General features: G+C 32.9%; 1 protein-coding gene and 4 long non-coding RNA genes across 8 annotated transcripts; 1 reads left to right on the forward strand and 4 right to left on the reverse strand.

Moving 5' to 3' along the window:
- Positions 1–26,495: 26,495 nt before the first annotated feature.
- Positions 26,496–67,237, forward strand: LOC134719808 (uncharacterized). The gene is made up of 3 exons (XM_063582765.1): positions 26,496–26,559; positions 65,258–65,428; positions 66,916–67,237. The coding sequence occupies exons 1-3, from the start codon at positions 26,538–26,540 to the stop codon at positions 67,146–67,148; spliced, it is 426 nt and encodes a 141-aa protein (XP_063438835.1). The 5' UTR covers positions 26,496–26,537; the 3' UTR covers positions 67,149–67,237.
- A 47,095-nt stretch (positions 67,238–114,332) lies between these two features.
- On the reverse strand, positions 114,333–118,064 carry LOC134719076 (uncharacterized). 2 transcript variants are annotated; one of them, XR_010107492.1, is made up of 3 exons: positions 117,014–118,064; positions 116,309–116,378; positions 114,333–114,810 (listed from the first exon to the last, which is right to left on the reverse strand). It is a non-coding gene; the product is annotated as an uncharacterized LOC134719076 (long non-coding RNA). The 2 variants fall into 2 exon arrangements; XR_010107493.1 differs by lacking the exons at positions 116,309–116,378; positions 117,014–118,064 and adding an exon at positions 115,918–115,971.
- Positions 118,065–118,120: 56 nt separating this feature from the next.
- Positions 118,121–119,824, reverse strand: LOC134719067 (uncharacterized). The gene is made up of 3 exons (XR_010107489.1): positions 119,755–119,824; positions 118,840–118,904; positions 118,121–118,214 (listed from the first exon to the last, which is right to left on the reverse strand). It is a non-coding gene; the product is annotated as an uncharacterized LOC134719067 (long non-coding RNA).
- Positions 119,825–121,205: 1,381 nt separating this feature from the next.
- LOC134719068 (uncharacterized) lies at positions 121,206–123,174 on the reverse strand. Its single transcript, XR_010107490.1, has 3 exons — positions 123,105–123,174; positions 122,737–122,798; positions 121,206–121,840 (listed from the first exon to the last, which is right to left on the reverse strand). It is a non-coding gene; the product is annotated as an uncharacterized LOC134719068 (long non-coding RNA).
- An 8,265-nt stretch (positions 123,175–131,439) lies between these two features.
- LOC134719077 (uncharacterized) lies at positions 131,440–138,386 on the reverse strand. Of its 3 annotated transcripts, none has more exons than XR_010107495.1 (4): positions 138,338–138,384; positions 136,280–136,570; positions 135,937–136,052; positions 131,440–131,770 (listed from the first exon to the last, which is right to left on the reverse strand). It is a non-coding gene; the product is annotated as an uncharacterized LOC134719077 (long non-coding RNA). The 3 variants fall into 3 exon arrangements; XR_010107494.1 differs by lacking the exon at positions 131,440–131,770 and adding an exon at positions 131,816–133,096 and having other exon boundaries at positions 138,338–138,385; XR_010107496.1 differs by lacking the exon at positions 131,440–131,770 and adding an exon at positions 131,817–132,679 and having other exon boundaries at positions 138,338–138,386.
- Positions 138,387–144,179: the final 5,793 nt, after the last annotated feature.

Genomic DNA, 144,179 nt, shown 5'->3' on the forward strand with positions numbered 1-144,179 from the left:
GTTAGATTGGTGAGACTATTTGTAGAAAACTGCCAGGATTTCACAGCAGTACAGGTTGTGATTCAGTAAGTGTTTTGTCTGGTAAAGGAAAAAAAGCAAAGTATTCGGCTTTTTGACACGTTATGTGTTTTTGGAAGGTCTATTCCATCGTGGTGAAACCTTTGAAGAGGTTGACGAAGAGTTGGCAAAACACTCGAGAGGTTTTCGTGTTCTATAAATGGCTACGAAATTAAAAATATCGATGAAATTAAAATAAAGATCAGAACGTTTTGAATTGCAGCCAAAAAAAATGTATTGTCATCTACAAAAGATGCAATGTTAAAGAACATTAAAAAAGCTAACTTTCAGACGAAGATTTGGAAATCTGCTCTTAAACACAACACTGGTCTATTGCTAAACAACTACAGTTGGATTGTTTAAAAAGATTTGATCAGTATCAATTGGCTAGACCAACCACCAGCGTTAGATGCTTTAACAATTCTGAAGTGCTGTTCATTTAAAGCTGGTGTGTGTTCAACAAAGTTTATCCTGAACAGATACCTGTATGTAAATGCTCGAAAGCTTGTAGACATATGGATTATCAAAACGTTGATATTGCTAACGATGACGACGAATATAATGGAAATGATGATAATGATAATTCGGTAGATGCAGGTGACCAAACTGATGATGATTCTATGGATTGACCTTCTGCGTTACCTTAAAATGTAGTGATTCGGTTGAAAAAAATAAAATAAAAAGATATAGATCTAGAAACCCTGACAGTGTTGTGTGTTTTAATATGTAAGTTATTAAATTTCATGAATATGATGTATAAATTTGTGCCAGAATCGTACATTTCTAGTTGCCTATGTTTGTGTCTGTCGTTGATTCTATGTTTTTGTTTCTTACTTTTAAATGGGTTTTTTTCAACAGCCTTTACATTGTAGTTACATTATGCTCTATGTTTCAATATAAAAAATATACCATCTTATCAAGAAAATTAGTACTTTTGCTTCTTTTCATTCAAAATCAAGAATTTTGGAAATTACCCTCCCCCTTTTTTCTTGGTCCTCTACGATTTAAAAATTAATTGTAAATTAGCCTGCGTTTTAATAAGGTATGATTTATTCCATTTAATAAAAAGAGTAGTACTTAATTATTGGTTATTTTTACATTTTTCTGTAAATATGTGCAAAACAAAATTTTTGATATACCCTTAAACAAGTCCTCTTTTAACCCCTTTTGGACACTTTTTCAAAAGTCTAACACCTCTTAAAATATTCATCATATATTACTCTTGAAATTTATACCAAAAAATTGCGGTCCCCTGGGGTGTAACACAGAATTGAAATTTTGCCCTACCAGCTGATGGACTAGTAGTATTAATTATTTGGAAAACAAAAGGTCCTGGAATGGAGTATTTTTTAATCATCACGCCTTACTTTTAGTCCAGATTTACAATAGGTAACAATTTGACAATTTAGTAGTGTCAACCCTGTGATAATGACCCGTGTATATAGCATATTAATCCCGAATACACCGTTCGTTGGTGCGCCTGTCAGATGCGGAACGTACAGATAAGGTAATAGGTAACAGGTGAATATACTATTGGTATCGGTATCGGACTCGACCCGGAACTTCTTAATTATTGGCAATATTAATTACGTGGAAAACAAAAGGGCCTGGAGTGGTGGAATTTTTAATCTACACCTTTGTACTATATTAGTTATATAAAAGTTGAATTCTTTCATTCGTCGTTTTTACGTGATGACGGCTGACAAATTCGACCTCGTACTTTTAGTATTATAGATTCAAATGACGTCACTTTTTCGTCATTTTTTACAGTTTCAAATATGACGTCACTTGGCGCTGAGGTTTTAACTTATTCGGATGTGTCTACTTTTGTGTTTCAAATGTCTGGTTATATAATGTATTTCAGTTGTTTCCTGTAATTAGTTTATACTTCAGTTTTATTATGTACATCTTTTGTATAGTCATTTTATAAAAGATACTGTTTGCAAAAGTATAAATAATTCTAAATAATAGGGATGTTCTGGTGCCAATTTTTTTTTTATCTTTTGGTCCTCGATGCTGTTCAACTTTGAACTTGTTTGGGCTTTTAAACTTTTGCATCTGGGCGTCACTAGTAGGTCTTGTGTGGACAAAATGCACTTCTGGTGTATTAAAATTGTGTACATGTTGCCTTTGTAGGCTGCTTTTCGTGTGATTCTTTGTCAATTGTGTTCTCCAATTTATTTATATTGTAGTCCTGTGGTGTTGTGTTGTCAACCCCCCATTTTTTCCTTTACAAATGCTCTGTTCCAAGTCGGGATTTTGCCATTGTTTTATTATAGTTCGTTTCTGTTTGTATCACATTTTAACGTTGAGTCGTTTGTTTTCTCTTATTTTTGAGTGTAAATTAACATAGCGATAAGACGTGTCACGGTACATGTCTATCCCAAATTCATGTATTTGGTTTTGATGTTATATTTGTTATTCTCGTGGGATTTTGTCTGATGCTCGGTCCGTTTCTGTGTGTGTTACATTTTAGTGTTATGTCGTTGTTCTCTTGTATTTAAACTGTTTCCCTCGGTTTTAGTTTGTTACCCCGATTTTGTTTATTGTCCATGGATTTACGAGTTTTGAACAGCGGTATACTACTGTTGCCTTTATTTACATCATGATTAAACTCCAACCGTTTTTAATAACAATGACTTTCTTCATCTTATAAAAAGTTTTTCAAGATGTTAATATCCTTTCTCTTAAAAGACTGGACATGCAAGAATTATTTCTAACACTTGCATCTTTTTTCTCCTCATTCTTTTTTTTCACTGTAGAATAAAAAAAAAATTATTAGCTATACTGTTTCATGGCTGAGCTCCTGTCTTGTTAGTCATCAACGGCATAGACTGTTGACATGTCTTAAAGGAAGAGATGGATTGCTGGAGTCCATATTTATGTGTGTTCATGTAATTTATTAATATAATGGATCGCGTAGATTTGTCTTCTTCAATCTATAGCTGTTATACTCCACTTCCATATTTATGTGTGTTCATGTAATTTATTAATATAATGGATTGCGTGGATTAGTCTTTTTCAATCTATAGCTATAATACTCCACTTCTATATGTATGTGTGTTCATGTAATTTATACATATAGTGATTGCGTGGATTTGTCTTCTTCAATCTAAAGCTGTAATACCTCACTTCCATATTCTGAAAAAGAAAAGAGAAAATAATAAATTTAATAAATAAAAATCATCAATTTACCAAAATCAACACTATACTAAAATATTTAATCACGTGACATTATACGTAATCGAGAAAGAAAAAAGAAATGGTCGCCAGTTTGATTTTGTGTTTGTTGTTTTGCGTTGGGGGAGAAGAAAATGTAGAAGGTGATGTTCATATATCATCTGGTTATAGAGTAGAAGATTTGGTCGATTGTTCGAGGGAAACATAAGAGAGATTTCAGAGAGAGGTGACAGATGATGTAGTTATATTCGTTTTAACCTAAAAAGACAAAAGGACAACTAGAAGATGTTTTATTTACAAACCATGTGATCATCATGTTGGAAAAAAAAACAAATTTGTGTGGTGATTTCAGTCATAAAATGATGATGATAGATGGGAAAATGTGTTCAGTTAGTTTACGTCATTTGATTTAAACGTCAAAAGTTAAAACGATAAAATAATTTGGGTACATGAATATTCATGAATGAAAGACTTCATTCCATATTTAAGTCACGTGATAAGTTTATTTTGACATTTCTAGAAATAATATGAATCTTTCTACATGTTGATGAATGACATCTTATTTACATCATGATTCAACTTTAACCGTTATCAATAACATTGACTTTCTTCTTAACGAAGCTTATATACCTGATTTCTTCATCTAATTAGAAGTTTTTTCAGCTTCCCGGTTAATTCCCTTTCTCTTAAAAGATTGAACATGCAAAAACTATTTCTAATTTTTTGCACTGTAAAATAAAAAGTAAAAATTATTAGCTGTACTGTATTAAACATTTATATTGTAAAGAAGATGTAAAAAAAAAAACACCAAAAAATACACTAAACTTAGAACTATGTTACTTTTAAAAACATGTTTACTTTTAACTCTTGCTTAGTAATATTGTTAACTCTATATAACTTATTATAAGTTGAATCTATACATCATTTCCCTTTTGGTTTTCTTTGTTCTCTTTAGTAGGGTCTATCATCTAAATATAAACACGTACTCGTATACTATTAGCATATTTGATTTGTGAAAGCTGTTATTTACAATCAATATTACATATACAGATTATTCATAAAACTTTGATTGATTGTTGGTTGCTTAATGTCCCGTGGCAAATATTTCATGCATATTCAGGACGAGAACAAGTTCACAATAAGTACAATAGAAGCCATCTGTGATGATGGTCGGGGAAATTTGGACTGCCACTGAAAAATGAGGGTATATTGGATAGGGAAAGAAATTTTGCCTTGCAACAGACCACCTACAGACCCCTCAAAGAGTTGTTGCAAGGGTTCTTAACGTACAAAGAGCGTGGCACTCTATACACGAGGCATCGGATTTAACGTCCCCTTCTGACCGGACATGACTGGGAACTTGATACATCCCGCACAGCCAAATGGATGCCCCACTTCGGCAAGCGTTTTACTGCCGGTCGGGAGAAGACCAAGTGACCATAATTCTATACCCCAGTCACCCTTGGGGCGAGATAAAAATTTGAAAAACATTTGCTATATATAGTTTTTTATATCTCAACTTGTACGATTCGGTCGTGTATGTAACAATGTTTTAGATTTTAACGAGAGAAATTTATGTATTACTTATAAATTATTACACCAGGGTTTTCAATATCACAAACTAGTCAAAACATTTACTAAATTTTATCATCGGTATAAAGACATCATTCGTAAATATAGCTCAACATGCAGACTTCTTATACGTTCAGGTATTTCACATCCAATTTTTTATGGAAATATTCTGTATAAAGCACAAAGGTGTCGGTATTCACCTCAGAAACTTACAAAACCTTTGAATAGACTTATTAAGAAGGGATATAATTACGATACTGTTGTCAAGTCATTAAAGATTGCATATTTTGGCGTTAATATTGAGTCACTGATAAGGTCTTTGTGTCGGAACTAAACACATTTATTCTAAAAAAACAGTTGTTGGCATGTACATATGCATTGGACTAAATCAAAGTTTAGAACCTAAAATTTTATGGTGCCAATTTCTACTTGTAAAACTAGATATGGCGATTCTTTTCAATGTCCTGATTTTCAAATGTATCGCAGGACTGGATTTGATTTAAGGTACCCGTTCTGATAAGGCTTGGCTGAGTAATTGTAAATTCATCACTGCCTTGAGCCTTTTTGAAAATTAGGTACAGGTTTAGTCATAACGTTATGATATCATTTGACAGAACTAGTGTTCTTACTAATCATTTTTTTTTTGAAAACCACAAAGATTGTTTCCATGACATTTGGTATATGGATGTAAGACCCATGATTTAGGAAGACTTTTGTTTGACTCATAAAATAAGATGACTCGTGTTCGCACTGTTTTATCTTATAACATTTTAACAACACTTTTACTTTTTTGGAATTGTGCCCCTTAATATGAAAGCTGTATCAATGTACACGAGTTTCAAGATAAAAAAAAAAGCCATTAAAGTTGTGTTTTAAGTTGACAAATTTTAAATTTTGGAGTATTATCTAAATATGTGAATATCTTCAACAATAAAGAAGAATTGGAAGGATACTAATAATAAATCCTCACAACAAAAACGACACTGCCATGTACAGAGACCTTAAGAGTACAAGCTGCAAGTAGTTGCTGATAGCTATTTCAAAGACAATAACAACTAATAGAAATATGCATCTAGGACTAAAATATCAATCAGTACAAGTCTACACCAATGGATTTAGTCATTGAAGAAAACCATGAACTTGTGCTAGTTCATTTCTAATTTGTATGATTTATTCATGATTAACCAAAATTATAGAAATAAAAAAAATTTCAAATATTAAATCGGGTTTTTTGAACCACATGTAAAATTAATTCCATTCAGACAAAGGGCTCCTGCAAATGAATATGGACCAGGGAATTCCATGAAAAAAAAAATCAGTAGTGAAAGTGTTCTGCTGTTCACTACTTCACTGACAAAAATATAAATTCAAAAAGAAAACTAATATCTTTTTTAAATGATTACAGGCAGTTGAGATACATTTTGTTGCAAAGTCGCTGTCACGAAAATCAAGGATACAAATTCAGTTTACCTTGGGCTAGAAATAGTTCATGTGAATTCAGGTCATTGTTTGGTCATCTATTTAAAGTCGAAATGCATCGTTTCTTTTCAAGAATAACGAGAGAGACATTCTGATTATCATTGAACGATAACAAAAGAGATGTTTTGATGGTCAATAACTCGTTGGTTTTGACTTTTAAGAAAGTGAAGACAATCAGATAAGATGACAATAGTTTGTTATGGAATAATATATAAGTCAAATAATATGTTGTTCAGAATCTGGAAAACAGTACCAGCTTTTGAAGTTCATTTTTCAAAGCCCATGTGGTTTTCAGAGAATCAAGGTCAAAAACAAAAGAAGAACATTGTTGACTCGTCCACAAATAAATAACATTTCCATTTAATTTATGTATCATTCTTATTAAACAGTTTACCAAACAAAAAAGAAAATCAGATGATATTTCAATTTTCTGTCAATGCTTGAGGAATAATTGTATGATTTAAATACATGTAACAGTATTTCGGGAAAAAAGGGGGAATAATTTGTTTACAAATGTACATATTTATATGCAAATGAATTTTGAGCATAATGTAAAGCAAATAAAGAACTGACCATTACACAAAATTATTTGTTTTTACTTGAATTTTATACATATAAAATGGTCATTTGAAAGATGAAATTAGAAGTCAAGAGATTGCGAGAATGCAGGATTTTGCCCTATTAATGCCAGACCCCTGCCATAAAGCACCAAGCTGTATGGGCACCTGGCTTTGCCAAGCACATGTGACAGACCCCCTTTAGTTTTAATTTAGCCTACTACTTCAGTTTCAAGGGAAAGCCCTGGGTTTTTTCTGTTTGACTGCCAACACAATCAGCAAAATTCTGCTTCATCCCCAAAGTGATTATCTGGTTTTCAAGGCTTAACAAATTCAGCTTCTATAAGCGTACATATGCATTGGACTAAAACAAAGTTTAGAACCTAAAATTTTATGGTGCCAATTTCTACTTGTAAAACTAGATATGGCGATTCTTTTCAAATGTCCTGATTTTCAAATGTATTGCAGGACTGGATTTGATTTAAGGTACCCGTTCTGATAAGGCTTGGCTGAGTAATTGTAAATTCATCACTGCCTTGAGCCTTTTTGAAAATTAGGTACAGGTTTAGTCATAACGTTATGATATCATTTGACAGAACTAGTGTTCTAACTAATCATTTTTTTTTTGAAAACCACAAAGATTGTTTCCATGACATTTGGTATATGGATGTAAAACCCATGATTTAGGAAGACTTTTGTTTGACTGATAAAATCAGACGACTCGTGTTCGCACTGTTTTATCTTATAACATTTTAACAACACTTTTACTTTTTTGGAATTGTGCCCCTTAATATGAAAGCTGTATCAATGTTCACAAGTTCAAGATAAAAAAAAAAAGCCATTAAAGTTGTGTTTTAAGTTGACAAATTTTAAATTTTGGAGTATTATCTAAAAATGTGAATATCTTCAACAATAAAGAAGAATTGGAAGGATACTAATAATAAATCCTCACAACAAAAACGACACTGCCATGTACAGAGACCTTAAGAGAACAAGCTGTAAGTAGTTGCTGATAGCTATTTCAAAGACAATAACAACTAATAGAAATATGCATCTAGGACTAAAATATCAATCAGTACAAGTCTACACCAATGGATTTAGTCATTGAAGAAAACCATGAACTTGTGCTAGTTCATTTCTAATTTGTATGATTTATTCATGATTAACCAAAATTATAGAAATAAAAAAATATTCAAATATTAAATCGGGTTTTTTGTAGCACATGTAAAATTAATTCCATTCAGACAAAGGGCTCCTGCAAATGAATATGGACCAGGGAATCCCATGAAAAAAAATTCAGTAGTGAAAGTGTTCCGCTGTTCACTACTTCACTGACAAAAATATAAATTAAAAAAGAAAACTAATATCTTTTTTAAATGATTACAGGCAGTTGAGATACATTTTGTTGCAAAGTCGCTGTCACGAAAAACAAGGATACAAATTCAGTTTACCTTGGGCTAGAAATAGTTCATGTGAATTCAGGTCATTGTTTGGTCATCTATTTAAAGTCGAAATGCATCGTTTCTTTTCAAGAATAACCAGAGAGACATTCTGATTATCATTGAACGATAACAAAAGAGATGTTTTGATGGTCATTAAGGTTTATGTACCCTTCTGTAGCAATTTTTGTACGAATTTTTCAAACCTCAATTCTATCAAAACTACAGATATAATGAATAATAGAGATAGGCCATTTAGTACATATTCCAAGGGGAAACTTGATGCAAAGCATTATTTTTTACTATTTCATTGCATTTGATAGAAAAAGAGGACTTTGTGGCAAATAAATCAAGATTTTTATAGAAAATCCACAGCCTTTAATACAGAGATTTTTGTTATAAAATTTGAAACATAAATTACTCACTTGATTTTCTATGATGTGCTAGTGTTTATTTTTTACAAAAAGTTCTAAGCACCCTGTAAATTCCAAAACACCTCGTGCTGAGTCATTAAAGTCGAGCGCACCCTAAAAGGTGTACTTGATTTTGGCCATATCTATTTTTGTTTTAACCAATAACTACATTTATAAACTTGTTTTAAGGAAATCAATGCTAGCACTGCATGCAATAATCCTATATCTATCAGTCATCAAATTGCCAAATATGACAGTACAAGGATAAAGGCTGTGGATTTTCTATAAAAATCTTGATTAATTTGCCACAAAGTCCTCTTTCTTTATCAAATGCAATGAAACAGTAAAAAATAATGCTTTGCATCAAGTTTCCCCTTGGAATATGTACAAAATGGCCTATCTCTATTATTCATTATATCTGTAGTTTTGATAGAATTGAAGTTTGAAAAGTTCGTACAAAAATGGCTACAGAAGGGTACATAAACCTTAACTCGTTGGTTTTGACTTTTAAGAAAGTGAAGACAATCAGATAAGATGACAATAGTATGTTATGGAATAATATATAAGTCAAATAATATGTTGTTCAGAATCTGGAAAACAGTACCAGCTTTTGAAGTTCATTTTTCAAAACCCATGTGGTTTTCAGAGAATCAAGGTCAAAAACAAAAGAAGAACATTGTTGACTCGTCCACAAATAAATAACATTTCCATTTAATTTATGTATCATTCTTATTTAACAGTTTACCAAACAAAAAAGAAAATCAGATGATATTTCAATTTTCTGTCAATGCTTGAGGAATAATTGTATGATTTAAATACATGTAACAGTATTTCGGGAAAAAAGGGGGAATAATTTGTTTACAAATGTACATATTTATATGCAAATGAATTTTGAGCATAATGTAAAGCAAATAAAGAACTGATCATTACACAAAAATTTTTTTTTTTACTTGAATTTTATACATATAAAATGGTCATTTGAAAGATGAAATTAGAAGTCAAGAGATTGCGAGAATGCAGGATTTTGCCCTATTAATGCCAGACCCCTGCCATAAAGCACCAAGCTGTATGGGCACCTGGCTTTGCCAAGCACATGTGACAGACCCCCTTTAGTTTTAATTTAGCCTACTTCTTCAGTTTCAAGGGAAAGCCCTGGGTTTTTTTTTAATTCTGCTTCAACCCCAAAGTGATTATCTGGTTTTCAAGGCTTAACAAATTCAGCTTCTATAAGCGTACATATGCATTGGACTAAAACAAAGTTTAGAACCTAAAATTTTATGGTGCCGATTTCTACTTGTAAAACTAGATATGGCGATTCTTTTCAAATGTCCAGATTTTCAAATGTATTGCAGGACTGGATTTGATTTAAGGTACCCATTCTAATATTAGACTTGGCTGAGTAATTGTAAATTTATCACTGCCTTGAGCCTTTTTGAAAATTAGGTACAGGTTTAGTCATAAAGTTATGATATCATTTGACAGAACTAGTGTTCTTACTAATCATTTTTTTTTTTGAAAAACAACAAAGATTGTTTCCATGACATTTGGTATATGGATGTAAAACCCATGATTTAGGAAGACTTTTGTTTGACTGATAAAATAAGATGACTCATGTTCGCAATGTTTTATCTTATAACATTTTAACAACACTTTTTAGCTCACCTGACGTCCGTCAACGTTAACCTTTACAAAAATCTTTTCCTGAAACTACAGGGCCAAATTTAATGAATCTTGGCCACAATCATCATTTGGGTATATATACTGGTCAAAAAAAGAAACGATACAAGACTTTTTTTCAAATTAAAGATAAAGTTTTCCATTCAATAGACCAATATTGAAGGTAGTAATACTTAATCATTATGGAAATATAAATCCGTTAATTTTTTTTATTTTTTTTCCTTTCGTGACGTTTTTTTTTGCGAATTTTAGTTTTTTACAAAATTTACATAAAACGACAATTTAAAAAAAAGAAGTTCCAAATAATGATGCTAACCTCTTATTTATTGGTAAAGACAGTGTTTGCCATCAAGTTGTTTTTAAAAATCATACAGTTTCTTCGTTTATTTGTTAAGCAAAGTTTGTCCCCACGAGAAATCGTTAAAATGTATACATTATCAGCTGATTTACCATAGACCGTATGTGTAAAGTGATATTCAAAAAGCGGTAACAATCTTAAAACTTATCCGAAAGGTTCCAAATTTACTGCGTGTTGTTTTCATATCTAAAGCATTGATTTGAGACGAAAATTAAAAAAAAATATTTTTGCATTTTTTGCACGTTCTTTACACGAGGCATCGGATTTAACGTCCCCCTTCTGATCGGACGTGACTGCGAACTTGATACATCACGCACAGCCAAACGGACGCCCCACTTCGGCAAGCGTTTAACTGTCGGTCGGGAGAAGACCAAGTGACCATATTTCTATACCCCAGTCACCCTTGGTGGCTCCATATGTTATAAGACCCATTGTAAAATGTCTACCAATAATTGAAATATATGTATAATATCAAAGCATAGTGTCTTGACTGTATTATATTCTTCTGAATCGAACATGTAGTGCCCTTTTCCCACTTTACACTCCATCGTTTTCATTACAAAGTTTAAATTCTGGACTGCTTTACATCTTCTAGAAGGCATAACAAAGTTTGGCAGGGCTGATGTTAAGTGTGAAGTAATTCTTAAGCTTACCGGTTTCATTCCACATTATTGAAACCATGTACAATTGGCTTACACACATTTGACGAAGTACAAAACAAAGGTTAAGTATTTGTTGTTTTTAAATTGTTCATACCTTTATTTCAGACATGTTATTTGAAAGGTTAGTTTCACTTATTAAGTCTCACAACTAGAGTACGTCTACGATGTGATCTTCTTAAGTTAGGTTGTGGTTTCGAATGCTGTTTGGGCGATTGTAGAATTTCAACGTCGTTAAGGTAAATCATGGTTGTTTTGTATGAGGTTTTTTCCTAGATGAATAATTACTTGAAATACAGTTTCCAATCTTTTTTAAACATACTTCTGATGGGAGTTCAGCGTATCTGGAAGTACAAGTTATCCTGATATAAAAACAAAAATGTACAAAGCCTCAGAATATGATTTTGATTCAGTTGATGAGCCCGAGAGGCAGTTTAATATTGATGATAGGTATAGCAAACATAACCAGCTTTCGGAACAGTTTTTAACTTCAAGGCTTTGAAATGCCTAAAATCTTTGAAGACCAAACGAAGTATTTCAGAGACGGTTTCTGACGATTCCTCAAATTTAGTAACTTCAGCCTGCAGACTAAGAGCTGACGCATTGTGCCAGCAATATAATGGATTGCTTAACTTCCAGTGTCAAATATTTCATGCACATTCTGGACGAAAACACGTTAAAAATAAATACAATAGGTATGTCTTGTTATAGAGGTCATCCGGGATGAAGGTCGGAGAATTTGGACTACCACTTGAAAATGAATGTGTATTGGATAGGACAGCAATTTGTCTTTTATGTCCCCATTTTGACCGGACGTCGATGCAAACTTGATACATTCCGCAGAGTCAAACAGTCGCCCCACATTGGCAAGCGTTTACTTGGGGGCTCAAAATGATTGAAATCGTTTGAATCTTATATAGCTTTACATAATGTCAACATTAATAAGGCATTGCCAGTTCTTCCGTAACAACTGACATGACATGCATCTTTATAGATCATTTCTATGATGCAACTTCAAAAGGCAACATTTTAGTCAGATTTTCGAATACTTAAACTTATCAAAAAAATTATTAACTCCAACAGTCCCACTTTTTTAGTGATTCTTGAAGATATTGATTTGATAATTGGGATATAGTTGTATCATGAAAAGTTACATCAAGTTTAAATTTTGTTCTAGACATATTATTTTGTATAGAGTAATGGTCCTTGGTCTTTGAAAATTCACTCAAATAATCAGTTTTCCTCACCATTTTACGTCATGCTCAAAGGTGTTTATTTGTTCATCGGTATATAATATGACAGGTTACAGATTAAGTCTGAACTTGATCTGGTCAGGTGATTTTTTTCGGAGTTGTGGATCTTAAATAATCATTTTGTTGTGTAGTCCAGCTTAAAAGATATTGACTTGATATTTGTTAAATAGTTTACACCAGGACAAGTTATAGATCAAGCTAGAACTTTGTTTCAATAAAAAGGATTTTTAACTTGTCGTGGGCTATGAATTGCCATGTATTACTCACATAGTGCGTGTAAGCTATAAACATGGAACGTATCGTCTGTTCGTTCACTGACGTTCGATCGTTTTGGATAATTTTTCTTCTTAAAGTTAGCTTTAAAAAGGGACGAAAGATACCAGAGGGACAGTCAAACTCGTAAATCTAAAACAAACTGACAACGCCATGGCTAAAAATGAAAAAGACAAATAGAAAAACAATAGTACACATGACACAACATATAAAACCAAAGAATAAACAACACGAACCCCACCAAAAACTAGGGGTGATCTCAGGTGCTCCGGAAGGGTAAGCAGATCCTGCTCCACATGCGGCACCCGTCGTGTTGCTTATTGAACAGCGGTATACTACTGTTGCCTTTATTTATGTGATTACAAATCCGGTAAATAGTCGGTAGGTCAAATTTATGAAAGGGAAGGGGATTGTAGTTACGACGTAAGGAACATATCCGATATCATTTGTGAAACGGTTATTCCATAACGGTCAACCAACTCGTGATGGCGTCCGTAAACTTTACGAAGGGATGATTTCAACTTCACCATTTGGAACTCTTGGTTTAATAGCTTCCTTGTGAGCAGTAACCCTCTATCAAGAAAATCATGATAGGAAATGCAAGCACGGGAATATCGTATCAATTGGGAGATATATACCCCGTATGCAGGTGCTGCTGGAATGTTGCTACTTAGAAATGGAAAGTTCACAATTGGAAAGCTGAAATCATTTCTTTTGTCGTAAAGTTTTGTCTTCAACCGACCCTCAATGTCAATTTCTAGATGTAAGTCAAGATATGAAGCCGACTTAACTGTATCTGTAGTATCCTTTATCTCCAGCTCGATGGGATAGATGCGATCCACATAGTCAGCAATGTTAAATGTTTCCTAAGGTTTCTAGTTTCCAGTTTATTCCTGCGGTTACTGTCAACAAAAGTTAAATAGGAATAAAACAGACAAAATGGTAGTTTGTATCTTAGATAACAGAACAACATACCTTATTTATTATGTTGAAGCATGTTAATTTTTTGTTAACACGCATGTTTGTTGATGAATATATTTAAAATAAAAGATTGTATCATAACATTTTAGCGTTATATAAAACCAAAACGAATCTTTTTACATAATTCAATTATTTTTTTTCACAGAAACGTATAATGCTTTGGATGTTGTGTACAATAAGGTGTTAATGACTTCATTAGAAGAGAATGAAAGAAATCAGAAAAGGCAGAGGAACAGCTTCCAGGTTTAAATCTTGGTAGAAGCGGTAGTAACACAAAAAGCTCCAAAGACTTGAGGAATTCAGAAATTATTTAGATATAGCTATTACAGTTAGCACATTCGGCCACACTTGTCGCTATTTCTAAAGTATTTCGTAGTTGGGCTGAATGTGCTCACTGCAGTACACCATGCACTTCTCGAGATATTAATGAAATGGTTACTCTTTTTTAAAGGCTATTAAATATGTGGTTAATCAAGACGTGATTATGTCCAGCATTTAGTGTGAAGTGTTTCCAATGTGACAGAAAATGTTACTTTCAAAAGGTGTGTGGTTAAACCTTAGTTATAGGAACAAAAAGCAATCCAAATCTTCTGAGGTTGGACACTTTCCTACACGTCATCTAACTCATCACAAAAGGGGCACAAGCCTCTCCTGTCTATCATTTAAGAATGGTGGACAATGTTAAAATCAATGCATCACTAGTGTCTTGGATTTCATATTGTTAACTTATTATTCATCCAAAATTTTTGTATACTCCCTTCAAATAGCATATAAAAAAATAGCAAAATTATTTTCAGTCATTGCTTTGAGTCCCAGTGAACACTTCCTTGTATGCTACTCAATTAATTGATGCCCCTGAATATTTAGCATTGTCCAATGATAAGAAAAACACATTTTCCCGCTACAGCATTTTTTCACTTCATAACAATTAATAGAAATACAGGGTAGACTTGTTTGTTTTACATTTAAGAAAAAAATAATATAAATGTTCCAGACTTTAAGATTTATAATCATTCAGATACTTCATGTTTGGTAAAGATCTACAAGAACCTGTTAGTGAAAAAAATTATTCGAGTTGCGAAATGTATCATGATTTAGCAGAACCTTTATTAAATGGTCGATGTGGATTTGATTTTGTTCATGAGAACGTACTTGATGTGTCGGACCCAAATTCGGATATTTCTTATCACAAGACTTCACCTGACCTATGAAGTAGATAGGTTGGAACATCGGATTCATAATTCAGAAGTACAAATCTAAAACCATTACATGGGGGCTTACATCTATTCTTACAAGGTCTCCTCTGCAAGATATTAAAACAATTATATTTTGAATGACAATACAACAAACGGCTGTCATGAAAGAAGACAAAAGTCCATGAACTATAAAAAGGGTCAATATGAAACCATTTCTTGTACAAGCACCTTGACCGAGAATCGGTCAGTTAATGAGTACAATGTCAAAGCTGAAGGACATCCAGACTTTTTACAACCCATTGAAAATAATAAAATTCCACCTGAATTATGAAATCCACTAACAATTTCGTGGACTTCCGGTATGGGTGTAAATACTCAAAGTTATTAAGTTTCCTTTGTTTTTATTTCTCTTTTTATCTACACGATGCGGTATGAAGTGGGATACATGGATATTTTTAACTTCTATATATTCGCCTTTTGATAAGATACTTTCTAGTATTGCCTCAATTGTCTACACTTAAACTCCTGCATCAAACGTTGTTTTCTTTTCGACGGTGGTGACTATGACTTTGCAATAATTCGTTATAACCGTGACTAATTACAATGACATAGTCTCATCAATCGAAAAGATAACAATACAAGGAAATTCGAATCGTTTAACCTGCAATTGCATTGATTTAACTGTTTCTTTAGGTTAAAGCTTGCCATGTGTTGTCCCAGAGGCAGATAATAAACGTGCCATTTACTATGCACACAACACCTTAATGACCAATGATCGTCTTAATAGGTAAGAGACCACAGGTATCCACACCTCGTGTTTAAAGCTGAAATCTTGAATGTCATATTTTTGTATGGAACACTAAAAAATTATCGTCTCCATGATGACCAAGGATTATCTAAACAGGTAAGATACCACACGTATGTTCTATACTATTGTTTTCAGCTGAAATCTTGAATATCATATTTTGTGTTGAACAATTTAATATTACAATTGAATTAACACATGAAACGGACAATTATTATTTAGTTGTGTATCCTACTCATTTTTGGCCGCAATGATTGGCAAACGAAATATTCGTTTGTTTTTGTTTAAGCATGTATTTGATAACAGTTAGCAATTTGTTTTAATATTTCCTTCATTTGGTTGTATTTCTCAAATTAAATAACATCTATTTTTTCAAAGATCTTGTTCATTAAGACAAGTTCTAATAAAATTAACGGTACCAATTTTCTTGCAACAAATGCGCATTTCGATAATACATGTCTCTTCAGTGATGCTCGTGGCCAAAATATTTGAAATCCAAAGCTTATATAAAAGATGATGAGCTATAATCCAAAAGGTCCAAAAAGTACAGCCAAATCCGTGAAAGGAATCAGAGCTTTGCATGAGGGAGATACCTTCCTTAATTTATAATAATTTCTTATATTTTGTAACAGCAAATTTTAACAACACAAAAAACCTAAACTTCAATGGAAATTTCCTTGAATTTTTAAGGTTATACAATAAATCATTTATAAGTCTTATTTCTTCAGCTGTAAAATTGTGCTTGTTCAATGCTTTGTCATCAATGGAGGTTTGTGTATTTCCAGCTGAAAAATGTGGAGGTTTGTGTAAATTTATATGTGGATGTCACCGATTACCTATCGAGACGGGAAGGTGGTATAACATATCAAGAAATGATAGGTTGTGCCATCTTTGCGAATCAAGAGACGTAGGTGATGAATATTATTATGTTATGTCATGAAATGCTTTAAATCAAGAAAGAAAGAGGTTGTTACCATACTTCGTCCAAATATTTAAAATATCAACAATTAATAATTATATTGTTCTTGAAAAACTTTGTAGATTTATAAAAATTATAAATGTGAGGGTCAATCCTCCTGGTTAGTTTGTAATTTAATGTTTATGTTTGTATTGTTCACATGTGCTTCAATATTTAATATAATTGTTTATATATTCTCTGTAACTATGTAATTTGTAGTTTATGATAAATAAAATTCATTCATTCATATTGCAAGAACTTATGAACATCTGATCAAAAACTTACCGTCAATGATCAGTGAAGACAAGTTCTTACATGCTCTATATATGAAACCGTCCTCTCACCGTTAACGGGCGAGCCATTTCACATCAAGATTGATGAAAGATTGTGTGTTTCGCCCAGTACAAGTTGTTGCTAGTTATTCCTCGTAATTTATGCAGAGAAGCAGCTAAAAAAAAACAGTTGCTGGCATCAAGAGGATATCAAACGAATGTTTTATGGATTCTCAAGTAAATATTACGATCATGTGCATGACAAAGCAATTTACCAATATAAATTTGGTTCTTTGGTATTATGTTTGACTCTATTGTCAGAAAAAATGTTTTCAATATTTTGTTCACAGGTAAATTTTGAAAGCTCATGTTTTGTATTTTTATGATCACTGAGCCACTGAACTAATTAAATTACATTTTCTAAAATGTGTGCATTGATGTAGATCTATTAAGAGACTATCCTGTATGTGTGTAAATTTGCCATTTTTTTTCAATTCACCTAAGGGTTTGAGCTCTAATGTCTCACGCATATCATGGCAGTGAAATATTTGCCACTGGACGTTAAGCAAACAACAATCTTTCATTCAATTAAATTGTCCATTGACCAGAAAAACCTAGTTTTGTCCCCTTTTAGCCCTTTTGCTCCTAATTCCAAAACATTATGAGCAATAATTCCCTAGTCAATACTAACCTTCCCTGCATGGTATGGAAACTTGTGGTATAATTTCAGAGAGATTCATCAACTTAAAAACAAGTTACTGTTTGAAAACTACAAAAATGCTTTTTTTGGGCCCCCTTTTTGTTCTTTTATTCTTTAACTATTGAAACCAAAAACCCAACCCCAACCTTCTTTAGTGGTATTGAAACCTCTGGTAAAAATTTATAGAGATCCATTTTTTTTAAACAAATTATTGTCCGGAAACTTAACTGGTCTTCGGACGACGACGACATGTTGCATTATACGACGCAAAAAAATTGTACAAAAAGTGGTTATTGCGGGTTTTTTTTTAGAAGATGAGTGTTATTCTAATTTTACCAATACGACATCTAGAATAACTCACTGATCTATCTCAGAATTATTTAACGGTTTACCTAATTTAAGTTTTATTTCGTGTAATTTATTATCGTTTTGACTCTATTCATTTTTCAATATATAAAAAAATGTTCTATAATACAGATCTAAAATTGGTGTATTGTATATCAGTCATCCAGGGCAATATTTAAGAAATTAAACAAAGATGGATTTTTGAAATTTTAAAGAAACAAAACAAAAATACTACCCAATGCAAGCGAATGATTCATTGATTGTTGATTGCTTAACGTCTAGTGGCAAATATTTCATGCATGTCCAGGACTGTTCAGGACGAGAACACGTTAACAATAAATACAATATGTAGGTCATGTAATAGGGGCCATCTGGGATGTTGGTCGGGAAAATTTGGAATGCCTCTGGGAAATGAGGGTATATTGGATAGGGACAGAAATAGGAATACAGGGCGTTTCAGAAAAGATCCGTGTCTTACATAAAAAAAAAAAGAAGGCGTTAAAGAAGAGATCGCTGTTGCATACCAGCAACAAATCAATCCTACGTCGGAGATAACCGGATTTCTCATACGCAAGGACCTGCTAACAATCTATCAATCGGGCAGAATCCTTTCATACAAGGAAAGCAAGCTTTAAGAACGTGACAGACGAGTTACAAGTGTCTTACTCAGAACAGGTTGGACTTCTGATCAAGTGGCTCGGTATGCTAAATATGCCATTAGCATACGAGCATCGAATGCCAATAAAATTACAAAAGGCATACAAGACTCTCTCGCCAGTATAATTGTCAACTTTCCCACCTTGACGAACAAGTATAGCGCACATCTTCATGGCGTGTTTAATATTCTATCAGAAATAGAATATCATAAAGAAAATCCCAAGCAGGGATGTTTGCTAGCATATTTTGACTCTTCGTCCGACGCCATAATAGGCTCTATTGTCCAGAACTGTTAACTATGTTTTCGATCGATCTCTCTCTCTCTCTTCGCTCTACGTTGTAAACCAAACATAAGTGTATGCACGTATTAATCTAAAGAAGTAATAAACAAGTTATTTCAATTGAAATAAAGTAATGACTTATGCCCTGTGTAGTTTCATCCTAACTGGCGTGGTGGCAGCTCGTTTGTTATTCAGAGAAGAAAGGTTAATTATTCATCACATTGTTGAGACAAACATCGGAACTTACTAAAACCTCTCTAGGTCATCCGTAAATTAATATTTATCGTAAAACTTAAACTGCATTATAAATAACCAAGAATACTCAACACAGCAAATCTAAACAGTGGTATCTTACTAAAATTAATTCCTTTGATACTCCAGACAAAACATATTATGCACGTTAGCATTAGACCCACATTTTGCACCATTCATACGAGACGAAGTGCAATGGGAAAAGCAAACTAGGCACGCTCCCAACCGTGGCTACTTAAATGATGGCGAAGATATCGCCGAAGCAAACAGGCGTACACGTGAACAATACGTCAGCATGTTATAATTAATGCTAGGTCAAATAGCCACTTATTGCCCCGTTAACTTAAAATAAAAACAATATTGAAGAAATATTTGGATTGCAAATATATTGAAAACCATCCGTTTACATTATGGATTCCAATCTATGAATGTTCATTTTATAGACATTTTGAACTGAACAAACGCCGAAAATACCTTAATCAGCGAATATTGCCGATTCTGTTGAAGACCACCAACTCTGACGCATACCCAAATAATTGATTGTCGATTGCTTAATGTCCAGTGGCAAATTAGGGACGAGAACAAGTTTACAATAAATTCAATAGGCAGGTATTGTCATAAAAATGACCATTTGGGATGATGATCGGGGAAATTTGGAATGCCACTGGAAAATGAGGGTATATTAGATAGGGACAGAAATTTAACCTTGCAACAGGCCACCTTAGATTTTAAAGATTTTAGAAATAATCTGTTTTTTAACCATTTGAATGTTAGCTGCGAAAACGTAGCTCTATTGTCCTTTGAATTTTTTTTAGCAAAGAGGTTAACATGGGATACAATGAGCAGGGTACTATTTTCAGTGAAGAAACAAAGATAGATATTGATATCAAAGCTACGGAGCATACCCACTGGGCAAACAGTAGCCTTTGTTTCTTTGCTAGTAAAATACAGCGATAAATTCATTTTTATTAACAGGTAACGCGGATAATCACGTTATTTATCTTCTAACCACAAGCTAACTGATTAATGTACCTTTTAAAGTTTAAAAAAAACACTAAATGCAGAGAAATAATGTTTTACTTATAATTGGTCTATGTACTAACAACCACAAAAAATTTTATGTAATAATGTGTTGCAACTTGCTGTCAGATTTATTTGATATATATGCAATATTATTAATGACTGTCATTGCCTTTGTTTGAGATATTAAAAATGTGAATTTTCTTTTTTCAGATAAAAACATCAGTACATGACAGCTGTATTAGGACCATTGCTAGCCTGCGTTTAGAGCATGAACAACTTTAAACAGAGCTTAATAGGTTGACAGCACACGTTTTAAAACAGAACTGTAGTAAGTGCATTGGCTACAGACAGCAAGATAACATTTAATACGGATATTCCTTCTAAAGCTTTATTTAGGTGGGTTTTGAGTTTTTGTTCAATTTCGCTTCCTTTTTCTCGTGTCGTCTCCCCAAATGCTGCGTTTTGAGGTTTTTATAAATCGACTAGGTCACCACCTTACAACAAGAGCTCAAACATTGTCCAACTACATGCACCACAACACCATTACGTTTCTTGTTTCGATAACACCAACTGGTACCATATCATATGTTTCGCGAGCATTCGGTGGAAGGACATCAGGTAAAGTAGACAGAAGATTATTCTGAAGAATTAGCTTGTCCGAGTTTAACGAAGTCAGTCCAGTTCTTTTTTGTCAATAGGTGTGTCTTTATGCTCAAATAGACATTTGACTTCAATGGTACCTTTACCACAGCAATTAAAATCTGTCAGAGATGCTGAATACAATAACCTTGTTGACGCATATGCCAGAGAAAAGATAATCAAAGAAGAGAAGGAGAGAAATAGGATAACAAGAAAAAAAAAACCAAGTCGTTATTCCGTCTTCACATCTTGTCTTCTCTAAATAAACCTAAGGCTCATGTGGCTGGTCTCTGACCCTTTGTGATGGTTTGACTTTAGACGATAGTGTTAGATATGGGTCGACAGTCATTCGAAATCTGATGTGACAATACAAAACGGATGTCACATTTGTGAACTAGATAACAGTGTCCCTCTTATTGAACCAGGGCGCAGCTTTATACGACCGCAGAGGTCGAACCCTGAACAGTTGAGCAAGTATTGACACAAAATTCAAGTTTGATTATGATAAAATTTTTGACACAAAATAAATATGGTCAAAGATCTTTCAAATCTATTGCTGTCGGTGTGCAATTGAAGATTTTATAATGAAAACTTATTAAAAATTTCAAATTTCCAAAATAAAAAAAAGAAATATGAATCCCGTTCAAAACTTTCCCCTAACTATCTTTTTTTCAAAAAAGGGAGCAATAACCCCACAACTCAATTCCAGCCTATCCCTAGTAGTATTGAACCTTTTAGTACAATTTCAGAGAGATCCATATAGTTAAACACAAGTTGTTGACTGGAAAGTAACAATATGCTTTTGGCCCTTTTTTACCCCTTATTCCTCCATGTTTGCGACATTTAACCCAAAACTCAATCCCATTCTTCCCTTAGTGATATGGAACATTCTGGTACAATTTCAGAGAGGCACACGAGTTATTGTCTGGAAACAAGAAAAATGATGGTTTTGGCAGCTTTTTTAACCTTAATCCTAAACTGTTGGCCCCACAACCCATATAATGAATCCCAACCTTCTACTCGTGATATTTAACTTTGTGGTATATTTTCAGGGCAAGTTTAATATTCACACACAAGTTATTATCCTGAAAGTAGAAAATGCTTGTTATGAGCCCCTAATTCCTAAACGGTAGGGGCCATCATCCCCAAAATCCCAGCTTTCCTTTGGTGATATGGAACCTTTTTCCAAAAATCATTAAGTAAATATAGGAAGATGTGGTGTTAGTGCCAATGAGACAACTCTCCATCCAAACAACAATTCAAAAATTAAACCATCATAGGTTAAAGTACGGCCTTCAACACGGAGCCTTGGCTCACACCGAACAACAAGCTATAAAGGGCCCCAAAATAACTAGTGTAAAACCATTCAAACGGGAAAACCAACGGTCTAATCTATATTAACAAAACGAGAAACGAGAAACACGTATATATTACATAAACAAACGACAACTACTGTACATCAGATTCCTGACTTAGGACAGGTGCAAACATTTGCAGCGGGATTAAACGTTTTAATGGGCCCAAACCTTCTCCCTTTTAAGATCTATTCACCTTAACTAAAGTTATTGACCGGAACCCAATGAGTCTTTGAACGACTACGATGACAACATCATACCATTATACGATCTCCCATTTCGTCTATCATACTGAAAACGACATGTTGGCCAGTTACGTTGCTTTCGCCGGTAAATTTGAATATTCTTACACCAATGCAACTGAAGCTGCGTAAGGGTTCTGCTAATCCACAAATCAAAATATGCATGTGATAGAAGAATAATTTCGGAAGAGAATAAGGGCTGTTGTAAGGTAAATAGTAATTTATTAATAAGTTTTATTATTTTTATATCTAAGGGGGTACAAGTTAAATCGGCACCTTATTACAGTCAAATCGGCATCTGATAATAATTGATCATAACTTATTAATATTAATTATTAAGCAGTTAGGGTGCATTTATAAGTTAATTTGTTTGAAGTTTTCTCAACATTCTTTGACTGATGTTTTAATTAAACTATTCCGTTCATTAACTAAGTAATCACTTTTATCAATCGAATAATCAACATGTTTGTTGTTTTAATCCTAAACAGGTAGTTATCGATGTTTTTTTGTAAACACTACAACCAGAAATATAGTGTCTACACTTTCTTAAGACAACTGATGGCTCTTCCCTTCTTGCCGCCAGAGCACATCAGTGACACGTTCATCCAATTAGATGCCAGAGCACCACAGGCCAAAGTTCTCGTTATGAATTATGTTTGCTCTACCTGAATAGACAGCAACGTCTTCGGGATCCACCACTGGAGTGTATTTAGGTCAGCCATCAGAACCAACAATGATGTCGAGGGGTGGCACAACCGCTTTAACACCAACGTTGCAACCAGAGGGCCTGTACCGTTCTACCAGATGGTCACTGAACATTTGCAGAGGCAGGTGACAATCCCCTTCAGCTGAAACTTGTCACCGAGGGTAAACTACAGCGCTACCAACGCAAGAAAAGCCGCCAAGTACACGGAAAGGTTTTCAGCCTATGGCATAGCTATTGCAACACCAGCAACCAACCTTCTTCGTGAATGTGCTGCCATTTATGGCCCACCAGCAAAGTAACAGTCTTAGTTATTGACAGTGTTTGCTATAATATGTTTAGATATTTTTTATACTTATTCACTGATACTGCTGTAAAATGATTTAGTGCTTCTTATTAATCTTTACATGTAATCTTAGTTTAAGGATGTTAATAAAGTGTGTGTAGTGCTTTGCTTCAACATGACAATAGATTGATTATTGCATACTGTTACTGTTACTTTTACTTATGTTTTACTGTGCTTGTGTGATCAGCTGTTATATATATATTATATAAATAATAAAAATATTTGAAACTCATATTTACTTCTTATTTACACAGTTTGGTTACATAAGAAATACACAAATATTAAACAAAGTCCAATGAACCATGAACCAAAGAGCATGCAAAATATTCATCTCTAAATAAAACAGAAACAACGAATAATTCTTAATATACTTACATTTCCCTGTGAGGATTAAACAGCACCAACAGTCATGCAAGATCTCAACTGTTCCAAACATGTATAACAAATATTCAATACCTTGATGACATATTAAGTTGAACAACAACAAAAACATATTAAAATTCACAATGATGTTTTAAAGTCAATATTTGTAGATAAAACCTTTATATTAATGAAAAGAATAGGCTTATTACACATATTTTAAAATGGGTGCCGAATTGACTACATTAGGTGCCGATTTGACTATACCAATTAAAAACATTGACTTACAAATTTTTTTATCTGCTCGTGATATTTAACTTTGTGGTATATTTTCAGGGCAAGTTTAATATTCACACACAAGTTATTATCCCTAATTCCTAAACCGAGTCCCTGTGCTCATTACCACTCCCTTCAAAATGACGCTAAGAATAGATATTCAACAAAATTATGTCATGATGCCGGTACCAAAAGTTTACCTAATCCATACGTTTAGAACGAGAAATGGAGCACTGACCTAATCATGTGACCATATCTCACATATAGGGACATCTTTCTGTATCTGATAGATACGCCATCAATCTTTCTTTAAGAACGAGTCCATGGAGGCACACGAATAATGAGAGGCATACAAGTAATAAAGTACTTCCACCTTCAATTTTCTTTTATTTTCACGGAAACGTATGAATTCCCCACCTGTACTGCAATACTGTCAAAAGTCGGATATATTGAGTAATACGCACCGTTTTGTTCATACAGCTCAAGAAACGCGTTATATTAAAAAAAACACTTTGACATATAAATGAACTTACAACTATATTTATTATATGACTATAAATTTTCTGTTTTCTCATTGGCTAAAAGCATAGGAAATCCTCTTTGATAAAAGATTATATTCACCGCGGCAAAAATCACGAGAGGTTAATATAAGATTTGGAACAGCGTCCGTGTACCCAAATATAGAAACAGGGAATTTTTGTTAGCTATTTGAGGGATGTATTAATAAAATAGTTTTTAATTGAACGACCGAATAAATATCAACCAATCAGCGCTCTCGACATAAAAATCGTTTCGATCTCACAGACGACAGTTACATGTTTCCGGCAACAAAGTACGGCTGGAGCAGAAGAAGTAGCTACTGAAAAACACTTTTCATTGTTAAATAATGAGGAAATTAAGAAGATTTTGAGAGAAAAATATTCTAAAAATACTCGCCGATCAACAGATTCTAGCGTGAGGACATTCAAATCTTATTTACGAGAGAAAAATCTACCTGAATAACATCTAACCAAGGATATATTTCGCAATCTAAAAATATTAAAATGACACTGAGAACTAAAGAGTCATATAATAAAGCAATTATTGACTTTTGATATCAGTTTATACATTAACGATTTATCAACCCAAGAGATGTGATATTCACCTCGGCCGTTGGCCTTGATGAATATCACATCTCTGAGGTTGATAAATCATTGTATCAACCTCATCAAAAGTCAATAATTCAAAACTCATAAATCCAGGGACAAAAACAAAATTGGGGTAACAAACTAAAACCGAGGGAAAGGCATTGAATATAAGAGGAGAACAACGACACAACACCGAAACGGACCAAGCAACAGACAAATCACCACGAGAATAACCAATATAACATCAAAACAAAATACATGAATTTGGGATAGACAAGTACCGTGCCACGTCTTATCTCAATATCTCAAAAAATAAGAGAAAACACAAACGACTCAACGTTGAAATGCAACACACACAGAAACGAACAATATTATAACAATGGCCATCTTCCTGACTTGGTACAGGACACTTTTAAAGGGGAATAAAAGTGGTGGGTTGAACCTGGTTTTAAGGCATGCCAAACCTCGCACTTTAATGGCAAAGTCAAATATAACATTGAAATGACAACATAATATTACAGGACTACAATACAAATAAAAAGTAGAACATATTAGACAAAGAAAAGCATGATCAATAGATAACAAAAAGCATCAGGTCTAAAATTCAATACGCCAAAAAACGCGTCTCGTCCACACAAAACTCACCAGCGACGCTAAGATACAAAAGATCGAAAGTGAAACAAGTACAAAGTTGTACAGCACTGAAGATCAAAAGTTGAAAAGGTCCTGCCAAACACGGCATTGTTAGTATGCCCGGGCTAAGAACATTCTTATCATATAGAACAATTCATGCTATTGCAAACAGTTAATTTTATCAAATGAATATGAAAGAGATATAAACATAATGAAACTGAAGAATTAACTAATTACAGAAAACTTAACCCGAATACATAACGCCCAGATATAAAAGATCGAAAGTGAAAAAAGTACAAAGTTGTACAGCACTGAAAATCAACATTTAGACGCTTTTCTAAGTAAGTGTAGCGACAAAAACATTTTTAAGTACCTGTATTTCAGAGTTCGAAGTACGCTTATTTCCAACTAAAATAATAATCTTATTGATAAAGCAATTCTTTTATCGAGCTGGTACAGAATTGAGTTTATGACCATTATGATGACATTAGGTAATTACTAGTTGAACGGTTCGCCCATATGTAAGCACAAAACTTGTGTTAACAGGTACGGAAAATAATATTGTCGTTGGAAGTACTTCAGATTTAAACTTTATACTATTTCGTTTCTTTAATTAATTTATGTAACACGATAGACTAGTGTTTTAAGAAAGAAATGTGTAAACCATACAGGTTACTTATCATTATATTTCGTATTTCGTTACTTCTAAATGAATACATCACTCTTTCTTTGATGTTTATGTTTATTGAATTCCGTTACCCTACAGGTAAATATAAATGATTTTGTCGCTACCCGTACTAATTGGAAGCATTGACACCAAAGACAAATAAACGGCGCTTATAATTTATTTATATTGACTTTCTCTGATACAATTAACTTGAAAGATTTTGATGATATGCAATGACTTGTATCGTCTGGCGTATACACAAATTTTAGTCCTGGTCTCTATGATAAGTTTATTTGCAGGTGAATAAAAATAATTTTGACGTTGTTAGTATTTAGGAAATGTGAAAAGTAGATACTAACGGTAACCTGAAAGATACGCCACAAGACAAACGGTCATACATTTCGCTGGGGTTTATATATGAATAATGTAGGTCAGAAAGTCTCGGGACCAAAAAGATAAGAGTACACATAGTCACAATTCAGTTGTGAGATTATTTTTCTTTGAACATGAAAAAATATTCCAAAAATATATTCTTGTGTTTTTTTAACTTATATATACTGAGCAACTCTATAATTGAAAATTATTCCATAAATATCAATATAAAGTTCCATTAATTGTTATGAAAACAAGATGTCGAAGTGGCTAGGTCCATAAATGAATTCATCAAAGACAAATACGTACACAACCTCCACTTTGCCTTTTGTCTTATTGAGATCGATCTCAAATTGACAGTTATCCAATATCACACACATGACAAATCCTTTCACCACTAACAGAGTGAAAACTACATTGAATAAAAATGTAAACGAACAGAAAGTCACAGGACAAAAATTCACAATTGGCAATTTTATTAGAATAGGACAAAAAGTCACAGAATATTTTCCGTAAAATAGAAATTTTCTCATATTACCATCTACCAAAGAGTTGAAGTGAAAACAATATATATGACTGTTAAAGAAAGTTTGTCTCAACAAAACAACCACGTATTAAACTAACAGACAATTTTTGTTGTAGTTTTATGCCTTTATTGCTATACAGTATAAGTTTTGCTCACTGTTAAAGTCCATATGGTGTACAGCTCAATGTAATAAATGGTCTTTGCTTTATTTCGTCTAATAAAACTTATTAAAAGGCCTAAAAATTTAAATATTTGCTCGTCATAAAGCATAACAAATAAATTACACATTTAATAATAAAACAATATTTATGAAAATTGTAAATATAATGCACTATTGGAAAGTTCTTTACAGTGATGCGAATGTGAGAAATTGATTTGAGTTATGAGTTCTTTCACTAAACGTAATGTTTTACATAGAACTGTCTAGGTCAACAGCTGTGGGTTTTCTGCTAAGGCGAATGTTCCATGCAGTTCCTCGCAAGAACTTGGGGACTGTCTTCTTACTAGACACAATGTCAGTACACAGATTCTGAAGTCTCTTCTGTTGGCTTGGTCCCAATTAAATCTTGTTGTACAATGGTGGCTACGGTAGAATGTTCACGTTGAAACCACTTGATGCATGTCCAGATACTTGGGTGGGAGGCTCCAACTAAAATGTAAAACTTGTTATTCCACCATTATCAGAGCCGTGGTGTAGTGGTTAGTGCATCTGACTACTAACACAAAGGTTACTGGTCCGATTCCCGTTCGGGATGAAAATTTCAGGAACTCAATTTTTGGCTCTCCATTGTAACCTTTTGAGAGTATGGTCTTGAGGAAACGATGATAATCCTCGGAAGGGGACGATAAAAGGCTGACCCGTGTTAAGATAGAGCCATATCTCTTGCACGTTGAAGACACCCTTGTAGATTTCGAAAAAGAGTAGGCTAATGCCGCTACAAGGCACCACTCGCACCCGCAAAGTGGAAAGGGATAAATATAAGTTTCAAAACTTGTTTCCCAATCCACTATAGATAAATATGTTTAACTAAGCTAAACACTTGACAAACGTTGTTGGTTCTCAGATTACTATCCATTAATGCTGCATGAACAGTCCACACAGATGGTGGAAACATAGGTGGAACTCGGCGCATAGTCAGTTGTGCTTGTCCATTGGCATTGAGTTGATGGATCTGACAGTAAGTCCCGGTGACAAAGGTAGCCTCAAAGTAGCCGACAAGGTCTGATGCTTCTGCTGGTTCCTCAGGTGTGATGGAGCGAATATATGCTGAACCCTCTTCAAGTAAAGTTGTTGGTAGGAATGCTAATGCATCTAGCATGTTGCAGAAAAGACGAAACTTTGCATCTGCCATGTAGTGTGTAGCAAGTCGTAGTTTCTGGATTTTGCGCCAAGAAGCCTGGTAGATGATAGAAACAACCTTGTTGCTTAATATTGCGGTCAAAACTGCTGCTGCAGCACGTAGTATGCCATCTTCAAGGTCAGATACAATTTGACGGAAGTTAACAGTCAAACCTAGATCGTTGATCTTGTCTGCAATTGCTTGAAATAACGACTGATATGCTTGGCGTGATTTTTTTCTGGAAAAGGCCATAGACGACAGTAATTTGGAAATTGCTGAATGGAATTCTAATTGTGAAAATCTGTTTGAACAGTGGTGGTGCTGTGTCAAAGGTACCGTCCATGAAGATGGTGTCAGCTGCAACATGGAGTCTAAGGCTGTCATCTGTTGCAAAGGCTACAAGTCTGGAGTTGGAATCTGTATCATTATCATATAATGGGAATGGTTGTTGGTCCTCATCTATAGTTGTGGAGAAATCTGATGGAATAGTGAGTTCTGATAATGTAAATGGACTAGGAAGGATTGGTCTATATCGACGAATTGATCTTTTCCAATTGCATGGCTTTAACTGTGTAAGAGGTATAGGACAGACATTCTGCAAAGATCTGGCTTGGTGTATTAGGAGTATATAGTGCCTTCTGTTTCATGTTGCTGCGTACTTCGGCTAACTGAATTGATGTCTCATCAGGTGCATGGTAATTCAGCCAATTCCTGACACAGACTACAAATGAGGTATGTCAATGCTCAACCTAAAATTGTGTCGTTTTTAGAGTCTACGGTATTCCCTATAAAAACAGCACTGACACAAATTCACAAGATGACACCAAATGGTAAAATCTCTTAGTATATGACGAAACATCGAGCACCTGTGTTTGTGTCAGTTCATCTGTGCTGAGCAATTTGTACATGATGGACAAATTTGTCCTAGACCACTGACAAAGAGACAGGGATTCAAGTTTCGGTCTTAAAGGTCCCGATTTAAATATAAGTTGTCCCCCTTGGTGAATCCGAAATTAGGCGTTCATCGGGCATGCCGGTCCCCTTAAATCATATGTAACAAAATATCATTAAAATTAATTTACAGTCAATATTTGATGATTTCACTTAAATTCGACGATCGTGCCAAGATATATTAGAATTTATACCTAAATTGTTCATTAAATTGTCATTAACAACTGAGTTCACTGCAGCAGCTGAAAGTTGATGTTGTGTCTGTTGGGAAGCCAATTGCTCTTGCACCGCCTGTACATAGTAATCCTCGGGTGAGCCGCCATCTTTATTTCCACCGGAAGCATTCCCAAATTCGCCATCTTGTAATTCGATTTCACCTCGTTGTACACATGTTCTTGTTGAAGATGCCGTCTTTGCGAACTCTGCGTTAATGTCGTGCGAAAAAGTCTTTTTCACTGACTTCAACAACAGTTTATTTTGTCAAATAGGCATAATAGTCTCTACCAAAATCGTTAGCTTCGATGAGAGATAACGCTTCACTACTGTTAAAACCAAGCTCCAAGACAGCATCGGCTGTTGCTACTGTTAATTTCTTAACACTGGCCCATGCCTTAACTTTATTTTTTGGGCTGTTGGCATTAAAAAAACGTTACGTCCTCGTCGTCAGACATTTTAATATACTGTTGAACGTTTACAATTACAGTTGACAGCAAAGGTTAATCTCGTCTCACTGACGCGTTGGTAGCGCAAACGCACATCTTTGTGATGTATCCACAAAAAAAAAACAAGTTGCACAAATCCAGTTTAATACTCCAATAAATAAATCGTCGACTTCCTTCGGACTGTCGGAAATATCTAGTACGAATGTCACTTTCTGTTAACAATTACCAATCGGGAATGTTCTAATTCGTTTGTCTGCACTTTCGTATACCTCTGGGTTAATTTTCACTACGGAAATACTTATCCATATTATGTTATACTATATATACGATCCAATAGAAACTGGAAGATGGCAAAACATAGAAAGAGACAACAGAAAATGTATATTGTGTAAATCAGATGCCATTGGTGATGAATACCATTACATTTTTAATTGTTCAGCTTTTTATAATTGTAGAAAACAATGTATTGCATTTTACTATAGAAATAGACCAAACTCATTGAAGTTTTATGAATTAATGAATTCTAAAAAATGTACAGAACTGAACGAACTATGTAAACTTATTAAGGAGATCAATTACAAATTAAACTTTTCTGGGTGAACAATTGTGAATGCCTCTATCTACTTTCGTACATTATTTATTTGTGTAATTGTATTGAAATATGTATAATCTCTATACCTTTGTAATTTGGTTTGTGAGAATAAAGATATATGTTAAAAAACGGCATGTAAAGAAATTATTTTCCCGAAAAATATAAAATGACTGCTACGACAAGTAAGTGCTGCTTTAAGAGTACTTATGATTGCGCGTTTAAAACTAAGGCCATGCTAAAAGTGCTGAATGGTTAATTCAAAATTAATAAGCAATCTAGTATTTAGTATGATCTCGCAAAACAATTAGGAAACGAGAAGCTCATGCAGAAGTGACTGCCCCCCTTTTTCCTTTTTGGATAATAATAGATGAAGACCCCTGCATAACATGTGTAGAGCATTCCAAAACGTATTGTGTCGTAATAATCTAGTTATATAAAATAGTTCCAACAAATTTAGGAGGTCACCTGCAGAGTCAGCAACTTTCTGTACACATAACTTGGTGATAAAATCCTTACCAGATTATCTTTAGATATTTTGTTTGTGTGCTTTCTAAATACTCCTAAAAATTAGTGATAAGAAAAATACTATGGAATTAAGTGATCTTCAATTAAACTCTATAAAACATTTGTTTGGGCATAATGATTGGGAAATTAAAATTCTTGATGACTCTGCTGTTGCTTTTGAAAATGGCGGGAATGCACAAAATCCACAGATCACCACAGAACAGAGTATTCAAACAGACCATAATGAAGAAGAGGAAGATGATGATCAGCATGGATTTGTCATACAGCTAGACCCGTCACAAGAAGAATGCAGATTTTGCTTCTATAAGCCATGCATTACTGATGAAACAGATACATGTGGTGGTATGGTCAGTCAGAAGTAGCCCATCAAAGAAACTTAAGTTTAAGAATTGAACGTTACAAAAGATTTTGTACTATGCTTCTCCATTGTGGTGCCTGGAATGATGATAGATATATGCTTTTTAAAAGCAGATACCATGACCATAGACCACAGAACCCAAAGATTTGACTGGCACAAGAGATACATTATGCCAAAATGTGTTGTGACGCTTGTGCGTTGTTGGTTTCACAATCCTGGTGGGTTTCCGTATGTGTAATTAATTTTTAAAATGACCTTCAAACTGGACCCTGGATGAGTCCATGTTATGTTTTATCAATGAAAGGTATTAAATAAACTCATCATAGATACCAGGACTAAATTTAGTATGCTAGTATACGCCAGACGCGCGTTTCGTCTAAAAAAGACTCATCAGTGACGCTCGAATTCAAAAAAGTTTAAAATACCAAATAAAGTACGAAGTTGAAGAGCATTGCGAACCAAAATTCCTTAAATTTTGCCACATACAGCTAAGGTAATCTATGCCTAAGGTAGAAAAACCTAAGAATTTAAAGAATTCAAATTTGGTAAACAGTTAATTTATAAATATAACCATATCAATGATAACTCATGTCAGCACAACAGTGAGAATTTCCAATTCTCCTTTTTTCGCAAAATTTTCCAAATACTCAAATGTAGATAGATTATTTTTTAATAGTCAATTGCGGAGAAAAACAAAGAGTTTACTTATAAGACGTTTTATTCCAATCAATAAGTCATTTTCCAGAGAGAAATGCCGAAATACACTTTACAGTCGGCTACGCTAGGTAAAATTATTATTTATCTTGCAAAAAAAACAAGTTTCCAGTCTCATAGGAACATGCTAATTATAATTAATCTCAAACTAAGGAATTCATTAGATAAAGTCAGATTATGCCCGATCTACCTAATTTTGGAGCAATAAAGTCAATACGATCGTTTTAATGCCGATTTCGTCTACCTCACAAACTTTTGTTAAGCACTATAATAATAAATCTGTTCATTACTTTTTATTATTAAATTTAATTGTATCGAAATATAAGCATCTGGACTAATCAAAGTAGGAATTACCGGTCTCCTGAAGTGAACTCTTGGGGTAATACATGTTTATTACATAACAAGCAATTACATTAAAATGTGAAGGTAAACAACTTGTCAAGTCATCACTGCTTGCCTTTCCAACTGTGATTATCTCTAGTAAATTACACACATGTCTGTGAAGTCTTCTTGTCCAAACATCAACATTGCATACCAATGTGTTTTCTCATTAATATGAGATAACTCAGTGTTTACTACATGTAATTATATATAACCAAACATTTAATTCAAAATGCTATTTATCATGTTTATTAAGTATGTGGTTTTGCATGCACTTTTACTAAACATGCTAAACAATGACCTAGATTAAGTGATAGTGTTTATGGTCCAGTTGTAAATATTACATGCATATTGCGATGCGAATATGATACATTCATTGTACTATTAACCAGTTGAGCTAAGTAAATCAGTGGTTGTCATTGGTTCATGTCTGTCATATTTGTTTTTTGTAGCTTATTTTGTGATAAATAAGGCTATTAGTTTTCTCAATTGCATATAATTGTTTCATAAATTTGTTCATGTTTGGGCCTTTCATTTACAATGTACATGTATTATGGGTCTTTCTCATTGTTGACTGGATATTTGTCTCAATTGTCAATCATACCACATCTCCTTATTTTATTATATTACAAGGACACATTGGTAAACTCTGAGTCAACTAGTATTTACTTCTAAACCTAGATGTACATTGTATATTCTGTAAAATAAACTACACACATGTATACTGTATGTGTACTTAGCAGAGACGTCTGACATGGTAGGTGTTTAAATCCTTAACCTCCTTGACCATACATTGATTTACAAGTACAAATGCTTACAGGGTTTATCTGATTCTCAAGATAAAATGAACATCTAAAAGCTTTAGACCATAAAATTATTATTATTGAAAAATCTATCTCATAAAATTACAAAACAGTATACTGAAAGTGAGACGATCACTATCTACATCATCAACAGTTCTGGGAATCATTTTTCTCACTTAAAAGTCTTTTAATCTTTGGACTTCTTCACGAACATATTTCTGGTCATAATTAACATTTACATGCATATTGCGATGCGAATATGATACATTCATTGTACTATTAACCAGTTGAGCTAAGTAAATCAGTGGTTGTCATTGGTTCATGTCTGTCATATTTGTTTTTTGTAGCTTATTTTGTGATAAATAAGGCTATTAGTTTTCTCAATTGCATATAATTGTTTCATAAATTTGTTCATGTTTGGGCCTTTCATTTACAATGTACATGTATTATGGGTCTTTCTCATTGTTGACTGGATATTTGTCTCAATTGTCAATCATACCACATCTCCTTATTTTATTATATTACAAGGACACATTGGTAAACTCTGAGTCAACTAGTATTTACTTCTAAACCTAGATGTACATTGTATATTCTGTAAAATAAACTACACACATGTATACTGTATGTGTACTTAGCAGAGACGTCTGACATGGTAGGTGTTTAAATCCTTAACCTCCTTGACCATACATTGATTTACAAGTACAAATGCTTACAGGGTTTATCTGATTCTCAAGATAAAATGAACATCTAAAAGCTTTAGACCATAAAATTATTATTATTGAAAAATCTATCTCATAAAATTACAAAACAGTATACTGAAAGTGAGACGATCACTATCTACATCATCAACAGTTCTGGGAATCATTTTTCTCACTTAAAAGTCTTTTAATCTTTGGACTTCTTCACGAACATATTTCTGGTCATAATTAACATTTATTAAAATAAAGTCATCCGGACACCTCCACAGGTACAGTTTGCCTTTTCGAAGGCCAGTACAGTACATAGTCATTTGAAGCTGCATGTAATAACCCCACTTCCTTTGACTTTAATTTGGTAATGTCCTTCTGGGGTTTTGATTACATCACATTTCCAACCATTTATCATTTCTTCAAGTGTATTCCATTTTGTTGGAACTGGACATTTAACCTCAAGTAATGTGTCACCATTTATAATTCCATCTGGACTACTAGAAAGCCACAATTTTTCAGTTGAGACATACATGCTGGTATCTATATTAGTATTTTCCAGTGACCTATTGTGCTCTTTAGCCACAGGTTCTTGCTGCGTACCATGTCTCGTATAATTATTCCCTGTAAATTTGGGATGCAAATGTTCCCTAATAAATGATGTTGCATCAGTCGTGTCTGTAATTGGCACTTTAGTTGCACTGCTTGCAGTTATGCGCAATATCCTTGCATCTTTCCATAAAACACTGCTACTTTGACCTTTTGTTCCATGTTCCAAGTTTTTCCTTTTTGTGTCATTAAGTTCAATATATTTATTGAAAAAGGTATAACATTTCCTACATGAACTAATAGAAGTATGTCACCGTGCTCCTTTTAGATTATCACGTTAGACATAGGTGTACAGTTAAAACTTTTGTAAACAGTTGTTCCTTTTATTTCGAACAGTTTGGATACAGATGAATTATTCATAGCTGCCTGAAATTCTGCATCTGAGGAAAATAGAGGAGTGTCACGAACACTTGGCACATAATCTTCATTATTGTCCATGACAGATTCGCCAACCTTGGGCTTCTTAAATGTTATATTGGAGAGTGCCTTTGGTTCAACATTCCTTGTGGTCCCTTTATTCCAATGTGCTCATCAGTGCAGGCAATCCCAGTAAGACTATTTCTCACAGCATGTTCCGACTTCCAAAGAAGAGCCCCAACATGACTACATGCATGACATCGGCCTTCCATACACGAACACCATCCATTTTTCACTATGCCATCTTTTGTAGAATGTACATATACACTGTTCATTCTCGATACTGTTTGAGAAGAACGAACTTCTGCATTCATTAAAAACGTATCTGACATGGTAGGTGTTTAAATCCTTAACCTCCTTGACCATACATTGATTTACAAGTACAAATGCTTACAGGGTTAATCTGATTCTCAAGATAAAATGAACATCTAAAAGCTTTAGACCATAAAATTATTATTATTGAAAAATCTATCTCATAAAATTACAAAACAGTATACTGAAAGTGAGACGATCACTATCTACATCATCAACAGTTCTGGGAATCATTTTTCTCACTTAAAAGTCTTTTAATCTTTGGACTTCTTCACGAACATATTTCTGGTCATAATTAACATTTATTAAAATAAAGTCATCCGGACACCTCCACAGGTACAGTTTGCCTTTTCGAAGGCCAGTACAGTACATAGTCATTTGAAGCTGCATGTAATAACCCCACTTCCTTTGACTTTAATTTGGTAATGTCCTTCTGGGGTTTTGATTACATCACATTTCCAACCATTTATCATTTCTTCAAGTGTATTCCATTTTGTTGGAACTGGACATTTAACCTCAAGTAATGTGTCACCATTTATAATTCCATCTGGACTACTAGAAAGCCACAATTTTTCAGTTGAGACATACATGCTGGTATCTATATTAGTATTTTCCAGTGACCTATTGTGCTCTTTAGCCACAGGTTCTTGCTGCGTACCATGTCTCGTATAATTATTCCCTGTAAATTTGGGATGCAAATGTTCCCTAATAAATGATGTTGCATCAGTCGTGTCTGTAATTGGCACTTTAGTTGCACTGCTTGCAGTTATGCGCAATATCCTTGCATCTTTCCATAAAACACTGCTACTTTGACCTTTTGTTCCATGTTCCAAGTTTTTCCTTTTTGTGTCATTAAGTTCAATATATTTATTGAAAAAGGTATAACATTTCCTACATGAACTAATAGAAGTATGTCACCGTGCTCCTTTTAGATTATCACGTTAGGCATAGGTGTACAGTTAAAACTTTTGTAAACAGTTGTTCCTTTTATTTCGAACAGTTTGGATACAGATGAATTATTCATAGCTGCCTGAAATTCTGCATCTGAGGAAAATAGAGGAGTGTCACGAACACTTGGCACATAATCTTCATTATTGTCCATGACAGATTCGCCAACCTTGGGCTTCTTAAATGTTATATTGGAGAGTGCCTTTGGTTCAACATTCCTTGTGGTCCCTTTATTCCAATGTGCTCATCAGTGCAGGCAATCCCAGTAAGACTATTTCTCACAGCATGTTCCGACTTCCAAAGAAGAGCCCCAACATGACTACATGCATGACATCGGCCTTCCATACACGAACACCATCCATTTTTCACTATGCCATCTTTTGTAGAATGTACATATACACTGTTCATTCTCGATACTGTTTGAGAAGAACGAACTTCTGCATTCATTAAAAACGTATTGTCAGTATAAACATGGTGCGTAATAGCTCCGACATTTCCACTTTGAAAGTAATTATAACTTTGCAGGCTTTTGAAATTTTTCATTTCTTGACCATCGACAGCTTTTGACGAAATTTAAAAGTAGTACACATCACCGTACATAACATTTGATAATACCCTCATATCGTCCTTGTTATTTTATCCAAGCCTGGTGGATTCATATTATTCATTTTAGTTGTATCAACAATAAAATCAATTGTGTTCAGATAGCGTGCTTTTTGTAATGTTTACAATTTTTCACGACCTTAATGACGACCAGATATCGATGACCTCGTGCGGACATGTGCAATACTAAGGGGGATAATTAGAAAGACCCGTCTATTCCTCTGCAGGATTTTTATTTATTATATTGAAAGACCTTTATTCTGTATATAACACAGTTTTGAAGGGAAAATGATTGTGACTGAATAAAATTCAATATTATGACTAATTACATTTTTGGGCAAATGAGCAGCATATATTTATTTGGTTCTTTGGATTATGAAAGACATATAAAACGGATATTAGGATTACATATGAATGGAATAGTTATAGCACAACAGTTAGGGTGTTTGTTGATATTTTGAATGGAAGCATGGCTGCACGGCATAATTTACTGTCTGAGTAACCACAAACAATGTTTATATCCGCCTAGCTATCAATCAAAGTAAATTTCAAATGAAAATTACCACTGCCTCATGCTTTGTTTTAGAAATACTAGTTAAACAAAATAGAATTAGTTAATACTTTTAGTTTTTCTTGCAACAAATTATATAGTTCAGTTCTATGTTCCGTGATAAAAAAATTATGAAAATCACTCTTTGAACAAGGTTATTATAAAAAAAATATGTCCCTGAAAAAATGGGTCATGGGGCTTATTTTCACGCTACACGGTGTTCAAAATTGACAGATTTTTTTTATAGATTATGCATTGAAACCCAATTTTCTGCAAAAAACGTAAACTACACCATAGAATGTTGAGATAATATATGAGAAGATAGCTTTAATCGTATGCTTTCAGTTAAGGAAAAGAAAAAAATGGGGTCACCGAGACCCGTTTACTTTTTACATTACAAAATAGGTAAATTTTTAATACATTCTATTTTAAAAGTACCTTAATCTGAATTATCTGCTCTTGTATTTGAGTTGCATCTCCTTATGTGGCAAAGTTAGAAAATAATTAATTTAACAAAAGTTTTCTGTTTTTTTTTTTAAATACAACCATAAATAAGATAAACATGTCATTTTCTATATTGAAATTAAAGTTCTTACACTTGAATTACCTACTACTCTAAATTCATTCAATTAAAGATCTAGACCTTGTTTTCTGGTATTTCCAAATCCAAGATAGAGGAAGACACCCTATCTACCTTAAAATAAAAATGCCAGAGCTTTTTTGTTGTTGGTTAGCTGTTTTACACCATCTAGGTTTCAATTGTATTCAAACATGCAGTAACAACGTGCAGGTGAAAATATTCATGTGACTTAATTACTTAAACATTTTGTCTAATGCTCAGTTCGTTTTTGTGTGTGTTACATTTTAATGTTGTGTCGTTGTTCTCTTACATTTAATGCGTTTCCCTCAGGTTTAGTTTGTACCCCGTATTTGGTTTTTTTCTATCGATTTATGAGTTTTGAACAGCGGTATACTTCTGTTGCCTTTATTTAAATGTTTATTACTGGTGACAGTTGTACATCTATACGCATTGCAATATATTTATATTCAGACTACTGTTGCATTATTTTCTTTAAATCCTATCTGTGTCCTAAATATAATTCAATAAATGTAGGCATTAGGACATTTACCTGTATTCAAGAGTATCTACCTTAAAGATGCCTGCTGGAAGATGCTCAAGCAGAAGCGGACATTTATTATTAATTTGAAGACTATGATTTTAATAACATGACATCGTGTTTTATATTATGGCTTGATCCTGATTATAAAAAAATAAGTGTAATGTAAACAGTTAGTATCTTACCTAACTTGCTTGCGTCGTCATGTAACATGTTTATCACATCTGGTTGGAAACCTAGAACACTATTTGTATACTGAGAGTAATCAAAGAGTGTTCTTGTACTTGGTTGCTTTATAAAACAACTGTCCCTCATAGAATCATATGCCTTCGCACTTTTGCTTCTCATGAACACGCACCATCGTATCAACATGGAATGCCAACATATGCCGTTCTTTCCTGCTGTATTTTATATAATCTGCTGTTCCCAGAACAATCGCTGTAGGCTATTTGGATTTGGAAAGGCTTGTTGAAAGTCACTTTGACATGTTGACATGAGGTCTTTCAGTTCAATGTTTTCTACGCTGGGATTACACCATTTTGCAATATTTGTTTATGAAGCTGTCTCATTTTTCTACTTTTGAAGACGAGGTTCTCATTTCAGCTTTTTGTTGTTCAATTTTGGTCACTAGATTTTCTCTGGACATGTGTTTATGTTGATATGTTCGATGAACAAAAGTCTTTGGTGGTGAAGTTTTCTTCTCTTCGGCTCTTTTTTGTCTTTTTTTCAACATTCGTCGGTCTCTGCACAAGACAAGCAACGACTGCCCGGAACAAACATTTTGAATTTTACAGAACGTATAGCTGATGTGTAAGCAGTAACTAAATTTGTGGCATCATAATCACCTCATGATAACACCTTATTTTATTCGTAAAAGCATCACTTACCCCTAAGCCAACTGGAGTAATGTACTGGAATTGCTTATCTGAAACCCAAACAAAAAACATGGGAGTCTTGCTAGCAGTTTTTGCACCTTATCTATGCTATTTTATTCTGATGGAAGTCTTGTCCAAATGTTACTGTCCTTCCCAATCTCTTTGCTGTTGACGAAAATCCTTGATAGAAATTGACATCAATAACCACTGAGAGTTTAATCTCAGCTTTATCTTCAACGTGATAAGGCTCAAATATGTTTATTCTATTTGGATCCTATGTTTATCCTATTTGAATCTTTATAAAGTATATTATTTTCACTTAGTTTTGATTTAAATGTACATACTCATTGCTCAAATTCAGACAGTTGTGATAAGCGGGAATTAGTTGCCATTGCAGTGACCTCTTGCTATACATTTTGGTTGAAAAAGTTAGTATACAATATAAGCACAAATCCAGTATGTCATATGAAAGTTATTCATGTGATGGGAACACTTATTCTCTAAAGAAGGACACGTTTATAAACTGTAGCCATGTAGCCAGGGGTCTGTTTTTATATTGAAGAAAATTAACATGGCCGACAGCTTGAATACTGAGTTTTAATTGTAAATTGTTTCAAAATGGGTGAAAATATGAAACTAGAGGCTCTCAAGAGTCGGTGTCACTCTTGATATTTTACACTTAAATAAGTTTGTGGTATACGCATTCATTGCTGTTTTTATTCAAATGTGTTTCATAACCTAATTTCTATTCTCCATTGTAGAATTCTTCAGAATAAGTAACAACAAAAATTAGTCAATTGTAAACTATCTTTTGACAATAATAGTTTTTAAATGTTTTAATTCTAAGAGCAATAAACAATTGACATGAGCAATCATTGTGGTACAATATTGTGCAATTGTCTAGAAAAAAAACCAAGCGTAAATATCTTTATGCTGAAAGAAGTAAACATATTGATATTGACAAAAGCTCCGTTTGTCATGTAATGTTCATGTAATTCAATCTAAAATAAAATTTTGTATATTGCATTCTATTATTCATAGAGATAAAAACAAAAATAATTATGAATTAAAAATGTCTTGAATGATGGAAATCTTAAATGGCACATCTGGCAAATGACAGAATGTTGTTATTCTGGTTGATTTCTACTGTAAATGTTGAGATTCTGCTTCTAGAAAAGACTTTAATTGGGGTTCAAAGATTGTGTATGAAATGTTTTCTGTTGTGTTTATGACTGCGTTGGTTGATTTGTGTAAATTTTGCTTCATTTTGCAGGCGTCACATTTGATTGTTTGGTCAGCACTGGTTACTTTAATGGTCTTTATGCATTTTTGATTACTGCATTTAGTTGATTTAGTGACAGTTATTTCTCCAATATTGATATGTTTCTGTTCACTAAGCAGCAAGGAATGATCAATCATAACTTGACCATAATTGTTTATCTCTGTGATCTTGGTGGTAGCACAGGTGTTGATCCACATTTCATCATTGAAGTTATTGGAAATGACATTTTTTTTATCTTGCAATATTTGCCTTCCTCTACCTCAGCAATGGAATGTCCCCACAAGAACATTTTTTTGCAGGCAGTGTTGTCAGCACAGACAGCTTGTCTTCTTTGTTTCATCCCGTATTTTGTTGGAATTGTCTTTTCTTCCTCTATGAACTTATTAAATTGTGACTGGAAAAAAAAGTTCCAAATATAGGTTGAACATGATTTGGATTTAAAGCAAATACAAAATTGAAATTTTACATTTTGTACATGAGGTTTTACATCGGCATTGGTGTATGTCCCCAAGGGTGACTGGGGTATAGAAATATGGTCACTTGGTCTTCTCCCGACCGGCAGTAAAACGCTTGCCGAAGTGGGGCGTTCGTTTAGCTGTGCGGGATTTATCAAGTTCGCAGTCACGTCCGGTCAAAAGGAGTACGTTAAATCCGATGCCTCGTGTAAAGAGAGTGCCACGCTCTTTGCACGTTAAGAACCCTTGCAACAACTCTTTAAGGGGTCCGTAGGTGGCCTGTTGCAAGGCAAAATTTCTGTCCCTATCCAATAAACCCTCCTTTCCCGGTGGCAGTCCAAATTTTCCCGACCATCATCCCAGATGGCCACTATTGTAACAACCTAGCTATTTTATTTATTGTGAACTTGTTCTCGTCCTTAATATGCATGAAATATTTGCCACTGGACGTTAAGCAACCAACAATCAATCAATCGGTGTATGTTAATATAACAAGCACGTTAACAGTCTCTTATAATTCCAATTTGTTCAGCAGTTAGTTTACTGAATTTAGTTTTGCGTTTCTTTATAATAATGCAATATCATAAATGTTCCTTCAGTCAAAGAAGTTTGAGACTGTGCAAGATCCAATTTTAACTTTTAATACAGTTTTAACGTCAATTGCTGACAGAACTATTCCTAAGACCTCGGCAAATCCGAAACATCCCAGTAAACCATGGTTTGATGACGCTTGTGAACAAGCCATAGGTGACTGTTAAAAATCTGAAAGACGGCTCAATCAACAACCAACGACGGAAAACTTGAGTAATTTCCGTATTTTTCGTGCTAATGCACGACGGACATCATGGAAACAATTTGTCTCGGGGATAACATCTCGCACTCCGATGACAAAAGTTTGGAATATGGTAAATAAAATAAAAGGTAAAAATTCTAAAGCCACTGGAAAACATTTGAAAGACGGCAATGATTTATTAACATCTGAAAGAAGATTTCGCAAAAATTTCACCAAGCTTGTAACAACTACAGGGAAGACTTTCAAAAAGTTAAAAAAAAAAAAAATTAAAAAAAAAAATTAAACTTTAAAAAAAAAAATGGTGAAAATTACAATAAACTTTTTTCTCTTGAAGAACTTAAAACATCTCTGTCAAAAGCCCATGATACAGCTTGTGGGCCTAATAATCACTACCAACTCTTAAAACACTTGCTAGATTCCTCGCTAGAAGCTCTCTTGCAGCTCATGAATAACATCTGAGAATCTGGTGATTTACCATCAATCTGGAAGCTTGCAACCGTCGTGCCTATTCCAAAACCAAGTAAAGATCATACGGATCCTATTAATTACCGACCAATTGCTCTTACCAGTTGTGTCTGTAAAACACTCGAACGGATGGTCAATGATGGCCTTGTTTGGTTCTTGGAATCCAATGGGCTATTTGCCAATATACAGTGTGGATTCCGACAGGGCCGCAGTACTCTTGATCATCTTGTCGATTCGAATCATTTGTTCGTAATGGTTTTGCGAAAAATGAACATGTGGTGTCGGTCTTTTTCGACCTTGAGAAGGCCTATGATACTGCATGGAAATATGGTATTTTAAAATATTTATTTGATATGGGGTTGAAAGGCAATATGCCTAATTTTATTTCTAATTGTCTCTCTAACAGACAATTTAATGTTAGAGTAAATTCGACCATGTTTGATCTGTATGATCAAGAGATGGGTGTCCCGCAAGGCAGTATTTTATCTGTTACATTATCTAGTCTTAAAATCAACAGCCTTGTGTAAGTTTTAAAAAGTAATATTGAAGGTTTATTGTACGTTGATGAGTTTTTAATATGTTAGAGGCAAAAATATGAATAACATAGAAAGACAATTACAATTATGTCTTTGAAGAATTGAAAAATGGGCCTCGGAAAATGGTTTTAAATTTTCAACGTCAAAAACGGTCGGGATGCATTTTTGTAACAAAAGGAAATTGCATCTTGATCCAGAACTCACTTTGTACGGCAACCCAATTAAAATGGTTGATGTAACCAAATTACTTGGGTTAATTTTCGGTAAAAAGTTAACCTTTCTACCTCATATCAAAATGTTAAAATCGAGATGTTTAAAAGCTTTAGATATTTTAAAAGTTGTCGGCAGTACTGACTGGGGTGCTGATCGCAACATTTTACTTAATTTATATAGATCTCTTGTTAGATCTAAACTAGATTATGGCTCTATAGTGTATGGCTCTGCAAGGAAGTCCTACATACAGATTCTCGATGATGTGCATCACAAAGGTTTGCGTCTCTGTCTTGGCGCATTTAAAACCTCACCAGTTGAGAGTTTATATGAAGAGGCTGATGAGCACTCGCTCTCTGACAGAAGTTTGAAGCTTGGACTTCAATATGCGGTCAAACTAAAAGCCTATCCAGATAATCCTGCCTACAGCTGTGTTTTAATCTGATTTATGAAGATATTTTTGCAAAACATGAAAATAAAATTCCTCCGTTAGGTATACGTTGGGTTAAAACCACATTTAGCTTCTTTTGATTTAAAATATGTTGCTCAAGTTAAAACTTGCAAATGTTCTCCATGGGAACTTCCCAAACAAAAAATGATATTTGATCTCCATGAACACAATAAAAAAAAAAACTCTTTTAATTCAGCAACACTATGCTGACATTAAAGCCGATTATCTAGATTTTTCAACTGTCTATACTGATGGATCAAAAGATGGTGACAGAGTTTCATCTGCTGCTGTCTTCAGGGACAGAGCTGCAACTCTTCGTTTGCCATCTGATGCATCCATCTTTACTGCTGAAGCAGAAGCAATCATTTTGGCTTTGACATTTATTGCTTCTTCAGATAAATCCAAATTTATTATATGTTCGGATTCACTTTCATGCTTACAAGCTATACGAAATACTAAAATTAAAAACCCAACAATTCTCAAAATTTTATATGTAATGAGGAATAAATTCTTCTGAAAGAAATAATATTTCTATGGGTTCCGAGTCATGTTAGAATCCTTGGAAACAGCTGTAGACCTTGAGGCAAAGAATGCCCCGGGTGACCCTCTATCGAACTGTGATATACCATATACTGATTTTAAATCTAATATTAGAGAATATGTTTTTAATATATTGAAAAATAAATAAAGTAAAAAAGATGATAATAAGTTGCATGAAATTAAACCTAATTTAGGCAAACCTTTTAATAATATTATGTGCAGAAAAGATCAGTGTGTTATTACAAGATGTCGTATTGGTCATACTAGAATAACACACGAGTATCTTTTAAAAAATGAAGATGAACCACAATGTGTTCCTTGCAACTGCAAGTATACTATTAAACATGTTTTAATTCATTGTATTGACTTTGATGATATTCGTAAGAAGCATTTCAATGTCAATAATATGTATGATTTATTTAATAATGTTCCATTTACAAATATTGTTGCATGCTTAAAAGAAATTGGAATTTATGATAGAATATAAATAAAGGCAACAGTAGTATACCGCTGTTCAAAACTCATAAATCCATGGACAAAAAACAAAATCGGGGCAACAAACCAAAACTGAGGGAAACGCATTAAATATAAGAGGAGAACAACGACACAACACCGAAACTCAACAGCACACAGAAACGGACCAAGCAACAGACAATACACCACGAGAATAACAAATATAACATCAAAACCAAATACATGAATATGGGATAGACAAGTACCGTGCCACGTCTTATCTCAAAAATAAGAGAAAACAGAAACGAACAATATTATAACAATGGCCATCTTCCTGACTTGGTACAGGACACTTTTAAAGGGGAATAAAAGTGGTGGGTTGAACCTGGTTTTAAGGCATGCCAAACCTCGCACTTTAATGGCACAGTTAAATATAACATTGAAATGAAAACAAAAAATTACAGGACTACAATACAAATAAAAAGCAGAACATATTAGACAAAGAAAAGCATGATTAATAGATAACAAAAAGCATCAGGTTTAAAATTCAATACGCCAAAAACGCGTCTAGTCCACACGAGACTCACCAGTGACGAAAAAAATACAAAATTGTACAGCACTGAAGATCAAAAGTTGAAAAGGTTTTGCCAAATACGGCATTGTTTGTATGCCCAGGATAAGAACATTCATATTATATAAAACAATTCACACTATTGCAAACAGTAAATTTTAACAAATGAATATGAAAGAGATATACATAATGAAACTGAAGTAAAAACTAATTACAGAAAACTAAACCCGAATACATAACGCCCATTTATACAAGATCGAAAGTTAAAAAAGTACAAAGTTGTACAGCACTGAAGATCAAAAGTTGAAAAGGTTTTGCTAAATACGGCATTGTATTATGCCCGGGATAAGAACACTATTATATAGAACGATTCATGCTATTGCAAACAGTAATTTTAACAAATGAATGTGAAAGATATATTCATAATGAAACTAAAGTATCAACTTACTACAGAAAACTAAACCCGAATACATGATGCCAAGTTCAATACAGCATAGACACACCAGAATCAGTCCAGGCGTTAACGCAATTAAAAAAATGACGTCACATACGATGGCGAAAAGGCAAACGTTATGCTACATTTGAATTTATAAAATTTAGAAACAGCATGACGTCACACATGAATCCTGGTACTTTTGATAACTATGAAAAACTATAATTTAAAAGTGAGCTAGAATTAGGATTGCTCTAAGATTATATTAAAACTAAATACTGATAATTCATTAAAACAAAATGCATATTGCAACACTTATTAAATGTTCTTATATTTAAATCGTTTTTGATTTTTATCACGTTATTTTACTGTTGATTTTTATTTGTATACTAGTATACTCAATTTGCTTTAGTCAAGAATTTTAGTATATTGAAGGACTTTTTGTCTTATTTTAAAAATATGCTATAAATTGTAAAAATATTCGAATTAGCTCTCGCTGCGATATAGCCTTTTTGTGCTTATGCAGCGTAAAGCAACCAACAATCAATCAATCAATCAAAAATGTTCCCATTGTTTGCTTTCAATTCATTGTAATGTTAAAAATTCAGTCATATCAATTCTAGTGAAAATTGGGGATAAATGTTTTCCTGGTTTTGAGGTTTTCAAAACCTCATTAATTTCAATTATAACATTGTCTTTTGTGATTTTCATAAAATATAAATCTACACAATGTAACGTCTGTATTCTCTGTCCAGTAACTAGTGCTAATAACATGACTAATTTCAAAGTTAAACATCTCAGTGACAAAAGCTTTACAGGCGATAAAGTGATCAAAAATTCTAATACAACATTAACATCCCATGTTTGCTGATATCTAGGAAACATTGGTCGTTTATTATAAACTCCTCTGAGGAACCTTTTAACTAAAGGCCACTGACCAATCGGCAGTGTTTTCCCTAATGTCCAATATGACGATAATGCAGATCGTGCTGTGTTAATAGAACTATATCATACACCTGACTCGCATAAAACTGTCAAATATTTCACTACATCCACCTCAGTTGACGTAAAAATATCAATCTTTCGTTGACAACAAAATGTACACCATTTTTTTTAGATATGTCCAATACTGTTTTGTGTACTTTGTCTCCAGGATGAGATGACAATTTCTGCAGCCTTTTTTGATAGCCCTGTATTTTGAACAATTTGCCCGACAATCTGAAGACACCCAAAATAAGTTTTTTTAACGGATGTTTCTTTTGAAGATCTGTTGGAAGTATCAACAACTGTTGTCCTGTTTCTCTGGATATTATGTAAGAATCCTGAACAATATGATGCAGTATTTGAGGAAACCAATGTTGAGTGCTCCACAAGGGTGCTGTTAAGGTTATATCTGCTTCCTTTAAAATCAGTTTTTGGATAACTTTTCTACCATGCTAAAAGGAGGAAAAACAACTGAGTTAAAGTTAGTCCATCTTATTGAAAAAGCATCTACTGTCTCAGCATTAGGATCAGGTAAGTATGAAATATACCTCGATAACTGATGATTTATCCTTGAAGCAAATAAATCAATATCATGCGGACCATATATTGAATTAAGTGCCAGTCTTTGTAAGAATCAGGCAATTTAGGTAAAAATCAAAACATGATCAGAAAAAACCCACCGAGCTAATCATTCTATTTCAAACTAACCACCATCCTGAGTTAAAAATTATTAGTATTTCGTTTGTGTGTGTCTGGTAATATCAAATAGCTTGGTTAGAAAATTGGTTAGAATGATAGCAAATTACAGAGTTATCTCCCCTTATTTGTTAATTTCTAGTGCATTTCAACCAAATTGTATCTTCTATTACCAGAACAGAAATCAGAAATGAATGATATTTTTGTGCATAACTACATATTATGAACTAAAATCAATGTCAAATTGGGTGGGGTTTTTTTTGTCATGTTTTCACCACTGCCTGATTCTTAGGCAGACTGGCACTTAATACACATAAAAACATTAGTGTTAAGTTTCCATTCTAGATCTGTATTATTGGAACGTGACAATTTGTCTGCTTCAACATTTGTTTTCCCAGGTAAATGACAAGCACTTAACCAAATGTTTCTGTGTATCCACCACTGCCACATTACCCTTGTTAAGGTATTAAGAGATTTAATTCTACCTCCCATTTTGTCTATATAGGTCACAGCTACCATAGTATCCATGTATATTCGAACATGTTTATCAGATTTTGTTGAACAAAAACATTTTGATGTTGAAAACGCTGCTTTCAGTTCTAAATAATTTATGTGTAATTTCTGCTGTTCATAAGACCAACAACCCTTGGTTTGAAGTTGTGTATTGTGTACAACACCACCCCAAGCAGTTTTTAAAATGATCTCATGACCTGTTCGTACTAATGGTTTAAAACTAGACTCAACATGAAAAATCAACCAATTTAACACATCTACTGATTCATTTGAAATGATAATTTTAGTGTCAAATCTCCATTGTTTTGTTTTAAAAACGTTTTCTATTTCTATTTCTAAAGATTTTATATATATACGTGCATGTTCAACTCCTGGTTCGGCAGCAATCAATTTGCCTATAATCTGTGCAAATTACCTGATTAACATTTGTCTAATTTTAACATATTTACAGCATGTAAGTTTTATGGCTTGTGCTTTTCAGTTGTAAGTTTAATTGTCATTGTTATTGAATTCAAAACAAATCCTAAAAATGTAATTGTTTGAGTCGGTTCAAATACAGATTTGACAGGATGAATAGTAAATCCTAATTTATCCAATAAGGTGACTGTATCAGCAATATTGATTGCACATTGCGAAAAATAACTATCACTGATCAAAAGACTATCATCAATGTAAACTACATTGTTGTGTTCATTTTTTCTTAAATGTGGAAATGGCACTTTCAAAACTATTATAAATATCATTGGCGCGGTTGTCAGTCCATTAGGCAAACATGTATATTCATACAACTGATCATTCCAATAGAACCGTAAATATTTTCGGTCTTTGTGGTCAATAGAAATAGAATAATATGCGTCTTTCAAATCAATAGAAGCAAACCAGCAGTTTTGTGACACACATTGTATTGCTGACTTTAATGTTTCAATTTTAAAATGGTGTTTTTCAATATCATTGTTGAGAACTTTTAAATTCAAAATTACTCTACATGTACCATCCTTCTTTGGTCTTGTAAAAATATTTGAAACATTGATTTTTAATAAACGTACGTCACTGGTTTTATAATTTGTTTCTGTAATTTTTTTTTTATCTATTTCTAACTGTACCATATTCGTTTCATCTTTATTAAATTGTAACAAATTTGGTTCCTTGTTTTGATGTGGAATTTGTTCAAACTCAATTTGATACCCTTTTACAACATCTAAAACCCAGTAATCTGAAATAAGTAGTTATCAAAGGTACCAGGATTATAATTTAGTACGCCGGACGCGCGTTTCGTCTACATAAGACTCATCAGTGACGCTCATATCAAAATATTTATAAAGCCAAACACGTACAAAGTTGAAGAACATTCAGGACCCAAAATTCCAAAAGGTTGTGCCAAATACGGCTAAGGTAATATATGCCTGTGATAAGAAAATCCCTTGTTCCTTAAGACTCATCCAATTATCTAGGATATTTCACTTTCCCACCAATGAAATTGTCTGGCGTGTTTGAAGATGTAAATTGTGTATTCAATTGCTGAACTGAAGTACTCACAGGCAAACTAATTTGCTTTGGCAATTCTAAAACTTCTTGTCCTGCTCTTGGAACTTCTTTTTGAACTTTTTCTTTTTGTAATTGGGTTTCCCTAAAAAATCTTTCTTGTTTGATGGTTTGTCAAAATGACGTTTTGGTACATGTACATATGGCTACTTAAAAGTTTTCTTGTCATAATTTTGTTTGTTGCTTTGTGATTGGCAAAGTTCTAGAAGTTCTTTCATGTAACGTTGTGTCAAAGACTCAGATTGGACTCGTGATCCATGTCCGTGGCCACTTTCAGTTTCACATCTTTGTTTTTTTAGAACTTGATGGTCTTGCGTCATCACTGGCAGAGACAGTACATGTTGTACGTCGTTTGCCACATGTGTTTTCCTTAACTGGCGTGTCAGACTCAGTTGTTTCATTGTTCAACAATGCTTGTGTTAGTATTTGAGTTTGTAGCAGAAACTGATACAAATCCGGTTGTTACTAACATCCGGTGTTTGGTTGATTGACACATGTGACAATGGAGCTCCGCCCCATCGCACAAATTGTCTACATTTTCAGGTCTAGCTTCAAACATCATTGGAAGCGTTATCAATGTTGCAGTGTTGTTGATTAACTTGATGAAAATGAAGAAATCTACTGTCATTCGAAGAATGTTTTTCCATTTTGGAATGTTCTTCCTTTTCATCCGTCCCCAAGGGTGACTGGGGTATAGAAATATGGTCACATGGTCTTCTCGCGACCGGCAGTAAAACGCTTGCCGGAGTGGGGCGTCCGTTTGGCTGTGCGGGATGTATCAAGTTCGCAGTCAGGTCCGCTCAGAAGGGGGACGTTAAATCCGATGTCTCGTGTACGGAAAGTGCCACGCTCTTTGCACGCTAAGAAACCTTGCAACAACTCTTTGAGGGGTCCGTAGGTGGCCTTTTGCAAGGCAAAATTTCTGTTCCTATCCAATATACCCTCATTTTCCGGTGGCAATTTCTCCGACCATCATCCCAGATGGCCTCTATTGTATCAACCTACCTAATTTTTTTTATTGTGAACTTGTTCTCGTCCTGAATATGCATGAAATATTTGCCACTGGACGTTAAGCAACCAACAATCAATCAATCAACCTTTTCATCCGCCATTACGGTCGGATATTGGGACAGTCACACTGTGGTAACAAGAACGACCTCGACCGCAAGGACCTATAACAGCTAACGTTGCTGATATCACTGTACATCCATTGAACATAATAATAAATCCAATTAATAAGAATAAAATCAACACTTTCAATAATAAGTTTCTAAAATTTTCCACGTGTTAACCTCTTAAAATCTGCTAACGCAGTGACCTCTATCTGCGCATGCGCTTCTCTCATGGGAACTCTTGCATAATATTGGTTTATAAAAAATCCAATTTGTTCAGCAGTAAGTTTACAAAATTTCAAGCTTTTCCTTGATAAAGCAAATGTTCACATGGATTGTTCATTTATTACTGTTTTATAAATGTTGAATACACATTTAGCAAATGTAAGTAAAAACATAGATGAACAGAATGACAGTTCAATGTAACTTTTGATTTTGTTTTCAATGTTCAGCCCTTTGAATGAATTCAATATATTCATTTTGATAAACTTGTACTAAGTATAACAAACAATTGAAAACTTTGAAATTGAAATGTCAGATGAATGCATTTCTTTAATTTTAAAGAACTTCAAGTAGTCATATTATACTTAAGGGGGCTCGAGGGTCTAAATCATTTTTTTTAAATTTAATATAGGATTTCACAATATTTTTCTATAAATGAACTTTTAAAATAAAAAATGGGGTCGCCGTCCATTTACGCTCACAATCAGCATGCAAAAGAAGCATACATTTTTGTTAATGTCCTTTTTCTGTTGAACTAATAGGAGAAATAGCGGAAATATCAAAATAAAAAAAGAACTAAATTACAGAAATCACTTAAATTTTACAATTATTGTACAGTTAAGGTACAGCTTATTCGAAAACAACAATAAAATATGTAGGTCACCGATGAGTTAAAAAAGATATTTCAATTTTAATGCGAATAATGCCATTGTTGCATCAAAGGGAGATAATTTGGAGCTTTTTCTATGATATCTATATTTTAAAAGTCACCTGGTCACCTGGGATTTTTTAAAATGATTTGTGTACCATATGATAAAGTTACAACTACTAAAGGTAATAAATAAAATTTGTAAAGGAAAATTAAAGTTGATTTTTTTTCTGAAAATCTTATACCCGCGAGCCTCCTTAAATATGTGATTATTAACAGAAAGTGATTGTTTTGTGTGCGATGAAACATGAACACGAGACCATTTTTAAACAGAAATAGCAATAAATTTTGGAAGCGACATACATGTATATACAAATAAACTTGGCATTACAAAAAGTACATTTTACAAGCATTATACATGTTTAGTAAAAACAAATTATATTCATACAATTACATATATATGACGCCCGACAAGCAAAAACGACCCTTATGGCATAAATTATGAATTATCAGTCTTTTTATTGATCAAACAAAAAATACTTATGCCAACTCAATGTAAAAAATTTGAAAACGATCGGTGAAAAACTTGTTAAGAAATTTCAATTTTGGTTACACATGCAAATGTGTTCTAACGTCAAATGCAACGTAACGTTGGAATAATACTCTTTAACGTCGATTTGAGTTTACTCTTCTTCTGGTGCTTGACAAAATGTAACCTCATATTCCTTCCTAGCATATGGACGATTTTTTTAATATAGATGTTCCTATATATATATTATGGTTAAATATTACCCAGTTATCAAATGTTAAGTGACTGATTGATTGATTGTTGGTTGCTTTACGCCACATTAGCACAAAAAGGCTATATCGCAGCGAGAGCTAACACATGTAAAGTGAACAAAAGTATTGAAGTAATTATCAAGTATGATTCTACATCAATATTCAAAATAATACACAATTAGTGTTTATTATTCAATTGACAATACTTTTTGTCCTAATGCGGTAAAGCAACCAACAACCAATCAATCAATTGACAGTAAAGATTTTAACATTCATAATCATTCCAATGATTTTATCACAGTTTATCAAATAGAAAGATACACTTATTAATTTTGTAGGAAGAGAAATGTGACATAGCATATGTGGTCCTCAAAACTCCTTTATTTTCCATCTATATTGAAGAGATGTTTTTTTGAGTGTGTAAAATAACAAATATGTTATAAATAAAGTTGAATTCTAATTATTTTATAAAGTAGTTTTTAACAATGCAGTGCCATTGCATGCTCATTTTAATTATCTTAAATCAGAGACTTCTTGGATGCTGATGTTTTTGGTATTGCTGAATCAAGACTTATTTCAACAGATGAAAGATGATTTTTGTATTGCTGGTTTTTAGGGAACCAGTTCGCTTAGATCAAAAGCAAACAAATTTAATACAAGACCACCTCATGGGTTGGTATTATATTATCGAACAGATTGTATTCTTCAAAATACATTCACTTTCTCAACTCCAACTTTAGAGTTTGTAATAGCAGACATAATATCACCCAGCAAAGGTCTTTTTCATGTTATCTTTGTTTACAAGGCAACAAACTGCAACAACTGAAAGATACTTTCCTTGCACACCTTCGCCCTGATATGTATCACCTAGCGATTTATGAATTTTTTTTCCAGCTGCTGGACGAAGTGGAAACTGAATTCTTTCAAAGGTTTTATATTTATAAGTAAATGATATTTTAATATCAAACAATGGCGTCCATGTTTTCCATACAAGTGTGAATATTTTTTTCTATTGTTAGCACCAATTCTAGCATCCTCAAACTTAACCCAGATGACACTTGGTCTTAAAAATGTAGTTTTGCACTCAATCAATTTAAGTTCACAAGTTGAACCATTTGTGAGACCATCAGTGACTTCAATATTAGCTGTAAGATCATATTTCATCCCAATTGTCAATACTGCTTCCTTTGCAAGATTGGTTGTATCAGACTGTTTTTGTAATAAAGAACTTAATAATTTTTCTTTTACAGATGTCCCTAAATCTCCACAAACTGTATCAACAGCTTTAACTTTAACTTTTTGTGAGCATAATTTAGATATGTATTGCAAATAGAAATTATCCACTAAAGCATTTTCAACAAACAAATGAGTAGCATTAGTTTTGTATGCTGGATCAGTGATTGAAACAGTTCTGGTACTTAAAACTGCAAAATTATTTTCAGTCGGCTGATTTTGTCTCAACCTATTTAGTAATTCAGCAAATTGTAAATCATCTTGTCTCATTATTTCAGTAAGTTCATGAAAAGAAAATAATAATTTCCAGTAATTAGGTGCTAATGCTGTTAATCCTTTGCTTAGATCACTGAAAAGTCCAACTGTCAAATACAGGTTGAAGTTGGGAAAAGTCACCAATAGCTATTATACTCACTCCACCAAATGAACAGTTGCTTCCCTTTATTTTTCAGCCTTCTCTCCAGTGAAGAGAACATTTTATTTCATCAATCAAAATGTAAAGCTTGAAATATTGCTCTGACAACAAACAACATATTTTCCACATCCTGATCCACCTGTCAAAAATGTATAAAATGGTTCATGTTTTGTTTTCATTCTCAATTATTCTGTTGGCATGATTTGTCAATTCTACTGTTCTACCTTCAATTCCTACTTCACGTGACATATCATACAGTCTATGTTCTGTTGGTCTATCTGGATTGAAATGACCATACTGTTTAGATTATGTTGCGCCTAATTCAGCATCTTCCATTTCTATTCGCTGAGGGGCAGGTGCTTTTGAAGCTTTTGAAAAGATTATTCTCGTTACAATAATTTTCTGCCTCTTCTATAGCTTTCTCTAGATCTATTACTTTACCTTCATATTGCTTAGCTTTCTTTTCTAACAGTCTTGCAACAGTCAAGTACATGATTTCAAATGTTTCATGTCCGCATTGCAAGTCTAAAAGTTCATTTCTCCATGTATAAAATAACATTAAGCGTTCTCTGTAGAAATTTACAGAGTGAGTCTTGTAATTGTATTTAACATATATTATCACCTTTGGTGTTAATTTTTGGTACATTCTTATACCATTTGTCAGGGTTATGTCGATTTTGCTATTGTTTTCCTCTTTAAGATCTGCATTTGCCTGTTCATTTTCACTTTCAGATTCATTTTCGTGATCTGAAAACTCTGAAGTTTTAGGTTTCTGCAATTCAAGCTGAGATACATAGTCTGCTAGACACCAGTTTTCGAAAACAAAATATGTTAAAACTAATCAAGTTATCAATCACAAGGGTCAAAACAATCCCAGGTCTTAAAACTACCGTAGAATTTTTTTTTTTTAATAAATCATTTGTTTGTTTTTTTTGTCTTTTTCTGTTTGTCTGTTTGTCTTTTTTTTAGCCATGGCGTTGTCAGTTTGTTTTAGATTTATGAGTTTGACTGGAAATCTTTCGTCCTTCTTTTATATTGTTTGTCAACATTAGAGTACTGACTACTAGTAATTGGTAACGTCAAGGACTGTCGTTAATATCTGTTATCTTGAGAGGAAAAATAACATAACATCTGGAATAATCAAGATCTAGTACAGTATTAAAACTTATAGTGGAATGATTGTCTCCTTTAAAAGGCTGTTGTTCATTATTTTTCACTATTCATTAATTTATGTTATACAACTTAATTCTAACTTAATTGATACGAATATATCGATACTAACATGTATATTATCGGTAAAGAAAATAAGTATAAAAGAAACCAATAGCTTGGTTCAATTAAACTGTATTTCTCTTCTACAACTTAATTAATAGGAGTATATCAAATCAATACTTATCCATGTATAAGATCTGTGAAGAAAATAAGTGTCAAAGAAATAAAAAGCTTGATGCAATTAAAGTTTATTTCGTGGGAACATAAGCAACGACAAATACGAAACGAGGACATTCTATACCGCGTTTGGCGAGTGATAGAAAGATTTCAATCATACCAAATTTTCTTACAAAATTGGAGTGAACACGTCGATTGGCAGTCACAGGGAAATACCGTGCTTACTAAATGTCCATTAAGGTTATAAATAAAAATGCCCGAAAGATTAAAGAACTATATAAATGTTGTAAATATATGGAGTCTTGAAGATTAGGCAAAACTGTTTCACACATAACATTGAGGTATATGATATATGTTTGTCCTTTTTGTGTATTGTTTGACCATTGTTTCAACTTCCAAATAACACATGTGCTGTGTATGATGAATTGTGTTTGATTCTTTATGCCCTCGTATATGACATATTATGTAATACCATCTGTCTGTTTGTCTTTACTTCGTACAATACCTAAAATTTGCTTAAATTAATTCTTCGGAAATTTCAACACCAGTTAAGGGTTGTCAAAATAAAGCTGACTTTTGATTTTGAGAAGCGTTGTCTATACAAGAGGAGTTATTACTATTTTGTGTTTTGAAAAATTGTATAGAAAAAGTTTTAATATTCAACCATAAAAATAATTTGTAAAAAAGTCAAATTCACAAAATGGTCATCAACGTATTTAAGCAGTATATCGCACCTTTCTTCTATGCAAATGCAAATGTACACACAAATAATCCACAAGATCAGGTTTGCTTGACACCAGCATACCGAGATTCCCATTTCCATTCTCAATTTGATTCCAAAAATTTGCAATCAACTCCTATAGAAATAACGATTCTAACAAAGTTTTTGCATTTTCTTTGACCGATGTATAAATTTCCATGTGTTAAAATAATGATGTAAAATCCAACGCCGCGTGTAGTCAGAGTGCCACGTTCTCTGCACGTCAAAAACTCTTTCAACAACTATCTAAAGTGTCCGTATGTTGTCTGTTGTTAAGCTTAATGTTTGTCCCTATCCAATATATCTTTATACTTTACTCCCCAAGGGTGACTGGGGTACAGAAATATGGTCACTTGGTCTTCTCCCGACCGGCAATAAAACGCTTGCCGAAGTGGGGCGTCCGTTTGGCTGTGCGGGATGTATCAAGTTCGCAGTCACGTCCGGTCAGAAGGGGGACGTTTAATCCGATGCCTCGTGTAAAGAGAGTGTCACGTGATATAAAATATTTATCCTGATTTAGAGTAATTTCTTGCAATTTGATTGGCTGATATTGTCCTAATAAATTTCAGTACAATTTTTTATCACGTCAATTGGAATTATATCCCTTATTTATTACGTCAATTAGAATTATCTCCCTTATACCATTGACCTAATAAAAAAAAAACAATTGAGTTGCTTTGTAGTCCTAATATTTTTTATTTTTCACAGTTTTAGATTTAATATCTAAAATAAATTTGTTGATATTGTCCTAAAATTGAATTTGAATATAGTAATATGTAATATAACAAAATCAGGATAAATTCGTTACACAGTGTTCACTTGTCCTAATACGGATTTTATCGGGTCAATAAAATTCATATCGGGTTTGGCTCGTATTAGGACAATTGCACACTGTGTAACTAATAGTGTCATACTAGTCTTTGTTATATAAAAAAAAAGAGAAAACGTTATTCACATGAGAAGGTTAAATTTATTAATTATGCACTAGATTTATATGTTTTATTGTTATAAGAAGTAACAGTGAAACATATGAATTAAGTGCATTTAATTAAGTATGGTTAGGTCATAACATGTGTCAGTTGCAATATATAATTGAACGAACATGTAAATTAATTCTAATCAAGAAAAAATCAAGCACCATTCATTCAAAAGTTTGAAATGAATTTTAACATTGGTCTTTTTGAATTTATTTTCTGTATGTTATCCAATGTTGGCACTTGACCTTTTAAATTTCTAAAGAATGTAAACTAGAAATAAAAATACTTGGCTATATTTTTACATGTAACATTGTAAACATTAAAAGTACTGATCACAAGTGAAAAATTTAGACAATGTTGCACTGCATTTTATTTAATCAAGATTGTGACTAAAAGTTGGCTTTGTTTACAGTATCGACATATTATTTTCTTTTTATTACATAACGCCCATGACTTCTGTCAATCAGAGAATTAATGAGAATAGATTCTAGCAACAATTATTGTTGTCAGTTTGTTTTAGATTTACGAGTTTGACTGTCCCTTAGGTATCTTTCGTCCCTCTTTTATGCTTCATGCGTAAATGATCACTTTCTGAATATCAATAGGCAATGATATATGTTTTATTTTCCTTCTTGTTTCTTGTGCTTGATCACAAATCCTTTTTCTAGCAGTACAAAAATTACCGTTATGATTAAAAGTTATTCCTATATAATTGTAAGAATCTACAACTTCTCAGTATAGCATTACCATATACTTAGTACATGAAAATCAAACATTTGTCTCGTACCTTTTTTTTTACTTAACACAATAATTTTGGTTTTATCTATATAAACTTGTAGTTTCAATATGTTACAATATTGTTCAAAAACATCTAGTGCATGTTGTTGTTCTTCCTTACTATCAGACATAATAACAGTGTCATCTGCGTACAAAATTACAAATATTTTAACTAATACTTGTAACGAATTATTGTTCACAGTTTTTAGAAATATATTCTAAATCTTTTACATCATTTTCAACAAAAAAGTTTTCTTAATCATTCAAAAACACAGAAAACAAACACGGTGATAATTTTTCACCCTGTCTAACACAAACACCACAGTTGAAGAAAGCTGCACTTTAATTACCATATCGAACACATGTCTTTATATTTTGATACAAATTATAAATAACTGTATATATTTCCTCAGTTATGTGAGATTTTTGTAAATTTTGCCATAACAATTCTTAAAATCCACAAATGTGCAAAATATTTTTTTGGTCCATCGAAAAAAATACAGATAAAATTGAATGCAGCACAAAAATATTATCGGTAGTTGAAAATCCTTTTTCTAAATCCTGCCTGAGATTCTGATATAAGTTCAACTTCATCTGAGAAACTATTAAATCTCTCATTTATTATAGATGAAAAAGTCTTTCCTAAACAAAAGTTTAATGTTACACCTCTATAATTTGCAGGGTCTGCTTTTGAACGTTTATTCTTGAAAAATAGGTCTCATAATACCAAGAGACCATAACTTTGGAACTATTCCTGTATCTAATAATAAATTAAAAAAGTTAACGTTCATTGGTATAAGATCATATACAGTACAGTTTATATTTTCATTTATTATTTGTAACATCCACTAGCTTTGTCATTTTTAAGTTTACACTTATTAAAATCTCATCTTCGGTTACAGAACTACTCAATAAGTTATAAAATTCATCTGGTAAATCATGTACATTAAAATTAACTTCTGGTTAGAGAAGTTTCTGTAATCTGTTGGTTATTTTTTATTTAGTACAAAAAAAAATGATTATTCTGTTGAATTGGTGTTCGGGCCATCTAATATACAATTTTCATGTAACTGACTGAAAACATGTTTGAAGTGCTGTCAAAATGCATGTACATAAATTTGGTACTTCTGTTATTGTGAATCATTGTATATAGATTCTAGCAATGCTTCATACGTAATCGATCACTTTCTTAAACCATTTCATTCTCTTTAATGAGTGTTTTGGGTTCAAGAGTGCGATATTTAAATAGTATTGTAAATAAGATGTTAAACTGCGTTTCTTGAGATGATGTATTTATTTAGTTTCCGTTTCTTCTAGAACTGGAAGAAAGTCAGTGTAATGAGCGATTCATTAATCGGAATTGTATTATGAATAAGCAATCATTGTAAATATTTTCTCTTGGAAGATTAGTCATGTGTTAAAAGTTGAAACTCTTCAAGGTTAGAAAACAGCACTTGAATAAAAGCAACATTTAACATTTGATGAGGCTCTAAATCGTTCTGGAAAGAATTTCTAACCAGTTTAATCATCAGGCGTGAAATAAAATTTACAAAATGGAATTTTATATCTTGATTTCAACCGTTTTCTTGACATGCCAAACGACGGATTTTCGATTCACAAATTTTAAACTGTCCATGCCGCCATGCTTAAAAGAAATTTCCGTGTTTGATACGAGCAAAACTCGATCTAAAATATCGTGTGCTAAACATTGTGTTAATGACGGGATGTGTGATACAATAATTTGGGATTTGAATAATCGGATGTGTATGCTTCATTCGGAATCCTCGGGAAATAACGATTCGCATAATGTTACCATTGGGAAAGAGTGGCTAGTTTATGTGTTAGCTTTTAGTGGTAAGTAAACGATGAACTTCATATTATGTTGTTTCATTTAATTCTCTGGAATTCTCGTTTCTTTATAATTTGATTTATTTTACTTTAAAAATGTCTATCAAATGTCAGTGTGTCGTGAGAAATAAAAAAAAGAAGTAAACTCTACTTTAAAAGCTATGGAAGGTTTATATACTACAAATAAAACTATTCTGTGATATTTATTTTTTAATTTGACATAATTTTAACAATTTAGTTAACTCAAATATATCATAACACCAAAATATATATGTCTTACTAAAATCATAATGTATATTCATTACTTTTATTTTAGTATTGCCTCCACATTTGTTTAAACTATTTGGAGAATTAAGTTCCGTTTTTTCGTAAAAAGTACAATATCTAAATGGTCTGATTGATTGTGAATTTCTGAATCAATTACATCACATTCAAAAATACCTCTGAAATTTCATTACTTGTTCAGATCGGTGATTAGTTAAGATTTTTCTGCATACTTACTTTCGTGCTTGAAGTCCTCTCTAGCCTTCTTTGATGCGAAATACTTTGCAATCTTCTAACACGTTTTTTATAACATTATAAAAGAGATACGAAATATATCAAAGGGACAATCAAACTCATAAATCGAAAATGATTCGTCAAAGCCAAAACAAAAAAGATAAACGGACCAAAAGACAAACACAACAGTACAACATAAAAATCTAGATTTTTAACTCAATAAAATATCTATTAAAAATAATAACGGACAACAGAAATTTGTTAAGTATTTAAATTAAATGGCAAGACCCGTAACAATTTTAATGTTATTCGAGAACCAACTTGCAGTTCTAATTTTAAACGCAGAGTTTTATTAGTGAAGATATTGCCATGTATGTAGCAATTACGTTGAAGCTAGTTAGTTACAAAGTGCGTTGTTGTTCGATACACTGAGTGAAGCAAGTTACTGGGAAATCTATGAATTGTGTATCTTTAATATTCATTCAAATAGTCCTTGGTAATAAAAGTCTTTTTAAAAATCAATAGGACATGGTGAACCTGATCTCATGTCCATTTCGGCATGGTGAACCTGATCTCATGTCCATTTCGGCATGGTGAACCTGATCTCATGTCCATTTCGGCATGGTGAACCTGATCTCATGTCCAGTTCAGCATGGTGAACCTGATTTCCTATCCAGTTCAGCATGGTGAACCTGATTTCATATCCAGTTCGGCATGTGAATCTGATCTCATGTCCAGTTCAGCATGGTGAACCTGATCTCATGTCCAGTTCAGCATGGTGAATCTGATTTCATATCCAGTTCGGCATTGTGAACCTGATCTCGTGTCTAGTTCGGCATGGTGGACCTGATCTCATGTCCTGTTCGGCGGCAAATGCCAATTGTTTTAAAATTCTCGTCTCATTTTCTTAATGTCTAAGTTGATCGGGTTGAACTATAGGATTTCGCCAAATCGACGCAGAATTGACATTTAAAACTAGTTTTGCTTATTTCAAGATCTATTGATGTTCGTTCAAGTAGCTTCATAGTACACAGTATAAATGTGAAAGATTTGCACAAGACGTGAAGCGAACAAATATGCTGGTATTTAATGGAGGTCATGTTGGATTTTAGGATTAGAAAGTAAAATCACAAAAATACTGAACTCAGAGGAAAATCAATTTGGAAAGTCCATAATCACATGGCAAAATCAAAAAACAAAACGCATCAAAAACGAATGGACAAGAACTGTCATATTCCTGACTTGGTACAGGCATTTTCAAATGTAGAAAATGGTGGATTAAACCTGGTTCTATAGCGCTAACCCTCTCACTTTAATAACAGTCTCATCAAATTCCGTTACATTTACATGATGCGTTAAATAAACAGTCACAATAGATTGAGCAACTGATTATGTTTCTTATTTATACTAATATTTTTATTTTTCTGTTCGAATGAGTTCCGCAATGGTTGTCTCGCATTCCCCGGGTGAATCCGCCACCCTCCTTGAAGGTACGGAATTGACCGATCCCTTACGGTTATTGTGGTTTATGTCATTGTAATTGGTATCTGGGGTAGGGATGATGTTTACAAAATAGAAAACAAAGATTATAAAAGAATAGAGTAAAACAGGCAAAGAAAATATTAGAGTAATAGGGAGCTAAGATATAAAGAATAGGGAACGATTAATTTATAAGTCAACGACATAGCCTAATATATGTTATAGTTATTGAGCAAGCAAGTCGGTATATATAATTTAATCTGTACAGCTCGGGTCGGTATATATCATTTAATCTGCACAGCTCGGTTGACCTTTCTGTTATCGTTTCTGTTCACAGACACTTGATGTTTTCCAACATGTATACATTAGTGTTATATTAAGGTATATAAGAAAAGAAGTTCTGAGACAAGTGCCCGTGTTTAATTCTGTTTATTTAATTCACAATTTTTTATGACGATTTAGAAATTGACATCGTGTTTAAATTAAACCTGTCTTTTGTTGAAAATTGTTCTATATAAAGCCTTCTAGTAGTCATTAGGTTGTCTTTGTTGTTTAATTGCTGTCATATTGACATATATCAACATCTTCTACAGTTTTAGTTCCATTTGGTGTACTTTTAAATCGAGCATAGATTTATTGCATGTTCGTTCCATAACAAATATGCTTAGTGGAAGATGAATCGAGGAGAATTGTGTCTTAAAAATGTAAAGTTAATATGAAAAAAAGGTTTCACTTGTCAAACTTTAAATACCTTCCAAAGTTTTTGAAGAAAGTCGCATGTAAACAATTGATCTGCGACTTACTCCCCGCCCCTGCTTTGTACAAACTTATATATGATCCTTTTTGAATTTGATTTCAAAATAATCACGAAAAAGGCATACATATCTTAATAGTCGTAATACAGATTTCATTAAGCACAAAATAATCACAAATTGATTATAGTTTGATATTTTGATATTCTAAAATAAAAATAAAATTTGGAAGAAATTACAAAAAATAATCATTATCTGGTTTGACTGTGCAACACTGATTTTAGATTTACATTGCGGTACACACAATATTATAACATATTTTATGTCCAGCCCATTGATTGGAAAACATATCAATTTTTAACATGACATCGTCAAAAATTGTGTTTAGTCTCGCTACACTCGGCGATATTTAAATTTAAATTTTAAGGAATTACACCCCTTTCTAGATCCAGGAACCGCCTCTAAAAGTATAAGAGTACGGTTGAAATTTGCAGTATATATAAGAACCGAAACGTTTGAAAAGCCTCTGTATTAAAATGTACATAAAATACATCTAAGGTCGACTCAGTTTTTTTATATATTTCAAAGTTTGTATAATGTTGCAAAATTTCCGAATATTTTTGCCATGGTTAAACTCTTATCAAGTGGAGTGAAAGTAGTTTATTTCATTCGTGGCATTTCAGTTTCTTAAGGCGATGTTATTACTTAAACGTTAAAGTCGGTTTCCTAAACAAGGTACACCTCTAAAGAGAGAGATAGTCACAATAATAAAGTAAATTTTTATAACTCAAATTATAAAAAAAACACTTTCTTTGTTTTCTCATTCCTATATGCAGTTAGTGTATCCGTTTCTTTAACTGTTATGTTTATATTTGACTATGATTGTTTTTTTTTAATTTATTGCTATTTTCTGATTTCATAGTGAATTGAAATTTGATAAGATTGTTATTTCAGGTCGTGTGTTTTGTAATGCGTGAAGACTCGGATGGTGTTAATATAGGAAATAATAAACAAAATTAGAGAATAATGGACACAAAAATAATTATAAAGGAAAACAAATGGTCAAAAATGAGAATTGATAATGATGGGTTGCTAAACTATACAAAATCAAGTGAAAAATAGAGAAAAATCGTAAAAACTTGTAAGAAAACATAAATGAATCCCCCGTCTTAGCCTTATACTTGTGCATATAATCGCGAAAAATCCATTTACGCCAAAATGCGTCCTTTTGTGCCACAACTTTTTTTTCTCCAATGCTACGGTTGTGCCACCTGTTTTAGAATTACATCTTTATCCTTGATCCCGACTTACAACCAGTAGTTTACATGGCAAATGTTTCCTTTTATAAAGCATATCTTCTGCTTACTGCTGATGGTTACTTCCTAATTTAATATATGCAGTAGCTTGTAGCTTCACTATAGTGTAAAATAGACAAACAATGAAGGATGAGCTGCATAAAACAGTTCATTATAATTTCTGTGGTATGCTTCCATACGGACTGTGGTAACAAAGCACTGTGTAATTAACATGGTCCGAGAACACAATTAATTCGTAGTGCATTTCTTTTAGAACATAAATGAAAATAAAAAAAATCCTACCTGCGCTTTCTTAAAGAAACTTTAACAGTGTGTTGTACTACTTTTGGGACAAATTATATCAAAATTATAGAAAACTTCATCGTCTCTAACTCAAAATATGGACAATTTTATGTTTAGGGCGTCTTGAAATCCTTTGACAGCTTCCGAAGTGCTCATTTTCAACCTTTTTCAGCTGGACCAAATCACTACTTTCCTTAAAAATTCTGGACCCAAATATTTTTTACAGTGTAGTTTTATCCCCCTACTTGCAATTTGAGGCATTAAACTTGGAGAAATAAATTTGGAAGGGGTATAAAAATAAATGGCAAGTAACCCACTGTCAACACTAGGGACTATAATTGTAATCAAGGGACGACAATGGTGGTCTCGGACCACATGTGTGGCTAAAATATAATCTATAAAATATAAATCTATTGTCATATCTTGTATTAAATATTCAGCAAAGCAAAGTTTTCTTATCTCTCTGTACATGGACTGTCGAATGCATTTTAATTTTTAATGTGAACATATGATACTTTATAATCATTTATATTCATGATAGATATATGTACAGGTTAATTGGCACGAATGAATTCCGAATATTGGCGCAATTGATACATTTGGGGGAGGAGGGGGGTGTGGCGTTAATAATCCCCTAAAAACAGTAATTGGCGCATAAAGACTCCTGCCGCATAATCTATATGATGCATTGATTGATTTATATAACATATATATTATACAGCTAGCTAACATTACTGTGATTTCAAACACTAATATTTCTGTTTCAGGTTGTGTTTTACCAGGTTATGATTATTTCCCCGATGTTAACCGATGTATAAAGCCTTATTCTGTAACCAAAACTTGGCAAGATGCAAGGGATCATTGCCAAAGAGACGGCGCAGATCTCATTACAATAACATCAGCCCAAATAAGAGATGTCGTTTTCAATTATTCATATTGTAAGTCATATATAGTTATAAGAAGACACAATTTATACAAGAGTGCACACACTGAAATGTCTCGCCTTCTTTACTAATCATTGATATTATGTTGCTAGTCCTAATAATAAAGCTTTATTACAACTGTCACATAAACTTAACATAAACCAAGAAAACTAAACATTGACCTTTGAACCATGAAAATGAGGTCAAGGTCAGATGAACCATGCCAGGTAGGCATATACAGCTAACAATTCTTCTATACAACAAATAAAATTGACTTATTGCTTATAGTTTAAGTAAAACAGACCAAAACACAAGAGCTTAACACTGAGCAATGAACCGTAAAAAATGAGGTCAAGGTCAAATAAAACCTGCGCGATTGACATGTAGATCATGAAATATTTCTATACACCAAATATTAGTTGACCTTTTGCATAAAGTATTAGAAAAAAAGGCCAAAACTCAAAATCTTAACTATAACCACTGAACCATGAAAATGAGGTCAAGGTCAGATGACACCTGCCAGTTGGACATGTACACCTTACAATACTTCCATACACCGAATATACTAGACCTATTGCTTATAGTATCTCAGATATGGACTTGACCACCAAAACTTAACCTTGTTCACTGATCCATGAAATGAGGTCGAGGTCAAGTGAAAACTGTCTGACGGGCAAGAGAACCTTGCAAGGTACGCACATACCAAATATAGTTATCATATTACTTATACGAAAGAGAGAATTTAACATTACAAAAAATCTTAACTTTTTTTCAAGTAGTCACTGAACCATGAAAATGAGGTCAAGGACATTGGACATGTGACTGACGAAAACTTCGTAACATGAGGCATCCATATACAAGTATGAAGCATCCAGGTCTCCTTTCATTCTAAAATATAAAGCTTTTAAGAAGTGAACTAACACCGCCGCCGTAGCCGCCGGATCACTATTCCTATGTCGAGCTTTCTGCGACAAAAGTCGCAGGCTCGACAAAAACGAAACCATTATAGTATAAAGTACGGTCTTCGACACGGAGCATTGGCTCACATCGAACAGCAAGTTACGAAGAGCCCCAAAAAATTAGTAGTATAAAAGCATTTAAAGAGGAACACAAACGGTCTAATTTATATAAAAAAAAACGAGAAACGAGAACTACTTTAACAAACGACAACCACTGAACATTATGTTCCTGTGCAAGTAGTACAGATGCAAACAAAAACAGCGGGTTTATAATTATCTTAATTCTAAAAGTAGATTGTATCAATAGGTATCCATATGGAAAATGGTATGTAATATATTATGAATATTGCATGGATGTAGAATAAAGACAGTTGAAGAATTGAGAAGATTTGTGTTTGTTTTTGCAAACATAAGATGACTTTAATTGTTTAAGAGTCTGCTATTCTTTACTTCAATTCACAGCATCAGAGATCCATATACCTGCAATCTCTGAAATATCTTTTCCTATAAAATTACTTTGGTTTTTTTTTTACATCCTTTCAGGTAGAATACGTGTTTGGGTAGGCATGAGGCAAGGGAAATGGTTAAATGGCGAACCTTTTTTTAATATATTTGGTCCTAATACATTGATTAACAACGAGGATCTACAGTATCAACAAGACACAGACAAAAGTTGTGGGACATTTATAATGACGTCACCAGAAATGAAGATGATAGACGATAGTTGCAATATTCGCAAACGGAGCTTTTTTCTATGCGAAATTCTTCCAACATAACTGATAAATAGCAGTAGTTTGGTTAACGAGAGACATGCATGCAGGATGTCAAATGTTCGGAGTCTTTGATGTACGCATACAGTATTTAACACTAGACATTACGTAAAAACCAATCAGTCAATCATGTTTTGTTTTTTAAATGTTTTCCTGTATAAAAATGTACTACTCGTCTTCTTTCATTTTTAAACTGTATACTTTAAGAGCTTTAAAGTAACAAGCCAATAAGAAAAGGGAAGAAATAAATCCATTTCTTATGCAAAAGAAATAAAAATCGTTTATAAGTACTACTACTAATAAGATATTTTTTTGGTCCACGAAAAATGTAATTTCGTATCGTTTCGTTTCGTTTTGTCAATTTTTCGTTTCGTTGCGTATCGTTTCGTTGGATAGTCAACCTTCACATGGATAAAGTGCCTGTGTTCGATTATCATTTTAGCACAAACTCAATGTTGTAATCAAGTAACAGAGCATGTATTTTAAGCGTTTGTTTCTTCATTGCACTGCGCAAAATGTTTTTAATTTACTTTAACGACTAGTTTTCTCTTTTTGTGCACAGCAGGAACTTTCTACAGAAAGTCCCTATACACAGGCTATTGTCTAAGAAAGAAATATTCCAATCAACCGAATAAAACACTATTTAAATCTTGGGTCTGTTACGAGAAGCGTGTCTGTAGACGAATTGTCGCCAAACTGTTTAAAAGAGTCGGGATATGACATGTCAACTTTGTAATAACCGACAATTTCTTCGATAGTACCATTTATGTTTTATGAGTGTTGCTTGGAATCAAAGCCAATGGCCTCATAACGGAAAAAATCACAAAAAATATTAGTAAGGGATTGTCGCATAAAAATTAAATATACGGGAAATTTGTGGCAAAGTTCGAGTCTTACAAATCATTTTACAGTCTAAAAAAAGGTGCAAGTAAAGTGGGCGCCCGCCTCTGCGCCCCTACATCTGGATCCGCCACTGACACTGTAATTTTCTGTTTGAAGTGTCCTCTGCTTTTTTTTTACCATTATGTGGTATACTCGTAAACCAATCATAGCAACCTTTGCATTTTATGATCTCTTAGTCTAATAAGTAGTCCTAACCAGTCCTTTGTATTTAGTGCCCGTGTGGTGCATTTGCTATTCCAGTGCACGGTGTCTGTTAAATTTGCAGTCTCACATTTTTGTAATGCAACTTGCATTTGGTTTCAGTAGTTCTCGCGTTGTCTTAAAAAACACCTGTAAAATATCTCGAAACTGTTACTTACTGGTAACATAAACAAGATGTAGTATGATTGCCAATGAGACAACTCTCCATTAGAGACAAAAAATGGAGTAGAAGGTTGACAACTATCGGTCACTGTACAGTTTTCGACAATGAGCAAAACCTTACCGTATCAAAAAAAACAATGTCAAATATACATGTAAAACAATTCAAACGAGAAAAATACAAATATAATATAAGCAACAAACGTCAAGCACTGAATTACAGGGCCCCGTCCTGATTTGAGACACGAACCTACAGAATGTGACGAGGTTTAACAGATTGTTCTGTGTTTTGTTTTTGTTTTTGGTGTATGCAGATGTGCTCATTGCCATTCCATGCACTGTATCAATATTTCTCTAACTCTATGGGAATTTATCCCTTTCCGAACCCATTGTATAAAAAATTTAATCAACGTGTGGTTGCTGGTGATCTCAAAAGATCATTGGATGATTTTAAGGGTCATGACCTTTTTAGCTAACTGAATGAATCAAAATATGATAACAGGTGTTAATGAAATTGACAACTTCGTGTAATGTGAAAGGCACTCGAAGGGGATTTTCGGTTAACAAAAAAAGAAAATGTCTTTTTAATCATTAGAGAAACAGATTCTTACATAGTTACTTATGGCACGCCTGAACCACTTTTATAGATAATCCTAAATGATCTCAGATAAACCAGGATTTTCTCAGATAAAGTAGGATTATCTCATTTTTTTTACATTAAGCTCAGATAAACCGGGATTATCTCGATTTTTTTCCAGATAATGCTGGTTTATCTCAGAATTTTCAGATAAACCGGGATTTTCTCCAGATAATGGATTTTCTATATTTTCTCAGATAAACTAGATTTTTTTCGAATTTGAATTAAGCTGAGATAATCTTAGTTTATCTGAGATAAACCGGGATTATCTGAGAAAATCCGGGATTATCTGAAAATTCTGAGAAATTTGATTAACTAAAAAAAAAGGAGCCAATAGAAAGTCATGACACATTGGAAGAAAATTTCATGGTCATAAGGTATAAGGTATAGAGACCATGGAGCATCTATACAGACAGAATAATGAAAGATAAGGCTCTTACGGGAAACGTTTTAGAACGTTTATTTTTTTCTAAATTTTATAAAAAATAACAAGTGATTTATTCAGGATGTACATGTATTACAAGTATATCGATATTAATGAAGATCAGAGGGAAGTTGTCTTGAAAAGTTTCTTTGAAGAGAATTTGAATGTAATATCCGTTTTTATTTTTCCTTATGAAGATAGTGAAATGTGTTACATAAATCTGACATCCGCACAATTAACCAGGACAAATAACTTTAATGTTCAAAATAAGTTTAGCACAGTTGAAATACACTATTTAGAAGTCCTAAAGAGTTTCCTTTTAGAAAGTTATAATCTTAATTAAAAAAGATACCACGCTCCATTATCTTTCCGTAATTTTCTCTATTAAAACAATGAAATATGGTATCATACATTTTATTGCTTAAATATACATTTTAGTACTTACATTTTGTGTTTAGTAATTTGAAATTTAAAATTTTAAGTGTTTTTTTGTCAATTAGATAATCTAATCATGATGATGGCAACTGCCCAATACCTGAAATATTTATTACCTTACAACTTCATTATATTGTTTATTGGTTTGTTATTTAACGACACGTGCGACTGCCCAGTGCAATGTTAACCATTAAACAAACGCTGTTGGGTGTTTGATCGGTTCATTTTTATTTATCCAACTTTTTAAAAAATATATGTAGTACAGGTAAAAAAAAGTTGGATAGATGAGATCAAAGGTAATCAAGAACAAAGGGTTTTTTTTTAATTAGAGTTTGGGTTGAAAAATAAGAGTGAAAATTATACCCGGATTAAATTTTCTGTAGTATTATTTAGCATAGCATGTTAAAATGTGCAACTGACATTTAATTTTCATCCTCGTTGAAGTAGGTGGAATACTGCATCAGTGTAGTGATATACGTTGATCTGTCCTTGCTGTAGTCTATCCTTAAGTTGGGTCAGTCTGTTGTCTATGTAGCTGCGGAACCGTAGCTCATAGGTCCTTATGTTATTTTTTGACTATTTGCGGACCATAGATGGTTCGGCAGCTATTGTCTATGTAGGTTTAGGGGCGTTTCCATGATATTTGAAAGAGGGGGCGGGGAATGAAAAAAAAACGGCAATTATTTTTCTCTGCCGAACTTCCTCCATTAATTGTCTATGGTTTGTTAAAATGGTTGGATTGATCTTAAAAGCAGAAGACCAATAACGAGAAATTCCAAACATACGGTATAAGGCGTTACTAAACATTTCAATAGTCCTAGGCCAGGATTTTATGAATGAAAGGCGTAATTATGGTTGTCCTGGTAGAGGGTCCATGAGGAAGCTCAAAAGCTCCTGGGTTTCAACAATTAGCATCAAATTATGAAGAAGCTATACTTATAAATATCTCTCTATTTTAGATAAGATTCTGGTTTCTTTGAACAATTATACATGATACAAGACAAACAAACACTGAAGTATAAAGTTCGTTCGTTTTAAATATTGTCGGATTTGATATGGAATACACGATTGAATATGGAAAATTGACTTTAATGTACAACAGTGCTAAATTAAAGCAATCGTGTCACTGTCTAGTTCCGATAGGTGGTACCAACTAATGGATATTGAAAAAATATGATACTACCAAAGGCTATCAAAATTGGGAAGTAAAAATGCTGCTTTTCTGTAAGTCGTCGAACCCCTGATTTGTGGGTTTCTTCTGTATAAAAGATGAAATATTTATTTATTATCTAAAATATACTATAAAACTTACTATCGCCTATTTTATATTTTTTTTTAAATAGTATAAAAACATACAGGAACAAATTTACTGTCAAATTTTAGAAAGACACCTTACTATCACTAAACAAACAACCCAATAATTAACAACAATAAAAAGTTGGCTAAATGAGAATACCTTATTTTAAAAAAATGGACAAATGAGAAGACATCGTTTGATCGCCACATTTTGCATAGAATTAGATCTAAATGTTTTGCAACTTGTATCTTTATTTTTGTTCTAAGAACACATTTCGCACTGAGTGCAATCAGGAGGTCCAGGACGGTTTTAAGACTTTCTGGAAAATTATTACTTAAAATATTTGTCTGACTGTTAAATAAAATACATGTAAATTCATGGAGTGTCAGTGAGTTTTAATTTTTTATACAAATGAGACCCCCAACTTTGGTAGTCCAGATTGAACACATTGGGCAATCGTATATATGCAATAAGGAATAGATGTATCCACAAAATTATAATAACATTTTATGAACTTTCCTGCTTTAATAAATCATTTTTAATACGGTTTATCGCTTTTATAAGATAAACCAATTTAATTAAAGAGAAATGATTATTGCCTCATTCGGATCCGGTTCTTGTTTCCCGCCAATCAACGTCACATGACTCGTCAGCATTACATTGCACTAGCCAATCTTGTAGATATGTAAAAGTTTCAAAAAATGCAATCGTAAAATATCTTTGACATCCGCATATCATATTCTAATATTTTGAAATGAAACTATCGTAGAGACAAGACAATTCTCCAAGAAAGGATTTTCATTTGCAAGGGTCAGCAAACGACGATATTAAAAGGTAAACCGAACTGTCACCACACGATCCGATGCCATCAACCGAGTCATCAACACGAGGAACACATCCAGCTTCTTTCGACATGTTTATGTTTGTGAGATTATTAGAACAATTTAATAATGTATCTTCGCCATAAAAGTTATACAATGCTCGAATGACAGGGACAGCTTCCAATTTGTCAGTGGCTCATTGACCGGTGATCAATTTAATGGCAGAACAAGATCTTCACACCAGGAGCCCCCGTTTAGAATTCCACACAGCACAAGATGCACTTGTAAGGAAACACGATTTAAAAGAAGGAAAACCACTGATCCAAAGAATTCACTACCTGTTTCCAGCGGTTTGCAGATTTCGTCAAGCTTAAACCTCGGTATGTTGAATTTATATATATATAAAAAAAAAAAAAAAAAAAAAGTTGATGTTTTGTGGTGTATAATTATTCTATCATTAGGAATAAGATAATCTGATGGTGATAAGATAGGATTACTGAAAGGATTATTTATTATTATAATTTGATGTCATATATTTAATTCGTGGCCTTTTTTACATGTCTGCTTTAATGTACATAAATTATATAACCATGCAGTCGTTTTGAAGACGCACCTTATTACACACAAGATACACACGAGGGCTATAAGTGCAAATTCCTCATCGTCATTCACTTTATAGATTCTACCACTATTATACACAATTTTACACTATGTGTTAGATGGCTCAGCTGACGTGTAATAGATGAAATACACTATATGAGAGTTAGAAGAGAAATTTTGTGGCGGATGACGCGATAGTTTTAGATTAAATCCATCAGAGTCGATGGCTTAGATTAAAATATTTACAAGTGGAAATCCTTTGAACATGTAGTCTTAAATATTTCCTAAACTGTTTGATACACTTAAATCGGCATTACTATATAAAAAAAAAATGTACATAAATTATGCCTACTGTTTTCTCGTTTGACTTGTTTTACATTTTTCTTTTTGGTTTTTAATTACTCTTTAATGCAGTATCATGGGCTCTGCTCATTGTTGAATGCAGTACATTGACTTCGTTTAATGCAGTATGGGCACTGCTCATTGTTGTAGGCAGAAAGGGACCAAATGTTATTAATGCGACTTGGGCTCTGCTCATGGTTGACGGCAGTACACTGACTTATTGATATTAATGCAGTTATGGGCCCTGCTCATAAATGAAGGCAGAAAAGTGACTAATTATAGTTAATGTGGCATGGGCTCTGCTCATAAATGAAGGCAGAAAAGTGACTTCTAATAATTATAGTTAATGTGGCATGGGCTCTGCTCATCGTTGAAGGCAGTGAAATGACTTTTTGTTATTATTTTATTTGCCGTTTGTTCTACTGTGAAGAGTTGTCTAATTGAATCATACCAATTCTATTTACACGAGGGAGCTTCTCAGTTACATGTATATATTTATACTTTTCAATTTGCGTTTATTTTCTTGTTAGCTTGCTTGTTTTAATTTTTGCATGTTTGCCTAGCTATTTACATTATGCATGTGTTCCTGTTGTAAAATATGCTTATATTAAATTTGATATTTGATTTTGATATGAAATATCACGTCAGTTGAACTTGTGAGAGATTTGCAGAGCTCATGTTTACGTTGTTGAATCCTACATACCAAGCGTGAAGCCAGACCCTAAATTTTCTGACTTGCGTAAATATAGTTCATATAGTGATACAAGCAAATATAGTTATACAAGCAATAGTCTGTATAGGTTTCAAATAGCTTACTCATGCTCATGGACAGGACAATTAGTTGACCAACAAGTCAACTTAGAGAAAATAAGAGAATTATGTGCACTTTTCACACAATTATCAAATTACTTTATAACTCACGAAGCAGCAGACAGAGCATGGTACACAACATCATCTATACTTTGAAGTGCGATAATGTAATTGTATATATACACATGATACATTGTTATGATATTGTAATTATTGTATTTATTTATGTTGGCCTAATTTGTGTTGTATGGCCTGATAGTTGTTTACCAAATAATTATATAACTATGCAGTTTAGAAATCACTGGAACAATCACAGATACTTATGGAATGATTGGAACTTTCTATTTGACGATTCTAGAATGATCCTTATAAAAGATGCGTAATTTAAACTTCTACTGTTTACTAGAAACTTCCGTTGTATTTTTCTGGCACATTCCGTTCTAGCGTGTTCTAGAATGTTCCGTCACAACAATTATATATACAGACACTAAAGTTGAACTCTCATAATTAAGGTCTTTCCTCTCCGCGAGGAAAGACCTTATTGTTTTTCTAATGTTTTTTAAGGTCTTTCCCCTACGTGAGGAAAGACCTTATTGTTTTTCTAATGTTTTTTTTTCTTTTTCTTTTTTTTCTTCCAACATTTGTTTGACAAGGCCTCCTCCTCTTTCTGTTGAAGTTATCAAGACCAAATATGGACCATCGATAGACCTCATCATGAACTTTTACAAGATGAACTTTTGTAGGATTTCATCATCCCCTTTAGAAGTTATCTCCCTTTTATTGATTTTTTTCAACATGGCCCCCCTTAAATGTTTTAAAAGATATCATGACCTTATTTGGACAATAGCTAGATCTTATCATGATGTGTTACCATATGAGGCTGCTAAGGATTTCATCATCCCTTATGAGAGTTATGTCCCCTTGAATCAATTTCTTTCTTTTACATTTTTCTCAAAAAGTATTCAAGCTAGAATCGATTTGAAAACAGCAACATGTACAAGAACAGATGGCAATGTTAATGAACATGTACAATCATTTTGTTATTAATCCTTATAAGGAGTTATTCCCCTTGAAAAATTGTACATAATTTTAGAAAAATTGTATTTCGAGAACCAGAAGTCGTAGAGACTTGGGACCTTCACCAATAATCTGTAATTCATGTGACCTTTACTGTGCACCCATGGTCAAAGGTCACCGAGTGCAAAAAAAAATTACGCTGCAATTTCAAGCTTACATATTAGGAAAACGAAAAGACTTTGCTGCATACATACAGCGTATAAATTGTTCCTCTCGACAAGCTCTACATTTTATATGATCAGTCGAAAAATGTCCGACTGTCTGTTCAAAAGTTACAACGGGATGATTCTTAAAAATATAGTATTTTGTGTATATCTTTTTAAAGGTAACAGATATCAACCTACTATAAACTGCAAAAATGATCAGTAATTCAAGACCTTCAATTTGAGGTCAATGTCAGGTCATGATGAAATTTTACCCTGACCTTCACAGTATACTATGACCTTGACCTTGTGATATTTGAAAGGTCAAGTGGTGTTGAGTTGAATGGTGGTAGTCCCGTGTCTCCACGACTTCCGGTTCTCAAGTTTGGTATTGCATCATATATTTGATGATTAATTTTGACCCTGGTGAACTTTGAAATCATCCCAATTCTTTTTCTATAATGTTGTCCTTTAACTGTAGATCATTTACCTTTTAACAGATTGGAGATATCTATTGTCGCTTTAGAAATAATGTAGTTAGAAATTTTACGTGCAGTGGCATATATTTCTGAATCAACAACAGTTTAACACTTAAAATGTTTACGAAAATTTAAGAGGTTAACCTAATTATATGCTTAACCAAATACCAAAAACATTCCATTGAAAAAAACACCAAAAAAATCAATTTGAAATTTTCATGTTTTGCATTGACTTTGTAAGTTTCATAACTTCTATTTATATCGTCGATATTGCATCATTTTTTGCACTTTGTCAAATGGGGTCAACTGATATATCAAATTGAAGGTCTCAATAAACTCTACTTGAAAATGAAAATTTTAAACCTCTTTTTTTATCCCAGGTGGAAGGCTGGGGTCATTTAGTGCAAAAATTCAAATTTCTCAGATGGTAAGGTTGTCGCATATCAAATGAAAGAACATAAAGCGTACATTTCAAATTTCAAATTGACGTCTCCCAAAAATGGGTTGGATGGGGTCATTGAGTGCAAAATATAAATTTTCTTTAAAGATAGGGTTGTTGTATATCAAATGAAAGGTCATGATGTGTACATTTAAAATATCAAATTCCCGACCTCAAAAAATTATTTGGATAGGGTTATTAAGTGCAAAAATCAAACTTTCTAGAAAATGGCGTTGTGGCATATCAAATGAAAGCTCATCTACTCTGTGTTACATATATCATACTTCCGATCTCAAAACTGTAGGCGGATGAGGTCATTAAGTGTTAAAAGCGAAAAGTTTGAAAAGGTATGCGTGTCGTATATCAAACGAAAGGTCGTACAAAGTACATAACGAAAACATCACTTTTACAGGAAAGACCTTTCAATTGTTTTACAAACAATTGAGATACTAGTTTTTTAAGGTCTTTCCTCTCCGTGAGGAAAGACCTTATTGTTTTTCTAATGTTTTTAAGGTCTTTCCCCTACATGGGAAAGACCTTATTGTTTTTCTAATGTTTTTTTTTCTTTTTTTTCTTCCAGCATTTTTTTGGCACGCCCTCCTACCGCTTCTATTGGAGTTATCAATCCCAAAATTGAACCATCGATAGACCTCAACATGAACTTTTACCAGATGAACTTTTGTAGGATTTCACCTGCCCCTTAAGAAGTTATCTCCCTTTTATTAATTTTTTTCAACATGGTCCCCCCAAAATGTGTTTAAAGATATCATGACTTTATTTGGACAATAGGTAGATCTCACAATGATGTATTACCATATGAGGCTGCATAGGATTTCATCATCTACTTTGAGAGTTATATCCCCTTGAAGCAATTTCTTTTATTTGCATTTTTTTCAAAAAGTATCAGAGATAGAATTTAATTGAAAATGACAGCATGTATTAGAACAGAAGGCAATGTTTATAAACATAAACAATTAATTTGTTACTAACCCTTATAAGGAGTTATTTCCCTTTAAAAATTAAAAAAAATAATTCAAAAATTTTATTTCGAGAACCGGAAGTCATAGAGACTTTGAACCTTCACCAATAATCTTAAATTCATATGACCTTTAATATGCACTCAAGGTCAAAGTTCACCGAGTGCAAAAAAAAATTACGCTGCAATTTCAAGCTTACATATCAGGAAAACGATAAGACTTTGCTGCATACATACAGCGTATAAAATGTTCCTCTCGACGAGCTCTACATTTTATATTATTAACCGAAAAATGTCCGACTGTCTGTTCAAAAGTTACAACGGGATGATTCTTAAAAATCTAGTATTTTGTGTATATCTTTTTTAAGGTAACAGATATCAACCTACTATATACTGCAAAGATGATCAGTAATTCAAGACCTTCAATTTGAGGTCAATGTTACGTCATGATGCAATTTCACCTTGACCTTCACAATATACTATGACCTTGACATTGTGATCTCTGAAAGGTCAAGTGGTCCTGAGTTGAATGGTGATAGTCCCATGTCTCTATGACTTCCGGTTCTCAAGTTTGGTATTGCATCATATATTTGATGATTAATTGTGACCTTGGTGAACTTTGAAATTGTCCCAATTCTTTTTCTATAATGTTGTCCTTCAACTGTAGATCATTTATCATTTAACAGATTTGAGATATCTATTGTCGTTATAGAGATACTGCAGTTTAAAGTTTTGCGAGCGGAGGCATGTATTTCTGAATCAACAAGAGCTTACCACTTAAAATGTTTAAGAAATTGAAGAGGTTGACATAGTTATATGTTTGACCAAATACCAAAAACATTCCATGGAAAAATACACCAAAAAAACATTTTGAAATTTTCAAGTTTTGCATTGACTTTGTAAGTTTCATAACTTCTATTTATATAGTTGATATTGCATCATTATTTGTACTTTGTCAAATGGGGTCATCTGATATATCAAATTGAAGGTCTAAATAAACTCTACCTAAAAATGAAAATTTTGAACCCCCTTTTCATCCCAGTGGGCAGGGTGGGTTCATTTAGTGCAAACATTCAAATTTCTCAGATGGTAAGGTTGTCGCATATCAAATGAAAGAACATAAAGCGTACATTTCAAATTTCAAATTGACGTCTCCCAAAAATGGGTTGGATGGGGTCATTGAGTGCAAAATATAAATTTTCTTTAAAGATAGGGTTGTTGTATATCAAATGAAAGGTCATGATGTGTACATTTAAAATATCAAATTCCCGACCTCAAAAAATTAGTTGGATAGGGTTATTAAGTGCAAAAATCAAACTTTCTAGAAAATGGCGTTGTCGCATATCAAATGAAAGCTCATCTACTCTGTATTACATATATCATACTTCCGATCTCAAAACTGTAGGCGGATGAGGTCATTAAGTGTTAAAAGCGAAAAGTTTGAAAAGGTATGCTTGTCGTATATCAAACGAAAGGTCGTACAAAGTACATAACGAAAACATCACTTTTACAGGAAAGACCTTTCAATTGTTTTACAAACAATTGAGATACTAGTTAAGGTCTTTCCTCTCCGTGAGGAAAGACCTTATTGTTTTTCTAATGTTTTTTTTTCTTTTTTTTCTTCCAGCATTTGTTTGGCTCGCCCTCCTACCGCTTCTATTGGAGTTATCAATACCAAAATTAAACCATCAATAGACCTCAACATGAACTTTTACCAGATGAACTTTTGTAGGATTTCACCTTCCCCTTAAGAAGTTATCTCCCTTTTGTTGATTTTTTTCAACATGGTCCCCCCAAAATGTGTTAAAAGATATCACGACTTTATTTGGACAAAAGGTAGATCTCATCATAATGTATTACCATATGAGGCTGCATAGGATTTCATCATCTACTTTGAGAGTTATATCCCCTTGAATCAATTTCTTTTATTTGCATTTTTTTCAAAAAGTATTAGAGATAGAATTTAATTGAAAATGACAGCATGTATTAGAACAGATGGCAATGTTTATAAACATAAACAATTTATTTGTTATTAACCCTTATAAGGAGTTATTTCCCTTTAGAAATTAAAAATATATTTTCAAAAATTTATATTCGAGAACCGGAAGTCATAGAGACTTGTAACCTTCACCAATAATCTTAAATTCATATGACCTTTAATATGCACCCAAGGTCAAAGGTCACCGAGTGCAAACAAAAATTACGCTGCAATTTCAAGCTTACATATTAGGAAAACGATAAGACTTTGCTGCATACATACAGCGTATGAAATGTTCTTCTCGACAAGCTCTACATTTTATACAATAAGCCCAAAAATGTCCGACCGTCTGTTCAAAAGTTACAACGGGATGATTCTTAAAAGTATAGTATTGTGTGAATATCTTTTTAAAGGTAACAGATATCAACCTACTATAAACTGCAAAGATGATCAGTAGTTCGAGACCTTCAATTTGAGGTCAATGTCAGGTCATGATGAAATTTCACCTTGACCTTCACAGTATACTATGACCTTGACCTTGTGATAGTTGAAAGGTTAAGTGGTCCTGAGTTGAATGGTGCTAGTCCCATGTTTCTACGACTTCCGGTTCTTAAGTTTAGTATTGCATCATAGATTTGATGATAAATTGTGACCTTTATGAACTTTGAAATTGTCCCAATTCTTTTTCTATAATGTTGTTGTTCAACTGTATATCGTTTATCATTTAACATATTTGAAATATCTATAGTCCTTTTAGAGATAATGCAGTTTGAAGTTTTGCGAGCGGAGGCATGTATTTCTGAATCATCAAGAGTTTACCACTTAAAATGTCTTAGAAATTGAAGAGGTTGACATAGTTATATGTTTGACCAAATACCAAAAACATTCCATGGAAAAAAACACCAAAAAATCAATTTGAAATTTTCAAGTTTTGCATTGACTTTGTAAGTTTCATAACTTCTATTTATATAGTTGATATTGCATCATTATTTGCACTTTGTCAAATGGGGTCATCTGATATATCAAATTGAAGGTCTCAATAAACTCTACTTAAAAATGAAAATTTTAAACCTCCTTTTCATCCCAGGGGGACGGGTGGGGTCATTTAGTGCAAACATTCAAATTTCTCAGATGGTAAGGTTGTTGCATATCAAATGAAAGAACATAAAGCGTACATTTCAAATTTCAAATTGACGTCTCCAAAAAATTGGTTGGATGGGGTCATTGAGTGCAAAAAATAAATTTTCTTTTAAGGTAGGGTTGTTGTATATCAAATGAAAGGTCATGATGTGTACATTTGATATATCAAATTCCCGACCTCCAAAAATTAGTTGGATAGGGTTATTAAGTGCAAAAATCAAACTTTTTAGAACATGGTGTTGTCGCATATCAAAAGAAAGCTCATCTACTCTGTTCCATGTATCATAATTCCGATCTCAAAAATGTAGGCGGATGAGGTCATTAAGTGTAAAAAGCGAAAAGTTTCAGAAGGTATGCTGTCTTATATCAAACGAAAGGTCGTACAAATTACAATACGAAAACATCACTTTTACAGGAAAGACCTTTCAATTGTTTTACAAACAATTGAGATACTAGTTTTTTCTTTTTTTTCTTCCAGCATTTGTTTGGCTCGCCCTCCTACCGCTTCTATTGGAGTTATCAATACCAAAATTAAACCATCAATAGACCTCAACATGAACTTTTACCAGATGAACTTTTGTAGGATTTCACCTTCCCCTTAAGAAGTTATCTCCCTTTTGTTGATTTTTTTCAACATGGTCCCCCCAAAATGTGTTAAAAGATATCACGACTTTATTTGGACAAAAGGTAGATCTCATCATAATGTATTACCATATGAGGCTGCATAGGATTTCATCATCTACTTTGAGAGTTATATCCCCTTGAATCAATTTCTTTTATTTGCATTTTTTCAAAAAGTATTAGAGATAGAATTTAATTGAAAATGACAACATGTATTAGAACAGATGGCAATGTTTATAAACATAAACAATTTATTTGTTATTAACCCTTATAAGGAGTTATTTCCCTTTAGAAATTAAAAATATATTTTCAAAAATTTATATTCGAGAACCGGAAGTCATAGAGACTTGTAACCTTCACCAATAATCTTAAATTCATATGACCTTTAATATGCACCCAAGGTCAAAGGTCACCGAGTGCAAACAAAAATTACGCTGCAATTTCAAGCTTACATATTAGGAAAACGATAAGACTTTGCTGCATACATACAGCGTATGAAATGTTCTTCTCGACAAGCTCTACATTTTATACAATAAGCCCAAAAATGTCCGACCGTCTGTTCAAAAGTTACAACGGGATGATTCTTAAAAGTATAGTATTGTGTGAATATCTTTTTAAAGGTAACAGATATCAACCTACTATAAACTGCAAAGATGATCAGTAGTTCGAGACCTTCAATTTGAGGTCAATGTCAGGTCATGATGAAATTTCACCTTGACCTTCACAGTATACTATGACCTTGACCTTGTGATAGTTGAAAGGTTAAGTGGTCCTGAGTTGAATGGTGCTAGTCCCATGTTTCTACGACTTCCGGTTCTTAAGTTTAGTATTGCATCATATATTTGATGATAAATTGTGACCTTTATGAACTTTGAAATTGTCCCAATTCTTTTTCTATAATGTTGTTGTTCAACTGTATATCGTTTATCATTTAACATATTTGAAATATCTATAGTCCTTTTAGAGATAATGCAGTTTGAAGTTTTGCGAGCGGAGGCATGTTTTTCTGAATCATCAAGAGTTTACCACTTAAAATGTCTTAGAAATTGAAGAGGTTGACATAGTTATATGTTTGACCAAATACCAAAAACATTCCATGGAAAAAAACACCAAAAAATCAATTTGAAATTTTCAAGTTTTGCATTGACTTTGTAAGTTTCATAACTTCTATTTATATAGTTGATATTGCATCATTATTTGCACTTTGTCAAATGGGGTCATCTGATATATCAAATTGAAGGTCTCAATAAACTCTACTTAAAAATGAAAATTTTAAACCTCCTTTTCATCCCAGGGGGACGGGTGGGGTCCTTTAGTGCAAACATTCAAATTTCTCAGATGGTAAGGTTGTTGCATATCAAATGAAAGAACATAAAGCGTACATTTCAAATTTCAAATTGACGTCTCCAAAAAATTGGTTGGATGGGGTCATTGAGTGCAAAAAATAAATTTTCTTTTAAGGTAGGGTTGTTGTATATCAAATGAAAGGTCATGATGTGTACATTTGATATATCAAATTCCCGACCTCCAAAAATTAGTTGGATAGGGTTATTAAGTGCAAAAATCAAACTTTTTAGAACATGGTGTTGTCGCATATCAAAAGAAAGCTCATCTACTCTGTTCCATGTATCATAATTCCGATCTCAAAAATGTAGGCGGATGAGGTCATTAAGTGTAAAAAGCGAAAATTTTCAGAAGGTATGCTGTCTTATATCAAACGAAAGGTCGTACAAATTACAATACGAAAACATCACTTTTACAGGAAAGACCTTTCAATTGTTTTACAAACAATTGAGATACTAGTTAAGGTCTTTCCTCTCCGTGAGGAAAGACCTTATTGTTTTTCTAATGTTTTTTTTTCTTTTTTTTCTTCCAGCATTTGTTTGGCTCGCCCTCCTACCGCTTCTATTGGAGTTATCAATACCAAAATTAAACCATCAATAGACCTCAACATGAACTTTTACCAGATGAACTTTTGTAGGATTTCACCTTCCCCTTAAGAAGTTATCTCCCTTTTGTTGATTTTTTTCAACATGGTCCCCCCAAAATGTGTTAAAAGATATCACGACTTTATTTGGACAAAAGGTAGATCTCATCATAATGTATTACCATATGAGGCTGCATAGGATTTCATCATCTACTTTGAGAGTTATATCCCCTTGAATCAATTTCTTTTATTTGCATTTTTTTCAAAAAGTATTAGAGATAGAATTTAATTGAAAATGACAGCATGTATTAGAACAGATGGCAATGTTTATAAACATAAACAATTTATTTGTTATTAACCCTTATAAGGAGTTATTTCCCTTTAGAAATTAAAAATATATTTTCAAAAATTTATATTCGAGAACCGGAAGTCATAGAGACTTGTAACCTTCACCAATAATCTTAAATTCATATGACCTTTAATATGCACCCAAGGTCAAAGGTCACCGAGTGCAAACAAAAATTACGCTGCAATTTCAAGCTTACATATTAGGAAAACGATAAGACTTTGCTGCATACATACAGCGTATGAAATGTTCTTCTCGACAAGCTCTACATTTTATACAATAAGCCCAAAAATGTCCGACCGTCTGTTCAAAAGTTACAACGGGATGATTCTTAAAAGTATAGTATTGTGTGAATATCTTTTTAAAGGTAACAGATATCAACCTACTATAAACTGCAAAGATGATCAGTAGTTCGAGACCTTCAATTTGAGGTCAATGTCAGGTCATGATGAAATTTCACCTTGACCTTCACAGTATACTATGACCTTGACCTTGTGATAGTTGAAAGGTTAAGTGGTCCTGAGTTGAATGGTGCTAGTCCCATGTTTCTACGACTTCCGGTTCTTAAGTTTAGTATTGCATCATATATTTGATGATAAATTGTGACCTTTATGAACTTTGAAATTGTCCCAATTCTTTTTCTATAATGTTGTTGTTCAACTGTATATCGTTTATCATTTAACATATTTGAAATATCTATAGTCCTTTAAGGAATAATGACGTTTGAAGTTTTGCGAGCGGAGGCATGTATTTCTGAATCATCAAGAGTTTACCACTTAAAATGTCTTAGAAATTGAAGAGGTTGACATAGTTATATGTTTGACCAAATACCAAAAACATTCCATGGAAAAAAACACCAAAAAATCAATTTGAAATTTTCAAGTTTTGCATTGACTTTGTAAGTTTCATAACTTCTATTTATATAGTTGATATTGCATCATTATTTGCACTTTGTCAAATGGGGTCATCTGATATATCAAATTGAAGGTCTCAATCAACTCTACTTAAAAATGAAAATTTTAAACCTCCTTTTCATCCCAGGGGGACGGGTGGGGTCATTTAGTGCAAACATTCAAATTTCTCAGATGGTAAGGTTGTTGCATATCAAATGAAAGAACATAAAGCGTACATTTCAAATTTCAAATTGACGTCTCCAAAAAATTGGTTGGATGGGGTCATTGAGTGCAAAAAATAAATTTTCTTTTAAGGTAGGGTTGTTGTATATCAAATGAAAGGTCATGATGTGTACATTTGATATATCAAATTCCCGACCTCCAAAAATTAGTTGGATAGGGTTATTAAGTGCAAAAGTCAAACTTTTTAGAACATGGTGTTGTCGCATATCAAAAGAAAGCTCATCTACTCTGTTCCATGTATCATAATTCCGATCTCAAAAATGTAGGCGGATGAGGTCATTAAGTGTAAAAAGCGAAAAGTTTCAGAAGGTATGCTGTCTTATATCAAACGAAAGGTCGTACAAATTACAATACGAAAACATCACTTTTACAGGAAAGACCTTTCAATTGTTTTACAAACAATTGAGATACTAGTTTTTCTTTTTTTTCTTTTTTTTCTTCCAACATTTGTTTGACAAGGCCTCATCCCCTTTCTGTTGAAGTTATCAATACCAAATATGGATCATTGATAGACCTCATCATGAACTTTTACCAGATGAACTTTTGTAGGATTTCATCATCCCCTTTAGAAGTTATCTCCCTTTTATTGATTTTTTTCAACATGGCCCCCCTTAAATGTTTTAAAAGATATCATGACCTTATTTGGACAAAAGTTAGATCTCATCATGATGTTTTACCATATGAGGCTGCTAAGGATTTCATCATTCCCTATGAGAGTTACGTCCCCTTGAAGCAATTTCTTTCTTTTACATTTTTATCAAAAAGTATTCAAGATAGATTCGATTTGAAAACGGCAACATGTACAAGACCAAATGGCAATGATAATAAACATATACAATCATTTAGTTGTTAACCCTTATAAGGAGATATTTCCCTTGAAAAAATATACACAATTTTTGAAAAATTGTATCTCGAGAACCGGAAGTCGTAAAGACTTGGGACCTACACCAATAATCTTAAGTTCATGTGACCTTTAATTTGCACCCAAGGTCAAAGGTCACCAAGTGCAAAAAACAATTACGCTGCAATTTCAAGCTTGCATATTAAGAAAACGATAAGAGTTTGCTGCATACTTACAGTGTATAAAATGTTCCTCTCGACGAGCTCTACATTTTATACACTGAGCTCAAAAGATTCCGACTGTCTGTTCAAAAGTTACGACGGGATGATTCTTAAAAGTATAGTATTGTGTGTATATCTTTTTAAAGGTAACAGATATCAACCTACTATAAACAGCAAAGATGATCAGTAGTTCAAGACCTTCAATTTGAGGTCAATGTCAGGTCATGATGAAATTTCACCTTGACCTTCACATTATACTATGACCTTGACCTTGTGACATTTGAAAGGTCAAGTGGTCTTGAGTTGAATGGTGATAGTCCCATGTCTCTACGACTTCCGGTTCTCAAGTTTTGTATTGCATCATATATTTGATGATTAATTGTGACCTTGGTGAACTTTGAAATTGTCCACATTCTTTTTCTATAATGTTGTCCTTCAACTGTAGATCATTTATCATTTAACAGATTTGAGATATCTATTGTCGTTTTAGAGATAATGCAGTTTGAAGTTTTGCGAGCGGAGGCATGTATTTCTGAATCATCAAGAGCTTACCACGAAAAATGTTTTAGAAATTGAAGAGGTGGACATAGTTATGTGTTTGACCAAATACCAAAAACATTCCATGGAAAAAAACACCAAAAAATCAATTTGAAATTTTCATGTTTTGCATTGACTTTGTAAGTTTCATAACTTCTATTTATATAGTTGATATTGCATCATTATTTGCACTTTGTCAAATGGGGTCATCTGATATATCAAATTGAAGGTCTTAATAAACTCTACTTAAAAAATGAAAATTTTAACCCCCCTTTTCATCCCAGGGGGAAGGGTGGGGTCATTTAGTGCAAACATTCAAATTTCTTAAATGGTAAGGTTGTCGCATATCAAATGAAAGAACATAAAGCGTACATTTCAAATTTCAAATTGACGTCCCCCAAAAATTGGTTGGATGGGGTCATTGAGTGCAAAAAATAAATTTTCTTTTACGATAGGGTTGTTGTATATCAAATGAAAGGTCATGATGTATACATTTGAAATATTAAATTCCCAACCTCCAAAAATTGGTTGGATGAGGTTATTAAGCGCAACAATCAAACTTTTTAAAACATGGCGTTGTCGCATATCAAATGAAAGCTCATCTACCCTGTGTTACATATATCATACTTCCGATCTAAAAAATGTAGGCGGATGAGGTCATTAAGTGTAAAAAGCGAAAAGTTACAGAAGGTATGCTTGTATATCGAACGAAAGGTCGTACAAAGAACATTACGAAAACATCACTTTTACAGGAAAGACCTTTCAATTGTTTTACAAACAATTGAGATACTAGTTATAATTAAACTTGGACATAGACTTTGATAGACATTAGTATTCACAGCATTTGGATTGACACTTTTTTTCTACAAACAACATCATACTGGATTGTGACATTAGTAGTGAACGTAATATTCAAATTGGATTCCGAAAGATTTCTGGATACAGATAAAGATAACAGATTGGACTCATATTTTGACAGTTAAGTTAACAGTAATATTTGTGTAATACCTTTTGTAAACTTTTGTATATTAAATATTGTTAAATTTTACTATTGATTTGTGTCTTTTGTTGGCTACAATTTGAAGGCGATTTCTGGCCGTAACAGAAATTGGGGGCTCGTCCGGGATATCTTAAAAATATTTTAATCAAAATTTGTTTAATATTTTTATTATAACTAGCCAACAAAATTCTACAAAATGGCATTTGATGCCGGTAAATTTTTGAAAACGCCAGACCTGGAGAGTTTTGATAATTTAAAGAAAGAGGAATTAGTGTTGCTTGCTAAACAACTGAAATTAGTTTTTAAAGTATCTATGAGAAAACAAATTATAAAAAATTTGGTTATAGACAAATTAGTTGCCGAAGAAATTTTAGGTGAAGAGGCTCTTGATCTTAAGGTCGAACATGTTGATGCCTTTAAATTAAAACAGCTTGAATTAGACCATGAATTTAAATTAAAACAATTGCAAGCAGAATTGGAAATGAAGGAAAGGTTAGAAATGGAGAAAAAAGAAAAAGAAGATGAATTTAAATTAAAAGATCTTGAAATGAGAGAAAGGCTAGAGATGGAAAAACTGAAAATTGAAATGGTCAAAGAAGAAAGCAACACTAAAGTCCAGTCAAAATCAGATTATTTTGATGCAGCAAAAAACATACGTTTGGTTCCGAAATTTTGTGAAAAAACAGTTGATAAATATTTTCCACAGTTTGAGAAAATTGCTAATAATTTGAAATGGCCAAAGCCATATTGGACTACGATGCTGCAAAGTGTTTTTGAGGGCAAGGCCGCTGAAATATACTCTGCACTTCCATCAGAAAAAAGTTCTGATTATAACACGGTGAAACAGGAAGTTTTGAAAGCCTATGAGCTAGTACCAGAAGCATATAGACAGAAATTTAGATCTTATAAAAAGTTTGATTCGCAAACCTATGTGGAATTTGCTCGGGAAAAAGAAGATCTATTTGATAAATGGCTTACTTCAAAGAAAACAGATAACAATTTTGATAACCTAAGACAATTGATGTTATTAGAAGAGTTCAAACAATGTGTTCATTTAGACTTAAAAACACATTTAGACGACAAAACTGTTGAGTCAATACATGATGCAGCTGTTATTTCAGATAATTATACTCTTTCACATAAAAGAAGTTTCAAGGGTCAAAATGTTAATACTTCCAGTGGAAATTACAAAAATCAAAGCACTGATCATACTGATAGTAAGCCTGTTCCACAGAATAAGAGTCAGTCCAGTTATAATATGTCTAGTCCAAAATTTGATACTTTTGAGAAGAAGTCACTGACTTGTGCTTATTGTAAGAAGATTGGTCACCTGATGGCTGATTGTTTTAGACTCCAGAAGAAGAATGAACGAGATAATAAGCCGAAGACCAGTGCTTGTACGACACCTTATATTACCAGTACATTGGAATGTCCTGCGAGTCAGGCTTTTAAGTCCAGTTTTTGTGATTATATGGAGGAATATAAACCCTTTATGTCTGATGGGTTTGTTGCTATTGTTGATGATACCACTCTTCAGCCTATTAAGATTTTACGGGACACTGGAGCTTCTCAGTCGTTATTGTTAGAAGGTGTGTTGCCTTTGTCCGAGAAGACTTCTGTTGGTGCCTCCGTTTTGTTACAAGGTGTAGAGTTAGGTTGTATAGATGTTCCTCTCCATCGTATTTATCTGAAGTCAGATTTGATAACTGGACCAGTTGTTGTAGGTGTTCGTCCTAATCTCCCTGTTGAGGGTGTTACATTATTGCTAGGGAATGATCTAGCTAGGAACAAAGTGGTTGCTGAACCAATTGTTACCAGTGAACCGGTGGTGGATGTTAAATCACCTGAAGATGATGCTGAATTGTATCCAGCTTGTGTTGTTACTAGGGCGATGGCTAGAAAACAACAAAATGAAAATTTGCAAGAAGACAAGTTTGATTACATGGACCTTTCTGACACTTTTATAGCTGACATTGAAGGTCCTGGTAGCTCAGAAAAGGCCATTACAAAACCACCTAGTGTTAACAAGAATGTTATTATGCCATGGCCAGACGTTAACAGCCATTCATTAGACCGAAAGAATTTATCTGAAGAACAACATAAAGACCCTGAGGTTCTTCAGCTCAGCCTGAGAGCTCAACCACAGGAGGAAGCAGACAAAGTGGCCGAATGCTATTACCATCAGGACGGCATTTTAATGAGGAAGTGGAGGCCTCCTGATGCTACCCCAGAGGAGAAATGGAGAGTGGTGTACCAAGTGGTGGTGCCTAAAGTTTATAGGCAAGAAATTATTGGTCTTGCCCATGACACCCCCTTGGCTGGACACTTAGGTATAAGGAAGACTTGCCTAAAAATCTTGCAGCATTTCTATTGGCCAAGACTTAGAAATGATGTCGCAGAATACTGCAAATCATGCAATATATGCCAGGTTGTTGGTAAGCCTAACCAGAAAATACCACCAGCACCGCTTCTGCCTATTCCAGCCTTTGACGAACCTTTCAGCAGAGTTCTAATAGACTGTGTTGGACCTTTACCAAAGACCAAGACTGGAAATGCATATTTATTGACAATCATGTGTACATCTACCCGCTTTCCTGAAGCTATTCCGCTCAGAAATATCAAGACACCTACTATCGTCAAAGCTTTGATCAAATTTTTCACATTAGTAGGACTTCCTAAGTCTATACAGTCCGACCAGGGATCAAATTTCATGTCAGGTTTATTTCAGCAAGTCGTGTACCAGTTAGGGATTGCTCAATACAGATCAAGTGCTTATCATCCAGAATCTCAAGGTGCCTTAGAACGTTTTCATCAAACATTGAAGAACATGATTAGAACTTTTTGTCTTCAATTTGACAGAGACTGGGATGATGGAGTTCACTTTCTACTTTTTGCAGTCCGAGAGGCTGTTCAAGAATCCCTTGGATTTAGTCCCTTTGAGTTGGTATTTGGTCATACTGTAAGGGGACCGTTAAAATTGATTAAGGAAAAGTGGCTTACTGAACATACTGACTTGAATCTTTTAGACTATGTATCTAGATTAAAAGAAAAATTGTATACTGCTTGTCAAATTGCTCAGAAAAACTTAAAAAATGTACAGAACAAGATGAAAATATGGTATGATAAAGATGCCAGGGACAGAGTTTTTGAGCCTGGTGATAAGGTACTTGTATTTCTGCCTGTCCCTGGACATCCTTTACAGGCTAAATATTGTGGTCCTTATACAATAGAGAGTAAAATTAATGATTTGAATTATATTGTAAAAACTCCAGGTCGGCGCAAACAAAATAGAGTGTGTCATATTAATATGTTAAAACCATATTTTGAGCGTACTAATGTATGTGATAGTAAACCAGTTGCCACTTTAGGCATGGTTCAATTTGAGAACAATCATGACAAACCAGATGTAATTGAACCAACTTTTAGTTGTAAATCTATGGAAGAGACAGTTAGATTGAAAAATTCAGAAATTTTGTCAAATTTAGATTCAAAACTTGCACATCTGTCTTTTGATCGTAGAGAAGAAATAAAAACTTTGGTTTTTCTTTTAAAAATCTTTTTCCAGATGTGCCAAACAAAACCACTGCTGTTTGTCATGATGTTGATGTCTGAGATGCTTCTCCAATTAAGCAACATCCTTACAGGCTCAATCCACTCAAACTTGAAGTTATGAGAAAAGAAATTAAATATATGCTTGACAATGATATTATTGAGCCGAGTAACAGTGAATGGAGCTCTCCTTGTCTCCTTGTGCCAAAACCAGATAAAACTTTTCGTTTCGTGACTGATTTCAGAAAAGTAAATTCAGTCTCAAAATCTGATTCCTATCCGATTCCAAGGATAGACGATTGTATTGACAATATTGGTCAAGCAAAATTTGTGAGCAAATTTGATTTATTGAAAGGTTATTGGCAAGTTCCATTGACACAGAGAGCTCGTGAAATATCAGCTTTTGTTACACCAGATGGCTTATTTCAATATACTGTAATGCCATTTGGCATGAAAAGTGCTCCAGCTACATTTCAAAGAATGATCAATAATGTTATAAAAGATTTAGACTGTTGTTATGCTTATATTGATGATCTTATTGTATGTAGTGATAGCTGGGAACAGCATTTAACACATTTGTATGATACTTTTGATAGATTGTCAAAATCAAATTTGACTGTTAATCTTGGTAAAAGTGAATTTTGTCAGGCCACTGTTGATTATTTAGGGCATACAGTTGGCCAAGGTCAAGTAAAACCTATTATGGCTAAAGTGGAAGCTATTTCCAAATTTCCACCTCCTACAAATAGAAAACAACTTATGAGATATTTAGGCATGATTGGATTTTACAGAAAATTTTGTTCAAATTTTGCTACTGTTGTTCAACCATTGACTCATCTTTTACGGAAAGATTCTAAATTTATCTGGAGCGAAAATTGTCAAAAAGCTTTTGAAAATAGCAAATCACTTTTAATTAATAGTCCAGTTCTGATTACTCCAGACTTTGAAAAACAATTTAAACTTGCCGTTGATGCAAGCGATGTAGGAATAGGAGCTGTTTTATATCAAGAGACAGATGATAATGTCGAGAAACCTATATCATACTTTTCTAAGAAATTAGATAAACATCAGAAAAATTATTCAACTATTGAAAAAGAGTGTTTTGCAATGTTGTCAGCACTTCAACATTTTGATGTATATTTGAATCCCACTGTATATCCTATTCTTGTTTATACTGACCATAATCCTCTCACCTTCATGCATAAAATGAGAAACAAGAATCAGAGGTTGACTAGGTGGAGTTTATTGTTACAGGAATATGATGTAATTGTAAAACATATTAAGGGTAAAGATAATGTAATAGCTGATGCTTTATCTAGAGCTTATTAAATCACTTTGTATATATTATGTATTTTTGTTCATATTATTCATGATAAGTTTTTGTTACACTAAAACTTCTTTTAAGGGGGGAGGTGTTATGATATTGTAATTATTGTATTTATTTATGTTGGCCTAATTTGTGTTGTATGGCCTGATAGTTGTTTACCAAATAATTATATAACTATGCAGTTTAGAAATCACTGGAACAATCACAGATACTTATGGAATGATTGGAACTTTCTATTTGACGATTCTAGAATGATCCTTATAAAAGATGCGTAATTTAAACTTCTACTGTTTACTAGAAACTTCCGTTGTATTTTTCTGGCACATTCCGTTCTAGCGTGTTCTAGAATGTTCCGTCACAACAATATATATACAGACACTAAAGTTGAACTCTCATAATTATAATTAAACTTGGACATAGACTTTGATAGACATTAGTATTCACAGCATTTGGATTGACACTTTTTTTCTACAAACAACATCATACTGGATTGTGACATTAGTAGTGAACGTAATATTCAAATTGGATTCCGAAAGATTTCTGGATACAGATAAAGATAACAGATTGGACTCATATTTTGACAGTTAAGTTAACAGTAATATTTGTGTAATACCTTTTGTAAACTTTTGTATATTAAATATTGTTAAATTTTACTATTGATTTGTGTCTTTTGTTGGCTACAATTTGAAGGCGATTTCTGGCCGTAACAACATGTACATGTATTGTTTAGATTATTTTTGATTGTCTTATCTTACTCAGATATGTGAACATTGATGTTTTAATACGTTTGTATTTTACTATCATATTTATTTTACATGTCGGCACGAACTATGGGCTTCCCCACATCTAATTTTAGAAACAAAACAAATATGCGGTATATAAGTTACTGTTAAGGACTTTTACAAACGAACACGCATATTATCCAGATGGGAAACTCGATGAATTTTTAAATTTATTTCAAATACTCTTGATCTATTTCCTTCTATCAAAGGGAACATTTAGCATTCTTATCTAGAAGCTGATGGACACAATCTTTTTAATTCTAGTCGGAATAAATCAACTATCCATTACTTAAAGTAATACCATGGAATTTTACTCTAGCACCTTGTTCTTTTAGGTCACAAAATATATTCGACGCAAAACTATTCAAGATAGAAATTTCCAAAAACATGTATTCGAATTTTTAAGTACTACTAGGAATGCATGGGGTAGCCAATTTAGTACAGGAAACGCCTAGTTCTTTTAGGTCACAAAATATATTCGACGTAAAACTATTCAAGTTTGAACTTTCCAAAAAAGCGGCACATACTGCTTAGCTGTATCCGAATTTTAAGTACTACTAGGAATGCATGTGATTGCCAATTTTAGTCATGTTAGTACAGGATATGTGGTACTTTCTATATATTGATTGATATGATTTTATTTTTTTTTTTTTTTTTTTTTTTTTTTTTTTTGTACGTTCTACTCCCTTGGTTTCTAAAATATTGGTGACGTTACTTGTTTAAAATTAATATATAGATTAGCCTATACAAATGTACACGACTTTGAAGGAGTGCCTAGGATAGCACTTATTATATATACAGGTAATGTATTTTCGTAAACTTTGTAGAGGATAATAAAATTGAAAATGGAAAACTAATATTAGTGCATATTACAGATTAACAAAGCAATTGAGTAGATTCATGGCTTACCACCATCTTGCATTGTACTTTTGCAGTGACCAATCAATCTAGTTATTACCCAAATCTCCGAATGTATACACAGATGTTCAGTTTTATTGATTATACTGTTTATTTATATGAAGAAACTTCCTGATTTATCGCATTATATCTCTTAGAAATATTTAACAAGTTCCAAACATATGTGCTTACAATACATTTTGTTCAACTAAGCCGGTTAAGGCGAGATAACTCTTTTAGTAAACCCATTGGTAATTCATGATCGGTTTATCAGTGGATGTATTACTGCTAAAACAATGCGTTTTATGATGATAAATATATATATATATATGTTCCGGACCATATGAGTATTTGGACCATACGCGTATGGTCATGACCATATGGGTATATACTCATATGGTCCGACCATACGCGTATGGTCGGACCATACGCGTATGGTCGGGGTAATTAACACTCTGTTACAGTTTACTTTTCATACTTCTAAACTCTTCATATGGTATGACCGTTCATTCAAAATACGCTACCATAAAGGTAATTTTATCATTATATTATAATAAAAAGATAAAGCTAAATAATAATAAAAAGTTTCACATAGTTACTTAATTTTACTTAATTGTCAAATTTAAAGTAAACACATTTTATACCGATGGTCATTACCGGTTTGTTATTACGAGTAATGGCAATATGTCGACTTAAAAATTAAATTCCAAAATTTCTTAATGAACTGGAATACATAAGAAGTCACTGGAAAGTAGCATACTATTAATTTATTTAAGTTGTGTTGTGAAGATGGTGTATTGCAGTCATTTTACGATATTTGAGATCTAGAGCTTCTAAAAACACCGTAGACATCAGAATTGCCAAAGACCTCGGTATCACTGAACGCAGCTGCAAAAAAGGCTTGTTTTTCACTCGCAAACAAAATGTGTAAATGAAAAAGATCGTGCACAAATTTCTTGCAAATGCAAAAAAGCTATGATACCGTGTGGAAGTGAATGTCATCCAAACCTAAATGCGTACGCGTATGGTCGGACCATATGAGTATACGCATATGGTCATGACCATACGCGTATGGTCCAAATACTCATATGGTCCGGAACATATATAACATGGTTAATACAACGAAAGAAGTGATATCTTCAAAAACAGCACCTTTATAACAAAGCTATTACAAAAGGAAAAATATGATTGTCTAAGATTCAAACATATTAACGAAGAATAATGCCTTCTTAGCTAGTTCACCTAAATGGACCTTTAGGTTGTAGGAAAGGGGGGATTCTGGTGAGTGTTTATAGACACACTCAAGTGGCAAGATTAAGGGGTTATGATCGTTTCCCGTAATTGTACGTCGGATCATATTAGGTTTTTTCTTTCCTGCGGTACCGCAGGAAGTTCTGTTGAGACCATCTCATGTCTACCCTGAGTGGCCGGTTCTGAATTGGTACCAGTTCGAGCTTGACTGTTAATGATACATAGTATGGCCTATGTATTCAGTGTTTTATAATATAAAAAATGTTAATCTTTACTCCCCTGAAACCAGGGGGTGATGCGAATAAGACCCGACGTATTTGGGGATCATAACCCTCGTTCTCTTTAGAATTTAACCTGGAGGAACTTGAGCATCCAGTTGCTACCAATGGTGCACAGATTTGTCAGTTAAAACTAGCATGTCGGCATTCTGTAATCATGTCAGACCTCGTCATTCTAAGTGAACTGTGGCCGTTATTTCCACAATAGTTATTTGTTTGTTATGTTTTTGCCTAAAAATGGATTCTGTGATTAATACGGTTTATCGCTTTTATAAGATAAACCAATTTAATTAAAGAGAAATGTTTATTGCCTCATTCGGATCCGGTTCTTGTTTCCCGCCAATCAACGTCACATGACTCGTCAGCATTACATTGCACTAGCCAATCTTGTAGATATGTAAAAGTTTCAAAAACCCACCCACCTCCCCTTGCAATCTGCCATCTAATAACAATTCGTGTGTCTGCTGCTGTTTTATTTATATTTTCAGAATGACCAGAACATGCCGGATTCATAACTTTTTGGACAAAACAGAGGAGACAATCAAGCCGATGGATTTGCTAGCTGAATGATACGTTCGAGAACTATAATTATTATGTCAATGCTAATTTTCATGAATGGCTACCACCTTTATCTAAATATTTAGACACAGTCAGTGTGAAAATGGAATTACCAATTACCTGGTATTAGTTCTTCGCCTAGATGCATTTAACTTTTGACTTTATTGGATAAAAATCATGCAGCATTTATTTTAATTACTCGATTCTAATTGTTCATTGTTTTGTAATAAAATCATTCGTCACAGTCAAAAAGGATGTCGGGATCTGGCAAGATTAAGGGGTTATGATCGTTTCCCGTAATTGTACGTCGGATCATATTAGGTTTTTACTTTCCTGCGGTACCGCAGGAAGTTCTGTTGAGACCATCTCATGTCTACCCTGAGTGGCCGGTTCTGAATTGGTACCAGTTCGAGCTTGACTGTTAATGATACATAGTATGGCCTATGTATTCAGTGTTTTATAATATAAAAAATGTTAATCTTTACTCCCCTGAAACCAGGGGGTGATGCGAATAAGACCCGACGTATTTGGGGATCATAACCCTCGTTCTCTTTAGAATTTAACCTGGAGGAACTTGAGCATCCAGTTGCTACCAATGGTGCACAGATTTGTCAGTTAAAACTAGCATGTCGGCATTCTGTAATCATGTCAGACCTCGTCATTCTAAGTGAACTGTGGCCGTTATTTCCACAATAGTTATTTGTTTGTTATGTTTTTGCCTAAAAATGGATTCTGTGATTAATACGGTTTATCGCTTTTATAAGATAAACCAATTTAATTAAAGAGAAATGATTATTGCCTCATTCGGATCCGGTTCTTGTTTCCCGCCAATCAACGTCACATGACTCGTCAGCATTACATTGCACTAGCCAATCTTGTAGATATGTAAAAGTTTCAAAAACCCACCCACCTCCCCTTGCAATCTGCCATCTAATAACAATTCGTGTGTCTGCTGCTGTTTTATTTATATTTTCAGAATGACCAGAACATGCCGGATTCATAACTTTTTGGACAAAACAGAGGAGACAATCAAGCCGATGGATTTGCTAGCTGTATGATACGTTCGAGAACTATAATTATTATGTCAATGCTAATTTTCATGAATGGCTACCACCTTTATCTAAATATTTAGACACAGTCAGTGTGAAAATGGAATTACCAATTACCTGGTATTAGTTCTTCGCCTAGATGCATTTAACTTTTGACTTTATTGGATAAAAATCATGCAGCATTTATTTTAATTACTCGATTCTAATTGTTCATTGTTTTGTAATAAAATCATTCGTCACAGTCAAAAAGGATGTCGGGATCTGGCAAGATTAAGGGGTTATGATCGTTTCCCGTAATTGTACGTCGGATCATATTAGGTTTTTACTTTCCTGCGGTACCGCAGGAAGTTCTGTTGAGACCATCTCATGTCTACCCTGAGTGGCCGGTTCTGAATTGGTACCAGTTCGAGCTTGACTGTTAATGATACATAGTATGGCCTATGTATTCAGTGTTTTATAATATAAAAAATGTTAATCTTTACTCCCCTGAAACCAGGGGGTGATGCGAATAAGACCCGACGTATTTGGGGATCATAACCCTCGTTCTCTTTAGAATTTAACCTGGAGGAACTTGAGCATCCAGTTGCTACCAATGGTGCACAGATTTGTCAGTTAAAACTAGCATGTCGGCATTCTGTAATCATGTCAGACCTCGTCATTCTAAGTGAACTGTGGCCGTTATTTCCACAATAGTTATTTGTTTGTTATGTTTTTGCCTAAAAATGGATTCTGTGATTAATACGGTTTATCGCTTTTATAAGATAAACCAATTTAATTAAAGAGAAATGATTATTGCCTCATTCGTATCCGGTTCTTGTTTCCCGCCAATCAACGTCACATGACTCGTCAGCATTACATTGCACTAGCCAATCTTGTAGATATGTAAAAGTTTCAAAAATTCACCCACCTCCCCTTGCAATCTGCCATCTAATAACAATTCGTGTGTCTGCTGCTGTTTTATTTATATTTTCAGAATGACCAGAACATGCCGGATTCATAACTTTTTGGACAAAACAGAGGAGACAATCAAGCCGATGGATTTGCTAGCTGAATGATACGTTCGAGAACTATAATTATTATGTCAATGCTAATTTTCATGAATGGCTACCACCTTTATCTAAATATTTAGACACAGTCAGTGTGAAAATGGAATTACCAATTACCTGGTATTAGTTCTTCGCCTAGATGAATTTAACTTTTGACTTTATTGGATAAAAATCATGCAGCATTTATTTTAATTACTCGATTCTAATTGTTCATTGTTTTGTAATAAAATCATTCGTCACAGTCAAAAAGGATGTCGGGATCTGGCAAGATTAAGGGGTTATGATCGTTTCCCGTAATTGTACGTCGGATCATATTAGGTTTTTACTTTCCTGCGGTACCGCAGGAAGTTCTGTTGAGACCATCTCATGTCTACCCTGAGTGGCCGGTTCTGAATTGGTACCAGTTTGAGCTTGACTGTTAATGATACATAGTATGGCCTATGTATTCAGTGTTTTATAATATAAAAAATGTTAATCTTTACTCCCCTGAAACCAGGGGGTGATGCGAATAAGACCCGATGTATTTGGGGATCATAACCCTCGTTCTCTTTAGAATTTAACCTGGAGGAACTTGAGCATCCAGTTGCTACCAATGGTGCACAGATTTGTCAGTTAAAACTAGCATGTCGGCATTCTGTAATCATGTCAGACCTCGTCATTCTAAGTGAACTGTGGTCGTTATTTCCACAATAGTTATTTGTTTGTTATGTTTTTGCCTAAAAATGGATTCTGTGATTAATACGGTTTATCGCTTTTATAAGATAAACCAATTTAATTAAAGAGAAATGATTATTGCCTCATTCGGATCCGGTTCTTGTTTCCCGCCAATCAACGTCACATGACTCGTCAGCATTACATTGCACTAGCCAATCTTGTAGATATGTAAAAGTTTCAAAAACCCACCCACCTCCCCTTGCAATCTGCCATCTAATAACAATTCGTGTGTCTGCTGCTGTTTCATTTATATTTTCAGAATGACCAGAACATGCCGGATTCATAACTTTTTGGACAAAACAGAGGAGACAATCAAGCCGATGGATTTGCTAGCTGAATGATACGTTCGAGAACTATAATTATTATGTCAATGCTAATTTTCATGAATGGCTACCACCTTTATCTAAATATTTAGACACAGTCAGTGTGAAAATGGAATTACCAATTACCTGGTATTAGTTCTTCGCCTAGATGCATTTAACTTTTGACTTTATTGGATAAAAATCATGCAGCATTTATTTTAATTACTCGATTCTAATTGTTCATTGTTTTGTAATAAAATCATTCGTCACAGTCAAAAAGGATGTCGGGATCTGGCAAGATTAAGGGGTTATGATCGTTTCCCGTAATTGTACGTCGGATCATATTAGGTTTTTACTTTCCTGCGGTACCGCAGGAAGTTCTGTTGAGACCATCTCATGTCTACCCTGAGTGGCCGGTTCTGAATTGGTACCAGTTCGAGCTTGACTGTTAATGATACATAGTATGGCCTATGTATTCAGTGTTTTATAATATAAAAAATGTTAATCTTTACTCCCCTGAAACCAGGGGGTGATGCGAATAAGACCCGACGTATTTGGGGATCATAACCCTCGTTCTCTTTAGAATTTAACCTGGAGGAACTTGAGCATCCAGTTGCTACCAATGGTGCACAGATTTGTCAGTTAAAACTAGCATGTCGGCATTCTGTAATCATGTCAGACCTCGTCATTCTAAGTGAACTGTGGCCGTTATTTCCACAATAGTTATTTGTTTGTTATGTTTTTGCCTAAAAATGGATTCTGTGATTAATACGGTTTATCGCTTTTATAAGATAAACCAATTTAATTAAAGAGAAATGATTATTGCCTCATTCGGATCCGGTTCTTGTTTCCCGCCAATCAACGTCACATGACTCGTCAGCATTACATTGCACTAGCCAATCTTGTAGATATGTAAAAGTTTCAAAAATTCACCCACCTCCCCTTGCAATCTGCCATCTAATAACAATTCGTGTGTCTGCTGCTGTTTTATTTATATTTTCAGAATGACCAGAACATGCCGGATTCATAACTTTTTGGACAAAACAGAGGAGACAATCAAGCCGATGGATTTGCTAGCTGAATGATACGTTCGAGAACTATAATTATTATGTCAATGCTAATTTTCATGAATGGCTACCACCTTTATCTAAATATTTAGACACAGTCAGTGTGAAAATGGAATTACCAATTACCTGGTATTAGTTCTTCGCCTAGATGCATTTAACTTTTGACTTTATTGGATAAAAATCATGCAGCATTTATTTTAATTACTCGATTCTAATTGTTCATTGTTTTGTAATAAAATCATTCGTCACAGTCAAAAAGGATGTCGGGATCTGGCAAGATTAAGGGGTTATGATCGTTTCCCGTAATTGTACGTCGGATCATATTAGGTTTTTACTTTCCTGCGGTACCGCAGGAAGTTCTGTTGAGACCATCTCATGTCTACCCTGAGTGGCCGGTTCTGAATTGGTACCAGTTCGAGCTTGACTGTTAATGATACATAGTATGGCCTATGTATTCAGTGTTTTATAATATAAAAAATGTTAATCTTTACTCCCCTGAAACCAGGGGGTGATGCGAATAAGACCCGACGTATTTGGGGATCATAACCCTCGTTCTCTTTAGAATTTAACCTGGAGGAACTTGAGCATCCAGTTGCTACCAATGGTGCACAGATTTGTCAGTTAAAACTAGCATGTCGGCATTCTGTAATCATGTCAGACCTCGTCATTCTAAGTGAACTGTGGCCGTTATTTCCACAATAGTTATTTGTTTGTTATGTTTTTGCCTAAAAATGGATTCTGTGATTAATACGGTTTATCGCTTTTATAAGATAAACCAATTTAATTAAAGAGAAATGATTATTGCCTCATTCGGATCCGGTTCTTGTTTCCCGCCAATCAACGTCACATGACTCGTCAGCATTACATTGCACTAGCCAATCTTGTAGATATGTAAAAGTTTCAAAAACCCACCCACCTCCCCTTGCAATCTGCCATCTAATAACAATTCGTGTGTCTGCTGCTGTTTTATTTATATTTTCAGAATGACCAGAACATGCCGGATTCATAACTTTTTGGACAAAACAGAGGAGACAATCAAGCCGATGGATTTGCTAGCTGAATGATACGTTCGAGAACTATAATTATTATGTCAATGCTAATTTTCATGAATGGCTACCACCTTTATCTAAATATTTAGACACAGTCAGTGTGAAAATGGAATTACCAATTACCTGGTATTAGTTCTTCGCCTAGATGCATTTAACTTTTGACTTTATTGGATAAAAATCATGCAGCATTTATTTTAATTACTCGATTCTAATTGTTCATTGTTTTGTAATAAAATCATTCGTCACAGTCAAAAAGGATGTCGGGATCTGGCAAGATTAAGGGGTTATGATCGTTTCCCGTAATTGTACGTCGGATCATATTAGGTTTTTACTTTCCTGCGGTACCGCAGGAAGTTCTGTTGAGACCATCTCATGTCTACCCTGAGTGGCCGGTTCTGAATTGGTACCAGTTCGAGCTTGACTGTTAATGATACATAGTATGGCCTATGTATTCAGTGTTTTATAATATAAAAAATGTTAATCTTTACTCCCCTGAAACCAGGGGGTGATGCGAATAAGACCCGACGTATTTGGGGATCATAACCCTCGTTCTCTTTAGAATTTAACCTGGAGGAACTTGAGCATCCAGTTGCTACCAATGGTGCACAGATTTGTCAGTTAAAACTAGCATGTCGGCATTCTGTAATCATGTCAGACCTCGTCATTCTAAGTGAACTGTGGCCGTTATTTCCACAATAGTTATTTGTTTGTTATGTTTTTGCCTAAAAATGGATTCTGTGATTAATACGGTTTATCGCTTTTATAAGATAAACCAATTTAATTAAAGAGAAATGATTATTGCCTCATTCGGATCCGGTTCTTGTTTCCCGCCAATCAACGTCACATGACTCGTCAGCATTACATTGCACTAGCCAATCTTATAGATATGTAAAAGTTTCAAAAACCCACCCACCTCCCCTTGCAATCTGCCATCTAATAACAATTCGTGTGTCTGCTGCTGTTTTATTTATATTTTCAGAATGACCAGAACATGCCGGATTCATAACTTTTTGGACAAAACAGAGGAGACAATCAAGCCGATGGATTTGCTAGCTGAATGATACGTTCGAGAACTATAATTATTATGTCAATGCTAATTTTCATGAATGGCTACCACCTTTATCTAAATATTTAGACACAGCCAGTGTGAAAATGAAATTACCAATTACCTGGTATTAGTTCTTCGCCTAGATGCATTTAACTTTTGACTTTATTGGATAAAAATCATGCAGCATTTATTTTAATTACTCGATTCTAATTGTTCATTGTTTTGTAATAAAATCATTCGTCACAGTCAAAAAGGATGTCGGGATCTGGCAAGATTAAGGGGTTATGATCGTTTCCCGTAATTGTACGTCGGATCATATTAGGTTTTTACTTTCCTGCGGTACCGCAGGAAGTTCTGTTGAGACCATCTCATGTCTACCCTGAGTGGCCGGTTCTGAATTGGTACCAGTTCGAGCTTGACTGTTAATGATACATAGTATGGCCTATGTATTCAGTGTTTTATAATATAAAAAATGTTAATCTTTACTCCCCTGAAACCAGGGGGTGATGCGAATAAGACCCGACGTATTTGGGGATCATAACCCTCGTTCTCTTTAGAATTTAACCTGGAGGAACTTGAGCATCCAGTTGCTACCAATGGTGCACAGATTTGTCAGTTAAAACTAGCATGTCGGCATTCTGTAATCATGTCAGACCTCGTCATTCTAAGTGAACTGTGGCCGTTATTTCCACAATAGTTATTTGTTTGTTATGTTTTTGCCTAAAAAGGGATTCTGTGATTAATACGGTTTATCGCTTTTATAAGATAAACCAATTTAATTAAAGAGAAATGATTATTGCCTCATTCGGATCCGGTTCTTGTTTCCCGCCAATCAACGTCACATGACTCGTCAGCATTACATTGCACTAGCCAATCTTGTAGATATGTAAAAGTTTCAAAAACCCACCCACCTCCCCTTGCAATCTGCCATCTAATAACAATTCGTGTGTCTGCTGCTGTTTTATTTATATTTTCATAATGACCAGAACATGCCGGATTCATAACTTTTTGGACAAAACAGAGGAGACAATCAAGCCGATGGATTTGCTAGCTGAATGATACGTTCGAGAACTATAATTATTATGTCAATGCTAATTTTCATGAATGGCTACCACCTTTATCTAAATATTTAGACACAGTCAGTGTGAAAATGGAATTACCAATTACCTGGTATTAGTTCTTCGCCTAGATGCATTTAACTTTTGACTTTATTGGATAAAAATCATGCAGCATTTATTTTAATTACTCGATTCTAATTGTTCATTGTTTTGTAATAAAATCATTCGTCACAGTCAAAAAGGATGTCGGGATCTGGCAAGATTAAGGGGTTATGATCGTTTCCCGTAATTGTACGTCGGATCATATTAGGTTTTTACTTTCCTGCGGTACCGCAGGAAGTTCTGTTGAGACCATCTCATGTCTACCCTGAGTGGCCGGTTCTGAATTGGTACCAGTTCGAGCTTGACTGTTAATGATACATAGTATGGCCTATGTATTCAGTGTTTTATAATATAAAAAATGTTAATCTTTACTCCCCTGAAACCAGGGGGTGATGCGAATAAGACCCGACGTATTTGGGGATCATAACCCTCGTTCTCTTTAGAATTTAACCCGGAGGAACTTGAGCATCCAGTTGCTACCAATGGTGCACAGATTTGTCAGTTAAAACTAGCATGTCGGCATTCTGTAATCATGTCAGACCTCGTCATTCTAAGTGAACTGTGGCCGTTATTTCCACAATAGTTATTTGTTTGTTATGTTTTTGCCTAAAAATGGATTCTGTGATTAATACACTTTTAATGTAATACTATTTATAAATCAGTGTTTAAAAGTCACCAATATATGCTAATTAAGAACTTCATATAACATTGTTATACTTAATCTTGTAAAAAAATCATTAATAAATACTGTTTTAAACTAAGATTAAAATTGCATGTGTCATTGGGTCATTTCATGTGTTATTCAATCATTCGTGTTACGTATCTCTAGTACTTATCTATGGATAAGAGCTAACACTACCAAAAACAAATTCACTAGAATCATGGAAGTATTATATTGACTTCCATGCTAGAATTAATCGAAAAATTCTAGAAAAAAAATACCTCTAGGCTTATACTTTCATCAACAACTTATGTAGCAGATGTAACAATCATCATCCTATAAACGGAATACTTCCAATAGAAGCCCAACTTCATATTAGACTATTGAACAACACCTTTTGCGCAAGAAATCGAGTGGCGCTATGTTAAAAAACCGGAAACTATAAGGCTAAAAATTTGAAGAAAAAAACGGAAAAAAGTGGGATTGGCCTATTTGATGGCTTCTAAGAAAAAATAATGAGGGGAGTCACCGGGTATAACTATATAGGTCTTGTAGAGGAGAAACAGGTGCATCTTTTGCGCAAGGTATCGAGTGGCACTATGTTAAAAAAAAATTGAAAAAGGGGGATTGTTTTCATAGCCTCTATAGAAAAATATTTAGGGGTGTCACGGGGTATAGCGTGGTGATAGATACAGTATACAGAGTGATTGTAGATATACAGAGCTGTGATTAAATTCTTAATTCGACGTCCAATTGTTTGATACTCAAATCCACGCCCAATGACAATGTTCCGTCATGTATTGCCAAAACGACGTCCGATTACCTTTATAGTATCTATAGTAGTCTTCTCTTACCGATGTCCAATATCAATGAATAATAGAATAACAAATTGCTGCACTTACACTTATACATGTAAATGCATATTGATAAATGGCATGCGAGTATACTTAAATCAGAACCCAACGACAAAGAAAACTAAACGAAATATATATATAGGGCAACACTTATAATTTGGACTAGCTCTGTAAGAAGTTTGTCAACAATTTATTGTTTTACACCTGGAGTGAAAAATATACAAAATAAATTGGCATTATGGTTACACCACTGTCTCAGATTATAGGAAGATTAAGCGCTCACAAACATGTTAAACCCAGTCAAATATTTTATGTGCCTGTAGTATAGTGGTTGTCGTTAATTTATGTCTTGAATATTTGTTGTTCAGATTGTTTTGTTTTGAAGTTATTTTTTAGTTGTATAATAATTATTTTATATGTTACATGTCGAGACCTTTAATTGCTCAATGATTCCTTGTTGAAGGACGTTAAGTTCCCAATGGATATAAGAAAATGTGGTTTGAGTGCCAATGAGACAATTCTTCATCCAAGTCTCAGTTTATAAAAGAAACCCACTATAGGTCAAAATACGGTGTTTAATACGGATCCGTGGCTCACATCGAACAACAAGCTGTAAAAGGTAAAGGACTATATTGCTTACATCCACCTTATTTAAATTCTGGTGTACATGTATAGTTGTCTGATTAGCAATCTCTACACGTTTCATTGTTTTAATAAGCTTTTAAAGTACATACAAATGGATATTGCAACCTGTATCATCGGTTAAACATTAAAAGAGAAAAAAACAATATATTTTATTTGTTACATACACTATGTTTAGGTTGTAAAAATATTGATCGAGAACTGTCTTTACTTCTTTTTTATCTTTATTCTTCTCCGACAATCCAAGTTTCAGTTCTGTTATAAACTTTTTTGTCCCAATTTCCACAATTTTGTTCATTTCTTAAAGTATATTTAATGCACAATACGGCATAATGGCAAAAAATGTCTCGGCGTTTGGATATTTCCATAGGTCCATTAAAACGGACAACTATTAGAGAAGCTAAAAAATTGGACGTCGATTAGAGGAGCCAAGGAGCCAAAAATTGGACCTCAATTAGAGGGTGATTGAATTGGCCGCCGATTTGAAATATTATTTTATTGTGACGTCAGCTTTGGACCTCGATTTGCGGAACAACCGTCGGAAAAAGACTGATGGTAGATAGACAGAGTGGTGATATGTGTACAGAGTGATGAAAGATATACAAAGTGGTGGTAGATACACAGAGTGGTGGTAGATACACAGAGGCATAGGACATAAACTTAATTGTCACAAATTTGATAGGACAAAAATCAAAGGACAAAAAGTCACAATTAATTTGTTGAGAATTATTTGAATATATAAGAGAAAGATCTTAAAATATTTCTTTTCTTTACATATTTTCATTTCTAGGCTTTGAATATTTGTTCATAATAGATATAGGTAGATGTGGTGCGAGTGCCAATGAGACAACTTTCCTTAAGCCTTGATAAATTAAAATTCATTAAATTTTGATCATGCAAATGATATATTCCTTGGTACATATCAATTATTTTATCATTATTTTATTTAATCAATACATTTAAATAACAAAGTTGTTTATATAGAATACTTCAAGTAAAACTTTTAAAAAAATGTTTTTAAAATTAGTGTTTTTTACGGAAGCGTATTAGCGCCACACATTTTTTTTTTATTTTTCTTCCTATGTTTGCGTGATAACGCAAACCTTTGCGTTATAACGCAAACATTTGCGTTGTATTGCGTTAAACGCAAAGGTTTGCGTTATATCGCAAAGGTTTGCGTTAAACGCAAAGGTTTGCGTTATAACGCAAAGGTTTGCGTCATATCGCAAAGGTTTGCGTTATAACGCAAAGGTTTGCGTTATAACGCAAAAGGTTTGCGTTATAACGCAAAGGTTTGCGTTACAACGCAAAGATTTGCGTTATAACGCAAAGGTTTGCGTTATATCGCAAAGGTTTGTGTTACAACGCAAATGTTTGCGTTATAACGCAAAGGTTTGCGTTACAACGCAAACATAGGAAGAAAAAAAAATGTGTGGCGCTAATACGCTTCCGTAGTTTTTCTTATTCAAACACTTTTTTTCTAAAAAAATGTATTTTGACCTTTTTGTCTGCGACTTTTTGTCCTGTGACTTTCTACATTCGTTTTAAATACTAGTATATTCAAACAGAGTCTCAGAGGATTATCAACTTCCTTAGTTTACTATTGTCATGTCAATTGACTGTCTGAAAGAAAGAAAAAAAATTAAACTTGAAGAATGAAATTTAAAAAAACATGTTATTCATTTACCTTAAAAAGAAACAAAGTGAAAGTGAGATTTTTTCATATAAGAATCTTGACTTTCAATCTTGTAACGAGTGCCTAAGTTGTAATAAATTATCTTGTCTTGTTGGTAAACGGACAGAAAGTCACAGAACAAAAAGTCACAGGACATAAAGTCACAAATTTGATAGGACAAAAAGCCACAGGACAAAAAGTCACAAATATGTTTTTGACAATTGTTCAAATATATTTTGAAATATTTTCTTTAAGTTTTTATACCATATAATCCTTTTTAAGTTAAAAAAAAAAAAAAACCTCATAAACCTTGATAATTGAAGATGTATTAAATTTCAATCATGTAAAGGATATTTATATTGGCAAAATGAAGCCATTTAGGTTCCAAGTCACTTTGACATTTTATTTTCATAACAATTACTTGAACGTTATTGACATTTATTGAGAAGATTTTTATTACAAAAATGCTTGACACATAAAACTTCAAGAAAAATGTGAAAAAAATTATTTTAAAATAAATGTAATCTTGTTCAAACAAAAGTAATCTCAAAACTGAATTGTGAGTGACTTTTTGTCATGATACATTCGTCTTGTCTTACCAGTTTGATGAATTTATCTTGTCTTGCTAAACTTCTGAATTTATTTATTTTTACTTATAAATCGACTAAATAATTGAATTCGCTCCTCCATTTTTCATGCTTAGGACCAACATTTTACAACTTGGTAGAGTTATTTAAATTCTGTACAAAATATGCTTACACATCTGTGTTTGTTTCAACACCGCGACAATACCAATATCATCAAGAGGTATGTGAAATTCAGATGGATTTTCTCCGGTTTCTTAGCGAGTACGCAAACATTTAGTATTTCCGACAATATACATGTATTGTTTATATCCTACAATTTAAATCTGGGTCTTTAACATGTTTAAGGTTTAAGGTATTTAAACTCTGACTTATGTATTAAATTATTTTGAAAGCAAAATGAAAAGTATGTGATTGTCTTATCAATAACCATGATGAAATAATTGTTTTTCCATAATTGAATTGTGCATTATTTGTTTATTGGATTACTCGATTTTCATCTCTATTTTGTTTACTGACACATGACGAAATAGTTAAATTTAAATATTTTACAAAAACGTTGTCATTATTAAAAGATTAAAATCGACTGAATAAATGAATATGAGAGTTCAATATTATTATCGGCGATGTCGAAATTAGCCGTCAGTAATAAACAGTCAGTTGGCGTCAAAACAGCTAACAAATGTGTTTATTAAGTATGTTTAAAGTATATGATGTATATTGTATCTAATCAGCCCTTCTGTATTTCACTGGTCTTTTTTTTAATTTATTCAACAAATTTCGCTTGTCCAGGTGTCAATAACGGTGATGTCCACACCATGAGTAGTTTGTTAATTGCGCGCCGTGTGCCGAATGTCGCCCCTCCTCTAAAAAAGGACGGTATAAAAACTTTTTTTCATATACAATCTTGCAAACGATTGTCGTCCAATTATAACACTCGTTACATTGTTCTTTGGTATATTTAGAATCCGTAATAAACCTTAATTATCTGGAAAATGAGATAATGAATTATCTGACGGTATTCTTCAGTAAATATAATCTGGCAAACGATTGTCGTCCAATCAGAACACTCGTTACATTGTTCTTTTGTATATTTATCGGTCAATATCAGCCCTCGAGCCATGCGGCTCTTGGGCTGATATTGAACCTAGGGCTGATAATACCTATCGTTTTACAGGTAAAAAAGCGAAAACGTCCTGTGCCCGATAATACATGCGATATGAAAAATGCCATGTAATAATCTGATAATACGATTCGAACAATGCTCTTTTCAAGTTAGCTGTAGTCAAGTTCTACGGTTTCTCAAAATTAAATTGTCCACAGAGCTTAGAATGTAACGCGCTTAATTCTTCTCTGAAAATTCAATCTTTTAGTCGTGGATTATTATTTTTATAATAGAAAGAATTGAAAATACTGTCACTCATTCAGCAAGCTGTTTTACTTTAATTGAAAACAAATAAGATGCAAAAGATATCATAGGGATATTCAAACTAACAAGTCGAAAATAAACTGACAACACCATGGAGAAAAGAAAAAATTACCAACAAACAAAAGTACACAAAACACACAACTATAAACTTAAGACTGATCAACACGAACCCTACAAAAAAACTGAAGTTGTTCCGTATCTAGAGTGCATTTCTTTCTAACAAAAACGATAAAAACGGTTCAGCGAGCACACGTTTATATCCTTTGTTTCTAACATACGTTTGCAAAGTTTGCAATAACCCTTACAAACTATAAATTCGCGAAAAATGCGTCTACAGTTTAACTGTTGACAAGCGGATGATGGTAACTGTAGTTTTTGCCTGAATAGAACTTATCACCCTGTTAGTAAAATTGTATAAGATACCGTGAAAAAAACAAGTGTTTTTTCTAAGTGGTCTTGATTTATTTTCGATTGTCTTTTTACTAGAACATTTGTGGATATCCAAGTGTGTATGTGTTGAACAATCTAGCTTTAGAGGCAGTTATTTCATTGTGCTTTAAATTCGAATAGAAAAAAATGCTCCTGCTCTATCTATAAGTTCATTATATTTTATGCCATTATTCTCTTCTTTTCCCCCAATATTATTATCTATTCATTTTTGTCCATTCTGTCTTCTTTTTCCGTTATTTTCTGTTATATCAACAACCCATCCAGACCTTCATGCATGTGTATGACAGGCACCATTGTTTGTCTAATTAGAACGAGGTTTACATTTTTGTCTTTAAGTTGTTGTTTACATATATTATTCTCTATGGTTATCCTATTGTTTTTAATTTCCTTTTTGTGTCCATTCTGTTGTCTTTTTCTATTATTCTCTAATATCTATATATAAACATCCCTTCCAGAACTTCATGCATATATATGACAGGTCAGGCATTGTTATTGGTGAGTTATATGAAAAATATTAAGAACGAAAATTAAATCTTATTCTTTTAGCTTATAGTTTACATATTATTTAAATCTAAAGGAGATACTACAAAGCCAATTAAAAAATACTTACAATTTCAAAGTATTTATTCAAATTAATTCCGACAAAACAATTTAAATTAACTTAAAATGAGAAGAAAATAGTTGTAAATTAGATCTGTTTGTGAAAATACACATTTGTGGATATATTTTATTAAGTTTAAAAACGGTTGTGGAAGAACACAATGTGTTTTTTTTGGCAATTAGTTAAATTATATCAATAATAGTTTTTTCTCTGAAAACTTAAGACACTGTGCAAAGGGAGGCAAATCAAATTTTCCCAAAAAGGTGCCGTATCGCCAGCTGATGGTGCTATATCAGCAGGTGCTCTATCAGCAGGTAAGTTATCTAGACCTTACTGGTCTGGGTTGGTTGGCCAGGTCACACCACTCATTTTTTAAACTAAATACCTCAATCAGTGGCGTAGCTTGCATGTATGCTCAGATGCTCAAGCATCCACATAATTTTGACCAAAAAAATAAAATAGCAGACTTCAACTCAGAAGTATCCAAATGTATCAAGGCTGATGTTAATATCCAGTCATTTTCGAAGCAGTATGCCTGCATGGTCTTTCATTCAGGATAAATTAGAATATGTAAACAAGATAGTCCAATCGCAGAATAGTATTTCAAGTTAACTTTTGTTCGTCAAAAAAATCTACGTTATCGGCTAATTAAGGTAAGCGGAGAGGATGATGAAACGCAGACCCTTGGACATGTTTCCTCTGAAATTGAACCTAGTGAAGTGATGTCTTCTCATCTGACTATAGCAACTAACAACTAAAACACCATATCCTGACTCCTGATATCGTTTTTGTGACATGGTAAACGACGTGATAGAAAAAATCAATTTGTAATATACCGTGAAAATTCCTAGGCTTATGAATTCCCGTTTCTATCTAGGTTCAAATACTAGTTTTATTTTCAATTAAAGAAAAGGTCCAATGTTCCCCGCCATGCACATCACAAATGTTCATGTCATGTTTTATCTATCAAAGGGCAAGGAACAAGGGAATAACTAAAAAAGCACTTGTTTTCTTTTTCTTTTCTCTTTTCAATATCTTCAGAGAAATTAAAGCTTACAGCAAATGAAATGGGATTTCCATTACCATTTATATTTCAAAGGGTCATAACTGGTTAAAAATATTTGAATATTACTTATTTTTGAAAGTGTCAAAGACATTGCTGATGATATGAGTTTCACTTAATCTGACAAAAATTGTACACATGAGAGTGCTAACACGACCGGTTGGGAAACTTTTAAATGCAATATTCATGAATTAAATGAAGGTACTTTCGAGGAAACAATAAAATTCAGTTGAAAATATAAATATATGAAAAGGTGGGTATTTTGAATTTAAACAAAAATGTAACTAGTGTCGGATTCTGGGGGAGTACATGTGCTTAAATAAAAAATAATTTTCTGCATAAAAAGGTCCAAAATTTTTTCGCCTCGCTCCGCGAAACATCCACATCATTTCAACCCTGGCTACGCCACTGTCAATGATGATTGTGGCCAAGTTTAGTTTAATTTAGCCCAGTAGTTTCAGAGGAGAAGATTTTTGTAAAAAGCTTCTGTCAAAGTTTGGTACAAATCCAGGATAGTTTAAGAAAGTTATTAAAATTTCAAAAACTTTAACCACAGAGTGAATATTTGTGGGGGCGACGACGGAATGTAGGATTGCTATGTTTCACTATTTCGAAAAATGTTGAAGGCTAGCAAAATTAAGACCACTTGTAAGTAATATACAAAAAAACAGGAAATAAATTTTTACAAAATTTCCCTCTGAATATTTGCTTGATTGTAAACAAACTTCTGTTCATGTTTAGTACAGAGTTATTAAAATTTCAAAAACTGAGTGAATATTTGTAGAAGACTACAAAAGAAATGTAGGATGGCTTAGATAGTCTTGCTTTTGCCACTAAAGTTGCAGGCGCTATAAAAACACGAAAATAAGTTCATGGTCAGATGTACCTCATCAGACAAACATGTTTACCTTTATATAATCATTCTGTATACCAAATATAGTTGACCCTTTTTTGAATATCTCTTATAACTTTTACTTATAGTATCCAAGAAATAATCCTTATCACAAAATTTAAATATGAACAAATATCCATGAAAATAAGATCAAGGTCAGAAGAACCTTGTTAGACAGACATGTGCACCATACAATCATTCCATCCATTAAAACATAAATAAACATGAAGAATTACCTTGTTTCAGAGAAACAAATACATAATCACAAAACTGAACATTAATCACTGAACCATGACTTGTTTAGGCTAGACTTTCCCTCAGGATGGTAATAATGAATTGCTGTTTAAAGTCCTGTGGCAATTAAATGCATATTCAGGACAGGTTCATGAATATTAAGCCTACTTTGTGCAATCCACAAATAGAGCAGCAGCAAATGCCATTTTTTAAATCATTGGTTTTAACATGCCAGGGGGTCCAACTTGAGACCAACGCAATAACACAAGACAACTGATGTAATCTTTGTATGAAGGACATGTATACCTTTTTTATAATTTTATAATATACCAAATATATAGTCAGCCATATTACACACAAGGTTGCAACCATTTGATTTTCTGGGGGGGGGGAGGGGGGGCTATGGTTTTTTTTTCCTGTGCAAACTTTTTTCGCCTTTGGCGAAGAACAATATATTTTTTTAGCCACAAACCAAAAACATTTTTTTTCTTTCAATTTTAGCTTTACATAGTGGCAGCTGAGGGTGAAACCAAAATTTTTTTTTTCTCATGGTCCAAAACAAATTATTTTTTCACCAAAACCTGGAAATAAACTTTTTTTTCCAAAAAAAAACATAACCATAACCTGAAACTTGCACTTTCCTTTTCTATTTTAATTGGACCGTGAAATTGGGGTCAAAAGTCTAATTTGGCTGTAAAATTAGAAAGATCATATCATAAGGAACATACATACTAAATTTCATGTTGATTGCACTTCAGCTTAAAAAAAACCTACCTTGACCAAAAACTTTAACCTGAAGCGGGACAGACGGACGAACGGTACGACAAACAGACGAACAGACCAGAAAACATAATGCCCCTCTACTATCATAGATGGGGCATAAAAACACCCTGGTTATTGAACCTGAAATATAGGGTAAAATGTATAATGAAACACCATGAGGCATCTGCATACAGATATGGAGCTATCGAGCCTCTTCTACAGTTTGCATAATTATGATTTTACATAAATCCTTTTAGCATTATAGTCACCTATTAACAGCATTGGTAGCTATATGATGGTAATCAGCAAACACAATGATCAATTCTGTAAGGTAGTGCTTAAAGCATCGTTTATTTTGGGTCTTATTCAAACCAGCAAAGAAATTACACAAAAAATTCTTAAAAAAGTTGAATGATGATGATCGACACCTAATGGAAATATAAATCATCTGCATGTGTGTCATACCGTGGACCACAGAAATATCTTCCCCCTTTACTTATCCAAATTCAAATGAAATGAGGCTGGTTTTTCAAATATATTTTATTTACCAATTATAATTATTATGATATATCACAATGATACAAAATATCCAAATGAAACCAAACACAATCTGCTTTTGTTAGGTGTGTACGAATATCAAAAAACAAATTGATTCTAGGGATATGATTTTGGACACGTCTGTAAATTATCTCTACAATAAAAAGGAGGAAAAGGATCTGCATCATGGGTTTTGTATCATTAGCATAATATTACAATTATACAAAATAAATGTTGACATTACTGAGGATTCTATTTATTTTCCGGGTTGTTTTTATAATATTGTTTTGAATACTAATTAGGGGGAGATAATCCTAATGTAATTTCCAATTAAATAAGCATTATGAATTAAATTAAATCATGTCTAATTTTTGATACATGTATTAAATTCTGTAAACAGAGTAATTATTCTTTGTTTAATAAAAAAAAACTTTTTATTGCTAACCAAACTTATAAAAGAATTCCATAAACAACAGAATCCTCAATTAGTGCCAACTTTTAAAAATGACATTAAAAAAACATTACAATTCTTAAACAAAGGAAATTAAAGCTATGTTTATGCTACAATAAAAAATACATGAATCAAATTATTTTTTGAGAACAAACTCAACTTATTTACTGGGTTATAAAAAAACAAAATAGCAGAGACGTGGATTAAGAGGATTTTTCAGAGGGCCCCCTTCAGTGGGAAAAATTTGGTTTAATATTTAGGGAATCACTAAAACATGACTGGAGCAGGGCCCCGCTGAAGCAGTCAGTGCCCCCCATATTCCTGGAAAATTTCTGGATCCACCACTGACTAAATATCTTGATCTGTGCAAAAAATTATTAGATCACCAAGGATATGTTTAACAATTCATTTCATATTTTTAATCACATGCTGTTTTAAAATAAAAAGTAAAGTTTATTTACTCACACCAAATTTCTAAGCATATTAATCTTTATTAAATATCCCCCCCCCCCCCCCCCAAAACCCCTTTCGGAGGAAAAATTTAGTTGATTGTACAGGAAATGACTGGTGTTGGGCCCCTTTATGTTAAGTTCTGGATTCGCAAATAGGTAAAGTGAGTAAGTGTATGATATGTTTGTTTATCCATCTACAACTTTAACCCACAATTATCAAGATTAAATGGGTCTTTCTCTAAACTTTCAAATAATCATCAGTATCTGCCAACACTGTGTTCCATTTTTTTCACTTCAAAAAGGTTGGGAAAACCCAAAATTTCATTATAATAAATTAAAAAACATACTGCCTTTAGTACAGAAAATCAGCTGAAAGTTTCAATGAAAATCTACCAAGCTGTGGATGAGAGCTGATGATGGACAAACAAACAAACAATACAAATCTTCTTTAACACCCCATTTCAAAGGCATATTTATGGGGATGTCTCCTCTCCCTGTTGCGGGAAAAATTTTGTTTAATCAATTGCGCTGGCCCCCTCTAAGAAAGTCCTTTCGGACCCCGCAAAATTTAAGTTTTAATGATTCATCAATTAAAAAACAATAATTGAATGCAAATGGAATACAAATAATATAAATAAAAAATATCCAATTTGAAACTCAATACAGGAATAAAAACAATTTGTTTACAACTCATTCTGCCACAAGATTACTGTCTAAGGATTCTACTAAAAAAAGATAGTAACAGTTCAGCCACGGTTTGCAGGATATTGTCTGAAGATTGTACCACACAAGGCAGCAAAGGTGACACTTTCAACTGAAAAGAAATAAAGTCAAGTTTTAATTATTGTTTGATTTCGAATTAATTATTATTCTGGAATATAATAACATTTAATGTGCAATTTTTCAAATAAAAAAAGAACCTGATATCACTGAATGTGAAATATAAAAAATAGAAGATGTGGTATGATTGCCAATGAGACAACTCTCCACAAGAGACCAAATGATACAGAAATTTAAAACAACTATAGACTGTATGACTGTCGACAATGAGCAATGCCCATAAACCATTATCAAGTCAACTATAAAAGATTCCCAAAATGACATCTGTAAAACAATTCAATCAAGATAACTAATGGCCTCATTTATGTACAAAAAATGAACAAAAAACAAATATGTAACACATCAACATACAACCCCAGAAACAGGCTCCTGAAGACAAAAATAAACTTTCCAAACTTTTCTGAGACTTAAGGTGGTACCTTACACTACAGGGAGATAACTCTGTAAAATCAGCTAAACGTTTTAATTACGTTGTGTTATTTAGGGAGGATTAAGCTTTTTAATGATCAAAAGTAGTGTTTGTAAAACTGCTATATAATCAGTGTAATTTATCTGATAAAATAGTTCGTTCAACGTTTTTGAAATTTTTATATTTTTATCAAAGGGTCAAAAGTAATACTTTGTCAAAATTTCATGAAAATATAAACGAACCAAATTAATTTTAGTGAAAGTGTTGGGTACCACCTTAACATCAATTTTCCATGAGTAATTATTTGAAATATTCAATATGATGAATGCAGAAGCTGCTGATAAATTCACTAAACAAAAAGTTAAAATAATTGAATACGGTATGTTATTTGTTGTTTAGTTGACACTTACTCCACACAAAATTTATGTTAAAAATGTAGGAATAAAATTCTTTTGAAAGTTGAAACGAATATATGAACCACTGAATGTAAGGCAGTTATTATGCATCTTTTTATAAAAGCTATTTTTTTACTTGATATCAGGTTATATCCCCTTCATATTTCTTGTTCAGGAAAGGGACAAAAAATCAGTAAAAATGGATACATAGATATCTAGGGGCATAGATACATGTATAATTAAAATTTAAATTGTTTGTTGATTAATAAATTCTCACCTTAAACAGCTCTCTTTACTCCTAAAGCAAGTTACCCAAAGGGAACTTGTGATGATAACCTGTAAAACAAAGTTCAAGGTCAGTTATTCGCAACTTTAAAAAATATATATAGATCATAATAATTGATTAAAAGTTCTCGAATAACATACAAAATTCTGTGAGAAAATAATTGGTATTCAAAATCAAACTAATGGTTATGTTTTCTGCTCTTTGTATGTTTTTTTTTTCTCTCCAACTCATTCTCGATTGCTATTTTCAATTCTATTAAGTTTGCAATACAAAAATAAACTTGTACTTTATCATATAGTATATAGTATTTCAAACCTTTAAAAAAACAATTGATATCAATTACTATTAAATTATGAAAAAAACTAAAAGCTTGTATACCTACCATCATGTTAACAATATCAGATATTCAAGTCTTACTCCCCACACCATGAAAACATTGTAATTTCAACAACCTGGAAAAAAATGTTTTTGAGATTAAATTGTACATAAGATTTTTTTAAAAAGTGTAACAAAATTATGCCTTGTCACATTTCTTATGAATTTGTCTTATACTATCATTTTCTGTATGTTAACTTGATACCTAAGGTACAAAACAATTCAATTGAATACAAGTTGTTGTTCACATCCATTTGTATTTTTGTGCATCTGATGAGTTGAGCCTTTTTCAACTGATTTTTATAGTTCGTTCTTATGTTGTACTGTTATACCACTGTCCCAGGTTAGGGGGAGGGTTGGGATCCTGCTAACATGTTTAACCCCGCCACATTATTTATGTACATGCTTGTCCCAAGTCAGGAGCCTGTAATTCAGTGGTTGTCTTATCAGAACCTTTTATAGTTGACTATGCAGTATGGGCTTTGCTCATTGTTGAAGGCTGTACAGTGACCTATATTTGTTAATGTCCGTGTCATTTTGGTCTTTTGTGGATAGTTGTCTCAATGGCAATCATACCACATCTTCTTTTTAATGTGTTATAAAATTGTTCAGCATTGATGTAGATGTCCTCAAAATCAAACCCATTATAAACAAATAATTTAAAATGCCTATAATAATATGATCATTAGTTTTGTGGAATATTTCAACTCACCACATATTTTTCATGGTAAGGCCTCAGACTGGGTTGAAGATTTAATTGACCATCTTCCTTAAGAGCTGCTATCCTAACCTGCAAGGTGGTTTATGTCCTCATCTTATTGTCCATTTGCTTTCAGAAATAACATTATGTAAAAATAAATATCAGATGCACTTTTTAAGTCTTTTGAAATTTCACCTAATCAATTGTAGTTACCCACAATTTCTCCCACCCTCCAAATCTATTATCTATAGCTAGAGCTCTGCTTACATTTTTTTTTATTTACAGAACTCTAAATAAAAGTAATTTTAGCAAGTATACATCTGATATTTAAAGAAAATGTGTACAAAAGTGAATATTTTAATTAAAAAAGTTATATTCCATATAAATACTCAGGAAATTTCAAGTATAATGAGTATAACAAAGGAATTACCTCCCTTTTGTCCTGAAAATTTCACCCTGTTGAGACTCCACACCCTTTAAATATTTAACAATACAAAATTTGTATAATTAAAATAAAGAAATAATAATATGTTAAAACTACAACACATTTCAATAAAGGGATGCGCTTTAGCACATGATACGGCCGTTGCTCTTTTAAGTTTCACCAAAACTGCATAAAATCCCCCTTCATTACTTAAGAAAACGTAAAATCTAAAATTAATAAAAAGGGAAAGGGAGCTTATGTCAATAGATATAAACAATTCACCAAAGTTTCATGGCCATTGGTGAAAGCCTTTTTGAGTTATTGTCCAGGTGTGAAAAATCCCCCTTTTTTATGAATAAAGCCCCATAAATCCAAAACTTAAAATCTGGAATTTATAAAAATTGAAAGGGAGCAATAACAAAATGTATATAAAAATTCAGGAAACTAAAAAAAAACACTTTACATATTTTTTTTTAGATTCTCCATTCTAAACCAACTGGAGGCCTTTTGACTAGACAGACCATTATTAAGTTGACAAGTAAAATTTGTCTGTTCCATTTCATTTTCAAAGTAAAAATGAAATAGAGATACAGGGGGTGGGGAAATAACGAAGAAGATCTAACAATTGTAAATACAAGCTTCCAATCTAATTGAAAATGGAGAATCTTTACACCTTTTTTTTTTTTTTTTTTTTTTTTTATAAAAAATTACATTTTTGAAATATATACAAAAAAATTTGAATAACATTCTTCAGTTTTATCACATAATCATTGCTGCAGCCACAGCTTCCTGAAATAGAAATAAACATTCTTAAACATATTTGTCAAAACTAAGATCAAACCGATATACCGATTTATACAATTATTAGCAAAAAAGGATGATAAAATCAATGGTTGATGTGCATCATGTTTATTTTCCTTTATTAGTTGTATGAATTAATGCATTGGTTTTCTAGTTTGAAACTGTTTCACATTTTGTTATGTTCAGGCAGGGCCTTTAAAACTGGTACTGTAAAACCAGAAATTATTGCATGCTATTCTTGTGATTTTTCAACAAATGGACAAATATGCAAGATAAATAATCCCAAGATTTCAGAAAAATCTGGCCTCAAAGTTTTGCATTAGAGATTAGATTTATAAATACAAGTTCCTATTGTGATATTCAACCAGTTGCATTATTTACATTCATATAGGTTTTGCTCATTGCTGAAGGTCCTACAGTGATTGTAATTTGCTTCTCTTATTGATAGTTGAGTAGTTGGCAATCTTATAACATCTCTTTATTCTTAAATACCCAATCCAGATTACCAGTATAATTAATACTATTAATTTGGAAAATATTTCAAAATACATGTGTTCATAAAAAAATACATGGTGAATTTAAAAGTTCATTAATCAATATTTTAGTTTCTTACCATAAAATTCAGCTCCAATGGCCGTTTCCCAGCTTCAATCCTTGCAGACAAGCTGTGGTGCTAACCTGAAATATAAAATACAAAATTGTTTTAAAGGATAACTTCTGAAATACTGTATCTATGATATATAAAATGGGTTATATATGCGATAGGTTTTGAGAACATTGGTTAGACATCAATCCAACAACACAATTCAATCCTAAAAGGAGTAGGCTTAAAAGGGTCAAGTTGGCCCTAAGATTTTTTTTTTTTTAAAATCAAGCCCAAATACTACAAATTTAACATATATATTGTTCTGGTATCATTATTGATACAAAATAAACACTTCATTTTGGCACCTGACACTATAAACTATTAAGTTATGACATCTTGATTATGCAATTCTGGTGTATTTGCAAAAGCGCCAATTAAGGTCCAATTTTTCACAATTCAGAACAGTTTTTAGCATATCCAGTAATAGTTTACGTCTTTTTATTTAAATACATGTATTACCCTTGGTTCCTATAAGTTACGAAACATTTTGGATCAAAGGTATTCTTTAAGCTTTTAGGTAAGAAAATTCACAAAATTATAGCATTTTGATAATATCTCCCAATATAGCTAATTATGGAGACTACAATGTATTATAAAGAAGCGATTTATTTTAAGTCACATTAAGTTTCTTGAAATATATCCATTTAAGATCCAAATTGGGGCCCCTTTGATATTCTATGATAAAAGTTGAAATTTAAAATCTATTATAAGGCCATACTTTGCCAAGAGACCATTGTCATATGATACTGATTAAATAAAGAGTATATACTGTTGACCAAACTCTTATAAACCTTTAACCCTAAAAAAGTCAGTATTCAATTTAAAATAATCTTATTTATAGATTATTTTTTTTTAAACAGGATTAACAATACTGGTACCTACCTACATATTAGCTGTATTTGACCAACAAGTCTTATTCCCACACCATGAAAACATGCCACAGAAAGTACCTAAAAAGAAATTAACACATTTATTTATTTTACAAACCAATTTCTATGTCAACCTAAAGATTGATTTACACATTTTTCTGATTTCTTACTTCAAGTACCAATAGTATAAAATCCACATTTTTTGTAAAGATTGAAAAACAAACAAAAGTAGTCAAGGTTTATGATTTGAATTCTGCACTCAACTAATTTGAATAATGAAAATGAGTTTTTTCCCATTGAATGAACAAATCTTGCTGTTAATTGTGCTAGTCTCCCCTTGAAAGTTAATTCCTATCTTAGAATTTACTCCTGCAATTGTAATAGAAATTCTTGTTAATGTACAATCAAGGGGTACAATCAAAATTACGTGATGGATATACACACACCGGAAGTTACAGTCGAACTCGCCGCTTGAAAGGTTAGTAGTTGCATTTTCTTGTTTATATCAATTAAATTTTGATTAATAAGTTGGCACACCGAATGTCGGATAGTATGTAGTTTTAAAATACACAATTGTTTTTGCTAGAAAGCGTGCAGTTATTGAAAACACTTCGACACAGTTCCAAATTTTCTACAAATTTTTGTTAGCATTAACTGCACGATTTCCAGCAATGATAATTGTGTATTTCAAAACTTAAGATAGTATCCGACATTCCGTGCACTACCTTATTTATTAAATTTCATTGATATAAACAAGTAAATATCAAGCGGTCTGCTCGACTGTGTGTATATCCATCACGTGATTTTGATTGTACCCCTTGACAATGGTATCCCAAAATATTAAACTGGTAAATAAATTATTGAAAGATGTTTTTCATGCAGAAAATAAGGATGAATATGTACATTTAACAAATATTTCTAGAAAATGTATAGAAATTGTTTGACTTCAATAAACTTGCCTTCTCAATTTCATGGTAAAGCCTCAGACTTGGTTGAAAATTTTATTGACCATCTTCCTTAGAGCTGCTCTCCTTGCTGCCAGAGTGGCTGTCATCATTATCTTAATTGCAATCTTTTCGTTTTTGGTCCATTATTTATAGAAATAAATAAAAAAAATATCAGATGCACTCTCAATTAATCATGTATCTTGAAAATTACACCAAATCAATTCTACCGATAGTGTCCCTTAATTTCTCCCACCCTTAAATCTATTATCTGGAGCTCTGTTTACATTTTTTTTTTATTTACAGAACTCTGAATAATAGTCATTGTTAGCTAGTATACATCTGATATTAAACAAAAAACTTATACATATGAATATTTAAGTAAAATAATAAATTTAAAAGAATGAGGAGTTAAACAGGGGAATAATTTATTACCTCCCTTTGCCAAAAATTTCACCTGTTTAGACTCCACATCATTGCTATATCTAACAAAAATACAAGATAACAAAAATATAATAAATAATAAATAATTTGATATAAATTATTTAAATAATTAACAAAAATATTTAGTACATCATTGTTCACCTAGGTGGTTCACTTCCATTACTCCGATTTTCTCAACCAATTGAAAAAATGGACACCAAGATATATAACAAATCTTGCTTATTGTGGCATTTAACACTAAAAATCTGAATTAATCTTTTCTCACCAAGATGTGTTTTTTTCTATGCTTCTTGTGAAATAATCTTTTTTATAGCTAAAAACACTGCAAAAAATAACAAACTAATGAAGAAAAAAAGAGATACATCCAACAAATCAGAAAACCAAAATGTACATTTTAACAAAATAACATTTTTTTTTAATTTTTTTTTAGATTCTCCATTTTTAACCTTCTGGAAATGTTTGATAACACATTGACCATAATTAAGATATCAAGAGTAGGTCTAAAAGTAAAATCGGAAAACTATGAAGTATCAATTTAGCCAACAACTTCCAGCTTTGTTGAAAATGGAGAATCTTTACAATTTTTAAATTTTTTTTTTGGTAAAAAAATATGAACATTTTTTAAAACATACACAAAAATAGTCTGAATTACATTCTTTTTGGTTTCAGTTGTATTGCACAATAATTTCCTGCAGCCACAGTTGAAGTCACCTGAAAAAAAAATATACATTCTAATATCTTTCAGAACAATATTCAATGCAAAGGAATAAGTAACTAGTTAATAAATGCACTTATGATGCATAGAACAATAGAACATTGCTTTTACTTTGCTTTGAAGTGATTCTGTAGACTGAATTTACAAACAACCAGTCTTCAGTAGCAAACAAGGGATGACAAGTAGTTGGTTGTTGTTCGACGTATTTATAGATTATCGTTGAGATGACCAATGATAATCTGTTTATCGCTATTTTACCTATGACCTTGTCAATTTCAATGTCAATTTTGTTAGCAACGCCACGTGGTCTCCTTAGTTTCTAGCGATAATTTTTCCATCTCAAGCGAGAAGCATGATATGAAAATTATCACAAAAAAGATCAAAAGAAAAATGCACAAAATAGCGATAATTGTTATTATTTCATGGTTTCATTATAAATCAAGCTGTTGGTTTTCTTGTTTGAATTGTTTCACATTTTGCCATGTTTCTAACTTTTAAAGTTAACTGTAAGGTATATGTTTGGCTCATTGTTGAAGGCCATAGTGACCATTTGTTGCTTACATATCATTTGGTCTCTGGGAGATAGTTGTTTCAGTGGCAATCATACCACATGATGGTCCACATCCCATTCATTATACAATGTATATACGGGAACAATTTTAGAAAACTTACAGATAGTAAGATTTTCTAAGTAACTGAATAATTTTTTTATTTCCTTTATTTATCTTGATACCTCCCTTTAGATTATATCACAGTTATAGTTCAAGAAAAATTAAAGTTTACTACGTCTCAAGATCTGCATAAATAAAATATAATACTTCTTTGCATAACATTCTAGGGTATTTACATGTTCTTGGCTAAATGACTCATTAATTTATGTATTGGTTCTTACCATATTAGTCAGCTCCAATGGCCATTCTCAGCCTCAATCCTTAAAGACAAGCTGATGCTAATCTGAAATATAAAGTGTTAAGTCTTACCAGAATGGTTTCAAAAGATCACTGTTACCATATGAAATTATAAAGAAATAGGTTATATATGTGTAATAGAGGCTGAGAACATATATTAACTAGATAGCAATCCAACAAACTAAATAATTAGGTTCGATATTCAAAATTACGTTATGTTTGTACTGATAAAAAAAAAAATGCGTAAACTAGAAACCAAACTCTTACAAACTTCCAAGCCTGAACCACATAAAATTTAAAAAGAATATTTATAAAACATTTATTTTATTCGAAACTGTATACTGGCACCTACCTATATACTAGCTGTATTAGACCTCCAAGTCTTATTCCCACACCATGAAAAAATCTCACAAAAAAAACCTGAAATATATGAAAATTTACAATTTATATACTTTATATTTCAATTTCCCTGACATTTACCAAACATTATTCCAATTTCTTACTATAACATAAATAACTGTAAAATCAATATAAAAGATTAAAATCAAAAACAGTAAGTCTTAAGTTTATTGATTGAATTTTCAACTCCACAAAAATAATAATTTAAATATATTCCATTGTTTATAAAGGTAAATTATGAGTTATCTCCCATTGAATGGCAAAAATAACATTTTACATTAGCAACATCAACTCTATCATATGCCCTTAATATACAATTTTTATCAAATTACTGATTGTATAGAAAATGTTTGGCTTAATTAAACTTGCCTTCTTATTTTCTTGGTGAAGCCTCAGACTTGGTTGAAGATTTATGTAACCATCTTCCTTGGAGCTGCTGCCATGGCTACTTTTCATGCTTTTCAACATAATTCTTTGTGATAACCAGTTCACTGAATCCATTTTAATATTCCAATGTCCTTTCCGTTGTATATAATCCAATATACAATTGTCCAAAGCATGTTCCAAAGCATGTTCCAAAGCATCTCACAATATTTTCTTTTTACATTCATGGCAGCATGGAAGTAATTCTCAATATAAAAAATAATTGTTTGAACTCGTACATAAAACAGTAAAAATATCAGATGTGGTTTTATACATGTAACTTGAATTTTGAAAATTGACCAAATGTTTTTTTTTAAATACCCACAATTTCTCTTTCCATTTTTATTTAGAACTATGTTTACATTTTTTTATTTACATAGCTCAAATTATTGCTCTTATATTAGTTAGCAGACATCTGATATGTAAATACCTAAAAAAAGAGGTTATAAAAAAAGAACAGAATATTTATTGGCTAACACCTATAAATCAAACATTTTTTTAATATTTTGGAGCATAGTTTAATAAAATTTCCCTTGTTTTAAGTTTCTCTTTACACACATCATAAGTATGAAAATAATTCTACAAAAATTTATCATAGCCTGAAGTAGCTCAGTTGTGCAAGTTCATATTTTCCATCAACAAAGGAGAATGGTCTTTACTGAAATTTAAATATATGGAAATATAAAAGGTCAAACATTTGTGATGACGATTAACCTTAATCAATTTGCATGCTCATCATGTGAGTTCTAAACAAAAATTGTTACATTCTTACAAAGGTTTAAATAAAAATCTCCTAATTCAAGAACAGAAAAAATTATAACTGCAGGAGTTGATTACACAAACGAGTACTGTCTGTAAATTTTAATAAAATTTCACAAATTTCGGGAAAATGGGGGGAAATTTCTCAACCAGTTTCATACTAGGAATAACACAACTTCAACGTGAGTGCAATCTTCCTTTGAAGTTTCAATGGTAAAAGAAACGCTGATAATATAAAATACAAATATAATACAAAATAGTGGTATGTTGTAAGAAATCTTTACATTAGGATAAAATTTAGGATGAAATATTGTAAACTCAAAAAATCCTGTTTCTTTAAATTAAAAAATAATTGTCCAAATTCAAATTCCATGTAATAAAATCATTAAACTAGAATAGTTGAAGGAAATAGTTTCAAAATTTACAATTCAAAAGTAACATTTTTGTTCCCAAATTAAGTTTGATACATGAACCATATTAATCGGTGATGTCAAAATTTGTTTTTCATAAGAATGCTTCCAAAAAACTTAAGAGAAGAGAAATCACTGATATCTTGACATTAATAGAGATGGACTGACACAAGGTAAACTTTGGGAATGACTGGTTCCTTAAATGGAGGATAACAGTCAGAACTAGCTCCTGTCAATACACAAGACAGGAAACACCTCTTTTCTGCCATTTGGAAACAAATCCCATGTAATAACGTAAATAGTTTTTTCCATCTTCAAATGATAAAAAAGCAATTATTCTCCCCCAGGGGTGGTTCCAGCCATTTTTAAAGAGATGGGGCTCCCACCCAGGATAAAAGGCAGGGTTCAAACTAGGTTCTGTTCTCATTTAATTGCAACCAAAAAATTTGTACAGGTTCTGCAGATCCCAGTGTCTCGCTTACTTTTGCTGTTAATCCCAGGCTCAACAAAAATGAGGGGGGGGGGGGGGGGATATCAATAAAAATATTCCTCTCAGACTATCATTTGATTGTAAGAAGCTTCTGTCCAAGTTTGGTAAAAATCCAGAATAGTTTATGAATCTAATAATTGTTTTAAAAACTTTAACTTCAGAATATAAGGTTAACTAAGTCCATTAATGAGCAAAATACGGAAAAACAGGAAATAAGTTTTAACTATTTGTTGTCTAGATACTAGCTTTTGATCATAAACAAGTTTCTGTCTAAGTTTGTTACAAATCCAGAATATTTGAAGAAAGTTATTAAAATTTTAAAAACTTTAGTGAATGTATTGTATCCTGGCATTTATACGTAGAATATGGAAAAATTAATTTGTTTCATTTACAAAATTTACTTCTGGGTACTATCTTATGATCATATACAAGCTTCGGTGGAAGTTTTAGAAATCCAGAATAGTTTTAGAAAGTTATAAAAATTTCAAAAAACTTAAACTAAAGAGTGAATTTTTGTGATCGCCAATGATGACGCTGCTGACAGAATGTAGGATGGCTAAGTCTCATGTTTTTTTCAATTAAAGTTGAAGGCTCGACAAAAAGTATTAATGGTTTAAAAAGAATGTTAAATAAAATTTGTTGAATAGTGTTCAATCAAATTTTGCAGAGGTACATGCTTCCAATTGGCTTCCCTCAGAGTTACATGCCTCTAATTGGGACCGCGCTGCCAGGGGTACTGCTTCTAATTAGCTTTAGCAGACAGAGGTATATATGTACTGCTTCAAATCAGCTTCGCAACAAGACAGAGGGTATGTGCTCCCAATTAGCTTCACTAAGAGGTACATGCTTCCAATTGGCTTCGCTCAGGCAAACGTACTGCTTCCAGTGTCGAAATGGTACGGTATGCAAGTCTGTACTATATCCAGCCTAGTAAATGGTACATAATTGCAAGTCAAATGTCGTCCAAATATACAAAAACATATTTTATTTAACATTCTTGATCTAGTTTATTTTCGCATCTACCTTCACTCTCCTATTTATAATTTATCCTGCTGGTGACATTGTGAAATGCAAATTATCATTACAGGATTCTGCAGTTCCCTATAGTTTCAATCCTGATGAAGGTGCCATAGGATCCAAAATATGGCTATCTTATCAAATTCACTTTAGCAATCCCTTAATTTTTTTTATTATCTTTTGATTAAAAGAAGCATGTCCTAGTTCTGTCAAAGTTTGGTAAAAATCCAGAATAGTTTATGAATTTAATAAATATTTTAAAAACTTTAACAGCAGACTGAATGTTATGTTAACTTGAAGAAAAACTAAGTCAGTTATAAGTGAAAAATACAGAAAAATGGAATTTTATTTTTACAAAATTTACTTCTGGGTACATGTACTATCTTATCATCATAAACAAGCTTTGGTCCAAGCTTGTACAAATCCAGGAGAGTTTAAGAAAGTTATCAAAGTTTTTAAAACTTTAACCACAGAGTGAATGTAATATTTCCCAGGAGAAAAACTAAGTCCAGTTACAAGTAAAATACGAAGAAATGGAATTTTATTTTTACAATATTTACTTCTGAATACTATCTTATGATCATTTACAAACTTCTGTCCAAGTTTGGTATAAATCCAGGATATTTTAAGAAAGCTATTAAAATTTTAAAAACGTTAACCACAGAGTGAATATTTGTGGACGATGCCAATGACGGAATGTAGGATCGCTATGTGTCACTTTTTCAACTTAAGTCAAAGGCTCGACAAAAGGAGGATCCAACCTCTCCAGAACTCCCACCCTCTGAATCTACCACTGCCCCTAAAGTATGGTACATGATCTAATTTGAACCTGCTTAGTTATAAAAAAGAAGATGAGGTATGATTGCCAATGAGACATTACTATCCACTATCCACTAAAGACCAAAATGACACAAACATTAACAATTATAATATGTTTAAAGTGAATATTGTATGCAATTTTTAAGAGAAATATAAGGGAAATTTCGAAAAGAAATGTCAAAATCTTGTCATGATGAGTAATTGTTAAATGTGACGAAAAAGTTAAAATTAAAAATAGTTGTTAATTATGTATTGATAATTATAAACCAAATAGTTATACCAAACATTTTTAAGAATTACACTGATTTTAGAAAAATATGATGCCGAATGGACAAATGTCATTTTTAGAAATTTCTTAATTAAATTAAATTTGAAACAAGTTATCTCCCTTGCTTAAAAGTAAAAGTTTTCAGCTGTGTAAAGACAAAGCAAAGAAACAAACAACTATTTCGCTTAAATACAACATTCGAGGCTAATTGATGAAACTTGATTACAAATATTTTTCAAGCAAAATGTGAATACTGTGGATTCCTTATTATTGACAGTTTTTTTTATTATTATTATTCATGTGAATGACAAATTTTAGGTTTTCACAAAATTATTTTTTGGGGGATTTGTATGGAGAATTTGTAAAATGTCTGAATGAAAGCATATTATTGGGGGGTTAGAGTTAAAAATGAACCCAAGAATTATATATTTGAAGCAAAATAATTAGATACTTCTGTTTAATACTAGGGATTTTTATCTAAATAACTCTGGGAAATGATGATAGTTTCAGATAAATAAGAATGAAGGTTTAAGGGGGGTATTTGAAATGATTTAAATACTTGTTCTTCCCACTTGGTCAAAGCATTAAGTGAATTTAATTTAAAAGGTAGATTATAATTTTGAAATGTTACTTTTACTTCACCATTATCTTGTTAGCAATCAGTGCTTTTAAGAAACAGATACCCTGAAATAATTTTGATGACGCTTAAGTATATAACATTTTGGGTAATTTTTCACAATAATTAAGGTATTTGAATTCAATCTAAGATACAAATATTTTTTTTATATTTTGGTTTCCAATACATCATAATATGTCAAATATAATTTAGAATTTGATTAAAGACCTTTGTTTTTGACATTGTTTCGAAAATTATAAAACTTTTTTACAGATTTAAGCTCAAAATTATAATTTTTTTAATACTTAAATTACCAAACAAATATCAAATATTTTCATTTCAGAATTACATATAAAGATTCCCTCAAAAGCAGAACACCATATCCTGAACACTTGAAAACCATGACACCATTTAAAGAACCAATGAAAAAACAAAAGAAACAACCAGACCCTAGCAACTGCAAGCTACTCCAAAGAGAAACTATGTTAGTAATAGATAAGAAACGCAGCGCTCTGAGCTCAATGTATTTCTGAAATGGTCATTTGATATTTGCTTAGTCTTCAAAAAAAAAATCAAGATGAACATTAATGTTCAGCTATGAAACTTTAAATGCAGATGACAAACTTTAATTTAGTTTCAAGTACAAATGTACTGTTATTCTCCAATTTGACAATCAAGATGTATTGAAAACAGTAAAATATTTAGGGAAGTTGTTAAATTACAAAACTGAAATTTCAGTTTTATCATTTAAACGAGTGTATCACCAAAAACTGCATGAATTGTTTTGAAAATTTCAACCACCCGAAAGCACTAACAATGCAAACAAGACAATGTTTAAAAATGTTTTATAAATATCTGTTGATCATTTGATCCAAGGACCTTAAACTGTTTTACAACCTAATAAACCTCATCCTAAGTTATTTCAACTATCACCCTTTCTGCATTGATCAATTTGATAAAGAAATTAAATAAATGGGCGTTCCACTCTGGGTTAATCTCCAACCTCTTTTTTAGCTTCAAATGTTGTTGCATATATAAGTATGGAGATTTGTCACATTGGCACTCATACCACATCTTCCTATATATATCAATTTAACTATTGAAATTGATGGGCAAACCATTTTGCTGCATTTCAGAAGAAAATCTTGTTCAATGGTTAAATAGTGTTGTAATCAAATTAAATCAATCTTCTTCCACGGTTTTATCATTTAATATCCAGTTTTTAATGTATATTATAATTTGTATGCCTGAATCTTTTTTTGAGTTTTTTTCGGTCAAATTTCTAACTTGGTTGTTCACATGAAATGCTTAATAAAAATCTCTGTCATTTATGTATTCAAGCTGAATATGTTCTCAAAAAAAAAACTTTTTGGTAATTTTTAAATATGAAATGAAAATTATTCCAGAATCCACCGACAAGAATCAAATAAGTACCACTTGTATTTATATCGGCTTATTTATCTCAATATTTTTAAATTATGAGAAGGTGTCCATGACTTTAATTAATCAAATTATTATTTGGCTACAGTTATAAATTATTGGATGAAAACTTTTACAACAAAAAAAAATTGTGCGACATAATCTTCCAGAATCGTTGATGGTGAATGTTTGGGATAATCATAAATATTTTTTTTTATTACAATATCAACTAATTTCAGAAATTCAAAATCTTATTCAATTAATCTGAACCAAACCATATTTTCCCCAATTACTAAATACTTTGCAGACATATCTTAATTTTCAAGCAGTTTTTTACCACTTCCCAAGGGTAAAATATACATGAATTTGATCTTGGCATAGTGTACCTGAATTTTACTTCACAAATTTAGAGCAAAATTGCATCATTTGTTGAAATACCATATCGTATTGATACCCTTATTTTATACAACTTGCCTCCCCTTCTAATTTAGTGAATTTTTATTTCGCTACTCAGTGGCAGAATCCAGAACTTTTCATGAGGGGGCCCCCTCTAGTCATACTACAGTGATTCCTTATATAATCAACCAAAAGGAGTATGTTCGATAAGGTCCTAAAATGGCCCCCTTTTTAGCATAAATTTTAATCGACCAATATCACGATAAATTACAGCTAATCCATTGACTAGCTAGGATATACACCATTTTGTTGGAAATTTTACGTTTCTGCGTTTCATTATGACGTCACAAGTTGAACTCATATTGATTTTCACGAAAAAATCAATGAAAATGGGTAATTTTCCATAGATTATTGGACAGGAAATATAGAGCGCATACGTCGACAACAAAGATTTTTAAAATAATGTTTGTGAAGACATTTCACACGTCTTATTTGAATCTTAAGCTTGTCGACGCCTGCGCTCTATGTTTCCTGGTCCTTCATTTGGTTGCAATCTGGCTCATTTTGACAAATTTCACCAAAATCCCTTATTTTGACCTTTTTGGGATGTAAAAATTAACGTGTTAGAAGTAAACTTTGACAAAAACAGTTCTGTGTAACTTTCTAGCATGTCTTTAAGGCAACTTGAAACAGTTATTGTCTTGTTACTATGAACTTTATAATTGGGGCCAAATATGGATCTTACTCCTTTACCCACAAAAAGGGGGGGGCAAGGCTCCCTGGATCCACCTATGCTACTGTCATTCAAGATATCAGTGTTTTCATGTAAACCCGAATCATAATTTGTCATTTTACCTTATATTTTCTGTAAAAAACAATACATTATTATATTCTGGAACAGTTCAATTGTAAAAACTCTTAGAAGCATATCTTAATTTTCTAAAAAAAAAATATAGAAATTTTTTATTTGTAATCTTTTATTTAACACATTTATTAATTTGGTTATGCATGAAAAAGGTTTGAACATTTATTTTCATATTCGTTGATTAAAGTAAATTAACATTTCCAATAAACAAAAAATTATTCAAGAAATTATTTACTAATTATTTTTGATAGTCCAATGGAATTTTCAAAAAATTTCAATATGTAAAACATTTTGAAGAAAGAGATGAAAAACACATAAAAATTTCATGTTGCATTTTGACAATTTTTGATAGAATAAATGCAGCACAGAATGAAAAAAAAAACATTTTACTTACACAAGTAGTAGATAAGTTAACATATCAAATACTTGCTAACATTCTGTGGTGTCTGAGATCACCCTTTTTTTTGTTTTGGTTGGTGCTTGGTGTCAGATCATTCCTGGTCTTCGGTAAGGTTGTTGTGCCTGAAAGCATCCCTGATCTTTGGAAAGGTTGGTGCATGGTGTCTGAGATCATCCCTGGCTATTTAGTTTAGTTGGTTGCATGGTGCCTGAAAACCTCTTAGGTCTTTGGTTGGGTTGGTGCTTTTTGCCCTAGTTCATGTCTGTTCTTTGTTTTGGTTGGTGCTTGAGAATCTTTCAGGTCTTTGAATGGATTGTTGCTGTATAATATTTTGTTGTCAGTGTAGACAATTTTCCGTCACTTTTTTTGGTTATGTGTTGTCTTTTTTCACCACATGGTTTGAGATTGTACCTCTTGTTGATCAAAATATCTGACTGTTTTGTTTGAATTTTGAGGATAGTAGTAAAAATACTATTAGAGATATGCTATTCCCAGATGTTCCAGGACATGGATACCTTCATGATTACACTGTGTGTGCTGCTTCCTTGAAAAAAGGTGAAAACAAGATGTCTCATGTTAAATTTTGTGAGGTAGGATATTTCTCGTGTTCCAGGGTGTTCTCAAATTACACCAGTTAATACTTCTGATTGATTTGTTCTGTGGTTTTACCTCATTGACAAAAATACACAGAGACAAAAATAATAAATACTGCATACCTATACATCTTCGTAAGAACTCTGAAATAGATATGAAGAAGAAAGATTAGTTATTTGCACTTCCATAAAAGAAATCTACATGCCACTCTTCTTCTGTCACAACATAGCCAAACTCTATGGTGTATGACTGAGGTTGCATCTACAACAAAAACAAATTTGTAAATTATTAGTGTTTGAGAATGTTGGTGTCACTTCCATCAAATGAGTCCATGACTGAAACATCCTCTCGGCTGCATCTGCAAAAACAAATCTGTAGTGTTGTGGAGAACGTTGGTGTCACTTTCATCAAACGGGCCCTTTAACAAGCTCATGGTAGAGTGATCTTGTTACTATTGTATAGTGCTGCGGAAACTCTGCGCTACCCTCCCTGGCCTAGTACAACGGAGTCTATCCAACGTCTATGACTGTAACATCCCACTGCTGCAATCTGCGAAAAACAAAATAATAGAATTAATAATCTGTTGTTGAACTCTGAAATGAAATAAAAATACATATACAACATTACACATATAAGAAAAAAATCAATTAAACTTTATTTTATTTTCTTTGAGGTAAATTTCAAAAATTAAATACATATTTTTTTAATTTAACTTTGGTATCTTCCTTTTTTTTATGTAGCTCTTGTTGACCATTATACCAGACTGTTTTAACTATTAGAGGTATTGTATTTCTAGAAGTTCAAGGACATGCATACATTCTTGACTACACTGTGTGCTGCTTCAATGCAAAAAGGTGAAAATAAGATGTCGTGTTAAATTTTTATGAGGTAGGATATTTTTTGTGTTCCAGAGTGTTCTCTCTCAAATTACACTAGTCAAACTTATTACTTCTGATCGATGTACTGTTCTTTGGGTTTTAACTCATTGACAAAAATACACCAAAAGACAAAAAATAATAAATATTTTATACCTATGCATCTTTGTAAGAACTCTGAAATGGATATAAGAAGAAAGATTAGTAATTTGTCACTTCCATAAAAATGGACATACAGAAGTCTATATGCCACTCTTCTTCTGTCACAACATAGCCAAACTCTAGGGTGTATGACTGAGGTTGCATCTACAACAAAAACAAATTTGTAAATTATTAGTGTTTGAGAATGTTGGTGCCACTTCCATCAAATGAGTCCATGACTGAAACATCCTCTCGGCTGCATCTGCAAAAACAAATCTGTAGTGTTGTGGAGAACGTTGGTGTCACTTTCATCAAACGGGCCCTTTAACAAGCTCATGGTAGAGTGATCTTGCTACTATTGTATAGTGCTGCGGAAACTCTGCGCTACCCTCCCTGGCCTAGTACAACGGAGTCTATCCAACGTCTATGACTGTAACATCCCACTGCTGCAATCTGCAAAAATCAAAATTATAGAATTAATAATCTGTTGTTGAACTCTGAAATGAAATATAAATACATATACAACATTACACATATAAGAATAAAATCAATTAAACTTTATTTTCTTTCCTTTGAAGTAAATTTCAAAATTAAATATTTCTTTTTTAATTTAACTTTTACTTTATTTTCCCACAAAATTTAGCTTTGTAAATGTTGTAAAAATACACAAATTATTAGTCTGTTTCTTTTGTTACCTTTTCTGAAGTTGGACACAGACTTCTTTTTAATGAGTTTTACGCTGCAAATTGCTGTGTTTGTTTTTTCTACATTGGCTCATAGAGGTATAAGTGTGGGTTGAGATCTCTCAAAACATGTTTAACCCATTGCATTTTTGCACCTGTCCCTTGTTAGAAGCCTCTGGACCTTGTTTGTCTCGTAGGTTTTTTAATTTCAGTTCATTTTAATATATGTTTGAGTTTAGTATGACATCCACTTTGACTGACCTAGTGAACATTTTTGTGTAGGGGTCAGCTGAAGCCTGCCTCCAGATGCTGGATTTTCTTGCTGAGTTGAAGAGTCATTAGTTGATTCGGCTGTTTTTTGCTCTTTGGTTGGGTTGTTGTCTCAGACATAATTCTTTTGTATAAGATTTGTACTTTGCAAATAATTGCACTCAAGTGAGTAAAAAATTGAAGCAAAAACATTTGAGTTTTACCACTGAAATAATATTTTTTGTTGGCAAAACCGTTTTATTTTGACATTCTGTTCTTTTTATTATCTGACCCAGCTGAGCAACCATCTACTACAATGGTTCTTATTAAATGTTGTATGCATACAGACCAAAATGAGGATGAATTGTGGTTTTGGAAAAAAAAATGAAATCAGCAATGCGTTTCAGATCATTTTTACCAATTTAACTTTAAAAATGACTGTTAATAATTACAAGTCATTTCTTCATTATTCCACTTTTATTAATATTTATAAAAAAAACAAAGTGCTGTTATTGTTTATCTAAATCATTGCAAATGCCTCTTTAAGTGATAAATTATCTAAATGTATTTTTTTTAAGCAGAAGGTGGCTAAAATACGCAAGATAATGATAATTAAGTAATTTTTATAACAATTTGAAGCTCCTACCTAAGCTTAGGAATTTGATGGTTTCTTTAATGTTTTTTGAGTGAAAGTGACAAGCTCCAGGGGAGGATCAAGCCATTTTAAAAAGGGGGGTTCCCAACCCAGAGTAAAAGGGGGGAGGGGTGGGGGAGTCAAACTATATGCTCCCATTCAAATGCATTGATAGGCCCCAAAAAAAGGGGGGTCCAACTATGTGCTCTCATTCAAATGCATTGATGGGCCAAAAAAAAGGGGGGTTCCAAATTCCAGACACCCCCCACACCCCTGGATTCACCACTGAGCTCATTGTGTAAAAGGCATATTCTATTGTGCAAACCATAAGCCTTGCTATCAACAATAAATTTGGTGAAAACTTTATCAAAAATGAAAGTCAAATCTTCTTATCACTAAAAAAAGGTTATATTGCCTTTTGTTCAAACTCATTTACACTCTGACGAAACTAAAAAAAAAATCAGTCAAAGTCAATCAAATGTTTAGCATTGACAATGCATATAACATTTCAATGGAACTAACGTACATAAGGTTCTTTGTGACTCAAGAGGTGAAAGCCCATAAAACTACTAACAATGACGAAATGCTTTCCATGTCTCCAACAAAGTTGTCACTAGTACCATTCAACTTCAATCAACATTGTGTTTGTCTTAGTCAAAGTCAAAGTGCAGTGCTAGTGAAATTGTCTCAACAGAGTAGAAATGAGTAAAAAATGTTTTTGAAGATACTTGAACATTTATAAAATTATATTTATTTCAAGATGTAGGACACACGTTTGGACATTTTAGTGTGCTGATTAGGGTCTCCATGCTGTGGTATTTTGTTAGAAGAATGGCATCCTACATCTTAGTCTTGGAATTTATTTTGAAAAATGAAGAAAAAAATCTTTTGTTGATTGTAAGCATGGCAAAAGGCAAAACAATTTCTGTATTTCTTTTATCTTAGTTATCAATTATATATGTGAGGGGGATAGGACCAATATTGGGACTCAGGAATCTGGTATTTTAAAGCACAGGATTTAGGGATTGACCCCTTCAGGATAAAATTGTTTTTTTTTTAATTTCTTGATGTCAGGATCTAAATTTATTTAAATTTCTGGAGCTCAGGATTTTGTGTTTTTAAGCCCGGGATCAGGACCCCTCTTTAAGTTTTCAGAATTATTCCATGTGGTCAGAGTTATCTCCCATTGATCAAACAACTCCATATTTACTTACATTGTTAAATTTTGAAAAATGACCAGAGCAACTGAATTAATTCTAAAGACCATTCAGGTAGTGGCCATTTTCCTCAATGATAAGAGTGACATTTTTCTCTTGTTGGGGAGTCAAGATTTCCATTATTTTTTTAAACCATTAATTGGCTTATTTAAAATCCCTCAATTTGAAAAGTTTTCTGTATGAAATTTTGTCGTTAAATGGTTAGGCATTGCACAAAACAGGCTCAAGCTTTATTTAAAAAAAAAATTTCACCCTGCAACATGCTCATGTGCTTAGGTCAGATATTTGTGTGTATGTAAGTTATTTGTCAGTCTGTTCATTTTATTCACAAATTTTTGACTTTGGATGATTTACAAGTTCACGTATTATATAAACATCAGACTATAGTTGAAACCTCTAGATGGTTTTGGTTATTTATTTTCCTTTGGTCACTGTCTTGTTGGTGTATACCCTTGATCCCCCATTTTCCATAATGATGCTTAATATTTAACCAACAATAAGAATACTCACCAAGTATAATTTAAGATGAGGTTCTTACCATACTCTTTGGTAACCCCAAATATACTTAATACATTGCTTACTCTTCAAGGTCATACGGTTCTTCTTTCTGCTCAGTTGTTTGGTCCCTACAAAATATCATTTTATTTTAATATACGAAAGGATTGAAACTCAAAACTGTATTGTTCATCCTTTTTTAATAAAATGTTTATTCAGTCACATGTTTTCCTTGGTACATCTCCTTTAATCAATGCCATATTTCACCTCATTTCTAATATATTTATTTCAAGAAAGATAAAATTAAACACCACTATTATCCTATAAAACAAACCTCAAAATGTTAACCAATACATACCTGAGTAATCATTTCCAATGCTGTAAAGCTTCATCATAAACTGATTGATGAAATGCAGCTGGCTGATTTTCTAATCATTGTAATGTTGACTATAGTCTGATTCTCTAATCATTGTAATGTTGACTCTAGTCTGATTTTCTAATCATTGTAATGTTCACTGTAGTCTGATTCTCTAATCATTGTTATGTTGACTATACAGTCTAGGTGTCTGTAAGTCTTCACATTTCTCTGGTTCAACAATTCATCAAAATAAGACAGTTGCATTTTGTGGATAATAGTCTTGTAAATTCTCTGAAAAACCAAATGTAATTAACTTTTATATAAAAAATATATTCAGAATGTGTCCCCTATTCCTGTTGTTGTAGGTAGATACTATTTGGAAGCAATACCTGGTCAAGTTACATGGATCTTTCAACTTGAAATGCATGATATATTTGCCACAGGGGGTCATGCACCCACAATCAATCATGAATTTTACCATGGTTACAGAACTTATAGTTACAGTTCGATGGTGTTTATACAAGAGTAAAAGCTTGAAAACATAACAACTCTAATAAATCAATAAACTTAAAGAAATGGGGTAAAGTCATCATATTGTAATTTCACATGCAACATGAAAAATTAGTGAAATCATTAATTCTCCAAAAGTAATTTTCTGGAACTTTTTAAAATCTAAAATCCAACAAAGATCACATTGAATCAATTAATTGCCTTAAAATTCTTTCAAACATATTTCATGTCCCCTAATGTTCTAATGAAACAAGAATGTGTCCATAGTACACGGACGCCCCACTCACACTATAATTTTCCATGTTCAGTGGACCGTGTAATTGGGGTCAAAACTTTAATTTGAAATTAAAATTAATAAGATCATATCATAGGGAACATGTGTACTAAGTTTCAAGTAGATGTGACTTTAACTTCATCAAAAACTACCTTGACCAAAAACTTTAACCTGAACTTTGCACTTTCATTTTCTATGTTCAGTGGACCATGAAATTGGGATCAAAACTATAATTTGGCATTAAAATTAGAAAGATCATATCATAGGGAACATGTGTACTAAGTTTCAAGTAGATGTGACTCAGTTTAACTTCATCAAAAACTACCTTGACCAAAAACTTTAACCTGAACTTTGCACTTTCATTTTCTATGTTCAGTGGACCATCGTAGGTGGGGCATAAAAGTACCTAGGTCTTTGTCCAAGTAAAAATCAATTTAAACTGATTTGGCTTCTAATTCTAACCTATTGATCACACGACCATATATCGGTTCAAATTATAACCTTTTGATCACATGACCATATAGGTGTTACACAACAATCTACTCATTTCACACTTTAGTAACTGGCTGTGCAGAAAAATATCTACTGACAAAGGACATACTGCAAATAAATTATGTAACTGAACTTTACTCAGATCAATAACAAAAACGTGAAAAAAGTGTTAAAACAATTGAGATTAAACCATGTACATAATATTTATTACCACCAAAACGGCTGTAAGTAAATCGAGGATCAAGGACAATATAATGGAGAATCAAGTCTTCTACTTTTTGAATTATGGCTTTATCATCTTTATAAAATACAAATAGACTGCATCTACTATAAACTTGAAAACTGTAAACTTGAAATATAATTCCATGTATCAGTAAAATACGAAAAAGTAAAATAAATATTTTCAAATCTTTGCTATCGATAGTTGAGCAAAAATATGCCATCTGCATTTTCAGTTGGTGCAACCTTTTCAAACATCACGATACTTGCTACAGCATCGACTCAGGCACTTGTTTTGTAGTAACCAGTGCATGCTCTAGTTTATTTTTTTTTATTTATTCCGATGTCAATGAACACGATTGATTGTTGGTTACTTGGTGTCCAGTGGCAAATATTTCATGCATATTCAGGACGATCAATGAACACGAGCCAACTTATTAAATTTCATCAGAGTCTTCTATATCATATCTTAATTTTTCGAAAAAGATTTCAAAAGTCGTGTTTTGATCCATATTTTTAATAATGAAAACAATCTGGGAAAATACCAAGGGGTTAATATCTACCTTGAGTATGTGTGGTTTCACGAACAGTTCAAATCAAATCTTTTGCTTCTGTAAACTGCATGTGTCGGTCCATCTTGTTCGTTTGAAGACAAAGTGCTATTTGAAACACTTCGGCGGGAAGTTTTCCACTGGTCAACAATGAAGGGTCTAAAAACTCCAAACCAATGAAAACTCACTAAATAAGACACACCCTCGGTATTAAAACTGCTCACAAAATGTATTTGACAACAGCTAGCCTTTTTTAACAATAAAATGTAGATCTCAAATCGAGCATAAAAAGGTGTGATAATACATTTGATATAAAAATGACTTGTAAAGATCTTTTTTATCCTAAAGACTCATGAAATTAAGAGACCGTGGCATTTTATACATAAACAGTTACAAATAATAAATAAGAAACAACACGAACTCCATTAAAAAAGTTACAATTAAATATGTATCATAATCTAGTTGTTCTTTATCACTTAGATCACATTTTTTCCCCAGATCCATCAATAGAACAAACACTACCAGCTTCAATTGGCAACTTGTGACTTCCACATCTAAATTTATTAATAGTATACATCATTTCAGGTGGGGAAACAGAGAGATATTTCTCAAAACCAAATTCAGTCTTACAATTCTATAATTAATCCACTTAGGTGAGTTAAATATTTGTGCTTTCCAATTTTCAATAAATTTTTCATGAAGAAACTGTTTAACTTGTCTTGACAGAATAACATTTCTTTCCATAGTTTGGTTATTCCTACAATGATTATAACCACATTCAAGTAAAATTTCGTTGATACATGGTAACCATTTAGAGTGATACACATCATCTTCGTCAAGTCTATATAACATATCATATCGTGCGTGATATTTTCTTTTTTTCACCATTTAAAATAAGTTGCAAAAAGACAACCATTCTGGCTTTAATACAAATAGGCATAGGTTCTCTACCAAGCTCTCCATAAACAATACAATTTGGAGTACATTTTTTAATCTTCAAAATATACTTGCAAAATTCTATTGCAAAGATTAAATAATTTCATTGTTTTCGTAACCCCACACTTGAGCATCATACAACAATATAGGTGCAACCATTGCATCAAATATTTGTAACAAAATATCAACTGGTAAACAAAGCCTTCTCGCTTTACACAATGCATAGAGCATGGCATTCCTAGCCTGTTAGACTAGCCGAGCTTTATTTTTTGAAAGTGTACCTTTTCTTAAAAAAGACTGTTCCCAGATATTGAAAATCTTCTATAACAACTATTTATTCATTATTATATAAAAACTGAGTATTCTCACACTGCCTATTTTTGAAAGTAGAATAACATTGGTCTTAGTTACATTGACTTTAAGTTTCCAGGTCTCACAATATAAAAACATCACATTTAGACTTTAGTGCAGATTGCAATTCAGCTGCCAGATTCTGCAAAAATAACAGTATCATCAGCATATATACTAGTCAACAAAAGAAACGATACACGACTTTAGAATAAAATTTATCAAAGAGTATTAAAATTTTAACAAAATGAGTTACACTATTTCCAAAGGCTTTCATTTGCAATGTATGCAATTGTGATAATGAAAATCAAAACCTTTCGGAGAGTCCCTTAATTCCATGTAAACGATCATAGGGTGCAAATTATTTTTGTGGAAAGTTTGACACAAAATCGTCACACAATTTTCTAAGTACCAAATAGAATTATCAAATTCGTTTAAAAAATATTCATAACGCTAATCAAGTTAATATGTTCATGTTGTAACTAATTATATATAATGGGTTGAATTGAAAAAAAATGGGTAAAAAATGTGTTTATGAAATCTCAAAAATGCAAAAAAATAAATTGTTTTCGTCTCAAATCAATGTTTTAGATATGAAAACAACACACTGTAACTTTAGAACCTTTCGGATTAGTTTTAAGATTGTTAACGTTCTTTTTAATTTCACTTTACACATACAGTCAATGGTAAATCAATTGATAATGTTTACATTTTAACGATTTCTTGTTGGGCAGAACTTTGCTTTACAAATAAACAAAGAAACTGTGAGAAATAGTACATACATCATAAAGACCATCATAGGCATCTGATAAGAACTATGTCAGATCATTAAGAAAAAATGAAAATATTAAATGAGAGAGGTTTTCTCCTGGTCTGACTCCTACATTTGGAGCAAAATATTCAGAGAAATTATTACCTTCTCTTATACATGATTTTGCATTTTCATACAGATTCTGTACAGCAATAAGCATTTTACCATCAAAATCATTTCGTAACTTGCCATAGTTAACTATGGCAAAAATTGTTACGAAATGGTATTGATGATAAAATGCTTATTGCTGTACAGAATCTACTAACCAAGTCCGTCCGTCCGTCAGTCCTGTTTCTTGTCATCGCAACTCCTCTCAAACCGCTCAACAGAATTTCACGAAACCTTTTCAGATAATAAGGACATACTATGTAGTTGTGCATATCGACGGGAAATTGCGATTCAATATTTTTTCTAGGAGTTACGCCCCTTTGAACTTATTTACTTTAGTGTACTACTGCAACAGTTTGTCATCGCAACTCCTCTCAAACCACACAACAGAATTTCACGAAACCTTTTCAGATAATAAGGACATACTATGTAGTTGTGCATATCAACGGGAAATTGCGATTCAATTTTTTTTCCAGGAGTTATACGCCCCTTTGAACTTATTTACTTTAATGTACTACTGCAACAGTTTGTCATCGCAACTCCTCTCAAACCACACAACAGAATTTCACGAAACCTTTTCAGATAATAAGGACATACTATGTAGATGTGCATATCGACAAGACATTTTTATTCATTTTTTTTCTAGGAGTTATGCCCCTTTGAACTTATTTGCTTCAATGTACTTCTGCAACAGTTTGTCATCTCAACTCCTCTGAAACCACACAACAGAATTTCATGAAATTTTGTAGATAATAAGGATATACTATGCATGTAGATGTGCATATTGACAGGAAATTATTATTCAATATTTTTTCTTATACAATTTTTTTCCTTACACTTATTTAATTTTTCCAATGACAATGTGGGGACGTGGGGTATGTGAGCGTGCTCACTAAGGTTCTTTTATTGATTTAGGGATATACGGCTGGCGGGCATGTGTGTTCAATTACATGAAAAGCCTTGGAAGAAATATTTTCAAATTTAGATAAGTTGTTTCCTGTGACTAAATGAAGGCCAATTGCAATTTTCATGATTTCAGATATCTTCTTGTTGAGTTAACATCCTTTTTAATATCCAAAAGTGGTACTTGTACTTCTAATGTGCTTCAGTTATTTCTCTATGAACAGAAATTGTTAATTATATACTGGTATAAAAAGTTTGATTACACTAAGTGTGTTTATACGACTGCAAAATATTTTTTGGGATCGTATAATGGTATGATGTCATCGTCTGCGTCGTCATAGGAAGACACATTTAGTTTCCGAACAATTATTTGAGTTTAAGTGAATGGATCTCTATGAATTTTTTAAGAAGGTTTATTACCACAAAAGGAAGGTTGGGATGATTTTGGGGATGATGGTCCCAACCGTTTTGGAATAAGGGGCCCAAAAAAAGCACTTTCTAGTTTCAGGATAATAACTTGTGTATAAGTATATGGTTGTCGCTTTGACGTATTCACCATTTCCTTTCTCAATTTTATGATTACTCTGAAATTGTACCAAATTTTTTGATACTACAAGAAGAAGGTTGAGATTCATTTTGGGGGGTTATTGTGCCAACAGTTTAGGAAAAAAGGGACAAAAAACATGCATTTTTGTAGTTTCCAGACAATAAGTTGTGTGTGAGTGTATGGATCTCTCTAGAATAGTAAAACAAGGTTCCATACTACAAAGGAAAGGCTGGGATTGCATTTGGGGGTAATTGCTCCAAGAAGGGATTCAAGAAGTAAGGGGGATTTTTTTTCCAATTATTGAAAAAAAAAGTTTCAAGAAGAAAAATTAAACCTTCAGTTGCACAATAGATTTGTAAGATCTTAAATCACATTTATTTTGTGTCAGAAATTTGATCACAATCCTAATTCAGACAGAATCAAGCTTGAATTTTGACCATATTTGCCCCAACTTTTCAGGTTTCAAACGCTGCGGTCGTATCAGGCTGCCCTTGGTGAAGCATTTCAGTAAATGGCTTATCACACTATTGGAGTGACAGATTTATTTCTAAATTTTCTGTTTCTGAAATGCTGGTGATTATAATCTATATAGGACTGTATAAATATAGTAAGAAATTAAGAGGGAAGAAAGATACCAGAGGGATAGTCAAATTCATAAATCAAAAATAAACTGACAACGCCACGGCTAAAAATGAAAAAGACAAACAATAGTACACATGACACAGCAAAGACAACTAAAGAATAAGTAACACGAACCCCACCAAAAACTAGGGATGATCTCAGGTGCTCTGGAAGGGTAACTGTTATGTTTTAGACATTTTGAAGATAATTACAGATAAGTTTTATAGATTTATAAAAGACATTGTATTAATGATAAATTAAATTTTTGTGTTATTTTTTTCTTTTCTTTGGTTAATTGTTTGTAAATTTTTGTGGTAGGTTGGTTTGTTATTCTGTAAAAAAAAACACACTATTTTTTGGAATGCTATATATATTTTTTTTAAAGTAAGCTCCTTAAAGAACTTATATTGTATATTAATAAACATACAATGTATATTCAGATTTCGAATTTTGGGAACAGTTGGGATCCAAAGGGTCCTAAATTAAACTTTTGTTTGATTTCATCCAAAAATTGATTTCTTGGGTTTCTTTGATATGCTGATGATAACAACGTACTTAGATTTTGGATATTGGACCATAATAGGTAAATGTCCAATTTCAGTTCTTTGACCACATTCATTTTGTGTCACAAACCTATGCTGTGTCAAATATTCAATCACAACCCAAATTCAGAGTTGTTTAAATTTTAAACGTATTGTCAAGACTAGCTCAACTGTTCAGGGTTGCACCTCTGCAGAAAAATCCGGTTTGCTGTCACTCTGACAGCCTTGTCGTTGAAATTACATTACAGTCTTTAACAATATGCAAATCCCATATAAGGTATAAAAAGCTAACATTTTTATCTCAACTGGCTAACCTTGACCAAAATTTTTAACCAAACACTTTAACCTGAAGCTGGACAGACTGTCAGACCGACAGATGGACAAACAGACTATATCAATTAGTCAAATTATAATAAAAGCAATGACACATTAAACAGAACATTGTTTAAATAGAACGTAGGAGTACAATGAAATTTTTGGATAATATCTCCGAAATTTAAGCATTCAGAGTATATCTGACATGGGTAAAAATGTTCATCAGGAATACATTTGTATATTTGTTCTTCAATTTCCAGATAAATCATTATTCGTTCATTGTGTAATCATACGTTTTTTGATTGAGTTAAGTCTGCCAATTGATATTTTATCGTATGTTTTTATATGTTGTGATGTTATGCTATTGTTTCGGAAAAAGGGAGAAGGTTTGGGCCCATTAAAACGTTTAATCCCGCTGCAAATGTTTGCACCTGTCCTAAGTCAGGAATCTGATGTACAGTAGTTGTCGTTTGTTTATGTAATATATACGTGTTTCTCGTTTTGTTTATATAGATTAGACCGTTGGTTTTCCCATTTGAATGGTTTTACACTAGTTATTTTGGGGCCCTTTATAGCTTGTTGTTCGGTGTGAGCCAAGGCTCCGTGTTGAAGGCCGTACTTTAACCTATAATGGTTTAATTTTTGAATTGTTGTTTGGATGGAGAGTTGTCTCATTGGCACTCACACCACATCTTCCTATATCTACAGACAACAATTTAGAAA

The sequence above is a fragment of the Mytilus trossulus genome, chromosome 5 (genome assembly GCF_036588685.1).
Source record: "Mytilus trossulus isolate FHL-02 chromosome 5, PNRI_Mtr1.1.1.hap1, whole genome shotgun sequence".
Taxonomy (NCBI): Eukaryota; Metazoa; Mollusca; class Bivalvia; order Mytilida; family Mytilidae; genus Mytilus; species Mytilus trossulus.

What these genes read in the sequence shown, in the direction of transcription:
- LOC134719808 (XM_063582765.1), top strand. Translation starts at nt 26,538, where the DNA reads ATGACCATTATGATGACATTAG. An exon ending in GACCATTATGATGACATTAG is followed by an intron (nt 26,560 to 65,257) that starts GTAATTACTAGT and finishes TTTCTGTTTCAG; the next exon opens with GTTGTGTTTTACCAGGTTAT. An exon ending in CGTTTTCAATTATTCATATT is followed by an intron (nt 65,429 to 66,915) that starts GTAAGTCATATA and finishes ACATCCTTTCAG; the next exon opens with GTAGAATACGTGTTTGGGTA.